Source organism: Gymnoscopelus microlampas (genome assembly GCF_963454915.1).
Source record: "Gymnoscopelus microlampas genome assembly, chromosome: 21".
NCBI classification, from domain to species: domain Eukaryota; kingdom Metazoa; phylum Chordata; class Actinopteri; order Myctophiformes; family Myctophidae; genus Gymnoscopelus; species Gymnoscopelus microlampas.
Genome location: NC_139958.1, coordinates 20,440,285 through 20,548,527, shown reverse-complemented (window position 1 = coordinate 20,548,527; position 108,243 = coordinate 20,440,285). Strand labels below are relative to the sequence as shown.

General features: G+C 41.0%; 6 protein-coding genes across 9 annotated transcripts in view; 2 read left to right on the top strand and 4 right to left on the bottom strand.

Annotated features, from left to right (window-relative positions):
* Nucleotides 1-14,126: 14,126 nt before the first annotated feature.
* Nucleotides 14,127-45,794, bottom strand: ass1 (argininosuccinate synthase 1). The gene is made up of 15 exons (XM_084046756.1): nucleotides 45,684-45,794; nucleotides 44,399-44,529; nucleotides 42,590-42,658; nucleotides 39,985-40,173; nucleotides 38,227-38,283; nucleotides 37,616-37,690; nucleotides 36,656-36,726; nucleotides 36,500-36,530; nucleotides 30,417-30,507; nucleotides 26,532-26,616; nucleotides 25,486-25,550; nucleotides 21,486-21,617; nucleotides 19,001-19,157; nucleotides 15,023-15,088; nucleotides 14,127-14,809 (listed from the first exon to the last, which is right to left on the bottom strand). The coding sequence occupies exons 2-15, from the start codon at nucleotides 44,498-44,500 to the stop codon at nucleotides 14,761-14,763; spliced, it is 1,239 nt and encodes a 412-aa protein (XP_083902882.1). The 5' UTR covers nucleotides 44,501-44,529; nucleotides 45,684-45,794; the 3' UTR covers nucleotides 14,127-14,760.
* Nucleotides 45,795-48,894: 3,100 nt separating this feature from the next.
* On the bottom strand, nucleotides 48,895-59,745 carry surf4 (surfeit 4). The gene is made up of 6 exons (XM_084047734.1): nucleotides 59,573-59,745; nucleotides 56,174-56,360; nucleotides 52,956-53,032; nucleotides 52,820-52,863; nucleotides 51,843-52,029; nucleotides 48,895-50,637 (listed from the first exon to the last, which is right to left on the bottom strand). The coding sequence occupies exons 1-6, from the start codon at nucleotides 59,618-59,620 to the stop codon at nucleotides 50,371-50,373; spliced, it is 810 nt and encodes a 269-aa protein (XP_083903860.1). The 5' UTR covers nucleotides 59,621-59,745; the 3' UTR covers nucleotides 48,895-50,370.
* Nucleotides 59,746-62,019: 2,274 nt separating this feature from the next.
* surf2 (surfeit 2) lies at nucleotides 62,020-66,020 on the bottom strand. The gene is made up of 6 exons (XM_084046685.1): nucleotides 65,862-66,020; nucleotides 65,225-65,376; nucleotides 64,513-64,616; nucleotides 63,092-63,271; nucleotides 62,790-62,941; nucleotides 62,020-62,521 (listed from the first exon to the last, which is right to left on the bottom strand). Exons 1-6 carry the CDS (start codon nucleotides 65,931-65,933, stop codon nucleotides 62,432-62,434), a joined length of 750 nt encoding a protein of 249 aa, XP_083902811.1. The 5' UTR covers nucleotides 65,934-66,020; the 3' UTR covers nucleotides 62,020-62,431.
* Nucleotides 66,021-71,419: 5,399 nt separating this feature from the next.
* bbln (bublin coiled coil protein) lies at nucleotides 71,420-73,675 on the top strand. 2 transcript variants are annotated; one of them, XM_084046800.1, is made up of 2 exons: nucleotides 71,420-71,746; nucleotides 72,423-73,675. In XM_084046800.1, exons 1-2 carry the CDS (start codon nucleotides 71,671-71,673, stop codon nucleotides 72,644-72,646), a joined length of 300 nt encoding a protein of 99 aa, XP_083902926.1. In that variant the 5' UTR covers nucleotides 71,420-71,670; the 3' UTR covers nucleotides 72,647-73,675. The 2 variants fall into 2 exon arrangements, with proteins under 2 accessions (XP_083902926.1, XP_083902925.1); XM_084046799.1 differs by having other exon boundaries at nucleotides 71,420-71,755.
* Nucleotides 73,676-74,489: 814 nt separating this feature from the next.
* ciz1a (cdkn1a interacting zinc finger protein 1a) lies at nucleotides 74,490-88,596 on the bottom strand. 2 transcript variants are annotated; one of them, XM_084046560.1, is made up of 15 exons: nucleotides 88,477-88,596; nucleotides 87,311-87,577; nucleotides 86,732-86,856; nucleotides 85,363-85,574; nucleotides 84,455-84,584; nucleotides 84,138-84,225; nucleotides 83,860-83,957; nucleotides 83,298-83,377; nucleotides 82,733-83,167; nucleotides 81,356-81,486; nucleotides 80,336-80,429; nucleotides 79,834-79,962; nucleotides 79,588-79,666; nucleotides 79,275-79,396; nucleotides 74,490-78,923 (listed from the first exon to the last, which is right to left on the bottom strand). In XM_084046560.1, exons 2-15 carry the CDS (start codon nucleotides 87,502-87,504, stop codon nucleotides 78,306-78,308), a joined length of 2,535 nt encoding a protein of 844 aa, XP_083902686.1. In that variant the 5' UTR covers nucleotides 87,505-87,577; nucleotides 88,477-88,596; the 3' UTR covers nucleotides 74,490-78,305. The 2 variants fall into 2 exon arrangements, with proteins under 2 accessions (XP_083902686.1, XP_083902687.1); XM_084046561.1 differs by lacking the exon at nucleotides 88,477-88,596 and adding an exon at nucleotides 88,246-88,370.
* Nucleotides 88,597-90,859: 2,263 nt separating this feature from the next.
* Nucleotides 90,860-108,243, top strand: part of dnm1a (dynamin 1a) — a gene marked incomplete at its 3' end in the record, with an annotated part of 72,700 nt that continues 55,316 nt past the window's right edge. For both annotated transcript variants that reach the window (XM_084047624.1, XM_084047625.1), the window contains exons 1-2: nucleotides 90,860-91,205; nucleotides 106,848-106,921. In XM_084047624.1, the coding sequence (XP_083903750.1) occupies nucleotides 91,045-91,205; nucleotides 106,848-106,921 (235 nt within the window). In that variant the 5' untranslated portion in view covers nucleotides 90,860-91,044. The remainder of the gene's footprint in view (nucleotides 91,206-106,847; nucleotides 106,922-108,243) is intronic.

Sequence of the window (108,243 nt, the reverse complement as noted above, 5' to 3'; positions counted from 1 at the left end):
GGGAAAAGCCAGCCAGTAAAGTCTAAAATGATTGCAGGTCCAAGTGATATGTGGAGCTAGAAACAGTTCAAATGGCCAACATTATTTATTTCATTGAGTGCCTGGTAGTCAAAGATTGGATGCAATGCTCAGTGTGTTATATCCAGCTTACAGACAGTATACAGTGAATGCTGATTACTTATGAATATTTTCCTTGGTAAGATCACACAGGACATGATCAAACTTTTACTAATTGCCAATTTGTGGTCTGACAACGGCAATCAAGGTTCACATACAGGAAGACAGATATGAGCAATACAATTAAATGGAGTGGGAAAATATATTTTACATTTTGTTCTTCAGATCTAAATGACTGATTCCTTATGCCTATGTACAATATACTCAAGCAGTTACTCAGATATAGCTGATTACCCCTGTCTGTCTTAGAGACAAGCAGATTGACGTCCCATCATGAATCCGTTGCCTCTGAGGGGCACACAGAGATATCAATTTCCCTGCCTCGTCTGCCTCTGGGCATTTTATCACCTCCGAAAAAGAAGGAGAGAAATTAAGTGGGCGGAGGGGGTGGGGGTGCGGGCTAGCGGGATGCTATTACTCTATCCAGACCAACACCTCTAAATGAAGCGCTCCAATTTAGCCTGAGTGAAGTATGATATCTGGCCCTGGTAACATATTGCTACCATGTGCTAGCCAATGTATTCAGACACCCAGAGGTGGCTGGGAGATGATGTCTGAATTATAGCATCAAAGGGTTATGCACTGGCTATAAACATAGTCAGACATGCCCCCCTCAAACCCCCCCCCCCCCCCCCGACACCGACACTTACTCAGGACGCAGGTGTTCATGTCTGGAACTCTGTCATTCAAGTAGTGAGAATTGGATAAGAATAGAATTAAGCGGTCTCTGCGAGTGACTGTAATTCAGAGTATGTGTTTTTGCCCACAGGGTTCACTGTTGTGAAATGTACATAAACTAGGGCCACTCAAACAAATTCAGTGTGTAAGTTCAACCAATGGTCACCTAGGCACCATGGCTAGTATGTTGCATTCAGCACTTTGTCCTCACCGTAGCTCGAGCTGCAAACCCTCTCTTCACCAGAAATAATAAAAACGAAAAAAAAGGAACATACATTCCTATCCAGTTGTGTTGAATTTACTCCAAGGGACCATACAGTAAGTATCAACCATGAACATGTCTGGATAAATGCACACAATATATAGGCATTCTAATTGTCATGTTTTATGCATGTGTTGTCATGCTGTGGTCTTACAACTAGCTCTGCTGAAACAAACATACCATATACATTGCATTTACAGGATAACACAGACTAACAATCTTGTAGATCAGCTATTTTCACTATCTTTGAAGAGATTTTGCTAAATAATAAAGACATGCCCAAAATAGTGACACAAAGTGGTTAAACTTAATTTGTTGTAGTGAAGACGTTTCTTTTTGCTAGTCATGCAGTCCACTCCTGAACCATCCCTTCATTGGGATTCTGTCAACATACTCAGAGACTCAGCCGCCTCCATTGCTCCAATCATTACCCACATATTCAACCTCTCCACCACACAGGGACAGGTCCCCAACGACTTCAAAAAAGCAAGGGTGACCCCTCTGTTCAAAAAAGGAAACCAATTAGACCCTGGCAACTACCGCCCTATTTCTATTCTAAGCTCCATCTCGAAAGTCATGGAAAAAATAGTCTATGAACAGGTCGACAAGTATCTTGCCGAGAAAAATCTAATCTACAAATTCCAATCTGGCTTCAGAACAAACCACTCCACTGACACATGCCTTCTCTATTTGAACGACTCTATCAAACAAGAGATTGAAAAGGGCAAATATTGCGGCATGGTCATGCTGGACCTCCAGAAGGCTTTTGACACCGTTAATCACCCGATTATGATCAATAAGCTCAGAGCAATAGGTTTTGATGACACGTCAGTGAACTGGATGAGATCCTACCTGGAAGGGAGGGAGCAAGTGGTGGAAGTAAACGGCACCCAGTCCCCCCCCCTCCCAGTGACTTGTGGTGTTCCCCAAGGAAGTATACTAGGACCCTTACTGTTCCTGATATATGTGAATGACATGTCGTCAGCCTGCGACTGCAACCTGTTCCTGTTCGCAGATGACTCGGCCCTGCTAGTCTCGGACAGGGACAGGCTGCAGGTTGAGAAAACTCTCAGCTCTGAACTCAACAAGATCTGCATCTGGCTCTCCGACAACAAGCTCTCATTACACCTGGGCAAAACGGAATGCATCCTCTTTGGGTCCACTCCTAACCTCAGAAAGGCAGAGAGCTTCACGATCAAAGCGGGTGATGATATCATCAAAAGAAAAAACGAAATTACCTACCTGGGCTCTATCTTGGAGGCTGACCTCTCTGGTGACAAAAATGCTGAAAAAACGATCAAAACGGTCCACAAAAAAACACGTTTTTTGCGGAGTATTGATCGTAAAGTCAGTAAGAAGACTCTGAAGACTCTTGCAGTGGCCCTCATACAAGGTCATTACGATTATGCATGTACTTCATGGTATCACAACACCACCAAGGCCTTAAAAACAAGGCTCCAAACATCCCAAAACAAACTAGTAAGGCTACTTCTTGGCCTCAACTACAAAATCCATCTAACCCCTGATCATTTTGATAAGATTGGATGGCTTAGGGTTGCGGACAGAGTACAGCAACTTGCTATGGGCCTGGTCTTCAAGATATATCACAACATTGGGATCCCCCTGTATTTGTCAAAATACTTCCAAAATGTTAATGATGTCCACAATCACAATACCAGAGGCAGCTCCACAAACCTTGTCCAACCCTTTTTTGGCTCAACAAAGGGAAGTAACTCGTTCTCATGCTATTCATCAAAAATGTGGAACGCCCTACCAAAAGGAGTAAAGGAGTGTAAAACCCTACTCTCTTTCAAAACAGCCCTAAAGATACACCTTCAGGAGGCTGCAATTGGAAAATGGCCCCTGTCTAAGTCCTAACCTAACCTACCCCCCTACCCCCCCCCCCCCCCCTCTCTCCTTCTCCTTTTGTACATATTTCTCACCCTTCATACCAGTAACCTGTAAACTGATTGTATGACATTCTATAGTAGTTGTGTATATCTGTCTGTCTCTTATATGTCATCATGATTTGTGTGCATGGGGAACTCATTTGAAACAAGCTCTGTGCTTTTATGAGTCTTCCAGTTTAGTAGACCTTGTATTGTGAATTTGTACTTCCATGTACTGTTGTTCTCATGTCTTACTAAATAAAGTACATCAATCAATCAATATGGAAATGACACACCAACACTGCCGAGCTCAATCTTTTTAACAACTGAGCTTTTACCTCCTCAACCCTCCTCTCCCTCAAAAGAGCAGGCTATATGAAACTGTAATTGCCTTATAATTGCTGTGGTTCCTCTATGGACGCACATTTCTAAAGGCAGGATACATTCAGGGATATTGTTTCATTCGGAGACCACTTGCTATCCCTGTCTCAAGCACAGCTTTTATTCAAATACAAACACATAGTCTGTGGAGAGTAAAGCATTTAGTGCCACTTCCAGAAAAGCCGCTAACATTTGAAGCGCCAACCCCAGCAATAAAAGACAATGCCCCAATTTTACTGGCTTCAAGCCTAACCTTTGAGTGTGGTCTAATTTAAATCAGTTGTGTGACAAGTGTGAGTCACTACCTATTACATGTATACTGCATATGCAAAGCATTATCTTATCCTCTTTTCCCTTCTTCACACAGAAATGTGCAAATATGCACAAATGTATACCCCCCCCACACACACACACACACATATCCAGTAGCTTACATTTTTTTATCACACTGTGAGCGCCCTTGAAATTTAAGTTACAATCCATAAGACTTATGTCCTTCCCAGGATTCAAACCCACATCTCCCGCACATGAGACATTGTATTAAAATACTCCACCATACAAAATAAGTTCCAGATTGCAGCTTTGAAACAAACAATCAACAAAGGTGCCAGCATGTTCAAAGCAAAGTATTAAGGAAAAGGACCCCTCATTTAAGTATACACTACAAAATCGTCCTCGTCCTAACTCTGAAACGGTACAGATTTAACCAAATGGACCTGTAAGTGTCCATTTGATTACATTTGTACAGACTCAAGAGTTAATCTAACATTGGGGATTTTACTGTGCAGCTGCAATGAGTACCAGTTTGATTCAAGATCAGATAGAAGCTAGGAAGCACTGCCATATAGTGGCAGGTGAATGTCAACCATAAGGGACAAATTACCCCAAAAAAAGAGAAAAATCTCTTGACAGGTCACATCCTGCCTAGTGCCTTGATTGACAGATGAAAAGAAAGAGATCTGCATCGTCCAATAAGAGGAGAAGTACATTTCTATCTCTCAATTTTTTCCCTCTTTCTCTTCCTTTTTCTTTCAGCCTCCTCCTCTTCCACCCTAGCCATTTTGCTTTGATTCCACCCCGTATTTGTATCTTAAATGACTCAATTACAGGGAATCATGTGGTGAAAATGACGGATGTTTTCCACTATTTCTCTCCACAGGGACACTATGACCCCTCCCTGGCACCAGTACCCCCTCATGCCCACCCCTCCCATACCTCTCCTGGCCTCTCTCCACCTGTCCTTTTCTGATGTTTTTTTTTCTTTAAAAAAAATCCTCGCTTTATTGTGTGTATCTGCGACCGAGAGGAAATAATAACTAAATAGGCTTGTTTGTGAGCTCTTTGCACCGTGAGCTGACAAAGAGTGTTTTTGCAGGCAATTCTTCTGCTGTCACAAGTGAGCAAGCTGCCAGTGAGATGTTCTTCTTACAAATGACAGGAGGTACCATTCAAATCCAAGGTATGACAGGAATAAAAGCACACAAGCAGGGAGCAGGAGATGGACAACATTTTTATTTATTTATCCAAGAACGACATATCTTTTGAATCCTCACAGCAGGTTACAACCACAGCATTTTAGGGGTGAAATTGACTATACCTGCACTCTGTTGGTTTTTAATCTATTTTGCAATATAAAATCTCCTCCTATTCCCTTGCATGTCTCACCTGACAAGTAATTCCTGAGCAAAGTGCACAAACAAATCATCTATAAAACAGCATTATTAGAATGTCACACAGTACATAACAACATGGCTTCTTTACAAAAGAGAAAATTACGTTTTTTATTAAGTAGTTAAATCAGATGCACTTTATATGTTGCCATCTAGTGGTCATTAGAACCCAACATTACAGTGCTAAATGACCACTGAAATATTTAGCCTAGGAATGAAATAGAGTATTTTTCTAGATGGAACACATGCAGCAAACCCTTATATAAATAAAAACGAAACCCCCAAAAAATTGTATGCCTGGGTATAGTTCACACATACGTACACACAATGCGTTACCATTTATCCTATCACACAGCAATAACCAAATAACCAGTGCTATTAAACATTCACTCAACCATTCAAGCAAGGATTCAGAGAGAGAGAGAGAGAGAGAGAGAGAGAGAGAGAGAGAGAGAGAGAGAGAGAGAGAGAGAGAGAGAGCGAGAGTGTGAGGGAAGGCTACAATGGTTGCCACCTTGAACCTGATAGGCCACTCATCCTTTCACTACCTAGCAGCTAACAGATCGAAGAACATAATGAGTGTATGGCAGCAAACAAACCCCAGCAGTAGACCCCTGGGAGCACAGGCAGGGGAGAGGGCCAAAGTAGAGAGTAGTCCCTTGTAGGGAAGGGGATAAATCTATTGATTTGAGATAAACATGCTGCATTACTACTGCCCTGGGGAGTGGAGGAGGGAGTGGTAATGATGAAGGTGGATTTTTGGTACAGCTGGTTATAGTGATAGTTCAGTGAAATCTTTTTGAAACTTTGTTCATTTAGCTTTGAACCTGGCATCCCTATTTTGAATGTGAAATGTGAAATAAGCTTGTGAGGTTACTTCTAAAATTTAACCCCAGGGCTCATCTCGTGGAGGAGAGAGTATCTCAGCTCTCACTGTGTCTGGTCTTCAGAATTCTAAATGCTTCTCATCCCAAATACTTGTTAAATTACCTGCCCAGAGTAAGGATGCTCACAGGTACTCAACCAGGGAAAGTTCATATGATCTTGTTCCCCCCCCAGTTTCGGGACGCTTAAGGGGTTTTATTACGCAGCCACTACTCAGTGGAATGCCCTCCCTTCAGCCCTGAAATCCCTAAATTCCCTTGCGAGATTGAAGAATGACCTCAAATCATTGCTCCATCAAGCACTAACTGCTCATATAAGATCCCTACCCCGGATAGCCCACTCTGCATTGGATTCTTCTCTTAGGGTACCTCTTGTCCTATATGTATTGCTGTTGTTCTATGTTTCAATGTGGACCACAATGGAAACAAGCTTTGGCTTTATTGTGTATAATCCACGTTGGCGTCTTCCTAAATAGTGACATTGTTGTGATTTTTTTTAAACTGCCAATAGACTATTCTAATATGGTAAATGTTTTCCCCAAATTTCTTTCAAAATATTCAAAAATAGCACAAATAGCAGTGTTGTGAGTCCATAGAGCGGCAATTTCCAGCTACATTTCTTTTTAAAGTATAAACATGCTACAGTATTTTGATTCTCACACCTAAAGTGAAAGACGTTTGGTCGACGAGTTTGGTGCCAGGCTCAACAGGTCAATAGAGACCTCACAGCTTCAGTTGGATGGGAGACACAGCAGACCCACCACATTTAATGGGTTCACAAAAAGAAAATAATTATTGGAGACAAGCAGTCTCATACATTCATATCATAAACAACAGTGGAAGAAACTAAAAGCTAAAAGGACATACTGAATGGTGCAACAGCAAACACAATTGGCATTAGACTCAGTGGCCAGAACTGGAAAAAAATATTGTTTTTAGCAGTGTTTGACAACTTAAAATCCTATACTTAGTTGACCCTAGTTCGCTCTTCTCTAAATATCTTTGCTAAAAATAGGTGATCTGACAGGTTCTCCCCTATCTGCAGAGGAACTCTCCAGCTCTGTCAGAGTGGCCTTTGGGATCTTGGTCACCTCACTGACCACGGCCCTTCTTGTCCCATTACTGAGTTTGTCCGAGTGTTAATTCTGACAGCAAATCTTGATTTAGTTTAGTCATAGTCTTATGAATCAAATTTAATTTAGTTTTAGTCATATTTTAGTCATCATTTTAGTTTTAGTCTAGTTTTAGTCGACTAAATATCATAAGATTTTAGTCAACCAAATCTACAGTTGATTTTGTCGACAAAAATGTATTTTGGCAGGCCTTGATGGCTTCGTAATGGCTGATTTTACACTTGGTTGCATGCTGAAAATAGCCGATCTACATGCTCACAACTCGTTGTGAGCTTGTAGTTCTGCTATTTTCAGAGCGCAACACCCAAGTGCAAGCAAACATAAAATGACTTGTCTTTTAGTTCTACTGGATCTCTTCTCCACTTGTCCCTCCCTAACATTTAAGTCTAGTTTTTATTTATTGACGAAATTGACAATATATTTAGTATTAGTTTTAGTCATCATAGCTTAGTTTTATTTCATTTTTATTTCGGTTTTGTCAGTGAAAACGACAAACATTTTTCGTCATTAGTCGACGAAATTAACACTGATTTTGGGCAGACTGCCAGCTTTAGGAAGAGTAGTGTGGTCCAAACTTCTTCCATACATATTTAGGTAAAGAAAGGGTTAGACTTATAAAGATCTGTTTGCTCAGATTAATTATTATTCATTTGTTACACCGCAGAAAGCTTTCAGTAATCCGTCCTTCATCAGTGTGAACAAATTAGCAATTCTTTATTGCCTTCCCCAGAACTTCCCTAGAAACTGCTGGATGTCATGGCTCGGTTTTTAATCTGACATGCACTGTGAGTGTGAACTGCAGGATTTTATGTAGATGGACGGGTGCCTTTTCTAAATCATGTCTAATCAATTAAATTTGTCACAATCATGTATAGGCTAAGCAATTGAATTTGGTGGACTCCAATCACATCATAGAGACATCTCAAGGAGGCTCATGTGTCACACCCTAGCAAAGGGTCTGAATACTTATGCAAATCCAATCTATAACAACAAAACATGGGAAAAAGTGAAGGGGTCTGAACACTTTCCAAGTATGAAAGTCATAAGAGAACAGTCCTGAGGCAAACTGTCATTTGATGTTACATTAATAGTTATACTGTATGAAATATTCAAGGGATGATTGTAGGAAATGCTTGAAATATTAGAGAAGCCTAAAGCTCTTGATAGAACTGATAATAATTACTCATGATGCAGTACAGACAGTATCGATCATACTGTCAAGAATTGAGGTTTACAACATAAGAAAGTATTTAAGTACTAAAAGTACTAGTCTACACTTTGAAAAGGTTTGTGTAGGTAACTTAATCCGATATTGTAAAATGCTATTGATTGTTTTTAGCCCCATAGAGACATCAGAATCCAGTGTAATCAATGTTAGTGCTTGTAGGGCTACACATGTAACAGGAGACATGGAAGCCTTAACACTCATTAACCCTTTTAGATGGGCAACATTGAGCAGCAGGCAAAATATTTCTATTTTTCCATCAATATTTCATCACAGGCTCAGGCCAAACAAAGCCAAGAGCTTTGACCGTAATGGCCCCATCTGTCTATAGATCCTAAGGATATAACCGTACGGGTGTCCTTTGACACCAGAAAATAGGCTTTACCAACATGGAACACACACACACACACACACACACACACACACACACACACACACACACACACACACACACACACACACACACACACACACACACACACACACACACACACACACACACACAAAAAACATAACAGGATCCATGGATATTAGCAAGCCTTGGAGGCAAATGTATCCCACTTTATGGATGCACCTTCACATATGGTCTCTTTATGTCGCTGTATATTATATTTCACTACGCTATGAATGAAGTAGCCATATTTCAACACTGCTGAAGTGCACATCTGCAATGTACAAACCGACGTACATTTATGTACATCATAGTATAGACCAATTATTTGTTTACTAACATTGAGCCTGGACGCACAGGTGATTGTTTCACGCAATCAATTCCCAACCTGTTTCGGGGTGCACTGGTTTCAGCACACCCCAACCCCCTCTTGTGTGTGTTGGCTAGTGAGACGCGTCCTAACGAGACCTGATATAATGGGTTTCGTTGCGCGCATACTGGCTGCGTGCAGCCAGTGTGACGTCGTCTGTTAAGGGGTCTATATATATAGAGTGAATTAACAAATGAATGCAAGCAATGTTATTACCAATTTGTATTACCCTTTTGCATCAGCTCAGTGCTCAACTAGACTATCATAGCATCTATATAGCCCTGTCTTTGCCCAATCCACACACTCACATGTCACTGCAATGTCTTTGATGCTACAAGCTATCTTATTCTTGAGACTTGTTAGTGTCTCACCCCCGCAAGACGGTTATCCACTCAAACCCTACTATATACTTAATTGACAGGGGTCCCTCAGGGGTCTATAATTGGTCCCTTCCTTTTTTTCCCCTATACACCAAAATAATGAATCTAACTATCTATGTATCCCTGTGGTTTACTTTATGCAGTGGTGCCAGTAAAAATTTATAGGGGTAACTCTAAAGCAATCTATGGTGTCTTTCAGCAGATAAACAATGACATCATCGTCTTTTCCAAGCCCATTAGCTTGATCTGTATGAATCTCAGGGGATGATGCTGTTAACCCTTTGCTTGCTGGATAAAGCAACATTAAGTGCAATCCCAAACAAAGCATAGGGATCTTTAGATTTAGCTGAATTGACAGTATAGGCCTAGATGCTGCTATTGTGTTGTTCTTATATGTATGGATGAAACTGTGATTGTTTTACTGAAGGAAAGAGGAGTACAAAACACATCTGTGATACCTGTGAAAAGGCACTGAAGACTACAGTATATGACAGCCTGATCTGGCATGTACAGTAGCTTCTCTCTGTCTCCTAACTCGGTGTACGCGTTGCCGATGACCTGAGGGAGAACCGTCTGACCGGCCGACTGACTTCAAACTCGTTGTGCGTCCTCGACGACCCGTGTGAGTGCACCACGCCCGGCGCCGAGTCGTTCGAAAAGGCGGTTGTCCAAAACTGCTCATCCGACCGTTATGCCCATATATAGGCATATACTGATGACATCAGGGAACTCCATAATGAGCATAAAAGGTACACAGGTAGACAGACACATATAGAGATCTCCATATATGGGCATAAAAGGGACACAGACCACTACCAGTTATAATAGATCTAGAGAACAGACTGCCCCGCCCCCACCTATTCATTTTAATGAAAGTTGCTTACCAGTGCATGAAGCACCTGGAAGTACATTCTTCTTCCGGGATTGGCTCCAACGTTGGAGCCAATAGAGGAGGCGCACCAGCGTTTCAGACGATAGAAGCATGCGCAGTAGCGTCCTAAATGCGGAAGTCTTGCAATACCAGATTTGGCTATGGTTTCAATAATCCTCCGAGAGGTTCTGGGGGCTTGACACAGACAGACAGGTACAAACAACATTGATAAAACTGTAAATCCCCATATATTGAGTGTCATCAATATGACATCATATACCAACGTCATAGACTGGCCTGGAATGCATATTTGGCCTTGAACGGAACTCCATACATGGGTATAAAAGGGACAAAGACAGACAGCTACAGAAATCTCCATATACAGGCATAAAAGGGACACAGACAGACAGACAGACAGACAAGTACGACAGCTAACTCTACTTTGACAAACGCGTACAACGGGTATTGCATAACTGGGTGGGCTTGCATCATTCCTGAGTAGGCCGGCACAGGTGTAGTGTGTGTGGATATAGATTAGATAGATAGATAGATAGATAGATATACAGACACACACACATATATATATATATGTGCATAGAAATCATTCAAGGATCATCATGCAGTGTATACCTGGGAACCCTGGAGGCAGGTGATGGCAGGGCTCAGACACTGGGGGACGGCCGTCACAATAGAGCCACCATAGAGCTCTCTGGGCTTGGGTTACACACAAACCATAATGAAGGTGGGTTCTACTTGGGCTTCTAATTGGTGGTAATTGACCCCCCTCAGTGGTTATTGTTCCTGTCTTATTGTGTAGCCTGTCGTTTAAGGGGAGAGGTCAGTGAACACGGGAGCCCTCTCCACACAGACAGGTAGACATGGAGCAGGGATTGAATGACCTGAGATTTGTGATGGGCTTGAGACAGGAGGAATTTTGAGTGGTGGAAAGTAACCAAGTACATTTACTCAAGTACTGTACTTAAGTAGTGTAGGGTACTTTTACTTGAGTTAATTTTTCAATACTTTACTACATCTCAGAGGCAAATATTGTACTCTTTACTCCTCTACAAGGATCCAAAAAAACTTCTGAATATCTGGTAGTATATCTGCTGCTATTTTAACTTCCTCATTCCTTTACCGTTTTTAACCATGGACCTTATGTATATATTTTACTCATATTAGGAATATTTGACACATCTGACCATGTTTCTTTCTTCTTTTCCCCGTTCTTGAAAACAGCAAATGACGCGAGCTCGTACAAACAAATCATTTCACCTACTTTTTTTACACTTTTAAACCTGTGATGAGACAAAAGTTGAAGTTGATAAAATACGGAGCGTGATCCCCTCACAACCTGAGCGTTTTTTTCCCTCCACAGTCCCTGTGAAGGAACTTCACAAGCCTCAGTCAAAATCATCCCTCTTTCTGCATGGCTGCTCCTGCTTATTGCCAGCGGGCCTTTAGCTCTCCATCTCAAGAGGCTAGAGCAACCGTGGGACAATAGCGTCCTTTGTACACGCCCTATGAGAGAGTGACAAGGACTTGAAGGTCGGTTCGAATGGGGGGCTTCCAGAGGAGCCAGACACAGTCGCACAGGAGTGTCCATTAGGGCTCCATTCTGTGACGCCGCTGACTTTCATGTTGCGCTATTGTAGCACTGCTCTCCCCTGAGAGGAAGACATAGAGCAGGTAATGAGGGGTAATTGGCGTGGGGTCAAGGATGATTAATTCCCTTGGTCAGGTGTCGGCCCGTTTTCATACCTGGCTGGTTGGGTTAGACGGGTAGGAGGGAGGAGCTTGAGGATGAGCGGTGAAACACGAGATGAGGTGATGGATATAGGCGCAGGTATATGTGCACATATTGTATGTACACATACATATAATACACTTTCTCCTGATTGACCACTTTCTTGTTGATTAACCACTTAAGCCCTATATACTGTACTTCTAATAATCTACAAGTTCACTGGGAAATCTGCCATTTTCATTTTTATATAATAAAACAGGGATGCCAGGTTGGAAGTTCCCCGCTTTCAAACCCTGTACAACACAATGTATCACGTCAGTCAGAATTTCTAAGCGTAATATCCTTCTAGAACATGACAAAATTGAAAAGGTCATCATCACCATCCACCTCCTCAAACCATCTAAGTAAGATTGAGACTGATAGCCATTCCTCTTTGCTCCGGCCTCTCTCTCTCTCTCTCTCTCTCTCTCTTCAGCTTCACTGACTAATCTGAATCCCTACCCATCCATCCATCCTACACATGGCAGGCAATTTTGGCCGCTGATTATCCTGCGACCTGCATGTATGTGTGCGCCTATAAATGCAGAGGCTGCCTGGTAATTGACCAAGCAAAGACTGAGATGCTTGTGGTGTAATTGAGCGGGGGCCGAGGGGGTTCTTGCGGGACTGAAAGGGCCCGTGGACGCCTCTTTGGCCATTAGGCCTGGCAGGGGGTCTTCTCTTCAGTACGACTCTACCGCAAAGCCCTCCGCATCCAGCCCTCCGATTGCAAGATTGACACCTTTCAGCGCTGTTAGACCAGTGGTTCCCAAACTGGGGGTCGGGACCCCCAGGGGGGTCCCCAAATTATTTTGGGGGTGTCCCCAGATGATTAGCTCAATGTGCAACATTGTTTTCTCACTCAACAGTGAACAGACCAACACACAGTATAGTATATGCAGGGTATCTGCAGATTCTGCACATTTCCAAAGTTAAAAAAATCTGAAAATAGCCTCACAATAGGCTATTTTCACAATGTTTATCTGTGGAACCGAGTCTAACTAAATGTAATACCTACAAAGTGCTTGTCAGGGTGGGGGGGTCCCCAGTTCAAATATGATTATTTTGGGGGGTCGCGGCCTGAAAAATTTGGGAACCCTTGCTATAGATAAGGGATGGATACACAAAGGACCTTGTCTTATATAGTATGATGGATCTTGGAATACACTTTACTGTATGTCAAATTAGTCTTAATCACTTAAACTATATACTTTGTTGACCGGTGTCCCCCAGGGGTCTATACTAGGACCCCTCCCTCTACAACAAATTTCTCCGGCAAAAATGGCTGATGTACAAACTCACAACGCGGCGGATTTCGAGCGTTGTGAGTTTGTAGATCAGCTATTCTCACCAAATGTTCTCCCCAGAATAGGGACACTATAGGGTTTGTGGTTTAAAGGGTTTAAAAGATGTAAAGATCTTGTTGTTTGTGCAATAGCCATATTAAGGTACAACTAGTGCAATTTTCGCCACTGTACCAACTGATCTTTATTTATGTCCCCCTAAAAGTCCTCATTTAAACCAGAGCTCAATCACGGTCTGCAACCCTAAATGCTGCTCCCTTCATTCTCAGTTGCCTTCTCTTCAATCCCGTAAGCATAGGGGCCCCATGCTGAGTAGGGGAATATACATACGTGACCAATTGGCTTTCCTTCCACCCGACTTGTGCTATTTGAGCTCAGAAATAGCCTCATCGCTTCTGCTCCAGTGGTTATCAGATAGTCACCAGGCTGACTTCCGTCTGTGCCAAACTCCTGCAATGCTGCCACGTCATTTACATATTGTTAATAAGATACACTGTGCTATGCCTCACAGTACAACAATCATGGTGCACTATGAGTTAAACAGGCAGACAGTCATAAACAGACATGTGTGGTGCCAGGGCATCAACTACAGTATTACTACCACTATCTGAAATAATAAAATCCAATATCATACATGTACATGTACAGTATGTTTCCCACTGCAATTAATTGTGTAAATGTAACTGAGAATGCAACATTTCATTTAAGCCAACGTGAGACTTGAGTCAAGTATTTCCTTGCTTTTATTAGTGTAACAGAGAACAGTATTACAGTAACAACAATGCCAAAGTACTGACCTAACATACACAGAGAGGCGGAACCCCTCAAATCACAATATATGCATTCACATGTATTTTATCATCAGCAAAGAAAATCTAACCTATTTTGAACGTTTATTAATGTGTCTTGTGTCGACCAATCTCTCCTCAAGATCAATACAATACATCTTTCTGATGATAAAAGGCTCTGAAAATAAAAATAAACTACAATGCTAACAGGCATTAAATAGAGTATGAATGCCCATGTGTATCTATTTAAAACCATTTTAAGACAATAAGGCAAAGGGGGTGGTAAACAAAATGGCACAATGTTCTGTTTTCTAAGTTATATATTTTTTAGCCTTCACCTAAGTGTAGACTGTAGAGAGGCAGGAAACACAGAGAGAGAGTAGGGTAGTGACATGCAACAAATGGTTCCAACCGGCCGGGAATTGAACCGGGAACTCACTGTAAGGCATTAGAGCCCATGTGATATGTGCCCTAACCACTCGGCTATTGGTTCGCCCAAGGCACAATGTTCTAAAGCTACAACTACTTTAAGAAAGGAAAGGATTATGAGAGTCCCTGAATCAACATCAATTTACTTGTTGCTGGTTGACGCACCCTGCAAACGGTGATGTTCCCTCAGCCTACGGAAGAGAAAAGCATGGAGAGCAATAAGAAAGTGCAGGTTTTAGGGATACAGTCTTGTTAAAGGCTAAAGCCTGAGTGAGTTATACTTAGTTGCACGAGGGTGTCGCGCACTGCAGATAGTTGCAGGTCTGATATTGTCAGTGCGCGACACTGTTATGACACTATTATGAAGTTGACGCAAAGGACGAACTTCTCGATAAGGCACAAACCTGACAGCGTTGATCTTGATGAAGCCAGATGCATCGCATGGGTCATAGTCTCCTTGCACGTCCATGCTAGAAGGTATAGAAGACAGAGAAAGACAAGAAGTTACAGGAGAGAGGCATGCTGCAAATAAACTGACCAAGACGTTTGGTATCAACACAGTTAAATGCAAGAGCCATGGTGCCTCATTAAGTACTGGGATAATTGGATCATTGATAATCAACTCCTTAGAAAATTGTGTTATATCGACTTCTCTGCCTGCACTGTTCTTATCATTGTTTGCACCTGAAAGAGAGAGAATCAATTCTTGGGAAAACATGTCCATACACACAAAACATATAAATAAGAATATCCCACTTCCAAACACAACCATCATATCAAGCCCAGGCTAAGCGGAGGAAAACGGATGACTTTGTAACCCGATGTTTCTGTCTTTTGTCTGTCAATGCAGCAGTAAATCTATAACTGATGTGGCAGTGTGTATCTCTTTTGTGTGGGACTCTGTCATTTCTCTTCCAGTGTGTGTGTATATCTCAAAGATTGAGTGAGTGTGTGTGTGTGTGCGTACGCTATAATTACAGTAGTTTCTACCTGCAGTGCTCCCCCCTTTCTCTCTCTGCTCTCTCCTCCCGTTCTCCCCTCCCAGCTGCCAATGGAAGGTCTACATTCATCTTTCAAAAACACTTAGCAACGAAGGAAATTGCCAACAAATGATAGAATAAAGACTCTGAAAAGAAAGACCGACAACTAAATCATCAACTCTCAATACAAGGCTCCCCACCTAGCACCTAAGAGCCATTATGAGTGAGTGGCCGCAAAGAATATGCCTCGGTGCACGTGTCCGTGTGTGACCGCGCACCACGCTGCTTCTAGCATCTGCGTGTTTGTGTGTGCCTGCGTGTGTAAGCATGTGGTATTTTGTTTGAGCGTGCAAGGAGTTACTTAGTGCAGCCTTCTAAGACACCCTGCAGTCTAATTGAGAGTAGAGCAGAGGAAAACTAGTGGGGTGACATTTTTCTCTCAGAAGGGTGCAGAGACTGGCTGCAGTACCACTGAGTTAATAATACTGTTTACAGAGAACACACAGGACTTTCACTTCTACACTGGCGTGTGTGTGTGTGTGTGTGTGTGTGTGTGTGTGTGTGTGTGTGTGTGTGTGTGTGTGTGTGTGTGGTGTGTGTGTGGTGTGTGTGTGTGTGTGTGTGTGTGTGTGTGTGTGTGTGTGTGTGTGTGTGTGTGTGTGTTTCTATGCGTATGGCTGGTGTTTCTTAACCACTTTCAAACCCAGTGTTCCTATTTTGGGCATGGCATTGTTGGCAGAAAATATCAGATCTACGAGCACACAACGTGTTGCATTGCTACGCGTTGTGAGCTTACACATTTTGATTGGATATTTTCTCCCCCACGACACCATCATGCGACGAAGAATTGAAAAGGGACTTACGTGTTTAAATGGAAAATCAATGTGGGTATACGCTTCAGCTAGAGCTTCCAGTTGTGTAGCTGATGTATATATAAGCAGCTGTGATATAAAGTATAGAGTTGTGTGTCTGACTGGGTGTGGCTGCGGTGGAGACAGAATTTGAGGTGATGTCAGAGTGTTTGGGGGTGATAATAGGTTCCTTCATGGGATACCAGTGAGCCCATCTGTCCATGGCCCTGAGGACCTGGTTGAGGTGCAATCCAATACCGCTGTCACCCTGATGCCCCCCCACCCTCCCCCAAAAAAGGAAAAAAAGAAAAAAAAAGAAAGAAGAAAACATGTGCAACAACGTGAGAAATGGCTGAGGTATATGGGAGAGGATTTGGGAGAGTATACTGTATGTTATATTTTTGTTATTTCGTTTAAAGATGGCAGAATCCACACCACGACTGTAATGACAATATCCCTTATTTCTGGTGGGGCCATGTGCACAACATGAGTTGTAAGTAAATAAAAGTCAGTACAAAGCAGCAAATCACATTATAAATCAGTCAAAACAGACACATGAAGAAATACAGAAGTCTCTGGTCTTGGCCTTAAACTGATTAAGAGACAGTAGAGAGTCCAATGTTAAAGTGCTTTGTCTCAAGTTGGATGAATGTGGATCAGCAAAATAAAAGATGGTCTTGCCAAGCTATGCTGAATACAAGGGACCCCAAGAACAAGCCAATCATTTGACAGAGTAGGATAAGGATTAACATACTGATTTAACAAAATGGAGATGTAAGGTGGCAATTTCCCAAGAGGCGCCTTGAAAAGAGAGAGGGATTTTATGTATTTTTTTGCCTAGTTTCGAAAGATGACCAACTAACCATGTCTTATTAGAGACAATAGTGAGTATTATAACTGGCACCTGTGATGAATCTAAGGAATGTTCACACAATTATCGTTAGTTACTGTATGTTAGCCTGCTTGGTGTGTTAAGTAAGCGAATGGCAATAAAATATAGTTATAAAATGTTATCACACACCAAAAACCACATGATTATATGACAAAGTAACAGGCAAGGTAATGGACATGGTGCGCACTGCCGGGCGATATTCCCTAAAAAAGTACAGTATATTCATGCATAGAACTTCAAAAACATAGTTAATGTTCATCATACCCTAAATCTGTGGGCTTTTGCTTGCCAAACCAAGACCAAAGCATGGAGTGAATAACTGAGGAAAAAAACATAAACAATACTTGCTGCCTCATCCCCTCCTTCCTGACCTGCTTAACTAGCATGACACTGTGGCACTTTCCTCTTAAAAGGCCTGAAATCTCCCTCTCTCTCTCCTCTGGCTGAAAATGCCATTAGCTCTCTTACTTTAGGGTACAAACGGTGTGTGTGTGTGTGTGTGTGTGTGTGTGTGTGTGTGTGTGTGTGTGTGTGTGTGTGTGTGTGTGTGTGTGTGTGTGTGTGTGTGTGTGTGTGTGTGTGTGTGTGTGTGTGTGTGTGTGTGTGTGTGTGTGTGTGTGTGTGTGTGTGTGTGTGTGTGTGTGTGTGTGTGTGTGAGTGAGAGAGAGAGAGAGTCAAGAGGAGATGGAGGGGCATATGGAGGGGTCTTTGCTTTGGTCAACACTGAGCTTGCCTTGAGGGCATCAGGGGTCACCCTCCTGAATGCACCCACTGTTGCACAGCTAAGAGAGGGGAGGGAGGGGTGGTGCCCTCCAGGAATTGGGCTTGGTGGTTCTCTGATGTCTTTGTCAAGCCGGGTCCATTTAGATGTGTTGGTGTGGAGGTCACAGGAGGATGGGGCTGGCTGGCTGGCTTGACCACACAACCAACAATGGAACCGACGGCGGACCATGTGGAGTGACAGTACTGTAGCCAGCAGGGCAGTCAAACATTCATACAGCGGTAACATGAAAACAAGCATCATGTTTCTTGGGCGCACAAGGATAATAGTGTTGGCTGAGTTTCATTTTCAAGCACATCTGTGCGCAGGTGCCCGCGGGCGCACACGCACACGCACACACACACACACACACACACACACACACACACACACACACACACACACCTCGACCTCGATACTGTGACGATAATATACATTTTCTTTCAAATTGATCAACAATTAAGGAAAATAACAGATCTACTGTAGGAACAGTTATTTTACCCATTTCCGATTTTTTTTTGGGACCATTTTTAACCCATTTAGACGGGGAACCCCTATACTATACCTAACTATACCTTTCAATCCGGGAACCCCTTTTGGGGTAGTTATTGCTATATACAGTATATAGCAACATACATTTAAAAAAAAAAAAGAATAAATATTTGAAATTTTTCGGAAAACTTAGGTCAGGATTTAGAAGGCATCTTTAGAATCGGCCTCAGGTCTAAATGGGTATGAAAGTATAAAATAAGACTTAAGTGGTTAAAACCAGGAAAATACTTTTAGCCATATCATGATATTACGAAACCCCAGACTATATCTTGTCTCATATCACATTTATATTTATATATTGCCCAGCCCTACACACCCACACACTAACTTTAACCTCTTGAGCTTACCTGACCAACTCTTCATTGTAGAGGGACTTGGCAGACTCGCGTCCCAGGATGTAGACCTGGCCCTTAAAGACCTTCAGCTGCACCTTGCCCTCCACACTCTCCTGGGACTTGGCTATGCAATCGCGCACAAAGTCACACTCTGGACTATACCAGAAACCTAATGCAAACATAGAGCGAAAAGAGACCATTAGGGTTTACGGACTACGGAGGATGCTTCTGAACATGTATTCTGTTGCTACTGTAGTTTGACCAATTCAGATACTCTTTAATATCTATTACCACAGGCTCGACTTTACCAGCCGCATGGGTTATTATCGTTTATATTTGATTGTGCGCCGTGTCGCATACCAAAAATCCGATCTACAAGCGCACAAGCTTGCTATTTTCAGTATGCAACACCAGTGCGCAACTAAGTATAAAATGATTGCAAAGAGTTGGGCCAAGATAAACATATGCTGGGCTCTGTGGAATCCAAATGACTGAAATCATTGTGGAGAATGAGAACTTTAATCCATGTGTCTGTCTCGAGAGACGGACGTAATTGCGTGACACCGGCAGTCCCTCGTTCACAGCCCATTATGTCAGCCCACACCCTCCCTCCCGTCTCATTTCTGTTCCAGGTGAGGATCATACATGCCTGTCTCTCTTCTGTAATTTCACTGATCTGTCAGTCTTTGAGACAGATGGGCTAGGGATGTGGTGTATGTGTTAGGGAGCCAGGTACGCCCCCTTTTCAGCAGGGGGTCCCCTCTCATCAGTGGGTGACCTCCACTTCGTCAACTGGTCACGTTCAAAGGCACAATCCTCCCCTCCGCCCATTGTCCTCTACCTCGGCCACAGGCTTCAGCCAGGACAATCACACATACAGGGCCCAAATAAGTTCTCGGTCAATTGAATTCTGCTTGATGTCAGTATTAATGAGAAATCTATTTCAGATGGAGACAAGTTACTGTGTGGGTTGGTAAATGTTAGATAAAAGGGAAAAAAACACACAATCTGGCTCTAGATGCAAGTGATAAGTATTTACAGAATTTGACCGAGGTTTCTGCCGCGGCCTTCGTCTGGATATGACCAAGACGTTGGTCTGTAGGGGGTCCGCCAAATCTTTGGGTTGATGGGATTTTTTTTACATTAACCACTTGAACCCTAGCATCTCTATTCTGAGGAACATTAGCCAAAAATAGCAGATCTACAAGCTCACAACGCCTGAGGCGTTGTGAGCTTGTAGATCGGCTATTTTCGGCAATGACTAGGTTTGGTGTAGGGGGGAAAAGGAGCAAATCAAGTACTAAGTATTGAAGGTTTAATGGGTTAAGTGTCTGAAATGAACACAATTGTACGCAATGTAGTGGGGGGTCCCTGCTTCATGTCTCTCTCAGTTAAGGGGTCCTTGGCCTGAAAAACATTGAAGACCCCAGATCTAGAGCAACAGTTTCTCAGTTAAATTTTCCACTACCATCACCTCATAAATCAACCTGGGGTGTGTTTTCTCCAGTCCACTATATACGTATGTATAGTATGTATAGTTTAAGCTTAGTTTAAGTTTAATCCCTTCTGTGCTGTGGCTCTAAGCCCATGAGGAATTGTTTGGAAGAAAAACTACTCTACTAATACAGAACAGATGCAGACGCCTGGACTTCCAGTGGCTACGGCTATAACAAGCCACAGTGTTAAACCCCTGTAGGCCGTTTCGGAGGATCTGAAGATGTTGTTTTTTTCATGCCTTAAATCCACGGCGAATGTAATCTTTCCCCCTGCTGAAGGCCCCGGTACCTTTGTGTGTTATGTGTGTGTATTTTCTTTGCAAGACTCTCTTCTGTCTGTCTCTCTTTCTGACCAACACTCTCTCTCTCTCTCTCTGGAGGGTATAATTGCAGTGTCCCAGTAATCAGCCTCTAATGGTGCTGATCCTATTATGTGGTTGAAGGACAGGGGACTGGAGACAGAGCAGGAGGTAGGATTAAGACACCTGAGCTAGGGAGGCTGACACACATCACACATCTCTACGTCTCCCTCTCTCTTATGAACGCACACGCACACACACACACACACACACACACACACACACACACACACACACACACACACACACACACACACACACACACACACACACACACACACACACACACACACACACACACACACACACACACACACACACACACACACACGCATGGTCAGTCCTCACAAATCACAAACAGACAATGTGAGAGTGTGGTTGCAAAGTGATATGCTACTTTCAGAACTCAAGTTTTTGGGGGGGATTAAGTCATTAAACACATTACAACACAAAGAAGTAACATATTGCACAACACATACACATACTTCAAAATACATAATGTAATGGCATTACTGCCATCAGCAAATCTTAAACTATTAGGTGCGTTCATAATGTTGTATGCAATTTGCCTTTAAAGCTAGATATATAATCGTTCCCCCTAATTAACTGCTTATTGTGCCTCTGCCAATTTGAGCGACTTACCATTGTAGAGTTGCTCAGAGAACGTGATACCCAAACCCTGTTTGATCCGGCGCACTTCTTTGTCCATGGTAAAAGTCTCAATGTCTAGGTGAGCCTGGTACAGGATGGTGCCTCCTGGGGTCTCATAAATCCCTGTGACAGAAACATGAACGCACATGCACACGCACGCACACGCACACGCACACACACACACACACACACACACACACACACACACACACACACACACACACACACACACACACACACACACACACAGACACAGACACACACACACACACACACGTACACACGTACGTGTCAATTCTGGCCAAATGTTTGCTTGCTGGAACACAGGAAGGAGCAAGACCCCTCCACACAGGTCAAATCGACATGACAACCTCAAATTTACCACCAGGACCAAATCATTATCACTGACACTTCTAGGAAAAAAGGGGTCTATTCAAAACTAAATCCAACAAGACAAGTCTATTAGCCATCAATCATCTTCCGTCTCGGTACTAACAGATGCACCCTTACAGCGCTCATCCTCCCCAACCAGGGATGAGCCTGTCCTGGGTAAATGACGGGGTAGGAGGCCCCTGCCAGCCTGGACCAGGGCTCTGTCTACCCTGCAATTTACCCCCTCTGGACTGTGGGGAGCAGAGTGGGAGAAATATGAGTGAGATGACAGGAGAAATGAAGCCATCACTCAAATGTCAGTTGCAAACAAAGGGAGGAGAGAGAAAAATGCCGCAACACAGACTGTGCAACAGTTTTACCAATGCTATCCATTTTGTTGTGATGGTTGAAAACATATTAAAATGCGTCACTGTGATTTGCACAGCTTTATGTCAACAGATGGCTCTGAATATCAAACGATTGTCACTTTTTATTCAAATCATCAGTTATCAATTATATATTTTGCACAATGCTACGATACAGATACAGTAATTCTACCAAATGTGTTCTGCTATTCAAACCTCAATTCAAAGGATAAAAGACATAGCAGTATGATAAATGAGAGATTCAAAAAGCTTTTCAGTTTATTTTCTTCGGGTAAGTGATTAAGGCTACTTTGCTGCACGATACTTTCAACAAAATTGTTACTAGACAAAAAAGCTGTGTTTTCAACTGAAACCGTGTCATTATTCAGCATTGTTCAATATTATTCAAAATGATTCAGTTTAAAGTACGTCAGGGTCATGCAACAAAGTATAATTTAGCCTTAAGATGGTGACATTTCATAAAAAAATGTTTGCTGTTCCTGCAATCTAATTTATATTCCATGAGATTTAAATGAGAAGATGTCTCTTCTACTCGGGTAAGCAGTTAAGATGAAAAGATTGATTCCCCAAATTCTTCAACACTGGATCTGAAAGACAAGCACTTAGTCATGATGTGCCGTGTGCAGACTGCCCAAAGTAGAGCTTACTTATACAGCTAATCATGTAAACCTTGAAAAGGTGGCAACCTGAGCCAAGCCAACAGGGTCGTGTGGATTTTAGATGATCCAGGGCCACAGAGGACACGTTGGGACACTTCCGCTGGCTACATCAGATAAATCAGTTAAACCGCCCTCCAACCCTGTTTGGCTTAAGTGCACCAAAAAAGAGGTGGCTTAACAGAGACAAGTGAATAATAACAAGACAGGGTCCGATAATGGCATGGCTTCCCTGTGCAATGTGTAGCTTTGGATAGCAAGTGACTAGGTGTGTGACATCATGACGTCATCAATGTGATGTTAGTCTTGCTCGAATATGGAGTTGAGGACATACTGGCCTCCAAGTATGGCTCCAGACTGGCCATAGCCTGGAGGGACAGTGGATCTGAGATTATAAAGTCACTAAAGAAACAGTTGTCGTAAATGGGTTTCAGAAATTGAGGTGCTGGCCTGCTGGCAGCGTGCACATTTGGCGCTGATCGGTGTAGTGGTTTGTGAGATTTATGGGCAAAATTTTGGGAGACAGTATTTGGACAAACGCTGTTCTATACAGCTGACCCTATGGTGCCACACTTTACAAATGCTACTGTATCTGGGTACGCTCAGGGAGAAAAGCCCCTCTTTTAAACAGATGCTGTGTGTTTTCAAGCTATGCTAGAGAGATTGGAGGGGGGGGGGGTTGAGGTGGGTAAATATGAATGACTGCAAACTCGTTTCAAAGAAATAAACTTCTTTCAAACACACTGACACATCTCTCGGGTTTGAGAAACGTTTAGTCACGTCCGTCGGCATTTTCAGTGACAAGTCTCTGAAAATGGATGGCAGTGACAAGAGGATGAGACTGCCTATTCATCCTAAAAGGATAGAGCAATTTCCTACCGCCCTCTATAGATACACTGCAGCTAATACCATTAATGGCACCCAGGTTAGCTGGCCTGACAGAGCTGTGACAGGTGGACAACAACAGTCTGTTGAGTGTTTTGTGGCACATTGACAACATTCTTGACAAAACCATTTCCATTCCCCCAACACCTCTGACCCTGTCTATGAAGGGAACACAAATAAATATGACATGTCTCCATTCAGCTGCTCTGCAGCATCTATTGTGTTGACACATCGCCATTCCAAAGGAGACAAACGCATGATCTATGGTAGTTATTCAGCCACTTGGACACAGCGTTTCCTCTTTGTATTTATATAGCAGTGCTGCAACACCACAACAAGGAAATGAGTTGACCACCACTGCAAACATACAGCACTGGAAAGAAATTAACCACTTGAAGCTGCAATCCATAAGATTTATGTCCTATCCAGAAATATTGTCCTACAAATGATAATATTTTCTTATTTGGAATTTGGGAGAAATGTTGTCAGCAGTTTACAGAACAAAACAAAAGTTTTCATTTTACTCAAACACGTACTTATAAATAGTAAAACAGCATTGCAATTTTTTTGCCTTAATATCTATAACTAAACTAAGTGCAGTCCAGACGCTTTAGAAGTAACGATCTTATAATAACAAATTATGTTTTAATATTACAACCTCAACTTTAAAGATAACTTAGACCCAAACAGCAATGAATAGGAGACACAACTAGAAGTATTGCCAAAGCACCACACCTGTATTAAAATGTAAACACAACACTGTAAACACTTGTGACAGTCTGTGCTCCTCCTCCTATTGCTTGGGAGAAAAAGCTGTGATCTTTTGCTCAACCGAGGGCAGAGAAAAGTGGGTTTCCTCATTTTCAACCTGCCAATTCGTGCCACAGCCACAGTCCACTGGCTAGTCAATTTGCCAGTCACAGCAAAGTGAGAAAGTGTCACGGCTGAATAGTCCATCGGCTATTTCCACGACGCGACAAGTATAACTCGGGCGTGAGTATGCCAGAACAAGACAGCCAACTACCCTTGTACTGTATGTATATGCTGGCATGATACATGCAGAGAGGAGAAAAGGCAGCCAGTGGTGTGGCCTGTAGTTCCTACCTATAACGTGTGTGTGTGTGTGTGTGTGTGTGTGTGTGTGTGTGTGTGTGTGTGTGTGTGTGTGTGTGTGTGTGTATGTGTGTGTGTGTGTGTGTGTGTGTGTGTGGGGCGTACATCCATTATCCATTGAAGAATAACGGTTATTTGTCCACAGTGTGTGTTTTTCGCGTGCATATTTTTGCATGTACAAATCAGGGGGTAACTTCACACCTAAACTTACAGACAAGTCAGAGGCTTTTTTTTTCTTTGACCAGAGGGATTTGCTTTTGCCTTCCAGCCCACTTTTATGCAAGAGGAAATGTAAGTGGAACACTTTAAGCACTCATGTAAAATAACGGTAATTGCCTGAAAGCATTGATGTCGAAAAGGAAGGCTTTGAATGGGTGTGAAAAAATTAATACAAGCACTTACTTCAGAGAAGGTATGCCAATCCAACTGTATTCATAACACCTTTAGAATTTGAATCTGTGTGTCAGTCTGCATATTAGAGTGAATAGGACTTCTGAGATGCAAAATATAATGTTTGCTATAACCAAGGTGCTTGCTGCTTAGGATAGACAAAAATCATGTGAAAATCCAATTTCTTACCTCTCGACTTCATGCCAATAAAACGGTTCTCCACAATGTCAATCCGGCCTACTCCATGCTTCCCTCTGCAAAATAGGAAAGAACACCAGAGTTTCTTACACCAGTATCTCAGACCCTTGACGTGTTTAGTCCAGACAACTTAGATGGAAATTATCCAGCGAAGAAAAGACACCTGTTATAAACCTTCTGCTACATAACACATTTTGGCAGTGCTAGGAATATTATCAACATCATTGGTAAAGTTTTTCTTATTTTTATTACCACAAGGTTTTTTCCCAGAGTAAGGCAGGTTGTTATGACATAACAAACTGCTTACCTATTTGAAAAGTATTCAAAGGTAAGGTACTTTTTCAGTACCATTACTGAGTGCAACAATATTTAACCACCTAGCATTCCTATTCTAGGGGGAACATTCGCAGAAAATAGTTGTGAGATAGAGGGATAATATAGAGGGTTTAAGAGGTTAACCAGTTCCTGTAAAGTTCTTTCTGGAGGCAATTTCTTAATGCAACAGCTGTAGGGCTATGCAGACCATACTGCACTGGTAAATGGTAAATGGTGCATTTCTATAGCACCTTTATGCAAGGAGCTTTACAATGTGTATTACAGTCACCCATTCACTCACACACCGATGGCGGAGGGAACCATGCAAGGCACCAACTTGCTCATCGGGAGCAGTTTTAGGGGTTCAGTGTCTTGCTCAAGGACACTTCGACAGTAACACAGGGGGAGCTCGGTATCGATTCAGGAAGCTTCCGAATCCCAAGCGGCCGATCTACCTCCTGCGCCACTGTCGCCCCACACTGGTTCTCAACGTGGGGTCCGGGGAACTCCATGGGTTCCTGGGGGGTTCCAGGGGGTCCCCAGCTACAGTAAACGATTGACAGTTAGCAACCAAATGGACCCTTACAGGTTTGTAACTCTAAATGGACCTGTAAGGCTTAATTAGATCAAATGGGGTCCGTTACCGTCCGCCTAACGCACATCAAACTGGGGGTCCTTGAAATTAAAAAAAAGTTAGAGAATTACCGTCATACTGGACTTACCCAATGTCATTGAGGTAGCGGAAGATCTCAAGTGGTTTGTCCTGAGATTTGCCGTCTTTCTTGTTGGTCACCTTGACAGGCACTCCTAAAAGGTTCAGATGGCATGAGACAAGATGCATTTGGCTGATCAGAATAGAGCGAGTAGGCCCACATAATAAATTGTGCATACTTGCACCAAAACAAATAAATACAGAATTGTTTAAGCCTTTATTTGATAGTGATAGTAGAAAGAGACAGGAAATGTGGAGAGAGTGTAGGGGAATGAACTACAGCAAATGGAGAAAAACAAAAAAAAAACGACATGATATCGGCAATATACAGCATTATATTACCCTGCTCTCTAAATATCGGCATCGGCCATATTAAGAGAATACCCAGTTTTTTAGCTTGCCATGTGGACCTCATCTTCCTCCTTCCATATTATTCAACTGTAAACTGTGCAGTGAACTCTACACAGCAAGCAGACCACAGAGTGATGGTTGGGGGGCGGGGCAGGGGGGGGTACATGCCTCTGCTTTTGATATTGCATGCGTACTGACACTAATATTTGTCTTTAAAGCTGTGAATAGAGTAGATATGACGTACATGTGACTATGAACCACTTTATAAACGTGCTGAATTGAACTGCTTAGTTAATCTAAAGCATGGAGATTTGAGTCTATAGATAAAATCAATGACTGTCACTAGTAATCTGTGGATGACAACAAGCATCTCAGTAAAAAAAAAAGAAGAAAAACATGGTTCTTGGTTAAGAATAAAAACATTGCTAATGAGATGTGGTGAGAGGTGCTAATAAATTCAAAGGGCCAGCTCATCTGAAGGCTGTGAAATCGTGGCCAGGCCCTTCTCTAATTGAATTACACACTCGGTTTTGTGTTTTCCCTGGACTAACTCTAAGCAATGAGTTGTTTTTTTCTTTTCGCGCCACTGTGTGTTCTCGTGTGGGGATAAATGTGCTACAGAGAATAGCATAAGATGGTCCATCTTTCAATCATTCCATCAGCCTGTCTCTAAAGCCTGAGTTTTACTTAGTTGCGCATGGGTGTCGTGCATCAAAAATAGCCCATCTACAAGCTCTACAAGTTTGTAGATCTGCTATCTTTGATGTGCAACACCCGCGCGCAACTTTACACACCAGGAACGTTTATATCGTGCAAATAATTCACTTTAATTTAACACAATTGATTTTGTGGACGAGTATGGCAATAAGGCAACGTAATCTATTTTCAAAACCAGGTCAATTTTAAACGGAAAATAAAACCTGTATGAACGAGGCATTACCAAATGAACAGTTTGATGAAGTCGATGCATTTTCAGATTGTTCATTCGTCACGCTCCCACTGTGTAAGGACCGTACGAATAAATCAGGCTTAACACACCGCTATCTCCACAATACTCTCTCTCCGCAGCTACTGAAACCAAGTGCAAATCAATCACTGTCCTGATTCCTGTCCTGAAATGAGCAACACAGTTCAAAGGTGAAGGAGAGGGAACACACTGCAACACGGGCGAAGGGGTATTGTGTGTTTGTCAGTGTATGGGTGACGGGTGTGCGTGTATGTGTGCGTGCCTGCACGTGTGAGTGTATGCACATCATGTGTGTGTGTGTTGGGGGTGGAGGGTAATATAAACCTTTTGAGGACTAGTGAAGGATGAAAAAAAAAAAAAAAGAAGAAATCTGCTGATAGTCGATTCTTCGGCCGTTCCGTATTCAATAGCATTTAGCATACTTACAATTGCCAATCAAATAGCTTTGGAGAGAAAAGCAGTACTTCTGGGCGCTTTTCAGCTATTTCTGTGTGTTAAAGAAAAGCCCTGGTTGGAATGACACGTGAAGGACTTGACAAACATTTTTAGACAAGGGCTTTGTCACCAGATCATTCCCAGATCCCGAGAATCTCAAGTGGCTCCCGTGGAAAAAAAAGAAGAGAAAAGTTCTCTCAGCGCAATCAAGGGCAGAGCGGTTAGCACGCTATTAAAAAACGGCCACCCAAACCCCGCCCCCCAAATACTTAATAATTAGATTAAAAGTTCAAATAAATTAAGTGAGTGTGTGAACGCGGGATTGTATGGACCGGTCTTTCGTCTCTGTGCTCGCTTTTTCCATCATACGGGTTCTATCAATTCACTGAGGGTTATTTTTCTCCCCGTGATCCTTTTCTTCAGTTTTTTTGCACCCGAACAGTGCAGACAATGGGAGCGCAGACACAGTTGTAGGAAAAATTACTGCTTTACATTTTTCCTCTCTGTCTCTTTTTCCTCTCCCCTTCTTCGGGATGAAAGGAGGGAGGGATAAAATTATAAAGGGAGAAGGTGGGGAATGGAGTGTTTGACGGGGAAAAGGTTCCTGTTGTTAAATATTCTTTTTTAATCAGTGAGAAAACTTTGGTGAGAAAGGCTGCGATGAAAAGGTTGGAGGGTAATGAAATGAAACATTCTTGCGCTGATCTTGTGCTGAGAGGGAGGAGGAGCAGGCTCGGGCCTTTGTGTGGACAGCTAAAACAGCTTTTGTCATAGGGTGCTCAATAAAGGCACAGAGAATATGTGTGAAAATGGAGTGCAGGCCAGTAAAGAGCCCGCGAAACAAGGCTAGGTTTCGACCACTGCTTCAGTGTTAAACAAAAAAGGACATCTCCTTTCTTGTCAACTGGTTACCAGTCTACTTGTTTTATCATGACAAATTTTCCCTGAGAAACTGGTACAACTACATCCATTCCCACAGATGTAGACCAACTTATGAACAGTGAATTATTTTTTATTTCCAGTGGATTAGATTAAACACTTTCACCTTGGTGTCCCTATTTTGGCATGCCATTAGGCGTGAAAATGTTCCAAAATCTTCACACATTTTATCAAATAAATTAAATCTTCTTTTACTTCTTCTTTACGTCTTTTACTTTTCAAACATTTTCAAAATGGTAACTTTTTCCACTTTTTAATCACCCTACGACGGTCAACAAGCTCATAACACTTCGATCGCAAGTGAGTTTGTACTGTAGATCAGTTATTTTCCAATAGCTCAAGTATAAAATAGGGCTTAAGTGGTTAAAAGGGGATCATCAATGCCCATAAATTGCAAAAGTATCAAGTGCCAACCTTCTGAACTTTTTTCAAATTGTAATTACGGCTCATAAAGTTGTCAGCCAAGCTCGTGTGATGAGAGGGGCTAGTGACCACCAGGCCATTGATGTTAGCCTCTAGCCCTCAGCGAGCGCTCAGCTTCTGCCACTGACCAAGGATTAAGGGGACATCTGTGCCATTTGCCCCAGGCTCAAATGTTTTTGGCCGTTTTCTGTCTGTGCAAACATGTGACACTTTCCACTATTTACCCAAGTCCCAGTGGTAATATATCTAATGAGCATGTCTCTCAGCCCTCAGGGTGTATTAGTTAGACTTAATGCTTCCGGTCTGTGCATGTGCCTCAGGGCAAAACATGGCAGCGTTGGACCAAGTAATGGTGTGAGGAGCTGGGGTTAAGTCTGGGTGGTCAGAGCTGGTGATAAAACACAGCCAGGGCAAAATGGGAACTGTAGCCTCGGGGGTTTAAGTGTCAATGTTAAATAGAGATGAAGAGGCAAGGACGATTGAACATGGCATGAAGGAGTCATATCTGGAGTGACGGGTCACAGTTTTCATATCTTAGCCTGCGCTTGTGCATAAGTTGGCAAAGAGCTATTATGGTCTGTTAGTCCAGTGGTTCTAAAAGTAGGCTCCGGGGACCCCCAGGGACCCCTGACCCAGAGGACCCCACAACAGGGCTTCTTGAAAAAAATGGAAACCTTTTTTAATATTTCTGAAACATTTTAACAACACAGATACGAATTAAAAACAAACACAGAAGCAACAGCTGGACAAACAGGTGACACTCATTGCAAACTCGCATACCTTTTTTGAACTCTATCTCGAGCGTGTCAGGGACACTGGGAGAATCTTCTGGGTTCTTTGTCATCATGTACAGGTCAGCTGGGGCATGATTCTGAAACACACATACAATCACAGAAGTGAAGTCTATTTCACACTGTATGGCCCTTGATGAACACCCTGGACCTTTTGAGACCTCATCTGAAGGATAGCACAGCAGATATGGATTCTATTGTCTGAGATGATAACAGACTTCAGGTACGTTGAGCAAATGGAGATGGAGGATGATGCAGGGGGAAAAAATAACCTTGAGAGAGCTATCGGGACTTGAGTGAAAAGACAAAAATCAATGTTTCATTTTTCTCCTCTATTTGGATTTATTTTCCCTGTATACCTCTTCACCACAGGGGTGGGGGCAGGGGTAACCCACATCCCCAAGAAAAGAACAAGCCAAGTCAAAACATACTTGACATGACAGTCACAGAACCAATTTGAGCAGGAAACAGGAAACACACAGTAATATTACACCTGTGCGCAATGTGTCAGCAAAAATCATTAGCCTTGGTTTTTCTGGCGTGTATGCCTTTTGCACCAGAACATTTCACAAAACCACACGCCCATCATTTGAATAGGCTAAGCTGTCCTTCTTTTGGCTGAGGTGACATGTGCCCGCTTGTAGCCAGTCTGTTTACATTATGTAGCTAGCTATGTGAAATTTGGAAACGGGTGATAAACTATTCTGTCCAACACAGCTAGCTAGTCCATCGACCGCTCGACGTGGGTACTCACTTGACAGGGTATTTACTTGGGCACGCCTCACGAGCGTTAAGGTCTCGCTATTGACGCACCTGTGTTGTCCAGTGATGAGAAAACACATGTCTGGTGCAAAAGACATACACACGTTTTTCTGCTACCTGATTTCACTTCCTCTAATCTTCAAGTTCAGATTTCCTTTTTTCCATTTTCTAATAAAATATTAAACTTAGATGACCGGGGCTCCCCCAGGGCTCTATATTAGGTGTGCTCCTTTTTCCCCTCTACACCATATCTCTTTGCCGAAAATAGCTGATCTACAAGCTCAAAAAGAGGCGTTGTAAGGTTAATGGGCAGACTACAACAAAGATGAGTTGGTGGGGACCTGAAAACCATCTCAGTAAGTCCCGGCTAGGACCTAAAAGAGCGCGGCAATCTGCTACATTCACCCAGCAATGCGCCCCCCCAACAATTACACAGCATTAGGACAAGACGATGGACAATGTCTCCTGAGCTGAGGCAAATTGCAGGGGGACTATGCCCCATAACTACTGGGTGCATTTAAATGGAAAGCTTTACCAGACGCTAAATCATCATACAATAACTAATCGCCATCCGCTTGCCGCCAGTCAGTGAGGAGAAAACGAGCAGCGTAATCGCTTTCTTTCCTTTTAACTAAACACCAAAATTGACTTGGAAAGCATCCGTCTCTCTCTCTCTCTCTCTCTCCTTATTTTCCGCCTCAGTGCCCTGAAAGATGCCCAACGGGAGCAAACAGGAGAGGGGTGAAATGACTGCCCCAAAAAGCCATTTTAGGGCAGTCATTTCTGCATACTCTAAAAAGGGAGTATGGCATGAATTTCAAATGAGAAACAATTACAGGATTCCTGTTGGGCTGTGTGCTGGTTATAGACCTATGGTTGTTTATGTTTATGTTTTTTTTTTTAAATAGAAGATCTACAAGCCGACAACGCTTCACACTTGTAGATCGGCTATTTTTGAAAATATCTTTGATAAAATTAAAAATGAACGTTTTTAGCAGAGCCTTGTAACATGACCCACAAAAGTGCCTAAAAGCAATTTACGAAATACTACTTTATGGAAACATCTTGACCACATAATGGAGAATTCCTTGAACTGCCTCACTGACAGTGAGTACGACAGGGGATTGAAAGGATGACAGACTTTATGGTCAGTGACAGACTCTTGTGGGATTTTACAGGTAAACTGGCACATTTTCATCAAAGCAACCGTTATTTATAACGTTAGTATTTTTGGTTCACCCTCTGCTGACCGTTTCTATTGCCTTAAATACACAACTACAAAAAAAGGACAACAGAAGTACTGCCTGAACTGAGCAGCAGATCCTGAACTAAAACTGTCATCTGACGCCATCAAAAAACACATAAACAACAAACATCCATATAAGCTTATAAGGAACACAGCACAAATTGCTCACTAAACGATCCTCGCAAGCGTATGCGTGCTCACGAGATGAGAGCTCAAACTTATACACTGCTGGATAAAAAGAAAAGGGCAAAGCAATGTAATAGGCTTGTTTCCAGTGCACTAGCGATCAATGCATTTCAATTCTAACCCCCTGCAGGTGGAACCTGTCCCAAAGCCATGGCCCTGAAAGAGAGGAAAAGGTAGAGATTGAGAAGGTGGGGGGTGGAGAAAGAGAGAGGGGCATTGGTGTGAAATGGGGCGTGAAGCATGCCATCATGTAGCACAGAACAGCTCCTTTGGCAGTCTTTGCTCCTGTTATATTGTTGTGCTGAATGCGGCCCGCAGAGCGAAGGAGAGAGCCGAGGCGAGGCATGAACTTAAAGCAAGTAAATTTCTTTCCACACGTTAGCTGCCTCATTGGCTTTCAATTGATGCCAATAGGACCAAAAGAAAGGCAGAGGTGGCGGAGGGAGGACAGTGAAAGAAAGGGAAGGAGAGGGAGACGGAGATATAGAGAGAAGTGTGGTAAAAAAAAGAAAGAAGAAAAAACGAAATCTTTGGCCCACTGGGTTGGAAATAACACTTAAATGACCACGATTCAAGTCTGTCCTCCTCCTTAAAATGCAAACAGCAAATTGAAACAAGAATAAAATATTAAGTGTGGACAAACATTTATATCTCAATACCCAGGTACATTTGGCTAATATTGGGCCTTCGGCTGAATTCTCTACTTAATTTGGGCACGTCATTAAAGCGGACATTGGCTAGAATTGTCAAAAATAGCCGATCTGCAAGCTCTCAATGCCCTATCATCATACGATGAAGTACATAGGGCTGTGGTTAATCACGGTGGATGGCTCATACATATTACAGGTTCCCTCACAAGCAGAGTGAAAAAGCAAAGTGAGCGCAGGCAAACACTGAGGCCACTCACTAACTATCACAGGTCAAAACAATCAGACCTAGGCACAGGGCAAAGCACATGACAACCGCTGACCTCCCTCCTTCAAAGGACACATGAGCATGCATACATGGGACCTACAACCTCACATCCTTCCCCTAAGGCCGGGTGATCTTCTATCCATCCATCTAGTAAGCCCAGCCAAGCGGCCGGCAGAAAACAAGTTTTCATTTCCTCTTGGGGAACAGGGACTGGCGTTACGCTCCTTTACTCCTGGTCAACACTAGCGGCGCTCCATCAGCTCCGGCGATCAAAGAGCTGACAGGGCCAAGGGAAGCCCAGTGACAGAGGCTATAATTAAAGACTGAGGTGATGTTTTAATGACTCGGGACGAGTGTCAGGATGCCTCAGGGTGCGGACCTCGACTGCTCATGTGTAGGGAAAGAGAGAGAAGAGGAGAGGAAGTACATTGGAAGATTTCTTTTGGCGACATCTGTGGCATCATGTTGTTATCCTTATGTTAGGAATTTCACAATATAGAAATCTAAAACTGATAATGTGAAATACTTACCCAGGTTTAGCTTGGGCGGTAACTTAATTCAATCATACACCTGAATCCACTTCACCCAAGCGGATGCAATGCATAATCCACTTAACACATAAACTATGTGGAAAACGTAAGCGCTTAACTTAACATAACTTAATGTGTGGGTAAGTAAACAAACAATGTCACTTAGTCAACATTGCTACAGGCAAGATGGTGTGTTATTATCAGGAAGGATACAGTGGTAATCACAGAGTAATCTGAACTCCCGGGCAGTTCTTATCTATTGGTGAACATATGAGCGACCATTTGGACATTTCCTAATCTGACTGTGTTGAGTAGAGTGGGGGCATTGTGCGACAGGTGGGGGAGGTGGTTGTCTGAATAGCTGAGGTCTGCCCTGGGCCTTTAGGGTTGTAACAAGAGGAGAGAAAGGGAAAGATACAGAGAAGAGATACCAAGAACAAGATGACCTCTTTGAAAAAAGGTCATCTGGGTATATAACATTCTGCGTACGTGTATGAATGAAATAGTTAGTTCAGTCTTGCGTTTTAGTATTGGTATTGATTGTATTTTCGTCAATTGCCATTTTCAACTTGATTGTACATATCTGGTTAATTCATTAATTGTGTTTATATGTAGACAAATTAACAAACATAGCATAGCTTTCTAAATTACTTATGAGGTATTGATGCTGTTCATGGATGGCAAATTACTGAATTATTACAGTGCTGCTGCTCAAGTTGAATCCCTCATATCGCAACCTGCGTAATGTATTCAAATCCCTTTACCACTTTAGATCCCACACCATAAATATTTCATTGTATTTAATGCCATTGATCGACTTAATATTTGAGTAAATGGGCCACGGCAAAACCCATGAATGAAATCAATTACACAATACTGTCATCATTCATTGCTACGCTATTGAGTTGTTTTTCCACCCCCATTCTGTTCCCCACATTTCTCAACAGGACAAGCTGTGTAGGGTGTGAGAGAGAGAGACAGAGAGAGACTGACAAAGAGAGAGTGACAGGAAGAGAGAGACAGAGAGAGAGAGAGAGAGAGAGAGAGAGAGAGAGAGAGAGAGAGAGAGAGAGAGAGAGAGACACAGACACAGACACAGACACAGACAGAGAGAGAGGCAGACAGACAGACAGACAGACAGACAGACAGACAGACAGACAGACAGACAGACACAGACAGAGAGAGAGATACAGTGGCTCTGTCCTTGCCCCTCCAGTCCAGAAGCGTGGAACCCCTTGCCTCCCTGTGACACCCGGTCCATTGGGGACTCATCTGTCTGGCCCGCCGCCTTTGTACTTTACTGTTACTGGTGACATTTTGGTGTCACGGTGTCACGATGAAATGGCTCCCCTCCCACGTCGCAGCCGGCGGCAGCGCAAACCAGGGGAACAATAGAGGCCCCGAGGAGCCAGGACTGGAACCCAGGAGGCCCCAGCTGGGTGGGTGCGCCACCCTAACCCTTCCCCCTCTCGGGCTCCCATGAAATCGGGAATTAGGCGAAGCGTTTCTGACGACAAGTCAGTGTCTGTGTGTCCCGGGCTCTTCCCAGGGCCCGGCGAGGACCCGGGGTGATGAGAGACAGAGACTCAGACAGAGGCAAAGATAAAGAAGACGGAGGGACAGGACTTTTGGAGGTCGTCGAGGGCAACCTTCATGTACTGCTTTGACCCATGACCACAGCAGAGATCAAACTGTCCCACCCATGCAAGTGTGGGAGATTGACTTGGGTTGGTCTGTGGTGGGGCTCTCGTGGGTTAACAGAAGTGCATTGGATTGACACCGTGTTATCATTACGCTGGTTTCAAGCGCAATGATTACGATGCTACATAAAAGTGCAGCAAACGTTTCGGTCATGTCAACCATCATCATGTTTGCTGCACTTTACACTTTGATCACTTTATTGATCATGTAAAAATAAAAGATAAATATATTTTCTTACTGTCTAAGAAGTTTTCATTAATATGTTTGTAGAGTGCGAGTCTTTTCCCACCCCTTTTCACAAAAGCGATGCTGGGTTAATGTGGTAAAATTGTTTGCGTGTGTGAAGGACAAAATAAATTCAAGGAGCTGCACTTTTTTTGTAATATTACAGCAGGTTTGCCAGAGGGGAAACCTGTTTATTCTCATGCTGTGGTAACCACTTACACTGTCTGCGCTGTCAGCGAATACTTTGTTGACCGGGTTCTGCTCTGAACTTGGTCCGCTCCTTTTTCCAACAAATCTCTTCGTTGACAATAGCCGATCTGCAAGCTCACACCACACTGTGAGCTTGTAGATCAGCTATTTTTTGCAAATGTTCCCCCCACAATAGGGATGCTAGGGTTCAAGTATGAAAGAACGTCCATGTGTATCACGCATGAGAAAAATATGTTAGTCAATCGCCTTTGAGATTATGTAAAACTTTCAGGCTTCAAATCAGGAACAGGGTCTTACCTTGGGGTTTTCCAGGATTCCTGACTCATAGCTGTTTGAAAAGAAATCAATGATTTAATTCCAGTTACATACTGTTACAGGCTAATCAAATTTTGATATTGAAAATGTATCATTAAGAAACTCTTGGGATAGATTGATTGTGCCAACAAAACCCACCTTATATGCATGAGGTTGGCATCCATGCTCCAGGGTTCCTTAGGAGTTGCGGACACAGGAATGCCATGTGTCTAGATTTGAAATAGAGTGGCATCAAAGCATACCATACGTGAGTGTTCAAGGAAAGGTAGTGCAATAATTTCTGATCAAAATAAGTCAGAGTACAGTCATTAAATCACTTCACGCTGTTGGTATTTCATATGTGTATACTACATTAAGTGACCACAATAAAATACATGTCTCTCTAAACTGCCTATGTCATCCAGATTGCACAATGACATAATACGTTTACGTTTATTTACGTCATTTATGATATTGAGTGGAAAACTCCATGACTCAGTTTGACAAGACAGGAGAGGGAACATTAAAGGTAAATATACACCATGTAAAGTAATTAAAATGAGTAAAGTCCTCCATAACTGCTGAAAAAGCAGTTGTGCGGGTATGAAGAATCATGACATTGAGTGGAGGAGGTTGCTAGTTTTACATACTATATAGAGTATAGACTGTACTTGGCATAAGACTGGCCTATATGTAGATTGTAAATGTCTAGCATTCAAAACCAGCTATATTTGCATTGCTCTGGAACACTTTCTACTGTTGAATATGAAATCAAATGAATATTGATTATATTAGTGTCCTTGTATTTGTTTATATGGAGCTTGGGTGGACTTCTACGCCTGACATCACAAAACCACTCAAATGGATGATTTATGAATGTTGGGGTGGGGCAGCTGGTCATAGATTTCCAAAATGTATATAACATATTTATTGTTTATGAGAATCCCAAATTATAACATTGTTACTGTTGTTCACATTGTTTGAATTCCCAGCCTCTAAAATGATCTGTGCCATGTGTCTTTAACTGAAATATCATCACCGCCCTCTAGTGGGGGAAATTGAACGGAGCACCTATGTTGTCCCCATGTTGTATGTGTGTAGCAATGCAGTCATATGAACCTGAGCATATTCCATCAGGTCCTTTCTCCCTCTGAACCGAGTGTAGAATTCAGGGATCCTCCACGGTGAGATGATCTAAAGCAGAAGTCACATACATACAGTAGAGAGACAGTAAGGGTCTCAACACGCAACTACTGTTTCAGGAACATCAATCAAACAGATTGTTTATGGTGTAGTCTAGACCACTGGTTCTCAAAGTACCCAGGGTATACTTGGGCGGAGTCCAGGGGGTCCCAAGCTAAATGATTGATAGTTGGGATAGGAACCAAATGCACCCTTACAGGTCTGTAACTATTCTCTCGAAAGACGTTAACATACTAGGGCAATGCAAAGTCTTGACTTGGCTCGACGTTGCATCAAGCGTTGCGACTCGCGAACGGCGTGGCGCAAACAAAGTGTTCCAGCGCCTCTGTATCTTCGCTCAAGATTTAACTTAGAGTTAAATTACACTGAGGATTTACAGGGTAGGTTGCAGTCCCAGTCCCAATCATATTAAATGGGTGTCTATGGGCTATGCATATCAAACTGGGGGTCCATGAAATGAAAAAGGTTGAGATAACTTGAGAATCACTGGTCCAGACAACTACCACCTTACAGCAGAGAAAACCCACCTTAACATCAGGATAAAGAGCATAGCATGTGAGTTCAAAACGGACCTGGTCATTGCCCTGTAAAATAAAACAAACTCTTTTAGCTACACCTCAGGACTGCATCAATATTCATCTGCATTTTTCTTGAAGAAAGTTTAAACCGGTGAAATGTTCAACATCGCAGAACATTTAAAACAGAATAACAGAGGAAGATGCAAAGTCATGACTGTGTAACTTGTATAGCTTTTATAAGTTGTCATCATTTTGATTTGACTTCCTCTGAACTGGATTCAGTGGTGTTTATCTCCCTCTAGAGGCAGAAGTGTGACACTGTATTACAAACGGCAGATGCTGCAGTATAGGCATGATAGAAAAACAAGGTCACTCACAATTTACAATTCATCCAAACCCAAAACAGGAAGTGAAGTGGATTAATCAAAGAGTAGAAAGTAAAGTTTAGATTAGCATTAGCATTTTGTATAGCACATTTAATGCAGGTGAAAGTTCAATGCGCTTTAAATTGAAGCCACGGCAGTCCCTTATGTAGCACAAAGGGGGGTGGTACCCTGCTGACGTGGCCTGGTGCGACCTTAATCCAGCTAATAAATTGTCTGGAAGTGTGTAATAAATGCTTCTGTGATCACGCCAGGGGGGCGCTTTCCCTTTAGCGAGACATCTCGCTCATAATACTCAAATAACCGGGGTTACGTTTGTAGCCTATAGTTATAGGTAGCTATGCAATTGTTGATAGAAAATTGTACTGATTTAAATATAACAAGAGAATTTGGGAGAGGCTATATAAAGTGGATGAGGGACTTTGAAAACATGTTTAAATTAACTGAGACTCATCAACCAGTACCGCAGTTCAGACAGAACAGGGCTTGTCAGTTTTGGCCACTTCTTCCCTTCTCTATAAGTATGCAAATAAGAAATTAAATACAGGTGCAACTATGTATGTCACAGTTCAGTCCAAGTTGGAGGATAGTAGGAAGATTCTTAATTAACAGACAATCAATCAACCAATCCATAACTCAAACAAAATGAGTTATGGATTGGGAACGGTAGAAATGTCAATTCACTCCTCACTAACCTTCTGAGTGAGAGAAAACAAAGCAACCAGAAGCTCACCAGAGACATAAGTAGTAAAAAATAGTTTAAAGTATCAAAGGTGCTCCTGGGTCAGAGGTGATAAAACATGAGATAAAACCAGAGGATCCGGGCACTCAGTTGTACAAAGGAGGAAACAGCCTTTATTATAACAAGGCATACGCCAACATGTTTCGACCTCAGGTCCTCAGGCGAGTTGGGGGAAAAGTTAATGACGGAAACTCCAGACATACTGGACAATAATGACAGCTTTTAAAAGATCCTTTTCTCTACTCCTCACTCAAGTGTGGTTCCTCAAATTCCTTTTGTGAGTAGGGCTGTCACGATTACAAATTTAAGTTGACGATTAATTGGAGCTCAAATAATTTAATTGTGCATTTGGCGTGGAACATATGAAGGCTTCGTAATTAAAAATTGCACAGGGCAGATATGTCAAATAACTGAAATATATAAAGAAATTATTGACATATTTAATCATTTTTATACATAAAAAAAGCTGAAATAGTTGATTATATTTCAGCAATATATAGTTGATATATTGCTATTTCTGCTTTTTTTTACATTTGAAAATGTGTGAAAATCTTTCAACGTGGAAACGATTATGTAAAAATAATTGCGATTATCTCAAATAATTGCGATTAGACGATTATGTAATACTTGTGAGTGACTTACCTTTCCAGTTGCGCCATGGGAAACAAACTGGGCTCCCTCCTGACGCGCAATCTGAACCTGCCGCCGGGCGATGCAGGGCCGTGCCACTGAGGTGCCCAGCAGGTAGCGGTCCTCATACATGGCATTGGCCTGAACCGCAGGCCAGATGAACTCCTCCACAAACTCTGCCTGGATGTCCTCAATAAACACCTACGAATGAAGGGAGAAAAGATTTTGTCTTTGTAAATATGTACTGTATAAAATATTAAAGTTAACTCATTGCCAAAGGATAATTGTTGCTGTGGTTTCCTTTGAACAATAAAGTCACCATCTAACATGCACAATTTAGATTAAACACTGGTTTTGGTGGGCTTCTCTGATGGTGGCTTGGTGTAAAAGTTGGATGGTGAAGTTATTTTAATGAATCTAATTACATTTTATGATAATCCCATTCCAGTCAGATAACTCACATAGATAGATTTTTACATTTAATTAAAAAATGTAAATACGAATTACATTAAATATTATATTTGATCTTGCCATTCAGACTCTGCTACATATTACTCCCTGCTCAGCACATTAGAAGACAAACAACCAAGAGCATGGTGATATATAAATAACAAACCCATAAGCAGAACCCTTAGGGAAGCACAGCCCACTGGAGGTACTGGGTTCGTATGGAAGCAAACAGGTGCATACCAACCGCCAGTCACTAGAGAGCGTAAACAGACCACCAAATTGGTCAGCTGCTTGACACGTCAGTTTTATGACACATCACAGACACCCACATACTGACGCGCACGTGTGTGTAAACCTCGCGAGTGTTATCTGCTGCTTGAACTGATTGCAGTCTACGCATGATTTTTCATTTTTCTCCCAATTTAGTCATTATGCCAATTCTCCTACTGTTGGTCTTGGGGAGGGTGTAGACAACTATGTGTCCCCTCTGATACACATAGAGCTGCCAGCCGCTTCTTTTCACCAGACAGTGAGGAGTTTCACCTTCCCAGTTCCACTCCCTGCTGAACAGGCGCCCTAAACAACCTGTGGAATCATTAGTAAAGTTAACACAAACATGGCCAATAATCGCGGAGAATCCTCTGCGGTGCCTCCGACAGGAACTTCATCCCTGCCCACCCGGATGCACAATTCTGGTATTATTTACAATAACATAAACTGTTGTATGTGTATGGAGAACAAAGGGCAATGTTTCTGAGCTGAAAAGAAGCATGGTTGTACAACCCTTGTAACTTGACTTTGGAAGGACAAGTCAGTGTCAGAAATCACACACAGATTATGGGCCGCATTCTTAACATTGTTTGACAACCTGCCATGGTGTGAATGGAAGGAGAGGGTGGAATTTGGTGGGTCAATTAGGAGGATCCCTGATTTTGCCTCATTTAGCTGGAAGAAGTTCTGGGACATCCAGCACTTAATGTCAGAAAGAATGCTGCAATAACAACAAAAAAAACTAAAATAAACTGGGATAACAGTATATGGACGGAGCAACTGAGCAGGCCAGACAGATGTAATGAGCAGAATTTGAAGTGAAAGCACGACAACGGAAGGATGTAGGGTACTTGGGAGCAGGATAAAGGGATCAGGGTCTGACATATTACAGCGTTATGGTCAGAGACAGGAAATTCTATTATATTGACGTTAGCGTTATTATTCAGAGGTTATTATTTTTTAAGCACCAGATCAGATGCGTGTCCCTTAGCATGACTGGGACCAGCGACAGACTGAACAAGATTAAAGGGTTCATAGAGTTTGATCAAATCGGTTGCTAAAAACAAATGAAAAGAGGCAGCAAACATTGATGATAATCACCAACAATAAGAACTCCATCATATTGCGTCATAATGACTGAATAACTCTCTGAAAAATCCTTCTATAAAACCTGAGCAAATTTGGGAGGCCTATAAATAAGGACATATAAAAGGGGGGTCTTGCCTTTAACCACTTAAACCCTATATACTGTACTTTGTTGACCAGGATCCCTCAGGGCTCTATACTAGATCCGCTCCTTTTTTCTCTCAACATCAAATTGATTCGCTGCTTCACTGGCTGGCTGGCTGCCGGGGATGAGTTATTAATATAACTTCTGGACCACAACATCTGTCGTTTAATCATTAAACAAATAAACTGTCTCCAGGCATTAGTCTCTGCACCCACACAGGGAGCAGAGAAAACATCACGGTTAACACTACAACAAGTGAACTTGTATTGGAGTAATCTTAGTTCAGATCTTTACTCTAATCATAATATCCACTGTTGGATATGAAATGGAAGCGATTTAACCATTATAAATAAAATGAAATGAAATTCAAGGGGGCACGATCCATCCACATGGGTCTTGCCATACTTACCATCTATCAATCAGACTTCATTATGATTTAATTATGCACATGAGTACAAAGTTATTACAGCAATGGCCCCATTTAAGTCCTCAGCACTTACTGTGTACATAATAGTAACAAAAGTAAACTTGTATATCGAAATAAAATAGGTGGTTAGTTAGTTTCTGTTGAGAAGGAGGAGGCAGCACAACTCTTAGCCACAATGCAAAGGTTTCGTTTCCTGAGGAAACCAACATTTCCTCAGAATTTAGCAGAACCATGCTCACCTTCTTTGCACCCAGTTTTATAGCCTTCACCTTGGCAGCTTCGAAGTCCTCCTCCTGTCCAATATTTGCCTGCAAGCACAGAATTTGCACAGCAAATCAAACGGATAACATTTTACCTGTCACTTGAGGCTAATTATATTTGTATTAAGCACTCACTTCACCCCACACCTACAGGATCAAACAAATGCAGGCCAGCGTGTGTTTCCGGTTCAAAACTGCTGCTGAGCCCATCAAACAAAGTTATGGGGAAATGAACCAGAAAACAGGTATACCACCTTCATTAAACCTGGGACTATAGTAACACATAAGTCTATAGGTTAGGTTTTCGCCATTGTCTGTCTGTCTGTCTGTCTGTCTGTCTGTCAGCAAAATAATGTTAAGACATACATAGTGTGTGGATTATCACAAACTGTGCTGTACAAGACTTACTGGTCATACGGAATAAACTATTACATTTTCATGACCATTTGTATTTTCAATTAATTACATTACTGCTATTCTTATTCCAACAGGCCACAGCTTATGGCAAGTTTTTGTGCCCAAGGTGTGCCAATGGGCATACCTTTATAGCAGATCTACAAGCTCACAGCGCATCTGGCTAGTACTTTCTATACACACAGTGACAAAATGGCTATTACCAAGATATAAATGAGTGCTACTGTATACACCCAGCATTGCTAGTACTAAGATATGTATGAGTGCTATACACACATAATGGCTAGTAATAAGAGAAGGACGTTGGACATGTGATTTCACTCACACATAACACATGATACTGTGATGCTTTTAAGTTTGTTACAAGTTACTGAAGTTAGTATCATCATGTCATCAGGGTACTGATACAAAGTTATTGGAATCTACCAAAATGTGTTTGCTTGGGCCACGGTAAAGGTGAGATTCAACACAAATACAGACGATATATTATTCATTTGAAAAATCTTGTTTTTATATGTAAATATACACCAAGGGCTTTGTGATACAAAGCTCATCTTTAAAGCACAGGAAGGTATGGTACTGAAACAAAGATTTATTTTTATTTACCTGTGAATGCTATGTAATTTCAACAAGAACAACAGTTTAGATACGGGACAACTGCAGCGCTTTTATTTTTCTACTCTACCCGTGAAGTAGGTCAGCCCAAAACCAACAAGATCTATGGGGTCACGAGCCTTGCGTGCCATAGCTGTGAACTACGTGCTATGTCTAATAGACACTGCCTTGCCTTCACCGACTCCCTTTGCCTGTATAGCCAACCACTGAATGAAGAGTTAGGCTACACAAGAGGGAAATCTGCATGCTGTGCAATTCTGCACCGCCTAAGGGCCAAAAGTTAATCTAGGGTAGCTTTGCACTGGTATTATGCTGCCAAATCCTTTGATAGGGGGTTAACCACTTAAGCCCCCCCATTTTAAACTTTGGCTATTTGAAAATAGCCGATGTACAGTACAAGCTCCCAACACACGATGCGTTGTGTATTGATATCATCAGTAAAGGTCTGTGTCCTACCTGACACAACATTTCTCAGTGGATGAGGCCACCTCCATTCACTGCAGATGTGCTAGTAATATTTTGTACTTACATTTTTCTACTGTTTGAGCTTTAAAAATGTAGACTTTTGAGTTACTTATGTAGTCAACAAGACAAGGCAGTAACTCAAACAAACACACACACACACACACACACACACACACACACACACACACACACACACACACACACACACACACACACACACACACACACACACACACACACACACACACACACACACACACACACACACACACACACACACACACACAACCTTACCAAGTATGCAATAACATCATAGCCCTGTTCCTTGAGCCACACCAGAATACAGGAGGTGTCCAGTCCACCACTGTAGGCCAGAACCACTGTTCCTTTAGACATGGCGATGCTTTAGTTTAGTATGTCACAAGCTGTCAATAAAAACAAAATAAAGCAATTACAATAATTCAATCGACACTGCAAAGCTTATGAGGGTAAGGTAAATTAATTAATGATCTCTGACATTCTGATCTATAGATAGCAGCGTCATAACTTAAACCAGAATGAGCTTTCCTAAAAAATCTGAAAAGCCTTGATAACTGATGGTGCAGATTCTGACACTCGGTAAGGAAATGGCTAAACAGTTCTGAGACTAATTTCAAAGGAAGCCGACATCTAAGTTAGGTGGGGTTATGTATTTACTCCTTACATGCACGTTTCCAGGACGTATAGAATAAACAAACAGCAGTGGACAATCTCAGCCAAAGGTGACATAAAGTGACAAAGTAATCTAGGAGGACCCATTGGCTAACTAACATGTGTGAAAGGCATTTTTATAGTTTTTTTTTATTGCTATATTATGTTATTCAATACTTAAACACTTAACATGTTGACACAACTGGCCAAATGGTTCGTCACATCACAATACACTAAGCCAACTAAAACACTAGCACTTGTCCCAACAGGAACATTTAGTCAATCATTCATAGCACAATGTAAAAACTAAGAAAAACACTAACAGCTGATGGAATTACAGAAACTGCATAACTTTACATGTGTCAGTGATACACCCTTAATATATTGTATTCATTATAATCACATACATCATGTCTTTTACACTGCTGTTGTAATTTTTTTGTGTTGGTAATAGTAAATGCATGCATTTGACCAGAATGACCACTTGTTCACAATCACATAATCATATCTTATCTTCTCTGTCAGGCACATTGGTCATAATCCTTTGGCATGCTTTATATACTCACCCCCTATAGCAGCTGTGATTGGTCTTTTTGCAAAACTTCAATCAGCTGTTTCTCAATAGCAATGACATTTTTTAATGGGTTATATCAAATACAGGACCTACTGTATGTTTGTGTTTCATTCTACAATGTTGGCTTCAACTTTAGCCTATAGTTTTTTTAGAACATGCCGTTATACTGCGTTTGTACATTTGGTGTATTTGGCATTAAAGACCACCCAGCAGAGGGAATTGCATGCTAATTCTGCGGCTAGCGGTATTCTAGTGCAAACAAAGTTTAAGGAATACAAATATTCTGAATATTTATGAGAACGTTCTGTAACTTACCTTACGCGCAGTATAGTTCTCTACCAGCGGCCAGCAGCAGCAACAAGTGACCAGATGAATGGATGCCTATCTGATTTTATATCATATATTACCACGCAGCAACAACACGTTGTAGTGACCAATGGTGATTGGTGGTTCTGACAAGACTGGATCCCATAGGTCGAAAGGATGGTCGCGCCTCCTGTTGTCAAGGATACAGACAATGGTGTATAGTAACTTACATACATGTATTCAAGTACTGTACTTTTAAGTAACATTTTTAGCAGATCTACAAGCTCACAATGCGTCACAAGCTTGTAGATCGGCTATTTTCTTGTCAACCTGTACATTTAAAATTTAATGGATAAGAAACAAAAAAGAAAAGAAAAACAAATGTAATACAATCCATACATTGCATCATTTGGCAAATAGCCTAAACCTCTCTATGTTCTTGTTTCTTTAGATATAGATTTCATGATGACAACCCAAACTAATAAAACTAAAGAAAATACCTGACAATATAATATAAAAACAGAACAACAAAAATAATACATCACTAGCAATTTTCTATGTTGCACACGTTTTTTTTTTTTTACATAGCTAGTAGTGACAATGGATCCATAAAATGACGATTTTCAGCTACTGTATATTTTAGCTGGCACCTTTTCCATAACAAACACACCATTCACCTTTTGTTGCCATTGTTTTACGATTGCACTTGTGGCTGCAACCATATTGGGCTATTGAATTTAATTAACTTACTATTTGATTTCCTGAAAGGAGGCCTAAAATGAATAACTTTCAATGAAATATTAATTTTGTAACCAAGATTAGTTGTATTTAATTTAATCTCTCACAATCGGCATATATCCCTCACATTTAGTTAGATCTTTCCCTTCTTAATGTAACAGTTTTCAAAACTTACTGTTGTGTTACTGGTTTGATATCAAGTTCCTCTTCCTCCGTTAGTGATGGTAAATGTATTTTAGAAAGGAAGTCTTTGATTAAATTATTTACTAAAGTGTCAGACTCTGCATATATCTCTATAATAAGCTCCAAAAGCTACCATTATATCTTTTGGTGATGTCAAATATTCCCCAGATTTTGGGTGTATTCTCATTGCAACCATTTTACTTATTTGGGCCTTTCATAGTTAAAATACAAGTAATCGATTTTCTCTATTACCCATTGCATAACATTTACACAGGACCTACAGCCTTGTATGTTGAAAATTAATCTAGTCTCTGTCTAGTTTCTTTCAGTTCCAAGAGGATTTCTTTATTGGTTGTAATCTTGTGTTCATTCTCCAAAACGTTCTCCTCAAGTTCCTTTTCTTTATTAATGAAGTGTTTTTCAATAATTTTCCCCCATGTCACGGGTTTAAATCTTTTAATTTAATTAAGTTGTTTAATTATTCTTATTTATTAGAAAACATTCTATACTCATCCTACATTCATCTAATATTTCTTTATCTGATACATTGATGTATATGAAGTGTCTAGCATTTAAAACATGTTTTTCTTCCCACATCTATAGTATCTAAGTATTTTAGGGGTTTTGTCTCCATGGATCTATCATTCTCAATTCCTCAGTCATATTAATAAGCATTCGTGTTTTTTTGCCATAGGAGCCTGTCCATTTGTATGTATATTTTGAACATGAAAGATTCCACCTATCCCCTTTTTCAGGGCACATTAATTTGGGACATAATGTTTACAATAGTCATAACAGTATCTCCTAAAGTGGCCACAATTAAAACATACTTCTGAATCTTTAATATTTTCCTTACCATAGGTGCAGCAGAAATCATTCGATTTACCCAATCACTATTTAATGTTTAATTCTCTTCCTGACAAGTGAGTTTCTTGTAGTAAAACAATTTAACATTTTAATGTCTTTGGTTGTTTAGCATTTTCTTTCTTTTAATGGCTATGCACATTTTAGGATCAAAATATTTTCTTATTTTAGTCAAATACCAATCTGTAGTTCATAAACCAGCTTGATCCATTCTTACTGCTATGTTGCAAATGAGCAAGACTCTTTTCCAAGGCTGACATTGTTTTGTTAAATATGACTTACTTATATAACACAAATTCACAAACTGTTTTATCAGCTCACAAAAACAAAGATGTTTAAAAAATGGAAAAGTAAACTAAACGCAAAAGAGAAAAACCACAAGAGATATTGTGATTTCTCCATGGCAGGGGTTTTCAACAGGTGGTCCCTGATGTGGTCTCTGACCATGCATTTAGTAATGTAGGAAAGTGAAGGCTTCATTTATTTTCTTCCACGGAACAGTGCGCTAAATGACCTGCAGACCTGTGATGACGCCTCAATGTTGTTAGTTACTGGGAAGTCGGAGGTCAAGATATTCCACAGAAAAGGGAGTTAGAATCTCATGAAGGGTAAGTACCGGATTGCCTGATTGAGTCATCATTTTTAGGAAATGTGCCCAAATAATCGCATGTGTCTGCTCACTCATACATAAAATGCAAATCAGTGTATCAGTTAACATGAGTTTAACTGAAGGTTGGATAAAGTAAGAGAATGGAATAACAGTGGTCCCCAGGTTGATTCTTAGTCAGGGTAGTCTCTGGTTCACAACAATCAGTTGAAAACCCCTGCTCTATGGGGAAGGAACCATCTTTAGTGAATATGCAGTCATCGATGTAGGCCTAACATTTCCTGTAAGGCCCATAGCTTACTTTTCTCTCCCAGTAGCTCATATAGATGAGACCATGTCCATGACAACTTGTGGATCTTCTGTAGAGCTGCCATTCCTCTTTTGTCCCCTTCCCTCACACGGTGGTCCATTTAGTCCAAGAACTGTCGGTTACCTGCAATTGAACTTGAATCCCCAAGTCCTTGAGCACTGGCTCAAGGACTAGTATATTAAAAGTCATTGTTTGTACCCATCTCCAGTTTTAATTGTTTTAATTGTGCAGGATATGGAGCCTTTTTTCTTATCAGTCAAAAATGCCCCACATCAGAAGATTTGACTGTATGACTGCAGTATCTAATCACAAACTGTTATAGATTTCATAGCCAAACAAAACGACTCCATTTATGTAAGACCTGTCAAATACAGTCATCAATTACTTCTAAAGCGTTATCCTACCATATAGAATCTAAATTGTACATTATACTTACCTGAATAGACAAAAATAAAAAGTTAATATTTCAGTCTGACCACACACATCAGCCCAAATCCGTCCTGAGACCGAGACAATAATGGCTTTTTGCATTTTTATTTCTTCACCATGAACTTCCAAAATCAAAAACAAATGATCAAAATACAATATAAACTTCTGTAAATCAATACACTGAATATCTTTATTTTCTTAAACAGAGCTAGAAACACTGAGCAAAGACAAAGTCCACATGGCTACTGACTCTGCTTAGTCTCCTTTGCTTTTCTAGATGGCATATTATGGCGTTTCACAAATATTGAGCCTCCCCTATTGTCCCCAATCACACACAGTTCACTAGTTTGACATTTGCCAAAGACATACAGTACAGTGTCCAAAACGAGAAACCCAGGAGTTAACGACTGTGTCGCAAATTTTCAATTAACCACTTAAGCCCTATTCCACACTTTGTCCCACGACGTTGTCGCGTGGCGAAAATAGCCAATATACAAGCTCACACCTCGTCGCATTACGAAGCACCGAGCTTGTAGATATGCTATGCTATTTTAGAATTCTGTTCTGAAAATCTTCCCCTATAATGACATGCCCAAAATACAGTAGGTGGCCAGTGACTTTGTCCACTTTCATTTTCAAAACCTTTGCATCATGCATGTCACACAAACAGAATGCGATGCGTTTTGTTGATATAACAAGTTTGTTCATATAGAGGCCTATCCACAAATCCACCATTTAACTTCCACAATCCACATTATCAAAACCATTGGTGTTGAAAATGGACAAAGTCACTGGCCACCTACTGTAGGGACACCAGGTTGAAACTGGTACAACTTCAGTCCACAACTTAGTACACCATGTACAAACAGTAGTCAATCACCTCAGACTGAATGTGTATAGATATATGAAGGCTCGGGCATCTGAAAAAGGGGAGGTGGAAACCTAAATAGTGAGAGGTCCTCTCGTTTCAGTGCCCAAGGTCTCACGGTCGATATGGCGAGTGAGTCTTAGATAATCCAATATCCACTCAGAGTGGAGAAGACAAGCATCCGTGCAGGAACCAAAACTGATATACCCCTTCCCACTTTTAGTCAAAAAAATGTGGATTATGTATGAGAGGTTGTGGTATAACATCCATCAGACATAATGTCATATTCATTCACTTCCACAGGAAAAGCAAAGATACCTTTCCTTCTAAAACTCCAGCCTTCACTTGTGCGTTAGTTACCTTGCACTTTGACACAAATAATTCATTAGGCCATTTTTTTTTACTCCTACTGTGAAAAATGGGGACATAAATATATATGGTATATAAAAATCCAGTATCCAACATGTTGAACTCCAAAACAAAAACGAAAAAATAACCAGCAGCTGGGAGGAAAACAAAAAAGACCCAGAGTGTCTAATGCTGGGTGAGGTGTTTGTTGCTGGGGATATGATAGGCAAAAAACAAAACTAAAGTGTACCCTAGCATGGAGAGGAGGGAAGGGAGCGTCTTTGTGTCCTGGTAGGTGGGGGGGGGGGCAGTTAGTGGTGCTGTGTCATTCTTTCAACCCACCCTCTTCCTACCACTCCTTCTTCTTCTCATCCATGGACACCCCTCCAGGCCCCAATGCCACCACGAGCAACAGGCCACCAATGACCGAGGTGGTCTGGAAGAAGTCGTACTTGAGGAAGTCGTGCATGGGCTTGTACGCCGGGACGGTCCAGAAGGCGTTGAAGTAAACATTAATGGCCAGAAGCCACACCACCAAGGTCAGTGCTGCCAGTTTGGTTTTGAAGCCAATGGCCACTAGGACGATGAGGGCAGTGCCCACCATGTTCTGCAGGATCTGCAGAAAAGCAAAAAGAAAGCAAAATGTTTAGTAAGGGAGGGTTTGTTTATTTATTATTTAAATTTAACAGTATAGGTTACAACCCCGCTGTTGTGTTTGAATCCATGGGGACAAAAACATCTGTATTCAGCTACAGTATTTTGGTGCAAGACGAGTGGGTGGCTGGCTCTGAAACAGTGGACGTTAAAGCTAATCTACTGCTGGTATACAAAAAAAGAAAGGAAGGTGAGATTCCAATGACACATACAGTACATTTTGCATTAAAACATGAAACAAAAAAAATTCCAGTTCGATACATTTTATTTAAATTAATTCAGTCAGAAAGTATCTATTTGGATACTCTCCGAGCACACCCAATTTTCAGTGGGTTGCAGTGGGTGTGGCTAGCTATTAGCCTTCATCATTAGCTAGTACTGAAAGAAACATTGAGTTAGATTGCTAACGTAAGCCATGTTAGTGTCCCTATTTTAGGCAAATTTTCAACATTTTCTCATTTAAAAAATGATCTACACTACACGCTCTTAACACGTTGCAATGCGACGTATTGTGAGCTTGTGGATTTAACTGTTTGTTGTACGACAAAGAATATAGGACTTTACAACACAAGTACCAAATATAACCTCTGAAGCTTTGTCATGACATCTTTCTAAGCTTCAACCACAACAACTTCACCTACTATTCCACAACAGACCAACTGATAAATAACAGAGAAGAATCCATTGGTTCTTTAATCAAATCAGGGTACTAAATGATGATTGCATTTCTTGCCGGAAGCAGATTTGCCGGAAGCAGATTGGTTATTATGTTGACAACCAGAAGGCCAGTTTCTTAAAGGGCTTCAATCATATATACACAGCAGCAGTTATAACATGTTGGGCAACTTTACATCAATATGGGGAAAAATATATATATCATATATTTCTTTAATTGTAATGGATCCTGAGGTAAGTTCCATTACATACAGTACTTACTGACGGCCCCAAACTACATATGTTTTTGAGATAAAGGGCCTTGATGTTTGTACAGGTTACTGTATGTTGTGCTTTGAGGACCCCCTCGAAAACGAGATGCTGCATCTTAAGGGGCTTATCCTCCAGTGAAATTTCAAATAAATAATAATAAATCTATTTATTTTCGGTGCACGACACCCGTATGCAACTATAAATCAGGCTATAGCTTAAATTGTTATTGCTGATACTCACAGAGAAGAAGTTGGAGTCAAAGTGCAACAGTGTCATGAACATAAGCACAAGGAGTATCCGGCCTCCCAACTGCATGTACTGCTTTGGTGAACTCTCTCCCATCGAGGGGACTCCAGCAAACATGCTCTTTCCTTCTGAACGAGACTCCGCCAGCAGCAGAAGCAGGCCACCGCCAAGGGCAAGGTTTCTATGGAAATGGGGGAGGACTAAGTTACTGGTTTGTAGTACAGTGTTTATAGCAGACTAGCAATCCAATGAGTAGATAAATAAAAGCAATCACTTTTTAGTGGAGATGAATCTGAAGTCAAGCATCCATGCGTAAAGTCAAATGATTACGCCTTTAGTGACAAAAAATTATAATATTATAACTAAAGTAAATACATGGGAACATTAGATATTAGGTACTATGCTAAGCATATCATCATCTGTTTTTACGTCTGGAGACTCCTGTCCAGGACAGGCTTCAGACACGCCTCCTCAGGAGACTTGGCCCAGATCTGAACCCATTTGATTTGGCGTTAGGAACCCGTTGCAACGCATAGGCATATATGGGTCATAATTTCTTCAGTTAAGTCATTGCCAATTCCTCATGTATTACTGAACAGGTGCATAGTGCCAATTGTGTCCATTGTTGTTACATGTACGCCACCTGGAGGCTCATTTTGGACATTCATTCTGATAGAAAACACTTTGACATTAATAAAAGAGAATTCTTCACTGTTCGTTATCTCTGCGAGGAGATCATGTTTTCATTGTGATTATATATAATAATTTATAATATATTATATTATATATAATCACAAATATAGATTATATATATAATCACAATTATATATAATCACAATGCTTCTGTCCCTCCGGCTTATGGAATGTAGCAGAAGAACTATGCTATATTAGGGCATGCCACCATTTAATATGACAAATGTTTTTTTTCCCCCCCAAAGCACTACTGACCCAAATCACACAGAGATACCTACCTCATCAAAAACTTAAGGTCCCATAAAATGCTGTACGCAATAGTCTGGAAAAAAAGGAAAATATAGTAAATAAAACACAATGAGATTCTGTTGCAATGTTCATGGACTTGAACTAGAATGTGTGTGACATTCTCACCTGTGTAGCTATGATCCCGAATAAACCAAAGCAGGCATACTGTACAAAATTTCTACTGAGGATGAGGACACAACCACCTGTTATGACACATACAACAAAAGAAATAAAGATGATTAAATACAGTGACACTACTGTATGGAAAAGGTTTTTCTTCATTCTTTGATTGATGACATTAAAATGGTCAAATTGTAGCAGCTGTTGTGTTGTGTACTGTATAAATGTAAGTTCTCAGACTCATAATTTGCTCTATGGGTGGGCTGATTATGCTGGTTCGTGTCAAAGGCAAGGTATACTTGCTGTCAGGCACAAATATTGTATGTCTGCAAGCAGTATATTTTTATTGTAATCTAATGCCCTAGTTTGTCGTACAACAGTTTTTCACAAAAGTAGAAAATGTGTCCCAATGCAATTGTGAGCTTGTAGATCGCCTACTTATGCAATTTTTTGAAAATGAAAGTGGTTAATTCTGTGGGTTTTATACATACAGTACTATTTAACCAATGAAAAGTATTAGCAATACATTAACATTTCCTGAAAGGTAACAGTTTTAGACATACAAGTTTTCTCCCCAACAGTGACGACGATATGCAAAAATGTCCAACAATTATTTTTTTAAATAGCGGAAATAGCAGATCTACAAACTCTGTTGTGAGCTTGGAGTAGTAAAAAAGTGGTTAAAACAGCAAAGTATGATTTGTGTGTGGCTGTGGGTGTGGCTGTTGTGCGCGTGGTATGTTGTGATTGGCTAATTGTATGTGGTGTGTAGGTCAGTGGCCATTCATACATGCAACTGGATTATTGCTCCTCTTCATATATACCTGTCTGTGAGGCGTCAGAAAAGGACACAATGCCTTCCTGACTGATAGTTTTGTTTAGTCAACCGTTGCTTTTTAGCTTATGCATTAAACAGTACCGTAGTCATTAATGCCGGCTTTACTTTTTTACACAGAAAAGCCACCTGTGTGTGCTTTTAGCATGCGCTTCCAGCGTTATGCTGATTGACAACTGTTGTTGGTATATTTTAAACATTTACAATAAAATGCAGACACAAAATGGACTGATGACTTAGTATACCTCAGTTACAGAAGCTCTGGTAATGAAGCATTTTCCTTCACTGAGAGATAAAGGTAGATAGCATGCTAAAGTTGTATAAAACACTGTTGTAAAAAAAACATTCTAGTTACAAAAACACTTACTAACGTAATTTCACTCACCCTTTTTTTTGTTAGCTCGCTTTTTTTTTACTATGTACTCTCTCTCTCACACACACATACACGTACACGTGAGCTGTCAGTAGACTTTACATTAGCCTACGTACCTACACATTCACTTCACAAAATACAGACTCAAAATACAGTATGTATGTGTTGTTATTAGACTACTGGGCCTATTTATTTAGGGTAACTTATTTAAATTGGTTGAAAGCCTATACGTTGTTATACCTTTAAAACCGGGAAAGCATCTGTGTCATTTTAGATGTTGCTATGTATATAGCAACATTCTTTTTTTCACATTTTTTTTAATACAAAATAGTAGTCGTTTTTCTGAGAATTTAGGTTAGGATGTAGAAATCAGCGTTTTTTAAATCGGCCTCAGGTCTAAATGGGTTAAGCAAGGTCAGGACTGACTCGCATTTCGCCCTTTTTCTCCAATGAAAATATTTGAACAGACGGACTCACGCATCCCTAGTGTGCATGTGTGAGAGAGAGGGACATACTGATACGTAACTCATTTGTGTGAGCAGAAATACAATCGAAGAAAAACTGGGAGTAGTTCAAGGCAGAAAGGTCCGCAGACCATAGATTTCACATCCTTGTCCCACCATGTTGGCTCTGCTCTGGCTGATATCAATTCGGAAATCTAACTACCTTCACTTCTGCCACAAAGGTTTCATGTAAATGAACCCACAATCAGTTTCTGTACCTTATACATAGTACAGTGTGATGACATGACGGGGCAACATTCCTGCCCTTTAACAGGCAGTGTAAAAGTTAGCATTTTGCTTGTTGGTATTGCACATTTTGTGAGGATCTGTTCATATATATAGTATTGAGCACTGGGTGGATAGCTATCTGTAATAATAACGTTTTTCATTAGGTAGTTAGGCAAGACCTTTGTATTTTTGTTACCCCTTTGATTAGGAAAGTCAATTGCTTTATATTCAAACAACACAATACGTCGCTATATGCGATGCATACAATGATTATAATGGTGTGCCCAAAATAGGGATGACAGGGTTAATATAGTTAGGGATGACTTAATAAGTTGTTACAGCAGATTTTAAAACAACACAGCCTAAATCTTAAGTCTGTATTATGTGAAATAAATGCATAGCCTGTCATAAATATATAGTGTACCCATGCTGTAATCTCGTGTGCATGTGTGTTACAGCGAAAGAGATAAAAGAGATCTCACGAACAAGATAAAGGGAGAAAGAGTGAAAGTGAAAGTGAGTTTTGTGATTTTAGAATGATCTTGAACAACTGAATGGGTTTCACAACTTTAGCATGCTCAAGAACAGCCTTTGTCGCTCAGTGAAGGAAAATGCTTCAGTATTGGAGCGTCTGCTACGTTCTCATCCCAATTTGTCAGTTAGTATTTACTATATTTTGTGAAATAAATGTGTAAGCTATAGTTGTAAATGAGTAGAAACAACCAATACTGCTGTCAAACACTGACACTGTTGTTTAACACGCCACACCTCTGCTCCCGGAAAGCCAGCATGCACTGTACAGTATAAGCACACATGGGGGAGGCTTTACTACGGCTCTGTTGGATTCTGTGTAGAAAGGCAAAGCCAGCATTAATGGAGACTCTTAGCGCGCCGATATTGCGCAATCCATGTGTAAAAGTGGCTTGTGTCAGAGCTAGCCTCATTTCCTGATCAGTTTGTTAACCGTAAGAGCCATTCTGCTTGCAAGGCAATTGTTATTGGCTCCAAAAGTCTGAGTATCCCTACTTTGGTTTGATCTTTTGCAGCAGGTAAAGTAAATATTATATATATATATATTTATTCAAAAATAACTAAAATAGCCAATCTGTAAACTCACAACTTGTTGCATTCTGTCAGCTTGTAGATCAGCTATCTTTGCCACAAGACACCGTTGTATGACGAATAATGAAACAGGGCTTGTATGGTTAATTCCTAACTTGATATAAGGTCAATTCTATAATTATAACAGTGTCTTGGCTAGGCCTATGTGCAGCCCATCACTCACCCAGCTGCCCAATGAGGTTGAGTAGCACAAAGCAAGTGGCTAGGAAGTAGCCACAACTCCAGGTAGCCTCGATGTAGTCTCTCTGCTCATTCCACTGGAACCACATTCTGATGCCATCTTCCAAGAAGGTGCTAATGAGACACAGGCGTGCCAGGTGAGGCAGGTACTGCTTGGTTACCCGCAGAAACTGAAGTAAGAGTATAAAAGTGAAGTGGGTGTTATTGTGGTCATAAAACGGTGGCTAAAAAGCAATAAAATGAGATTACATGTTCACTAAGCCCTAACACATAAGGGGGGGACTTAAAGATATGAAAGATATTACTGTATTTTTTTAACACTCACCACAGGCCTAATAAGGAAGATGTGCAGACAAGTAAAACAAAACAAAATAAATAAAATAACAATTCAAACCTACAGTATCACAGAATCCTTATATTTATAGCACCACACAACTGTATATAGTGTGACCCCCCCCCCCCCCCCCCCCCACACACACACACACACACACACACACACACACACACACACACACACTATAGTCAATACAAATGTGTGCCACTTATGTTTGATGGTCTGTTAATAACACAGTTATAATATCATGTGATAATATATATATATATATATATACATACATATATATATAGTCAATACAAATGTGTGCCATTTATGTTTGATGGTCTGTTAATAACACAGTTATAAACAAGATGGATTGCAGTGAATGGAGGAAAATGAAGTAACGATTTGCCATGTGCTGTCCTCCACCTTATCTGCAAGGCCTGTGGTGTCCCTAAATAGAATTCAGATCCAATCCAACTAGGCTATCCCAAAATGCTTGTATCACAGGAGAGAGGAGACAGGAGAGATGACCATGACCTATAGTTATTTATGGCTGTAGTCGCACCTCAGAGAAGATATACGGATGGAGTCATTTAAATAAACGTATCAAAGCCCGACTGTCGCCCGACTGTCACCCGTCACCAATTTCGAGCCAGTCAGCCTAAAGCTGAGAAGGAGAAGTGACACGGGTTGGTGTCATTTGACAACTAATCCGGTTATTGTGCAAATTAGTATGTGACCCATAACTGCAGTCAGTGTGAGCGGATAACACACATTTTTACCACTTAAGTCCTATATAATTGGTCGCGTTGTGAGCTTTTAGAATGGCTATTTTAACTTTTTTTACATTCTTTAACATTATTTGGGGGCAAAACAATGCTTAAAGACATCACCTATTGATGCCCCAAAAAAGCCAGGGTTAATGTGGTGTTTATGGTATGACTTTCAACCTTTGCTGCTGTAACCCAGGTGGCCTTTAGTTTTGAGGACCTCTTTGAAGCATCTAATAAAGAATTCTGTAACTTGCTGTGGTCATATTGAATCTAATTCTGCTTATTTATGTATACACCTTGTTTAGGTAGGTTAGGCCTATACCTGGAGCATATTTGTTCCAAAGACATCAACAAATTCCCTCCCGAGATCTTTTAAAGAAGAAATGACTGTAACTCTCTATTAAATCAGACAAAGGATGCACTTTGACCAACTCAAGGACAAATCAATCTTAACGTATAAATAGTGAGAACAGTAAAATGTGCTGATTGACTTATGTTTTCTCTAGATGACAATGATGAGGAAATGTTACATCAAAGCTGAAAACACACTGAAAACTAGGCAAAGGTTATATCCACAATGGAAAGTGGATTTGTTTTGATGCCCGTTGTAATAATATAGTGACATTTCAGCACTGCAAAAGTTCTCTGCAGTGTTCTATATATCACCAGACAAAAATAGACTCAGGCCTCTCTATGTTGTACCCCAAAATACCTTCTTTGCATACCTAGGCATTCAAGTCATTCCCTACTATTATCACGTTGCTGAATGTGTCACTAACATAGGCCACCCAATACTTTTTCAGTAACCCAAACTCCATACACGATTAGATATAGATTGTGCTACAGTTGGGATAAAGTATGTGATCATGACCTTCTCCTGCCACTCCTATCAAGCAGTCCACATCAGCACTGTCAGACCTTTGACAGCCTATCAGGATGCACCAACTCCCACATGGCCTGTTGTGTGGCATATGAATGGAGGAGCAGCAATTGGGATGAGCCTGAGCCCTGAGGGTGCTGTGACAGTCTAGAGAAACAGGCCATCCAGGAGATTTGTAGCAAGAAAATAAATGTACAGTTGTAGCAGCTATCACTTTGAGTGATAACCCATGCAGACTTGGTAGGAAAATGTTGAAGACTGGGAGGTCTAATTTGTAAGTCACGTTGCAAAGGTTCAACGTATTGTGAAAGCCCAAAATGACTACAGTTTGGCTTTTTAGATGTCACACACATGAATACTTTCAATGACAAAATAGGGTACTAAACTAGTGTAGTATTAGTTAGGCCAAATGTAAACAATACCTCTGATCAAGTAAATTGCAGTAGCTTTCTAAGAATTATGTATCAAATAAGTCTCTCTTCCTGTCATTAATTCTAGATATGGTTGGTTCAAATAATGAAGTTCAATGATGAAGTTGAATGGTGCAACACTTACGACCCCATATGTAAGGTTCACACTGCCAGCAGGGAAACTGCAAAAGCCCTGCAAGCTGCAACTTATAACGTTGGTTTCCCAATGAACATGTCCTAAGCCTCCCTTGATGTTAAGCAACCACAGTGCCACTCTACAATAGGAGTTTATTATGTTAGCCAACTTAAAATTACAAAACTTAATGACCTGTCAGGAATACTTGTTTGCCTCTACCAATGGTTCTCACAAGTGGATTTCAGGAACGTTCTGGGTCTAAATGGACCCTTACAAGTCCATAACCATGACAGTGTACAAATGGAACCAAATGGACCCGCATTTGTACACTGTCAGAGTTAAGGGGAGACTTTGAAATGTAAAAGTTTGAGAACCATTGGCCCTATACTATACCTGACTCACTTAAATGGCCAAACGTGACGTCGTTAATGGATCTGGATCAGTAACAGACAGCTATCCAAATAGCTTGTCAACATGACATTTTGCACTCAAAAAATGTCTGCTTAGTAATACGTGTGTATACCAGCATTGACTATAAGTTAGTAGTCATATAATCAATGGCACTTTACCAGAACTGCTGCTTATGCACGCGTGAGTGCAGAAGACAAGTCATTATAGTCACATATATAGCACACATTCTTGAAAGGAATTTATTAAAATGCCAGTTATTTAATTTAGTGGGCAAACTTACAAAAACGTATACATATCAACCCCATCGGTGAGGAATATTAGAAAAGCCATTGAATAAATCACTTTCTTTTCCTCCACTGCACTGCACTGCCAACTTGTTAGCCGATGGCTAACATATAGCTAGAGAGAGACAGAGGGCTAGCATGACAACTGGCAGCCCCAAAATGAAGTTACCTGGTCGGCCACGTCCTCGGCCGTGTTCATGAGATCCTCCTGCCCCATGGTGGTTTACAATACTTGAGGCTCAACGCGACGCAATTCTCCGTGCGAGGAATTTTGTCCAAACTGTTTCTCTCCCCCGTTATTTACTTCAAGAATTCTTGTTTGCCTCAATGAAGAAGGCTGGGACGAAGGTGGCAAGGGTAGGTCAGTGACGTCACAAGCAATCGTCTGCGTGTAGACTTTACGTTGCGAGCATGACCCGTTTTCAAAACCACTCGCTCGGAATGTTCAGTGGTGCAAGACGTACTCACATTTTTTTACCTAAGTAAAAGTATCAATAATACTGCAATTTGCTTGAGAAAAGTAAAAAAAGTATTGGTGTCAAAATGTACTTGAAGTACCAAAAGTAGAAAGTACTCATTTATGCAGAATGTCCCTATTTCACAAGTTTTCAAATTCATAAAATGTACACAAATCTTTTGAAAATGACAGATCTACTTGAAGCTCATGTGAGTTGTGACCTTGTAGATCGGCTATTTTCAAAAGGCCCAAATATAGAGCTGAAGTGGTTAATGTATGTTTTGAAATAATAATCAAAATCTATAAAGTAACTAGTAACTCAAATTTTCAAATAATGTTTGTAGAGTAAAAGTACATTTTTTGCCTTTGAGATGTAATGGAATAGAAGTCTAAGTATCGTATTTTGGAAATACTCCAGTAAAGTGGAAAGTAACTCAAAATTGTACTTAAATACAGTACTTCAGTTGAGTAAATGTACTCAAGTTACTTTACACCACTGGACAGCGGCGCGGGTTGAAGTGCCCAAATGAGACTGACGCGGTTCTGTCAGACGACGCATCGTTGTGACGTCACCGTTGAATCCTTGGTACTTTGTGCCTAGGGACAAGGCCGCCTCCGCCCCACAATGCCTCGCGAATTAACGAGACCCCCCCTACATGGTTCTGCAACCGCTGTATGCCACGTATGCTGTGTGGATCCAGGACCAGGGGGCTGACAACATGTAGCTTTGTTTACCGCTTTCTTTGCCCATGTAAACACAATGGGGGGAATTTTAGAACGTTCTCTGAAATATGAAGCAACATAAACATGCATCACACTGCTTTGTTCATTTGTCCAGGCAACTGAGCAATTCAATTACATTAACCACTTAAAACCCACTTCACCTCCCACCCCTCCCCAGTGCTCTACAGGTCCAGTACTATCTCTCTCCACACCTACTTAATTGGCAGTCACACACTCTTTGATTGATCTTTATTTTACCTGTACACCTCTACACACGCATATTTGGTTGTCAGTTGTTGTGATGGCTGATGATGAATGAGACTGAGAAATATCAAGTTACTACAAGTTTATAGAGTCTTTGAAGAAACACAAGTAACTCTTTTATATGCTGGAGTGAGGTTTAATTCATTGGTCTGCTAGACTACTGTAGACTACATGTCTTTAAAAAAGGTAGACAATTGATCAGTGGTGTCGCACGCACCCTCACAGTTATTACTCTATAATAGGGAAAATCTAACCTCGGCTCATTCCCAGTTTCATTTCCATCTCATAAGATAAAGCCTGGCAACTAAAAGCTAAAAAAAACTTAAATTACTTTGTCAAAAACCCAAGGTCAACCAGAGAGGATTTAGTAGAATCGCATGGCCTTGCCCATCCACAATTGTCGCCACAAGGATTACTTGTTTGCCTATCCCTGGCATAATTGGCTGAATGTGACGTGGATCTTGAGGAGTGACAGACAGCTAGCCAAGTAGTTAATGACATTATTTTTTTTGCCTTTGAGTTGTTTTTTTTAGCAAACTGCAAAAATCTATAGGCCTATTTTGGGTAACGAATATAGGAGCCATTCAAGAAATCACTTTTCCTCCATTGAGTAGATAAAGCCTGGAAACAAAACCTAAAAAATCAAATACATTTGTCTTAACCCATTTTGGCACAACACATTGTTTTGATGGTGCCAAGCCCTACCCACATGCTGTACTGATCAAAAATGGAAGGTCAACCAAAGTTTTTTAGAGAATCATTATAGATTTGGCCTTGGCCATCCACACCTGTCGCCCAAGGCCACAGAAGCAGACATGACTCTTTCTGAGAGCCCTGCCTGGTGGGAGGACTGGAAGGCCAAATGGAAGGTAAACTGGACAATAAGCTTAACTCACTGAGTGCCTCCACACAACGCTGGTCAACGAGATCCTGTGTAATCTCCACTAGCAGTTTGACAAGCATTCCAGCTGTTTGATACATCTTCTCTACGAGGGTATTAGAAAACCCCCACTGCTCTGCTGGTGGCTGTCTCCTGATTCACTGTATCCATGATGGACCTTTCATTAGAGATAATGATTAAGAACATTTCAATCTCTAATGTTAATGTTCTTTAAATTGATAGGCTACATAGGAAAATGTGTGTGAACTACAGTAAACAATATAAAAATGTCTACATAGGGCAGTAGCTTAATGCAGAAAACCATTTTAATAGTTTCATTTTTTTTATGGACTTGGACAGACAAGGTACTGTATGAAAACAAAGTTCTTCCCTGAAGTTGAAAATACCTGCAATTCAGTGATGTTATACTGTGTGGTAAAGGTAATGCATTAATGTTGTAGTTTGAGAAACTATTTAAGTCACTCAAAAAATGTTTGTTGACAAGATCTACAGTTCTAGCATCAAACCTTTTATCCTGTACATACGTAACACTCCAGCTTAAAAACAAGGGCTTTCTAGTGAATATTCAGTAATGAAGACCAAATATACCTATGACATAGAAATGCCATGCTTTTGAGCTGAAATTGATATTACATATCATGTCAACTGACAAACTGGAAGTTACAAAACAAATGCATTCTTTTTCAGTTCCCATTTTTTACTTTTTCGCTTTTAACACCTCTTCTTTTAAACTTGTTATTCTTGAACTTCTTCTGTACTCCGCCACCCTGAAACTGAAGCAAACATCGATTTGTTGTCAGGTACCTTATTAAACAAGTATAATTACAGACATTTTGTGAAATAATGGTTAACCAAATTATTTGTTGACCACTTTCAACCTGGCATCCCTATTTTGGGCATGTTTTCAAAACTTGTCTATTTTCAAAATGTTTTCAAATAGGGCTTAAGTGGATAAAACAAAAATAATTTATGTTGGCTAAAAATGACCAACTGAAACCAATATAATTTAGATAACAATAATAAGTCTTTTGTCCTACAAACCTTCTTGCGTTTCTGTGGCGCCTGATTTTCTACCACCATCTCTTCATCATCATCATCATCAGTTTGAAAGTCATCTTCATCCTTTTCCTCATTGACAACAACTTCCACACCCTCCCCTCCTTCCTGTTCCTCCTTTTTGGGGAACATAGATGCTGTGGAAAAGGTAAAGTACAAATGTATTGCTTTTTATTCAAAACCATAAGCCCAAAAATAATTAAACCAATCAATATGAAAATATGAGCCGCTTTAGATAGGAAAACAAAGTTCTTGAATGCATGTCAGTTTGCATGACGGATACTAACCAGGATAAAGGTCACTCATGCTGTCTTCTGAGTCACTGTGGTCCTCGTCGCTGGAGTTGGGTTCCCACAAAGCATTTCGCCGTGAGCCTTTCTTCACCTCCCCTCCACCCTCTTCTTGCCGCCTTTTCCTTTGGAGTCTGGCTGGAACAAACTCAATCCCCTGTTGTATGCACTGTTTGTCTTGGGTCAGAATTAAGCAGAGCAATTATAATTCAGTTGAATACATGGATATCTACATAAATTGCCTTAAAAGTCTAGGCTGATCAGGACCCCTGCCTTGTGTACTGTATTCTCGCATAGCCAGACAATCGGAGATCTCCTACTGATAATAATAACAATAATAATAATAAATCTGATACTTCTGATTATATCTAAATTCAAATGTATGGGATAAAAGTGTGTGGAAACAATTTGTTGATTAAAAAATAACTGCATTGCAGAACCAATTTAAAGACTTTAGCGTGGTCATTCACATTGGTGATATGATTTGTTTTCGAAGCAGTGGCCGTAGGTTTGTCAGCATAGATTTACTCATATGTCCTACCCAGTCCCTACTTTGAATGTAGATGTCACCCGATGTATCGGTAGGTTGAGATCTCCAAACGTCTGGGTACACAAGTATAGTGAACTGTCTCAGTTCAAAAGTAACGTGAGTCATCATTTATGATTAATATTTATCAACAGCCTATATGAGTAGGGTGACCACCTTCAAACAGGTCCATTGAGGGACAGATGAACCCGTTTCGCGGGATAACGCGGGACACATGCGCGCGCAAATTCTTTTTGCGGTTCTGGGCGGATTGGGTTCGTTTTTTTCCAGTTTTTGGTTTCTTTATTTCGGTTTTAGGGTTAGGATTAGGGTTAGGATAGGGTTATGTTATTTAATTCTTATTTTTGCCTGATTTTACCGATTTATTATCAAAAAATATATATATTATTATTTTTTTCCATATCTTCGATTTTCGGGACATTGCTCTGCTTGTGCGGGATGCGGGACAGAGGGTCCAATTTCGGGACTGTCCCACGAATTTCGGGACGGGTGGTCACCCTACATATGAGTGATGTCCACTTTATACTTTAAGGGAATACCACCAAAGTATTTTTTGTGGTTCATAGTCATTTTGGGCCATATTAAATTAATTAACATTTCCCAATCTCTGTCTGATGCAAGGGAACTATGTAATTCACGCAAATTGATATGATGAGGCAATGCCAATATACAGTACATCTCCAAAAAGAGTGAAGTAAAAAGGATGACTAATCCTTATCCAGGATTGTTTTTAGGACTGACATTATTGATATACATACAGCACACACACTGTGTGTGTGTGTGTGTGTGTGTGTGTGTGCGTGCGTGCGTGCGTGTGTGTGTGTGTGTGGATCCTGAACTCAAGTGGCATTACATTTATCAAAGTACATACATCTTTCCAAGGCCTTTTTATAGCGTTTCCCGCTGACATGTTTCAGGACATGTTGTGGCTGCCGGTTGAGGTGTCTTAGGGTCAGCTTACAGAAGAGTTGATTGCTGCACAACAGAAATGGAACTTGGCAGTCAGCAAAAAATCAGCAACAGCAACACCTATATAGTCTACTAGTTCTCAAAGTGGGGTTTGGGGACCTCCAGTGGGTCTCTTGCTAAATGAACGATAGTTAGGAAACAAATGGACTCTACAGGTCTGTAACTCTGGGAGTGTACACATGGAACCAAATTCCATGTGTACCGTGTACACTCCCAGAGTTAAATGAACGTTGAGGATTTGACGATGTAGAAGATTAGGATCCCAGAGAATGTTTCTATATAGTATCAAATGGGGGTTTGTGGGCAAGCTAGAAAATTTGGCTAGCCTTGGATCAAGACTATAATAGATGTATTTTTATCAATTTTGACATTTGCATATATATGAAAGTAAAAGTCAGACTCAATAAAACACATCTATGATAGTCTTGATCCAAGGCTAACATACTGTATGGCATAACTTGGGGTCCCGCCTGAAATGAAAATGGTTGAGAATCACCAACAGTCTACTATTAAGATATCACGTTCACATAAATGTAGGTGAACCCCAAGCAGGGGTTACGGCTTTGAGCTTTAAGATACTAATTGTAAATGTGTATAATCAAGTGTTTTCTTACGGTTGTTTTGAGCTTGGCACTATATGTGGTTCATGTTGGCTGTAGCCGAACTCTGAGACAGCACTGAGTTTCTGGTACTTCTTTGCTTTGATGAAGTTCTGGAGCTCTGCCAGGTTGCAGGGAAACTCATGGCCATTAAGTGTGCATTTGATCTGAAATCACAAGATCACATTGTTGTAAACAAAACAAGTGCATGTCTGTTATGCTAATAAACAGTGGTGTAAAGTAACTAAGTACATGTACTCAAGCACTGCGCTTAAGTATAATGTTGAGGTGTTTTTACTTTACTGGAGTAGCCTACTTCCAATTGTCAATACTTTAACTTCTAGTCCACTAACATCTCAGAACCAAACATTGTACTTTACTCCACTTCATACATTTGAAAACTTGGGGACATTCTGCACAATGAGTACTTTTGCTTTTGGTATTTTAAGTACATTTTGATACTTTTGAATTCCGGACTTTTACTTGTAACAGAGAATTTCTACATTGCAGTATTGATACTTTTACTTAAGTAAGAAATGTGAGTACTGTTTACACCACTGCCTTTCTGTTATGCTAGCAAAGCAACGTTAAGCTAGATGGCTAGCATTAATTCACATAACATCGTTCGTGCCATAATGTCCTCCTCACGGACCTTATTGTCTGACAGCTGGAAGAACGGGTGATTGAGAAGAAAAGCTTGGAGGTCTGCAGGTAAGTCCTCCATGGTGGGAGAGATAATAGATGTTCGGCTGGAACCAAATCAACTGTTATTATTATTTAGGTTTCTGATAACAGCATGCCTCTAAGAAAGCTGTGTTCCGTCAGCAGAAATAACGGAGCAGAAATAAGACTTCCGGTTGACGATCCCTTCAGAATAAGAGTACCCTCTAGAGTAAAAAGAAACCATTGAAAACCATTGAAAAACGGTTCATTTGCACATTAAAACTATAAATTAAGCATTTAAACGAAGCTATACAACACATATTATGTTTCTGTGTAACAAAAACGTTTTTTAAAAGATAAAAAATGTATCTAAATGGATAAATGTTGTTCAATGGAGTGCATAGCCTATAGAAATTGGACACTGGACCGGAGACGGACACGTGTGCCAACACTTGTGACATACTGACGCGTTCGGGGAGACCCCCTCTACAACGCCAAACTCTCCGCTAAGCGGCACAGGTGTAAAAAAAAGTGTGGCGGACCGTCCAGTGAGGTCAGAGGTCAGAAAAGTGCCGTTTACAGTGCGTAGCCTATACCAATTGGACACTGGACCGGAGACGGACACGTGTGCCAACACTTGTGACATACTCACGCGTTCGGGGAGACCCCCTCTACAACGCCACACTCTCCGCTAAGCGGCACAGGTGTAAAAAAAAAGTGTGGCGGACCGTCCAGTGAGGTCAGAGGTCAGAAAAGTGCCGTTTACAGTGCATAGCCTATACAAATTGAACACTGGACCGGAGACGGACACGTGTGCCAACACTTGTGACATACTCACGCGTTCAGGGAGACCCCCTCTACAACGCCACACTCTCCGCTAAGCGGCACAGGTGTAGAAAAAAGTGTGGCGGACCGTCCAGTGAGGTCAGAGGTCAGAAAAGTGCCGTTTACAGTGCGTAGCCTATACAAATTGGACACTGGAGTTATTGATAGATATGTGTGGATACTCCCACAAAACAGACATGGCTATGGACAAGCCTTGCTTCTACTTCAGTTTCCCAGTTTGACATCAGTATAAAATTTCAATACCATTAATAAAGGCACACACCAACATCTTGTTCTGTGTCTCTCTCCGTTCCTGAGATATGACTGATGTAACATTGACTGTGACCATGATTGTGAACTTGAGCCATTTTTATAGGGCAGCCTAGAGATCATTTCTACCAAGTTCCATGAAAATCTGCAACTCTCTTCTACACTATTATTTTGTGTTATTGTGCTTGTCATAATTAGAAACAATTGCTGGCTGTATAGGCTATTAAACGCTGACTCAAGTAACAGTCTTGCTCACTCAGAGTCAAAGTCAAATGACGGTGATAGGTATTACTATATAAACTAATGCGAGAACTGCAGTATATTTAACACAACCCCAATTTGACTCCAGTAAACAACACTGTCATTTAACATTAAAGGGATAGTTCACCCCCAAAATGACTTTTTTTCTATTGATTATACACCCCATGGTGACTTGAATTCATGGAGATTTTTTTAGTTTTTGTCGCATTCCTAAGCCAATAATATGATGACCGGCGGCAGCTAATGGCGTCTCCTACCATTAGCATCTTTACGCCGGTTATCAAATTATTGGCTTAGGAATGCAACAAAAACAAAAAGATCTACATGAATTCAAGGCTTTATGGGGTGTGTAATTGATAGAAAATAAGTCATTTTTTGGGTGAACTATCCCTTTACAATAGTGTATACGTTTTGTAAGTGACTATGTAGTGATGTTAGGTAAGTGACTATAGCAGAACCCCACAATTTTTAACATTCACAATTATAAAGAATATAAATAATGAATGAAAATAAACTTTTTAAGTGCATACTTTTAGTGGCGTGTCTATTACATGTGTACCAGCTTAATATCAATCAGGTAATGGATGTGGAGCCATTTCAAAATGTGTGACATTTTCAAAGAGAACTCAAGAGGGATTTATTTGTCACTTACTCAATACAGGTACAAGCAGTGAAATGTTGGGACCTGTTTCTACAGAGATTGTGCTAACACAACCAATGTCTTTTTAAAATTATAGATAACAGAAATAAAATTAAAGTACAGATGGAATGGTATGTATGATAAACCTCTTAAAACATGTATGATAATCTGTAGCAGCAGTGCCAAATGTGCAAAAATAGAAGACAGCAACGCATTGCAGGCTTGCAGGCTTATGCAAAGGCTAAAATGTAATTAGATACCATGTTATGTAGACAGATGCCAGGCCATTGTTGACCTGCCATCCTATAGTTTGAATAGTTTCAATGTAGAGATTATAGATTTTTTGGGGGGATAGGAAGCTGTTCGACTGATGATTCTTGGTTTACATATGATCCTAGATTACTATTTCTATGCATTTGATGTATTACCTTGCTTACTGTAAATCGCTCTGGATTAAGAGCGTCTGCTAAATGCCTAAATGCCTAAATTGTAAATCGCATTGTGAGCTTGTATCGCCTATTTTAACTATTTTAAAATAGTCCCAGTCCCACACGTACAGTCCCAGTCGGCAAAGTGTCACCTGGTACTACCAGGTGACCAATTGACACTTATTTGCACAATGTGCACTGACAAGTGATTCTGACGTATATCTGTATGCAAATCGTCTATTTTCACTATTTCAAAAATGTTTTAGAGGGGGTCTGAAAATGACTGTTTTCTGACCCCTGACCTCACTGGACGGCCCGCCACTTTTCAAAATACACCTCTCCCGCTTAGCGGAGAGTGTGGTGTTGTAGAGGGGGTCTCCCTGAACGCGTGAGTATGTCACAAGTGTTGGCACACGTGTCCGTCTCCAGTCCAGTGTCCACTATTGTCTGAAAACGGCACTTTTCTGACCTCTGACCTCACTGGACGGTCCGCCACACTTTTTTCTACACCTGTGCCGCTTAGCGGAGAGTGTGGCGTTGTAGAGGGGGTCTCCCTGAACGCGTGAGTATGTCACAAGTGTTGGCACACGTGTCCGTCTCCGGTCCAGTGTTCAATTTGTATAGGCTATGCACTGTAAACGGCACTTTTCTGACCTCTGACCTCACTGGACGGTCCGCCACACTTTTTTCTACACCTGTGCCGCTTAGCGGAGAGTGTGGCGTTGTAGAGGGGGTCTCCCTGAACGCGTGAGTATGTCACAAGTGTTGGCACACGTGTCCGTCTCCGGTCCAGTGTTCAATTTGTATAGGCTATGCACTGTAAACGGCACTTTTCTGACCTCTGACCTCACTGGACGGTCCGCCACACTTTTTTTTACACCTGTGCCGCTTAGCGGAGAGTGTGGCGTTGTAGAGGGGGTCTCCCTGAACGCGTGAGTATGTCACAAGTGTTGGCACACGTGTCCGTCTCCGGTCCAGTGTTCAATTTGTATAGGCTATGCACTGTAAACGGCACTTTTCTGACCTCTGACCTCACTGGACGGTCCACCACACTTTTTTTTACACCTGTGCCGCTTAGCGGAGAGTGTGGCGTTGTAGAGGGGGTCTCCCCGAACGCGTGAGTATGTCACAAGTGTTGGCACACGTGTCCGTCTCCGGTCCAGTGTCCACTATTGTCTGAAAACGGCACTTTTCTGACCTCTGACCTCACTGGACGGTCCGCCATACTTTTCTTTACACCTCTTCCGCTTAGCGCCGAGTGTGGCGTTGTAGAGGGGGTCTCCCTGAACGTGTGCGTATGTCAAAAGTGCTAGCGCCAACAGCCGTCTCCTGTCCAGTGTCCAGTATTGTCTGAAAATGGCACTTTTCTTACCTCAGGCCGCACTGGGCGGCCTGCCACTTTCCTTTTTTTTACAAATTATCTCTCAAATGTTCACCAGCATTCTGTACTGGTCTGTATCCATTTTCTATCAAGTTTATGGGCGCTCAGTTATGGAGAAGTACACACACACACACACACACACACACACACACACACACACACACACACACACACACACACACACACACACACACACACACACACACAAACTACAAATTTACTAATATTTCTGTCCTCTATCTTTTTTATGCTGTGTTTCCATGTTGTATATATGTTGTTAAATAATATAAATTTGTAATGATTTTTTTCTGATTACATTTGTATTTGTATTGTATTTTAGTTTTTAAATAGGTGAGATCAACTTTATAAACCCCAAATTCTTCTTTTTTTTTAATCTCACCTGCACTATCTACTATTATTATTTGTAGCATATTTTGTGGTCTCTTTTATCATTGTTTATTTGCTTCTGCAATAAACAATATTATATCATCATCATTTTCCAAGAGTGACCTGGCCTAGAGTCAGCATTATTACAACAATGGACAAACAATACAAAAACAATACATATATATATATATAACACACACAAATCAATATCCTGTTAAAGTGCAAAACAGTGCTAAGTGCACATTTAATGGGGGTCAATAGCCAATTTCAAACTGGAACAACCATTTAAATAGACATACTGTACATCATAAATGTATTTTTTAAATACAATTGTGTCTTTTTTTTTAAACTTGCCACTTAGAAGTGTTTTAGTATGAGCCATTTAAAAGGCATACATCATAAATGTATTTTTAAATTAGATTTGTGTCTTTTAAAAAACATAAAAAATTCACGATCTTATTTTGAAGGCAACCGGAACCCTTATTTCTGCTAGGTCGAAAACCGGAAGTCCAATTTCTGCTGACGGAACGGAGCTCTCTAAGAACATGTCCACTTTCCCACGTGGGTAGAGTACGCATGCGCAGCCTGTGTTCAGTGCCCGATCGTGTGAGAGAAACAAGCAACCAGGTCTAGGAAAACCAAAGGAAGCAACTAGGGCACTTAGGCCATAATGAGCACTTTAAACCGGTATTGAAATAACATGTGCAACTACACTTTAGAAACAAGCCCAAAAAATCTCAAATAAAAGTACCAATATTAACAAGCTTATAATAAGCGGACATGGCAACACTGGCAGCGCGCTTCCTGTTTGTATGTAGATCCGGTCTAAAGTAGCGGATACGGAAACGATGATGATGTGTGCTCGAACGGAAAACTCTTACGCAAGATTGCGCGAAAAATAGCACATCTACAACTTCACAACGCGTTGCGAACGGTTGCGAAGTGACTTGCTGTGAGCTTGTAGAGCTTGCCATTTTCAGCGCGCGACACCACCGTACGATGGAGTGTAAATCAGGATTAGAAGAAAGCCCCGGCGTGTGGGTAGCCCGAGCGAGTCTTGTACCCACAGCGGCTTGCATAAAACATGATAACAATGAGACTTGTTTAGATACATTTCAACAAAATGAAGGAACATTTTATTTTGTGATAAAAATCACTAATGCTGCGATCTATCAGCTGATCACATATATCGCAGTCATAATAATAATATAAAACAGTACATTCAATGTGAACGATTTATTATGTAAAATTGTATTTAAAACTGTATTTCATGTAGTGCCTGCAGATGTAGTCTATTTTTATTTATTTATTTTGTCTTAGGCACATACTTGGACAGACGCTGGTCCTCAGTCAGCTGACACTGACACACACATCCCATGATTCGTCTTGAGAACAACAAATAAGCTCTTGATTGATTTACTCTACTCTAATATCTACATTTCGATGGATTACATTGTTTGTCTTTGTTTGCGTGGTTTCTCAATTGCTTGGTTTTAACTTGGCTCTATATTGTCATGTAGCTTGATGTAAATAAAGCCGACAGGCAGCATAGTAAACAATAAACAAACAAACAGCAGATTAAACAGGATCTATAAACCTCAGAATAATGTCTGGACCAAATGGAGATCCAGATATCTCCATAGATGAAGGTATCATCGACGACGATGAATTCAACGAAGAAGGTAATCAAGGTATAACAACTATCTAGTTAACTGTATTGACATGTTTCTGTCACCTTGAATCTTTACAACCCTGTGTGAAGATGGAAAACATTTCAACATTAGAATGAAATGAAGCCATATTGCCTTTACACTAGTGTAGTTATTCTCAACCGTTTTAATGTCAAGGACCCAGTTTGATATGCACTATAGGCAGTGATGGAAGAAGTACTCACATGTTACCCTATTGTATAAATAGTCTGTTACAAGTACAAGTTCGGTATTCAAAATGTACTTGAGTAGAAGTACAAAAGTATTGGCATCAAAATGTACTTAAAGAACCAAAAGTAAAAGTACTCATTATGCAGAAGGTTTCAAATTAAGTATTACGTGTAAAATCTTAACAAATCCTTTGAAAATAGCAGATTGATAGTGGACTAAAAGTACAATATTTGCCTTTGAGATGTAGTGGAGTAAAAGTATTGAAAATTGGAAATACTCCAGTAAAGTAAAAATACATCAAAATGGTACTCAAGTACAGTACCTGTACCTGAGTACAGGTACCATGGTCACTGCTTAATCAGGACACAGTATGCCAATGATACGAGTTGCAACTGTTGAAGTAGGCCTTACAACTCATCTACATTGTAAAACATCATGTTTTACAGTGCACTTTATCGTTTCCTCTTTTCTGTGACAGAATATGCTGCCATCAACACCATGCTGGATCAGATTAACTCCTGCCTGGATGATTTAGAGGATCGGAATGATGCTCTGAACGGCAAACTGCATGAACTTCTGGAATCCAACCGTCAGGCTAGGCTGGAGTTCAGGGCCAAGCTGGACACAGAGGAGAACTCCTCTCCACCTGCCGATGGAGGACCAGACGAAGACATCGGGGAACCAAATGAAGGACCAGATTAGATACAGCAAGGCTGTGTTCAGTCACTGTTATATAGATGTTATTCCATAACCAATTAAATACATTTATTTAACCCATAGATCAGTGACATGCTGTATATACCATGTCCCATGTCTACCAGAGGACGCCCTGAATGTATTGTACCATAGCTGCATTTTCTTTCCTTTTCCAGGTGATTTTTTGAAATCTCAGATCTTCTGTAACATTCCAGGTTCTCTGTCCTTGTCTACATGTATGTTATGCAGACTGTTCCTTTCAGGAAGGTAGCATTTTGTCCATCCCTGACATGCCTGCATGCCATATGGCAACATGTTGGTACATGCTGTTTAAAAAACAAATAAATAAAACAAAAGAACCTTTCATACACCCTGACCGTTCTGTTCAGAGGCAAGTCAGACATTGCTTGTGCTTACATCATGGCCATTGCCACCTCCATTCCATAGTGGTAGGAGGTCACAAGAAGACATGGTATGGTAGGCTAAGGCTTGATCATTGCACACTGAAAATAGCCAAATTACAAGCTCAAAATGCACTGCGACACATTGTGAGCTTGCAGATTGGCTATTTTCGGTGCGTAGCAAAGTATAAATCAAGTATCCATACTATTAGACTTGCCACTTTTTAACAGTTATCACACAGTATATGGAATTTAACTTGTCTTGAGGTGTATGAATTGTTTGTTGTGAAATGCAAGTTGACATATTTGTGGTTTAATGGTTAATGAAGCATTCTGAAAATGTTCATAGTGTTGGGTTACTGCTGTCATGGGTTTCCAAGTGCAGAGTTTTGGATAAATAAAACAAAGCTATGTCGATAAAAGATTTTATTAATTATAATAATTATTGTATTTTGCAACGAAATATCCACAAAACGAGATATTATAGAGTGTAATTTCTGTCATAGAAAAAAACATGAAACTCTGAGGCTTATATGAAACATATTTTCTTGGAAAACTATGGTAATAAGCATTGAAAATCTGACGATTACAAACTGCACTTGCCTGCCAGTCGCATCAATTTCAAGTTTTTCAAAGGCCCCGACACTTTTTCAATTATTCTGGCTGAGGTTTGAAGCTGGGTTGAACTATGCTGACAATTTCACAAAAAATAATAATGTAAGAAATTGGCCTTGTCTTACAGGTGCAACAAAACTAAAAGGAGTGAACGCACGGTCATTCAAACACAGCCCTCAATAGATTGATCAGGTTCTTCAATAGCATTAAGTACTACTTCATGTCTGAGTCCACTAATACTGCCTGTCTGATGTAAAAAAAAAATTGAGGGAAGAAATCCAATATGGTCTCATTTCATCTTAATTTCTCAGCCATGTCATTATTGCTACCTCATTAAATCATGATTGCAACGACGGCCCTATTGCTGGCATTACAGTGGCATTATTGAAGGTAAACCGTGTAACTTTTAGCTTAATTTTTATATATATATCTATGCATATTTTAGCCATAATTTCTCTATCAGCCACTATATTATTGTGCTGGTTTGTTTCCCTGCAGAAAGACACTCCCCTCTGGCTGTATTTTGCTTTTGTTCCACTGTTTATGTTGATGTTCATCAGGGCAGAGGGACAGAGATGATTGCAACAGTTTATGAATGACGTCTGGAGATTTAAGTAGAATAAAGATTGAGGGACAAGGAGGTTAATTATGCCAAATTCACCCCATCATCTTAACCGTTGTTAATCACTAATGCAGAAATACGGTCATGGAAACGTTTTGGAATTTAATTGGTAAAAAGGAGCGGGAACTTTGTTAAATCTACTGTACACACACTTATCCCATCCACCAACAACTTACATTAAATTCAGAAATTGCAAGTATTAGGGTGTGGCAACTGTCAAATGTTTAATATTAAATGAAAAGACCTAAATACAGAAAATAAACATCCAAAAATACATTTTTGAAACTTTCAGCTGTTAGAAAACATATATTAATCTGTTTTGTCAGTCGAAGAATAAAAGTACAGTAAGAAACATACAGCTTTGTTGGTAATGTCCTTCAGATGCCCTTTTCTTCCTCAACAAGATACAAAAAAATCTTCCCATGCTACATACGCTGGTCTCTTCCCTTCAGCGTTGCAAAATTTAGTCTAGAACTGATATTTTATGTAAGTTCAGTTGACACCATGACTAAAAGGGATGACTATTGACTACAAGTTCAAGAAATACCTCTCTATTATCAGGTTATGAAATCTCAATAACAAGGCCCACAGGCTACAATGATAGAAGAGATGTAGTTTATTGCCTAATTATGCTCCGTCGTACAATGGTGCACCAAAAATAGATCTTTGAGCTGACAATGTGTGGCATCTGCGCCACATTGTGAGCTTGATTTGGGGTTTAGGAGTGTTAACAACTCTAATACAATGTTATTTTTGTGGTATGATGTATGTCCAAGCAACTTTTAGCATGTCATTTCCTTCAATCCAGGAAAATATTAAAAAGGAAAGAGCAATGTTTTGCATCTTCAAAAGGTAATTTTTTACAGCAAATGAACATCCTCTCGAAACCCACATTTATGGTTATGTAAAAAATATTAGGGATGAAATACAACTTCAACAATTACCACTTCATCTGCATTGTTCAATGTCAAGTGGACAATGTGTTGAAACATTTGATTTGATGCACTTGCTAAACATTTTATGCTGCTTTGTTGGTATGGGAAACACCTGTGTTCCTTCTATTAGGTTAGTCTACTACAACTTTTGTCTATATTGGCAGCAAAAGCGGACCTTCATTTTCCATTTAACACTTAAGGATAGCAGGATTGGGAAATAAAAAATTGGTAAACTCAGCGACTGATGGATTAGTGATATATTTGAACAGCCTAGTACTTAAAAGCCAAATTAAAAATGGTAGTACAAATAAAACGTATTTTGTGATACTGTATATAACTGGTCCTTTTTCATTATGAAATTAAGGGAATGGAATTTAAGTTATTATAATACAATTACATGGTACGTCAAAACTAAATATTCCTGTTCTAAACCTCAATTAAATAATAAAGGGATCTGGTAGATGGAAACATGCTTTTTGTTAATTTGAAATCAAGAGATCAAAACTGCTAAGTAACGAAATCTCCTGAAACAAAAGTTCCAATATGCACCATGAAGATGGAACAATATTCAGTGTTCAAAAATGTATCAATCAAATAATACATTCATAATGGATGTTCTGGGTTTTTTTGTTTTTATTTGCTACATCAGAGTGCAACACAAAACGTAGCTCATCATACTTCAAAATGAGCCTAGCTCAACAGTTTAGCTGTGGCAAGTAAGAAACAAAGAGAAGAAGTTTGGAATTCTGAGATTAAATAATGCCATTCCATAATTCCTGAATTTATTCTCAGACTTCTGAGAAATTCTGAGTTTAATCTCAGAACTCCAATAACATTTTCAAGTGGCCCTAATCCTCTTCCGTACAAAGTGAAACTGAAGATATTCAAGTATGTTTTCCAATTAAAAAAAGGAAGCAAGAAAACTGACAAAACAAAGACGGTGCAGGCATTTTAGGATATCCTGGCCTTACATCACAGCTTACACAAGCAGCCAGTGTCAATCAACAAAGCCTCAATATTGTTGTACGTCTACAAATTCCTTTTTACAATCTACACTGCATTTTGTTTAGACATTTTCAATTTTTTTCAAAAATGCATTACTACTAAAGCCGAAGTCCAGGATTCCTGCCCACACCCTGCGGCAGCAAGAAAATTACGCTACTGAGCCTTGGCTCATGTGTTTTCAGTCGGCCTTTTATTTGCATCTGTCACAGCCAAGAGATGATGTGAACAAGCAGAGTTCACAGCTTTTGTCCTAATCCTATCCATTAAAAATGTAAATCTCTCCAACAATGGTAAAGATACCAAATGGTCCAAATCACTAAAATAACTATCTGAAATGGAGAACATCACATATTGAAGCTTTATTGTTGTTGTATTGTTGGTCAAGTACATTTGCACATACCTGGAATTTGTCCTCTGCATTTAACTCATCCTAACGATTAGGAGCCGTGGGCAGCTATAGGGAGGTTTCCTGTTAGTAAACATGAGAGGAATATGACCGCGCAGCTGCGGGGGGAAGCCTATGGGTGCGTTTGGAAATTACGCACCGGAGCACACTCGCCTATTAGTTTGTATTGGCCAGTGCGCTCACTGCCGCTCAGGGCTGTATTTTCGAACGCGCCTTTCCCCCACTGACCCCCAGGCATGCGCAGATTGCGCATTCTGCTCTGTGATGACGTCGCGCGGAAATCCGTCTATTGAACAGCACCCAACCCATGGAGCAGTCGTGGTTCAGTGTCCTGCTCAAACACACTTCGACACTAAGCCAGGAGGAGCTGGGGATTGCGCCGCATCCTCAGAAACCTTTAGAAGTAAATTTTGTGTAACAAACTAACAATCTAAACCAATTAGTCATGGACATATAAATTATGTTCATAAATCAATCTTTTCTCTAGGGACTATTTTTGCACTTAGTTTTCAAAACATGTTTCACACTTAAATATGCATTAAAACGCAACAATAACACAACTTTGACCCAAAAAATATTTTCATGTAGGCTACTAACATTATGGAATCTAATGGATTCTTTGCAAATCAAACAAACCACGGTATGCTTTGGAAAATGGTCGTCATACTCAATGGACTATGCCAGACCACCAGGGTATGACATGAACCAAGTTTTACAAGGTTTCTCCTGGATCTTGTTAACCACACTAACCCTGGCATCCTAATTTTAGGCAAATTCTGTAAAAAAAACAATAAAAAACCTTAAAGATAGCTCACAACACGCCACATCGCAACATGTTGTGAGCTTGTAGCAAAAATAGCCCATCTACAAGCTAACAACGCAATACAACGTGTTATGAGCTTGCTATCTAGATCTGCTATTTTCAATGAATGTTCACCTATTCTTCCATAGGGTTCATGTGGTTAATCATATCTCAGGCCAGGTCTCAGCTAGTGTACGTAAATGTTTTTCATCGTAGACTTTATGCACTTAGTGGAGAAGGTTGGAACTTTCAACTAGGTTGGGGGGTGACCGTAACTTAGTGGGTAGAGAGGTCGTCTGGTAATCAGAATGTCTCCCGTCTACCTCAAGGGCCACCCAGTATACGTGTCGAAGTGCCCCTGAGCAAGACACTTAAGCCCTAACAGCCCATTCCATCCCCTGGGGCCTCTGAGCAGTCATCAGCTGGGTGAAGCTGAAACTGAATTTCCCATGGATTAATAAAGGTCTGCCTTCTCTACCTGGCAATGCTGGCCACAACCCAATCACGATGTAATAGTGAACAGATGTTTTTTCAGGTGTCAGTGATTAAACATGTAGATCATGTTTGAGGTAGGGCCAGCAATGTAACCTAGTTGAAAGTTTCAACCTGTAGAGGCCACTGCAACACAAGTTTCCCGAATTATGTGACTTGGGGTGAGGTTACTCTTAAAATATAAATAACTGAAAAACAGGCCTGTCTGCTTCATAAAGCCGTTACCAACTTAGGGACACAGAGCCTTATACAGGATTTATATTATCTCACTTTGATTTCTATAATGCCTTGTTATCAGTTCATACAGACATTTTACACCATTTGTTGGGTAGCCTAAGGCAGCAATTGTATTCTTTTTTTCTTTTTCTTTTTTTACCAATATGATCTTCAGCGCCTTGATGTTGCCCGGCCTGACCTCCTTTTGTTTGTTGCTTTGGCCTTCCCTGTACTGGCCTTCTCTGGTACTGCACTCGTTTCCGGTACAACAGTCTTCTCTGGTACAGCAATCTCCTCTGGTACAACAATCTCCTCTGGTACAACAGAAGCTTCTTGAACCTGCTGTTCTGTGGCCTCTTCAACAGCCTCCACTGGTTGTGACTGTGGCTCTTCACACAGTTCAGATGAACTCTCCCAAGCTACACAAGCCTGGGACACTGCCTGCTCCATTGTGGTGAGAGGGTCAAAGGCTGGGTGTGTGGAGCTGGAACTTGTTGTAGCAGTGGTGTTGTTGATACTCTGTGGCATTGAGGTGGTTGCTGGTTTCTTTTTTCTCTGACGGTCTTTTGGTAGCCTCACTCGGGTGATGTCGACTGTAGGCTGCATGAACTGATTATTACTCTTTACATCAATCTCACTGGAGTCGGTGATGATGTGGTTGTCACTTCCATCCAAGTCTGTGGTGGTGTCTGATACAGAGCTGAGGTGGTCTTCAGAGGCAAAGGCTATAGTGGACTCTGATGAAACCTTTTCTGCTGTGGCCCGTTGGTTATGCAAGCTTCTGTACTTCTGTTAAGTGAAAGAGAGTACAAATGTTTTTTGCAAGTAAATATAATAGAATAACAACTTGATGTACAGTACATAAATGCATGTTGTGGCATACTGTATGCACACGTGCATTGAGAGATCTGGTATGAGACATTACACTAATTGAATCAACAAAAATCATTTTACCCAACCCCAAAAAGGCATGTACTATAGCAGCTTCTCAAAACAATGAAAAAAAAGGACCAAGAACATCTATATTCTATATAATAAGACTTGGCAATAACAACAAAGAAACACATTTAACGTGGGGGAAAATTATAACCCCTACTGGCCCTGTTTGAAAATCAAGTTAATAATGTCTTAAAGACTAACCTTGAGGTTTTTGAAATGCTTTAAGGACTTGCAGTGGGAGTGTAGACCCGAAGATTGAAAATGATAGAACCTTTTGCAGAGGCGACAAAGGAAGCCAGCCACCGGAATTAAAAAACTAGACCCTGATGGAAAGAGGTTCATAGAATTACATTTCAAACACTTTTGATAACAATAATAAGTAACGTAAAAGGGTGTTCATGAGAAAGAAATGGAAGATGTCAAAAAAACACAAAGACCTATAAAACTGCAAGATATCAGAATAATCCCAAAACTGACTTTATTCAGAGTGAATAGTTGCAATCTGGGAACTCACCATATACAGTGTCAGTGTCATATTCCTCATCACTGGCCATGTCCTCCAGGTTCCCATCTGTCTGAGATGACCAGCCACCCTACAAGGACAAAACATACAGCTAAATCAAATGGACAATAAATCCATTGAGGGCCTAACATTTTGAGCTTAAAATGAATGAAAAGGTACAGTATATATATATAATATATATATATATATATATATATATATATATATATATATATGACAGGAAAAACTATGCTCGACCTGTCTGGTGGAGCTGCTTTGGATTCTATCATTCCTCTGTCCTTCCTCTTGATCCACTTCACTGCCCTCTTCTTCCTCAACCAAATATTCCAGTGAGGGTACAGAAGACTGCTCAGCCAAGTCATCTTCCTGAATTTAGTCCGCAACAGTAAACACAGTGAAGACGTACTTCAAACATGTACAGACATACATACAGACCAACCAGATTGTGCAACAGCGATATACAGTATATATATATCTATACATTCCAGGAATCTCTCTATGTGAATTATGTCTATCTGTCTGTCCTTAACATAGCTCGATTACTGTCCATCTGATCGTATTCACACTTGGCGGGTGTATGGCTGAGGACCCTTAAGCCCATAGTGTTGAGTGTGAAGTCGATCAGATGAGCGGTTCTCCAGAACAGATCATGCCACGAACGGGCTTCAAGGTTTTTTGTTAGCATTAATAAAATAATTATTAAACATGGCAAAACAAACTCAAGTGAGCAGTGCTTTACTTTGTGTTCCTTGTTACAATGGTGGTCGAGGACATTACTGGTCAATTCAGTTTGACAGGTGGCACCCCAATGCTGCAGGCCTGGTCCTTTTTCTCTGTAGGCAATTCAGATGTACAGTAGGCACACAAGTTAAGAGTGACGACATGAGGGCTCAACTTCCCAAAATGTAACCGTTTAGAAAATCCAGCTGATGAAACTTCCATAGATATTAAACATTTTCCACATTAATTTCATTAACTTTCACAATTAAAGGGTGAAACAATGTGAGCACTTGTCTTGCATTTACCACCTATATAAGAACATGACAGTAAACAACAACAAAAGTAAACAGAAAGAGCACACATCTAGGGCAGACATCAATCAAGCTGTATTGACTTTAAAACTAAACATGTTAGGATACTGATATACCTACAAAATGCAGTCAATGTAATTGGCAAATGATATATGAATTGTTGCCCTTTTTGCATTATACATAAGCAATAAGACACAGGAGGGAGTGCTTTATAATGGTTATTGGCACGGGTGCGCTCCAACATAGGCACGACGTGAAGCGGAGTGCCGTCGCCTTGCATAACTATGATAAAGCATGGCCTTGACTGTTTTATTGCTTTTATACAACAGCAATGCACTGTGATTAAATATTTTCATTTTAATATGGGTTAGTATAGTAGTGTTCAATTTCGCTAAATTAGGTTGCTTTCAGCCCTCCGCAATCCTAGATAGTTTGCCGTTGTTTGCCGATCCTATAGGCAACTTAATGCCAGCTGGCCGGGTCCACAATGTATCACAGAATGATACTTTTACGGATGATTTACTGGTGTATTGTGGTTATTGGCATAGCTCCAAATGCCTCTTTGCCAATCACAATGTGCAGTTGGTAGTAGCTGTTGTATAATGTATGTTGTTGTACATTTGTCTTTTGACAGGTCATTCTCAAAACCTACTGAAGATCTATCAATCTTGGGGTGTGAGGCAAACTTTGTCTTCAAATGAGATTAAGTATGTGTGTATGACACCAACCCATCTTTGCATGCTCCCCGCAGAGACTCCTGGACATGAGGCAACAGTGTGACCAGGCAGGTATTGCTCATGTGCTGGATCTCCATCATCCTCTGTTGGTGGGACAAGCCAATCATATGTTCCTGAAAATTCTTTACACAAACATAGAAGGAAAGAACAAAAGAACCTCGAGGTTAAGACGTGCTTGCTTGAGCTCAAACTGCAAAGAACCCACATCAACTTGTCCTTGTCTTTCTCGGCCTAAACGCACGCACGCACGCACACAAATAGCAGCCTCTCCAGGAATTTGTGATCGCAAAGATCAATTCAAATTCAACCAAAGTGTGCAATAATTGCATGATTTCTATTCATGGACAAAATATTACCCAAACACTAGAATACAGAAAAGAAATCTGTTCCTAGTTTGAATTGTAGATTAGAGCAGGAAGATCCACACACCAGCCAATTAAGAGGATTTTATTTAATGCAATGACGTAACATTTTGAGCAACAAGCTCAGACTTCTTGTATAGACAGAACGTCGCCATATTAAATCCCCATAGCCCCCATTACAAAACCTTTTTACGACCGCTATTCAGCCTGGGTCCTCTTGCTTGTTGCTCGAAAAGTCACATCATAGCATTAAATTAAATCCTCTTAATGACCGCTATTTGGTGTGCTGATCTTTCTGCTCTAATCAAGGTATGTTTTTGATTCAGCATCCATTTTATTAGACATTGGGGTGTGCATGTGATATTTAAAAAAAACATAGCTGTTTGAAAATATACCTGTCACGGGACAGCCCACTGCCCTATATACACACACACACACACACACACACACTGATACATATGACTGCTTTCTGTAATATGCAAGGACTAATAGTTTTAAATGTGTGTATTGAAAACTGTGTAAATGTTCACTGATTTGTGTGTTTGTCAGTAATTTGTCTGGAAGGTGCCAAGTGCTGTGGAGGAGAGGGGTGTCTGCTTTACGAGTATATTTAAAATGTCATTGGATTGTGTTATCATCCCAAGTTGTATTTGAGTTTAATCATAAAACATCTTTGTGAGTGTTTAGATTACTCTTATGTTATGGGGAAGGTGTAGAAGACCTAATTGATAGCTAATTAGAGAATGTGGTAGGATCCACTCCCATAAAAAGGAGGCAGCAGGTACAGCAACTCAGTAAGTCTTAGGCTGGAACACAGGTAAGCCTTGGACGATCGGGCAACTATAACAATACCATTATCATCATGTGCAATATTTCCCATCCCCAGATGTCATCACATCGGAATACTAAATCAAATTAGAATCTGTTTATTGGCCAGGTATATAAACATTATTATATATTATTATATTAGTGTACAGCTCAGCAGTTCTGTCTGTGTTCAACCTACCTGCTGGTTGTGACAGGTAATACTGCAGAGATAGCAGTAGAATTTCTTAGCTTCCTCAACAGTCTTCTCCTTGGCTTCCTCGACAGTCTTCTCCTTGGCTTCCTCGACAGTCTTCTCCTTGGTTTCCTCGACAGTCTTCTCCTTGGCTTCCTCAATAGTCTTCTCCTTGGCTTCCTCAACAGTCTTCTCCTTGGCTTCCTCAACAGTCTTCTCCTTGGCTTCCTCAATAGTCTTCTCCTTGGCTTCCTCAACAGCTTCCTCAACAGCCTCCTCCTTGACATCCTCAGCAGCCACCTCCATCATGTCATCCTCCTGGCTATCTTGTGACGCTAGTGAGGCATCTTTGTCCTCTGGTGCCTCCTCCAAGTCTAATATATTGCTTTCCACGTTCTGCTTATCAGATGGTGACCGGCCTGTCACACCAGTGTCTTTCAGCTGTTGCAAGACAATATGAACATTGTCAACTTAAACTTATCCAGTGCGCAATACATTTGTTCCTCTTATAAATGATCACATACTGCATGCACACGTTGAGCCTAGAAAGCCCAGTGTGGTTGACTTCTACCTCAGCAGTTCTGATCTCCTCAAGCTCCTCCCCAACATCAGATACTGCCATGGACCCCCCTGCTTCGATAAGGATGCAGTCTGGAGATAGAGCCAACCATAGACACACAATTAGATGCAACATTGTGTCATCAACGATGGGGTAACAGTCTGCCATCTTACCTGGGTATTGTTTATAATTGCCACTTATGAGCAGCAATAAATGTTTTACCTGTGAAGCGCAGTGTTTACGAAAATGACGAAAATGACAAGATGGCATACTTTCTAATCATCAGTATAGAGGATAGATTTGTTTTCAGCCCTGTGTGAGTCTCATGGTTTAAAGCTAAATAAAATCTCTCGACTGAAAACATTTTTGCCAGGCTAAGTTGTGAAATCACAGACTTCACAAATCCCCGGACACACAAACAGACGCTCTTCTAGATGGCTAGACTCCTGCAGAGCTACCGTGTACAAGCCCGGAGACACGGACACAAGGGCAGCACATAGACAAAATTAAAAAAACATGTAACTACTATTGCCTACTGTAAGCCAAACAGGTTTTTGTTTGTGTGTGTTCTTACCATCAGATGGGCTTTCCTCGGTAGCATTGTTATACTGAGATATGAGAACTACGTCATCATCAGTCCCAATGTTGGTCTTTTCAGAGGACTCCTCTATCCTGCACAGTGGAAGATAAATTAGACAAAGATGAGTGGACAAAGCCGTGAATGTTTACGTTCAGTCATAATCATGTCTAACTATTATTTGACTGACATATTATTTGATTAATCCCATCCGAATACATAGGACAAAAGGAAAATCAAATGAAGAAAACAAATAGTAGTCATGAGGGCCATACCCATCGGTCTTCTGCTTCTTGACCACAGGCTCCTCTGTTGGCTCTGCAGATGCCTGTGTGTGTTCCTCTGTGTTTGACGGTACTCCATCTGTAGGTTACATACAACCATCAGTGCATTTTCACATACTCGTTTAACACAAGGGGAGAAGATATAGGTGCCATATATTCCAGCCAAAAGACATTATTTTCTCTCCCAGTACCAGTGTGCTTTAAAATGTGAACATGGGCAAACTGTATCACGACAAGTCATGTTTAGTCCTGAGGTACCCAACTCTGAAAATGGCAACAAACGACGACTGAGTGTGCCTCTGCCATACCTGTTGCACCCTCCGCCACGGTGTCATTGGTAGCACTGGCTGCAGGTTGGCCATCTGTATTTCCTGCTGTCCTCTGCTCGCTATCCCTCTTCCTGTCTGCTGCCTGCCAAGCAGACAGGAAGTCGGCAGGCTATACACAAAGAGACAGATAAAAAAGGATTATGGGTAATTCAACAATGACTTGGCTAGTTTACACACATTTGGCGTCACTGATGGCCACATTTATCTGTGATCCACCAATTCTTGTAAGGTATTACAGTAGGTCCCCTTGGCACTAAGCCATGACCAAACTTGAACTAATATGTTATTCAGAGGACCCCTCAAAAGTGATGTTCACAACATTTGTCAAGTGTAATTTCAAAGCAGCTTCTACTGCACAAAGCAAGTGCTCCCTCCGAGCATCTTAGCCAATCACAGCGTTTGTGGTTGAGAATAGCATACATTTGGTTGCATTCGGTTGTAACAGAGAGTTGCAAATCCGATCATCACTGTAAGGTGGAAACTTTTCAGGAAATGGGAAAAAAATAACTTGTGTTCCAAAGGATCCAATGTAGTTATTATTTAGTAGTCGCAAGCTCTTGTTAATACTTTTGGTTAAATATTTATGAAACCCACAGACTGACTTAACTACACTCACTTTCAAAAGTTTTCAATAATAGTGAAAACAGCAGATCTACAAGCCCACAACAACTCCTACAATGCCACGTGTTGTGAGCTTGTAGATCGGCTATTTTCGCTACGACAATATTTTTTTTTTACAACAAAAAAAACTAATGTTGAGATATGGAGATACAGGGTGTCTGCTCAGCAGCACAAAATGCAGGTGGAACAAAAAATGCCAATGGGAAATGCCATACTGTAATCTATTGAATGGGTGAGCAAAACCTTAATGATCCTTCAGCACTTACCGTAGCATTGGGGGCCGGGGGTTGTGGGTTGGTGTTATTAGGGTAGTAGCGGCCACCATGGGGGTGGAAGTGTTGTCGAGCAGGTGGGAAACCCATCATAGGGGGCTTGAGGGCCACACCCATGGGAACTGGTCCCAGAATGGAGTTCCGGGGCCCTGCAGCATAGAACTGACGGTACTGCTGTCCAGCCACCGCAAAGCCCCGCATGCTACCTGGACGGTGGACAGAGGAGGGGAGACATTGTTTAAAATCAAATAAAAGTGGATACAAGGACAGGAAGAGCAACAGCAGAAAATAACATTTGTTTCATGGTTGTAAATACATTGGCTTGTAATATGAGCAAGACCTGCCGCTCATATAATGCATTTAGCATCAGTGATGCATTTAAAAAAAACATTGATTATGTTTTGGAGTTCTACAACAATTGGTTCTGATCAAGCAATCTTATTGGCGAGAGCCACGTTATTTGCCACAACATAACAGGGCTGCACGATTATGACTATGCTGATAACCCCGATTATTTTTGCTGACTATTGTGATCTTGTTGTGCCTCTGTGAGCTTGATGGATAGATAGATGAGTTGTTCAATGTTCTGGTTGTGAAATGGTTGAGGAGCCGAGGGCAAGGTGCAACAGCTGACAGAAATTAATGAATGAATGTATGAATTAATTGCCTGCAATATAGCAGCTAGGAATTACCCACTTAAACCCTATATACTTACTTGACTGGGACTCCCCCAGGGCTCTATACTTAATCCGCTTGTTTTTCCCCCCTCTACACCAAATCTCTTCACCGAAAATAACCGATCTATAAGTGGCGAGTTATGAGCCGAGCTGGTAGATCTGCTATTTTCACCAAATGAAATAGAAATAACCCTTCATCAAACCCTAATATATCAGTGTTTTATTCACAATATAAAATCAAATGGGGGGCATGTCTGGGCCTGTCACAAAGCTGCGAAGGAATAATACACTATATATCTGAAGGACTTTTGTGCCACTTAAACGGTGCAGCTCGGTCATAAAAGAAAATCGGTTTTCCAGATCACCAAAATCATCAGTTAGAATCATAACTTAGTTATAAAGTGTCTTTATACAGTAACTGACTACGTTATAGTAGTTAATAATGTGCGCTGTGTGGTTCCGCTGAGCGCAGTGAGTATTGTAAGTGCTGGTCATAAGTGCATTATGACCAAATACTTCATAAAGTTGTCATACATGATTGTAAACATTTATAAAGAGTGTTATGAAGCCTTAAAAGTGCATTACAATACATTATAAATACGATTGTGATGCATTATAGACCTGATCTTTAAGTTAAAGTGTTATCGATCTTTTTCCATTATTACTAGGAGCACTTCCAGCCATACCTTGCATACGTTGCATCATTATGGCCCCCTGTAGCATGTGGTGGTTGGGGCCGATGATGGTAGTCTGGGTAGCCTGGCACAGGTTGACCATCCTTTGTGCAGGGGGAGCCTGTGGAGCCATGGCCCTACACCACAAGCATACAGGTGAATTCGCTTTTTTCCAGCAACTAACATTATGATAAATGTTCAGAGAAAATAGCTCAAATGGTGGGCAATTAACTATATACTGTACATACAAAATAAACAATACGGTAACTTGTTGCGACTGTCAAATCAGTGGTTCTCAATGTGGGGTCCAGAGACTCCCGGGGTCCTTGAGGGGGTTCCAGGGGGTCCCCACTCCCCAGCTAAACTCTTATAGGCCTGAGTGTACAATTGGACCCAAATGGCTCCAAATTAACTTTAAAAAAACTAAACAAAAAAACAACAAACAAAAAAATAAATGTCAGTGGCCTAATGCATTTCAAACTGTGTGGGGGGGGGTCCTTAATCACTGTGTTAAATGACCTCTTTCTAACAACAATGTCCTGATTGGGCCTATGCTTAACTGATCCCCGGTGTGGGAGTTCATGATCTTACCGCTGTGCCTGGACCTGGTGATGGTGGTGTTGATGGGGATGGGGAACATGGTGCTGTGGCGGAGGCTGTGGCGGCGGAGGAGGAGGCGGCTGTTGCTGGAAGAGATGCTGGAGCTGCCGCAGGTGTTGCTGGAACTGTTGCTGCTGTTGATGCTGCTGCTGCTGCTGCTGGTGAAGCTGGTGTGGATTGAACATCCTGCTGTTGTTATAACAACGACAGTGTCAGATCCGAGGAGTAGTCCGGACACCTGTTCTTCAGCGTGAGGTTCTATAGATCAGGGTGTGAAAAAAAGCAATACTGTGCTTGAAAGTCTGCTCCGATCAATTATGTCTCATCTAGTGCAGATGTAAACGTTAAAAAACAGTGCGCGTCCATCCCATTCATACAACAGGTCCGTCATATCAGTGGAAAGCCGATGTCTGATAACAACACAAATTGTGTTGGCAACTACTCGACGATTGCAAAGTTTAGCTGGTCAACACAAGAACATTTTCACAATGTTCCTCTTCGCTTAAGGAAACGTTATAGAATCGGTCGACTCGTTTTAGCAGTGCTGGCTGCAATCAATGAACACACTCACACATATATATTCCACAACGAAACATTATGAACACATGTAGCTGATCGCATGTTGCCTTCAAAATAAAATGCATTCTGTTACTGACACTGACTGTCCCAACATGGATAGATCCTGTACAGTGAAACCTCACTGAAAATGAATTAATTAATTCGTAATTCACTTTATTATTATTATTATTATTATTATTATTGTTATTAACATATGAATAGATGCATTATTTGAATTATAGCTGCAGCTATTTATTCTTCCAATAAACTGTGCCCTTCATGAATATTTAACACCATATATTTTGGATAAATCTATTATTCATGTACTTATCCAGTATATTTTACACCATCCTTTAACGTTAACGTACTTGGATTTCGATAAGGTGTTGTTTTGTAAACAGGGGTTTTAGTAGTAAGTTTTCTCCTGGATGTCTCATTGTGTGTCACTGTGGCTAACATGACCTGCTGCTGCACTTGCCATGCTAAGTTTAGCCGACTGTGGCTAACAACATTTAGCAACACAAATGTTAAAATAACCTGGTAAAAAGGTAGCAATAATAAAGTTGCACAACTTTACACAATTAACCTGTGCTACTTACAGTTAAGAGGTCCTAATTTCCAACCAGGAAACCGAAACGCGCACGGAATAAAATACCGTTGTGTTGTATGGATGACAACAACACAGACTAGATTAAAGTAGGTTGGTTCCCCTGTCTCGCTGCACTACTAGCAGTGTTGCCAGATTCTGCGAGAGACACAAGCAACAAGAAGCAACCAGGTCTAGGAAAACAAGCCCAAAAGAAGCGACTACAAGCTCTACAAGATTGTAGTCGCTTGTAGATCTACAAGCTCACAACGCATTGCGATAAGACGCGTTGTGAGCTTGTAGATCTGCTTTTTTTTTTAAAGGTATTTTTGATTTTTTTGTAACATTTCTAACAACTCAAATCTTGTATGGTATGGGGGTCCCTGGAACAAAATATTTTCAGATCAGTGGACGAATACACATTAATTTGGGAGTCCTTGCCATGAATATGTTTGAGAACCACTGGTTGCAACTCGCAACTACCAATAATTTACAAGAAACTTTACATAAAAACAAGACCAACGTCGCTTATAATAAGCGGACATGGCAACACTAACTACTAGATAATCTAACCTCGCGTCGAGAAGCGTCACTGGTTTCTATTTACTGCTCAGTATTGGCTCAGTACTCATATCTGATTCTGGTCTAAAGCCCGCCTACTGTATCCGGTAATTGGCACACGTAATAGTGGATGCACGCACACAGGCCATGTCCGTATCCAGTCTAGATGCCGGATCTATAGCCTATAAGGTAAATTGATCCCAGACTACACTTGATTCGAGGAACTGAAGGAACGGAAGAATGACAGACAGCGTCCCCGACCAATACAAAACATTAATACATTTAGTGACGTTTAGACACCAACTAAAATAAATTAAATTTAGTTCAGGTTATGGACTGATAGTAGTTTACGTTTAGGCCGGTCCATATGGATCTAGTTAGTAGGCCTGGCTACATGGGTCTAGTAGTCTAGTTATTACTACTCTACTAACTACCCCAAAGAATAACTAGTCACTGGAGCGCCTCTTGTGGTTGGGTAGCCTAGTCCAGACTCCAGTGGTTCTCAAACCTTTTAAATGCACGGACACCCATAACTCTGAGAGTGTACAAATGGAACCAAATGGACCCGTAAGGGTATAAATACGTATGTTTAGAATAGTATTGTATATTTGTCTGTCATTAAATGTTTCATGAATTGAGTACAAAGGACCCCAATGGAAACAAGCCATATGCTTTCTTGGGGCTTAAAATCCTCTTAGCAGACCTTGTATTGAACTGTACTTTGCGGTGCTTTTTTTTTTGCAAACTGCCAATTAAGTATTCAATCAATCAACCAGAACAAATTAATCACGGTTGCTGACGCACCCTGCTGTCTTGAATGTATCAGTTAATTTCAGCACCATGGACAGATCTATCAATCCGTAGGCCTACTGCTCATAATGGAATATCCTATTGGAGGACACGATTTTACCGGGGGGGGGGCACATTAGCCCACATTAAAGTCCAGAGTGAAGAGTCACACACACTCAGAAAGTGGGTAACTTGCTTGGTCAACAGAGCAGTGGTGGAAAGTAACTGAGTACATGCACTCAAGACTGTAGGCTTACTGTACTTGAGTACAATGTTGAGGTATTTTTTACTTTACTGGAGTACTTCCAATTTTCAATTATTTTACTTCTACTCCATTACATATCAGAGGCAAATATTAGGCCTATACTTTTACTCCACAACAATGATTTGAAAACTTTAGTTACTAGTTAATGGATTTACTTACTTTATAGATTATTACAAACATATACATTAATCACTTCAGCTCTGTATACATTTCGGCCATTTTAAAATAGCATATCTAAGCACAATGCATCATTGTGAGCTTGTAGATCTGCTATTTTCAAAATATTTGTATACATTTGAAAAGTTGTGAAATGGGACATTCTGCATGATGAGTAATTCTACTTTTTGTACTTAAAGTACATTTTGATACCAATACTTCTGTACTTTTTAGTAAATTTTGAATTGCGGACTTTTACTTGTAACAGAGTATTTCGGGTCCTTGCAGTATTGATACTTAAGTAAAACAATTTAGTACTTTTTCCACCATTGCTAATGAGGACTTCAAAATCATATTTTAATGCATATATTATAGTAGCCTACATTAAAGTCCAGAGTGAAGAGTCACTCTCTCTGAAAGTGCAGGTATTTCTTGCTTGGTCACAACAGAGACGCATGCACCGCCGAGCGGTGTAACATGTAACTGCAGGCAGGGATCTCTCCTGAGGGAAGGAGATCATCTCCATCCATCCACTCGGGTGCGTGGTGGTACAGCCGAGAGGAGGCACAATAAATAGGTGGTACAGCCGAGAGGAAGCACAATAAATAGGCCTACCAATGAGGAACAGCCCACCGAGGAGACGTAATACATGAGGACGCAAACAAAAACCTAACAGACGCTGCGATCAGGGTATTAATAAGTGACAAGGAGGGTGACAAGGAGGGGGGGACACACACGATCGTGTAGCCCTTATTTCTATTCTGAGAAGGAGAACGAGAAGAAGGATCTCCTTCTTACCTCGTCGCCAGGATGGGGAACCGGGGAATGGAAGATCTGATTCCTCTGGTGAACCGCATGCAGGATGCGTTCTCTGCCATCGGTCAGAATTCCAGCCTGGACCTGCCTCAGATCGCCGTGGTCGGCGGCCAGAGCGCAGGGAAGAGCTCGGTGCTGGAGAACTTCGTGGGGAAGTAAGTGTGTGGGTTTATCTATGATGTGATGTGACCGACTGTGCACCAAACGCTTCAGGACGAAAATAGCAGATCTGTACAAGCTGCGTTGCGAGCTTGTAGATCTGCTATGTTCGGTCTCACACCTATACCGTCCGTCCTAACCCCATCCCCCCAAACAGGTCCTTATTGCTTCTATCTGATATAGGAATCCTCTGAACGAATAATAGACACATACAAAATTTAGTTTTTGCTGTGTTTAATCTTCGTCCTTTCATTATCAAATATCATATAGTAATGTTAAAATGTAATATCACTAAACCAATCCGGGGAGATTATTTAGTTTAGGCTATATAAATCCTACTCAGAAACTGCACCGTCTTTTTCTGCATGGTGCATTGGCTGAATACCAAAACAAGCATATCATGTTGGCTAACGAATTTGATTTATCATAGTAATGACTAATATTCAAAATATAGTAATTACTAACATTCAAAATAATGCATTTTACAAACCAACATCATTATTTATTGCCTTGCAAACACGAATGTTGCCTGTTTGCTTTAATTTGCCGATAGGCTACCCAGCATTATAGCCTATATACGGAAGCACCAGCTTTTCTAATGTGGAAGCCGTTTCTGAGAGATTTCCAAAAAATGAACGTATACAGGATATTAAATGTTTTAATGGAATAGTTAAATATGGTGTCAACATGACACAAACATTAAAGTGTTCCCTTAGTTTGGACCAAATGTAGGGCCCAACATCCTATGGCTATAGGCTACACAAGGTGTAAGCCTACTAATTCCAGATCATTCCTCACTTCATTGTTTATCTATAGAATAGGTGCCATCATTTCATTGGTCATCATGGTAATATTCGGTAATGGTAATGTCATGTGCAGCCTATTTTGTTTCGATCAATGTATTCGAATCATAAAATGATGCATTTTGTGAACCCACACACTCAACAAGCAGGATGCATAGGGAACCAATCCGCTATATGCTGCAGTGTGACCTTGTGGAGAGGGGAGGGGGAGAGTGGGGGGTAGAGTAGAGTAGAGGCTGTGAGAGTCCATCTGAGCTTTGAGCCTTTCCAGCTCAGCTCAGCATCCATCTGTCAGTGCTTATAGGTGAACCAGCTTATGGCATAGTAGACAACATACAGGTGGTGGCACACTTTCTTATTATTGATTGTCAGTCCCGGTTTTGGTCACTTTAGAAATGTTGCTTTGTTATTAGTTTCTCTCAGTGGTGAAAAAAAGTATTCACATTGTTTACTTCAGTTATATCAATGCTGCAATGTAGAAACACTCTAGTAAAAGTCCGGAATTCTACATTTACTTGAGTAAAAGTACAAAAGTATTGGTATCAAAATGTTCTTAAAGTACCAAAAGTAGAAACTACTCATTATGTAGAACGTCCTGTTTCAGAAGTTATCATTATGTCTAAAATGTATAAAACATCAGATCTACAAGCTCACAATGCGTTGCATCGCGACGCATTGTGATTTAACTGGAAATACTCCAGTAAAGTAAAGAATATTTTGATGTCAATACTTTTGTACCTTTTCTAAAGTAAATTCTGAATACCAGACTTTTACTTGTAACAGAGTATTTCTACATTGTGGTATTGATACTTTTACTCAAGTAAAAATTGTGTGAGTACTTCTTCCACCACTGGTGTTATGGTAGTATCGCAGTGCCACACGTGTTATGGTAACAAACTCTGCTCTTGCCAATTAAATACCATGTCACAGCACACTTTGGGGCATGTTTCTTTTAGCATCTAGCTATTGCCGAAAACAACATGAGCCATGGAGTCAATCATTAAAATGACCATACTAGTAGTTGTATGACATATTGCATTTACCTAATGCGGTAGGCTACTCCAGCGTGGTGTCCAGTGAGGGTGTTGCTTGCCATAGAGAACAGATCTAAACTTAAACAACGCATTGCAATGCTTTTCAGTAGTAGTCCTGAAACTGTTGTTGTCCAATTAAGCTACCTTGTTTACTGTATGCTTTAGATGGCTGTGGTAGGAAGTAGGGATGCGAATTAGGATTGATAGTGTATTGTGATTCAAAATAAATGTTCAGGTTATGATACAATGACCTTTACCTGTAGCATCACAGAATCACAACTGACTTTCACTACAACAAGTGTTTGTGTGCATTATGGTGTTTGTGTGTTGTGTCAACAAGTGCTGCAGTCTTTGTTATTGTGTTACAAAGAGCCAATTGCAGACGAGTATCCTGTCATGCAGTATGAGTATGAATGTGTGTGTGTGTGTGTGTGTGTGTGTGTGTGTGTGTGTGTGTGTGTGTGTGTGTGTGTGTGTGTGTGTGTGTGTGTGTGTGTGTGTGTGTGTGTGTGTGTGTTCTCTCCCTGTCCAGCTGCCCTGACATCACTCAGGTCATCTATCTATCTATCTATATGTCTGTCTGTCTGTCTGTCTGTCTGTCTGTCTGTCTGTCTGTCTGTCTGTCTGTCTGTCTTTTTTAGGAGGCAGGGTAGTGGTATTTGTTACAGTACATTTGCACATACATAGAATTTGTCCTTGCATTTACCCATCCAAACTATCAGGAGCTGTGACTGCCATTTATACAGAACGGCACCCAGGGAGCAGTTTAAGGGATATATATAGTGTATATAGCACAAATCACAAAAGTGGCTGCAGTAGTGGTGGTTAAAATGGACAGTGCAGTCTAAGTGTACTCATTGCTGATAAGGGTCCTTCTTTTGGTTGAGGGATTTCCTCATCAGGTCACATGACTGCGTCTCATTCTACTACTCCGGCTCTGATCTGGTTATGATGTCACAGACTTTGGAAGAGATGAATGCCTCAAGCAAGAGTGGTAGTGGGCAATGGAATAGTTTTCCAATGTTCACATTTATTTGAATTTGTTTGTAATTATAGCAACAAGGTACAGGGCTGTGCAGACATCTGCCAAGGACTACAAATCTCTCCAGTTTACGTCATTTTAGATTTTAGCGTTGGCTATTCAAAAATACAGATATTCAAGCTCACAGCTTGTGCATGCAAATCTTTGAATATATATATATTTTTAAGTGAACATTTTTAAGTTAAATTTGTTTCTGGGGGTCCCTGGAACAAAATATTTTGAGATGGGGGTCGGCGGCCAAATACATATCATTTTGGGGGTCCTTGACATGAAGTCTTTCAGAAAACTAAATTATTAAAAAAAAAATATATATATATTTACATTTTTAGATTTGGCCTCAGGTCTTAATGGGTTAAACGTTTGGCTTGGTGCAGTGCAAAGGACATATGGTCACTGGAATCAATATGTTTCTTCCTTGAGGGATCATGAATGTGCAAATGCTGTGGCTGTATGGTGACAAGCTGAAGAGATACATTGCTTTGAACACTGAAAGTTTGGCCTGCCGATGGCGCTATTGGAAAGGTCATATAGGGTGACCAAAATCAATATAGGCTACTCACTCTTTGAGAGCTTACAGCAGCAAATGCGATGGCAATCCGGTCATTTTCTTTTTGAGATGTTGGTCTCACGCAAACAAGCAAACAGACAGATGTTGGTGAAAACAAAACCTCCTTGTTGGTAAATAACGATAAACTTTTGTTTTGTGTAATATTGCTGTCATTTTCTTTATGGAATTATGGAGCTTAGAACTGATTTGACTGGGAGGCACATCCATAAATATCACAAGGGTTCTTGAAGCTTCTCCTAGTTTACTTGATCATTGAGTTTTCAAGTACAAGTATTGGATGCAAAGTTTTATTAAACAAGAAGGAATGTGTAAAGGTAACTTATAATTAGGGGGTACAAATGAACAATTAGAGGTAGGAGATGTTACTGAATGTGAATGAAGTCAATTCTGGTAACGGCAACTGGATTCAAGCTTTTTGAAAGGAGTATGTTAAGTACAGCAATAAGTAATGTTCAGCCGTGGTAGTGGTGAGTTGTTGAGATGATCTAGATCAGTGGTTCCCAAACCTTTTAGCTCAAGACCCAAAAGAAAAAATTTACATTTGCCTGGGACCCAAACTGGAGAAAATAGATCTACAAGCTCACAACGCGTCGCTTCGCACTGCGTTGTCAGCTTGTAGATCTGCTATTTTCACAACTTCTTAAACCTTTTTTAAGAATGCATTTTTATTTTATTTTATTTATGAAATACTGTGTATGTTTTCAATTGATTAACTTTTAAAAAATATTTTGAAATAGCTTTATTTATTTTTTATGTAGGAAACGAAAAAAAAAGGGGATATTTACTCGTGACCCATAAAAATTGGTCCGCGACCAAAACATGGGTCCCGACCCACTGTTTGGGAAACAGTGATCTAGATCACAATCCTCTTTCTCCAGTTTAACAACCCTGGTACATGACTTCATACCTTTAATTCAACATGGTTATTCCAGACAACGTCTGGCTGGTGTGACACAGGGACAAGGACAGCCAAAAACATAGTGCTTGCTGGGCTTTGTCTAATGCTAATGATATGACAGACTGTCTAGTCTAGTCTTCAACTAATGATAGTAGCACAGAATGTTTGTCTAATACTAATGAAGACAATATCTGTCTAATACTAATGATAGGACATAAAGTTTAGCACCCTGGAACACAGACGCCAATTGAGATGTCATATTACTGCCCTTGTCTCAGCTTTGCCATGTCTGTCCTCTAGCTATTGTTTCTTTCCCTATTCATTTATGTGCATATTAATATTATATTAACTGACATTAATTGAAAGAAACTTAACATCACATAGAGTAGTATAGCCTGTTTATAAAATCACAGACCGCTGTTTTCTCTTGCGATGCATGACATTTTTCCCTTGAAGATTAGTTGATTTCAGTGATCGACACAGAAATGTAGCTTTGGTTGACCACTAGTTCCTGTATGCTGATGTGGCACATGCACATATAATACAGTATAATATACAGCCCATTTCCAGGTCAACACAGAATGCATGTCCTGCTAGGTGCATATCCTGCAATCCAATATAAGCTACACATCAGTTAAGGGTGCTCCATAAATAGAATTTACTTACTTACTTATGCCCTTTTCGGTTGTGTTTTGCAGCTACAGAAGTTTTGGCTTCACAGCTGATGAAAGTGCAATTTAGACATTTAGCAGACACTCTTATCCAGAGCGACTGACAAGTGCTGAATCAGAGTAAATGGCATGAATCCTAGTCAACAAACGACAGCGTAAATAGTTATAGTGCAAATAGATAAAACATAGCGGCCTTCGGGCGTACGCCCTGGCGGAGACAATAACAAAACATGTGTGAATAAGTAACCAACAAATATCTGCATAGTAGTGTAACTAGCATCCAAAATAGGCAAAATTGTATGAATTCGGATGTACCCCTCACTCACTTCAACTCTCTCTCCCTCTCTCTCTCTCTCTCTCTCTCTCTCTCTCTCTCTCTCTCTCTCTCTCTCTCTCTCTCTCTCTCTCTCTGTTTCTCTCTCCATATGTTTAATTAGCACATCCCCAGGAGGCCTTCTAAGAGCATGGGGCTGTAATCGTTACCAGCATCCAGCACACACTGGGAGTCTGGGAGACAATACACCACCAATACACAAGAACTGGGGTGGAGGTGGGGAAGTTATGGGCACATGTTCTGCTTTTAATATCAAGAGAAGGTTGCAGGAATCTGATCACCAATCAATTTGACAAGAGTAGAATTCTTTGTAGCAGCAATTACAAAGACATAATTTAGAATAGCAGCAATAGTACAGTAAGTACATGGTAGAGAGAAATATAAATAGTATGTAAAGTACATTAGTCATAGGACACACTGAGTTGCTTGATGGTGTTGTGTGCATGGGTCCTACTTCTAAATGAACAATATGTGTACACTGCAAAATGTGTGAGAAAGTATCTAGAAAAATAGAAAAACACAACTGACAAACAAAAACACGCCAAGTGCTAATCATAGCACTATGTGGCTTGATATAACAACAAACTGACCACATCAGTGCGTGGGCTTCATTTTGGTTTGAATGTAGTATGGTGTATTTGTTATGCAGCATGTTAATAATTGCTACATAATGCAGAAGAATTGTGCATGAACTTGAAGGAGCACTTCACCCATTTACTAATGTTCATTATAAGATGGCACAATTTCCATCTATTCACTCTGTGTCTCATTGGTGGGCTTAGCTATACTGTATGGACAGTTCAGAAACCTATAGGCTGTCTGGGAATCCGAAGTTTGGCGATTTCATCTGAGAAAGAGATCTAACCCCTAACAGCCCCCCCTCTCTGTGCGCGCATCTGTGCCATCTGAGCAGCCATCTGCTGCGTGAATGCAGAAAAGTAATTCATAAATACTCTGTTTCCCTTTCATCCACGGCACGCTGGTTTCAGTACCATGGACAGTTCCAAAGACACGCAGACCCAATACAACAACAAAGCAACATGTTTTATTTACAATATTTTCAACTTCAAACTAGGGCAGAACAATACTGTTGAAAACCATGCTATTGTAAATATTCTATAGAATGTTGCCGTTATGATTTTAACTGTGATTCATATCATCACATTGATTTTCTTGTCAATAATCTTTCAGAACTTGAAAGGTGTTTCAAGGAATTCGTTTTTCCGTGTTCAAGAAAAGTATGTTGCAGTATGCTGGATTTACTTAGATTGTGTATGATGAAAGGATTCACCACCACTTGACCAAATTATGATATTACCCAAAGTACTAGAATTACCTTCCATTTTGCACTCCCCTCTCTTATGCAATTCATTGCAGCCTCTGAATTTTTTAACTAGCAGTAATTCATACTGTGTCATAACTTCATATTGATTTGTTTACTAATGTATCAGTGTCAGTGATACTTAAAGTTAAAAGTCTTCATAGTAAGAAGACTTCTTTAAGAATTTAATTAAAGTATCCCAATTTCTTTTTGTATCTCGAATATGTGGCATTTGTCCTGACGCATTGTTTCAAGCCTACTTTATACTCTTATGCTATTCAACAAATGCTGCGCAATAGGCTCTATGCACAGCAGCCATATTGGAAAGAAATTGGGCCTCTTCCTTCCTTCACAGGTGTTACCAATGACACTAATGTCATGTTCCATTGACTCTGCTTGAATGTTCCATTCAAGCAGAGTCAGGGTGCTGAAATTGTGCATGTTAGCTCACTGGAAAGACTCTGCTGCTGAGAGTTATGAGGGTCCTTGAAATTAAAAAGGTTTGAGAACCACCGTGCCACACTAAATAGAACAGCGCCTTCATAGTATCACTGGTAACACCTGTGAAGGAAGTAAGGAAGAGGCCCAATTTCTCTACAATATGGCTGCTGTGCAGAGAACCTATTATGCATTGCCTAGGTGTGCTCCCTGCACTGTGGGCTGCAATCCAGTTTCTGTTAAATTATGTGGTCTATTTAAGTCTCCAACTAAAAGGCACTTTATTATTGTAGCCTGCATGGGCTAGCACAATCCTGGATTATAAAATAACAACAGCAACACCTGGGTGTGCATCTTCTCTCCCTGTCCAGCTGCATTGTCGTCACTCAGGTCCTCCTGTTCTGCTAGTCATGCTGCTGTGTTTTCACTATCTTCCAAATTGAACACACATAATAATAATTGTCTTTACCTCTTTCTTACTCACTCACTCACTCACTGCCTCAATCACACACACACTCACACACACACACACACACACACGCACGCACGCACGCACGCACGCACGCACGCACGCACGCACGCACACACACACACACACACACACACACACACACACACACACACACACACACACACACACACACACACACACACACACACACACACACACACACACACACACTGTGTGAGTTGTTTGACTATGATGTAGCTAGATTCACATATTACACAATCTTAGTCTTGAAAGCATTCTGCCGATTGTCAGCGTTTCTCTGCAGAGACAGAATAGAGAGATAGAGAGATCTATAGAAACAGCTATTTAATGAGTCACACAGGTTACTGCATAAAGGAAATATTGAGTTGAGATGTTAAGACTGACAGCATTAAACCACATTGACACCCACCTTCTGTTCATTTGTTACTTTCATGGAAGATGTCACTTGTAAGAAATATCTCTATTGTCGTTGGTTCAACCTTCAGCCTGCCCCAGAAAAGTGTCCCTGACACTTAACCCCTTACAGCTCCCCCTTGAGCACATTTGAAGCAGTAAGAGCAATTTACCCTCCCACAGGAGATACTCCCTTTCCCAAAAATCCTGAAAGTTACAAGTTACAAAGTGTAGAAAATGTATTTCTTGTCTTTTGTCCATTTTGTTTATATCTTATCTATTTCTTCAGTTTAATGTCAAACGTAGCGCTATATTAGAGCTTCAGAAACACTAGTTATGTTTCTGATTATGTTTTAAGGTGACTGGTTGAATGAATTAAAAAAGATAAGAAAAGGGATTTAAACGGTGCAAGCGACGCTAAGCATAGAGTAGAGGCTGTTGCAGTGAGAGAGGAGAGGAAGAGAAAGCTTGGAGTCTAGATGTCCTGACACAGCTCCACAGGATTACTATTAATCTCTGTTTGGTTCACGGCTTGCCAGTATAAATTCACCCATTGGCTATGGCCTAATCTGGAGGCCCACCACCAGTCAACAACAAGGCTATTCATTGGCTCCTTTCACCACAATAGAAGTAATCTGGGTGTGTGCATAGCCTATATAACTCATCACCAAAAAGCAATCCCATTTGTTTATGACCCAAGTCCGTCCAGCAGGAAAGACTTGTTGCGCTGGGACTGTAATTACTACACACAATGAAGAAAGATCATATTAGTCTCATTGTCTCCGCCAGGCCGAAAGGCATGGCCAACCCCGTCCGTCCGTCCGTCCGCGCGTGCGACGGATGAAAATGCGTCAAATCATGAACACATTCCCACTAGGCCGAGGAAGAAATGTCACTTGAAAATGTTCAAATCAGCCTGATGGCGGCGCTATAACAGGCCGATTCGTGTTTTCCCTATAACTGCACCGATCTGTGTAAAACTTTGTACGTACAGTCCCTAATTTTTTTTTTAACTAATTCGGCGGAAGTAACATTATCGTTTTCTCACCGTCAGTTGATGCTTCATATCCATAAGAGTAAAACCGCCGGGGTCATTTATTTATTTTTGGAACACAGTTCTTATTTGACGCGATATTAAAGACGTCTATGGGATTCAGAATGGGGGTGGAAAACCGCGAACTAGGTAGACAAACCAAGGATGTGTAAATTACGTCAGACTTCGGTGCTCTATAGTCATGTGATCAAGAGGGAATATGATTTTTCATTTTCCATCCTGATTGGTTAAGATTGACATCTAAAGTTTGCAGGAGTGGCCCGTTTTCAATAAAATACCGCAAATCATGAACGCAGCGTCCGATTGCGGTGAAACTTAGTTTGCACACACATCCGCACTACGTTGAGGAACAAATGCCACCTTTTTAACATTGCCCTATTATAGTGCCACCAGGAGGACAATTTTTGTTCCTCATTTTGCTGAGGGCCCCTTGGTGTGTGTGTGTGTGTGTGTGTGTGTGTGTGTGTGTGTGTGTGTGTGTGTGTGTGTGTGTGTGTGTGTGTGTGTGTGTGTGTGTGTGTGTGTGTGTGTGTGTGTGTGTGTGTGTGTGTGTGCGCGCGCGCGCGCGCGCGTGTGTGAGTACTTGAGAGACTGGTTGCTCTTCTCATTTGGATGGTCCTTATGGTGCCAGTTTTGGGGGAGGAGTGGATTGGAAGGAGTCAGGAGGACCATCTGCAGTTAGGGCCATCTGTGTTCGCTAAAAAGCTAGGCAGATAACAGGCGAAAAACAGGCGAATCGTTCACCTCCGGATAAAAGCGCCAAAATTAGTACACATACTCCTTGGGTAGTACTGTTTTGATAAAACCCGTTAGCCACCTGAAAGTTCAAGATGGCGGCCATTTTTCAAGATGGCCGCCATTGAATATAGAGTAATATTACAATTCCCAACAAAATCACATTGATACAAGCGCCAAAAAAAGGCAAACATACTCCTTGGGTATTGCTCTTTTGATAAAAACCAAAGATTTTAAGATGGTGGCCATTTTTCAAGATGGCCACCATTGAATATACAGTAATTCACAGTAATTTCACACTAAAATGTCATAGATATGCACCAAAATTGGCACACACACTCTTTGGGTATTGCTCTTTTGATGAAACCTGTTACCCATGTAAACATTCAAGATGGCAGCCATTTTTCAAGATGTACTGTAGTAGGCTATATACAGTCAAATCACATTTAGAAGTAAAATAGCTTAGAAGCAAGCACCAAAATTGGCTCATATACCATTCTTTTAATAACATTTTAGCAGCCACCTAAAAATTCAAGATGGTGGCCATTTTGCAAGGTGGCCGCCATTGAATATACACTAATAATGCATTTCTGAATAAAATCACCAAAATATGTCCTATTTGAGTAATCTTGGTGTCAAATCATACATTTTTCACTATGTAGGATCTGAATCTGGACCCATGGACTGACACACTGGCTTCCTTGTACCATATATCAGCCCCGGAATCCTAATCTCCTGCTAAATTAGGGGATCATGCTATGTTATAAGTCTATTATGTGTAGCATTTTCTTGTACAAGACAAAGAGGAAGGGTAGTGTTTTCAGCCTGCGGTGAAAGATGGGCAGTGACTCTGCTGTCCTGACATCAGTGGGAAGTTCATTCCACCACTGTGGGGCCAGAACAGAAAAAAGTCGTGACCGTGTCGATCGACCAGAAGGACCCTTGAGTGACGAGGCCATCAGTCGCCCCGAGGTGGCAGACCGAAGTGGTCGGGCAGGGGTGTAGGCATCGACCATAGCCCGGAGGTAAGAAGGAGCTGTTCCTTTCACTGCCCTATAGGCTAGCACCAGGGTTTTAAACTGGATCCGAGCTGCTACGGGGAGCCAGTGTAGAGAACGGAGAAGGATAGTTGTGTGGGGGAACTTGGGGCGGTTGAACACCAGACGAGCTGCAGCTTTCTGAACAAGCTCCAGAGGTCTGATGGCAGATGCCGGAGCACCAGCCAGGAGGGAGTTGCAGTAGTCCAGGTGGAAGATGACAAGAACCTTGGATAAGCACCTGTGCTGCCTCCTCCGTGAGGAAGGGGCGAATCCTCCTGATGTTGTAGAGGAGGAATCTGCAGGACTGTGTGTCACAGCGATGTTTGCCGAGAACGACAGTTGATCGTCCAGGGTCACACCCAGATTCTTCGCAGTCCGAGTTGACGTCACCACAGCAGTATCAATGGTGATGGCCATGTCTCGGTGCGGACAGCCCTTTCCCGGGAGGAACATCAGCTCGGTCTTGTCCAGGTTGAGCTTCAGGTGGTGCGTCGACATCCACTCCGAGATGTCAGCCAGACAAGCAGCAATGCATGCCTCCACTTGTGTGTCAGAGGGGGGGGGATGAGAGGATCAGCTGGGTGTCATCGGCATAGCAGTGGTAGGAAAAGCCATGGGAGTGGATGACAGCACCAAGAGATGTAGTGTAGAGAGAGAAAAGAAGAGGACCCAGAACCGAGCCTTGGGGAACCCCAGTAGTGAGTCTGTGTGGTTCTGATACAGACCCTCTCAGCATCACCTGGTAGGAGCGACCCGTCAGGTAGGATGCAAACAGGGAGAGTGCAGAGCCTGAGACACCCATCCCCTTAAGGGTGGAGAGGAGGATCTGATGGTTCACTGTGTCGAACGCTGCAGACAGGTCCAGGAGTATCAGGACGGAGGAGAGAGAGTTCGCTCATGATGTATGACAGATCAAGCGCAGCTGAAGGTGTTGATGATGCAAGGTTGGACATGTTTGCTCGGAAGCAGAGACCATATGAAGCCATTCCTCCCACCCGATCAGCGCTGAAGGAGCATGTAAAGCATGCTGCCTACCAGGCGGGCTGTATCTGGAGTCAGTCAACAATAAGTCAACCAGAAACAGAGGATCCTGCCAACTGGGGCTGGAAGAAGAATGGAGATCTGTGGCAGATATTTTGGACAGAGCTCCCACCCATTGCAGAGAGTTGCAAGCAGCTGACCAAGTGTGGATGCATGTCGGAGTGCTGCGGTCGATGCAAATGCTACAGATTTGGTCTGACCTACACGGCACAGTGCAGCTGCAGATGCGAGGTTTAGAAGTGTCTTCCTCATCCAGGCAGCAAGACAATAAGCGAACAAACAGACAATTTGGTCAAGCGAATAAGTATAGGCCTACTGTCTATAAAAAAAACAAAAAAATAAAATAAAAAAATAATAAATAAAGAAAAGACAAAAAAAAACTGCCTCAACGGGATCATCACCTTATCGTGGTGGGGCAGTTTGCATGTCTCCATGACCCCTAGAACTATGTCGGCAGGAGTCTTGTACTCCTGGCAGGGTTACCCAAGCCAAACAGGTCGAAGGGTAGAGACTAGACGAAGGGTGATCCCAGGGCGCTATTACTACTTGTAATCTACACTTGCAAGATCCGCTAGTCTCTCAGCGCTAATCTATGTGATTTTATTGCAAAATGTAGCAATACTGTATATTAAATGGCAGCCATCTTGAAAAAGGGCCACCATCTTGAATTTTTAGGTGGCTGCTAATATGTTATTAAAAGAATGGTATATGAGCCAATTTTGGTGCTTGCTTCTAAGCTATTTTACTTCTAAATGTGATTTGACTGTATATAGCCTACTGTACAATGGTGGCCATCTTGAAAAATGGCTGCCATCTTGAATTTTTACATGGGTAACAGGTTTCATCAAAAGAGCAATACCCAAAGAGTGTGTGTGCCAATTTTGGTGCATATCTATGACATTTTATTGTGAAATTACTGTGAATTACTGTATATTCAATGGTGGCCATCTTGAAAAATGGCCACCATCTTAAAATCTTTGTTTTTTATCAAAAGAGCAATACCCAAGGAGTATGTTTGCCAATTTTGGCGCTTGTATCTATGGGATTTTGTTGGGAAATGTAATATTACTCTATATTCAATGGCGGCCATCTTGAAAAATGGCCGCCATCTTGAATTTTCAGGTGGCTAACGGGTTTTATCAAAACAGTACTACCCAAGGAGTATGTGTACCAATTTTGGCGCTTTTATCCGGAAGTGAACGATTATTCCCGGTATCTGCCTAGCTACATCACTAGTGTGACAGGGAGGCGGAGGCACTGACAGATGGATGGACGGCCAACAGAGTAGAGGCACCAGCACAGACCTAGGAGTTGGAACACACAATGAAAACTTGTGAAATTAAAAGCTATAGATGTGGCTCAGCCAGTTACTGCACAAACCATAACACAAGGATAAAAATGATAAGCCTACTCATCATTCAAAGTAACTCAAGCCCATGTACAGTAACATCAATAACAGCAGGTACATAGGTCAGTCAGAGGGTAGTACGTTCTGTACATCAAAACAAGTAACATTTGCAGCAGGGCCACTCTATCGGGAAGATACTGACAGATATACGGTATATTAAACATTACACGCCACTGTTTTTTGCAAAAAAACAGTGGCGTGTAATGTTTACACGCCACTGTGTAAACATATTGACAGACAGAGCCATTCATGGTGTGTGTGCAAGTGAATACAGTCAGGTCAGCTGGTACAGCAGCATACAGTGCCAGCGGTGGAACCGACGCTGGTGTTATATAAGTACAGTAACTCCCTGAAGCAAATACTCTTGTCTCTTGTATGTACACAAGCATACACACTAACACAGTCACATACTATACATACTGTACACATACTGCGGTGGAGAAGTGTGCTTCATTTCACAAACCACTAAAAACTATCGATTTTGGGCCAAAATAAAACAAATTACAAAAAAATGTGCTTCTCGATTATTCGTTTGATCAAAAAAGTAATTGCTAGAATAATTGGTAAGAAAATAATCGATAGTTGGAGCCCTACAAACCACCAGTGACCGCTCTCAGTAGACTGGAACCATTGGAAAGGTATGCACAATGACTTTTGAGAGAAGTAGTTGCGTTTTCCTTTTTTTTTTTTTAAAGAACACAATGAAATGTTTTAAGATCATGATTCATCAGGATGCTGCTGGTTGGTTTGATAACTCTTAAAAGTCTTAATATAGGGATTTGTTGAAACGTCTATAGAGAAATGAATAAGATCTTTACTTCCGACACAGTGAAAAACATGGTGGCGACTATTGCGGTCTATAGAGGTTGAAGGGGTTGAGGGTTTACAAAACAAAGGTTCTTTCCAGACTGAGGTATCACTGGGATGTGTGGGGTCCTGGTAGTTGCCAGGGAAAACATAGATATGGGGTGATAATGAGGCCAGCACAGGAACCTAATTAGAAAACTCTTAAGCCAAGTCTTGGGGAGCCATGTTTCGTGACTGGGGAGAGACTGCCAGCTTTTACGGTCAGTGCACTGCACTCCAAAGGTCAAGTTAAAATCTGTGCAAGGTGCATTCAATGTCCAATCAGTGAGGAGAGGTGAGAGATAACACTGACTAATTAACTCAGCTAGTTTCCTCCTGGGTGAGAATGGGTGCTGTCCTAAGTGCTGAATTGTCTCCCCATGCTCTGTGGGTAGCTATCGCTCTCCATGGTATTGTCCTCTCCAAAACATACCTCTCCCCATCTGGTTACTTGTCCAGGCACAGAGCATCTTTAGAGCGGTCCTCGTTGACCCATGACACAGGGTTGGCATTTCCCTGCCAATTCCCCACTTGATGCTTCACCTCAATGTTGAAGGTGAACTCAAGGAACCATGTTGTGACACGTGCATTCTTATCTTTATTTAGGAGAACATATTCAGTTACAGTATCAGATTAAACTTTCTACCGAGTAGATAATACTTCAGGAGATGCATGGCCTATTTTAGACCCAAGCACACCTTTTCTACTTTTGGGTAGTTTTGTTCATGCTTCTGTAGCTTACAACTAATGTGTGTCACCAGATGCTCCTCCCCATTCACCGTTTGCGACAACACGGCTCCCACTTTGGAGCCTGAGGCGTCAGTTTGCAGGACAAAGGAGCACTTGAAGTCAGGGACTGTCAGGATGGCCTCCCAAGTACAGAGCCTAGTGTAGGATGCATAAAGCGGACTTGTGCCTAATTTATACCTCATCGAAGGACGGTGTCCTGTGCCAAAAATAGCCAATCTACAAGCTCACAAAGCATTGAGTGATCTTTTTTTTGTGAACATTTATTTTTAGCTATTTTTGTCATGGGACACCGTATGAGAAAGTATAAATTGTGTATTGTGAGTGAGACTAATTCAATGCAAAGATGCATGCATGAAGTGGCAATTAGATGAACACGCTAATGAACACTTTTATCCCATCACAACACCCAGCGACCAAAATGGCACGATTCAAGCGAGAAGAAATATCTTCCGGTCTGAATGCACCTTTACTCGATTTTGCTGGCCTTTCCACTGGCCAACTGCCATACCCAATAGGGGACAGGGTCCACAAATTATAATTGTTCAGCCATGTAGCTAATCCTGTTTTGTGTACACAGCAAAATCCTCAGTGTTAAATGTACATGATAGTATAGTGATAAAACATAAACTAAACACCCCCCAGTCACTGGATTATTGGATGATACTGTAATCCAATTATCTACTTTTTGTTACTGATACTTAACTCTGCTGACCAACTTCTTAGCCCCCACTATGGCTGTGATTCTCACCATCCGTCTGTTGTGTTTCAGGGATTTCCTCCCTCGTGGCTCTGGCATTGTGACCCGTCGCCCCTTGGTACTTCAGCTCATCAACTGTCCCTCAGGTAAATAATCTTTCAATCTACAACCTCTTTGCGTGAATTGCTTCAGAGTTTACTGTCTTCTACTTCAGTGGTTCTCAACCTGTGGGTCGGGACCCCCATGTGGGGTCCCCACATGATTTGGGGGATGGGGGGGGGTACCCAGAAGACAATAAAGTGACAATTTAAGAACTTTTAAGACCTTTTTTATACCTAAAACAAAGAAAAAGAAATGCCTCAACTATCATGATTCCAAGTGCTTGTTAGGGTTTGGGATGTTTGGGGTCTCTAGTTCAAATATGAGGATTTTGGGGGGTCCCTAGTTAAAATCTGATAATTTTGGGGGGTCGCGGCCTGAAAGGGTTGAGAACCACTGTAATCTACTTCAATATCCCTTGAGCCCTCAGGAGAATAAACACATTCCCTCTCACCTTGCAAGCCTCTCTCCTCCCTTCTACCACTTTCATTCCAGCCAGGTTGAGTGTTTATATTTTATACTTTGTCTTATGTCTGTCTCGTGCAAAAACAGCGATAAAACCGCTACAAGCTCACAACAACACGTTGTTGAGATTGTAGATCTACTATTTCCACTTTAACATTTTCACCTATAATCCCCAAAATAGTGATATTTTAGTAGTGAAAATAGTGATATATAGTCTTTATAGACTATATAGGAGTGGTATGAATTCCCCGCTCTGTAGTGTTCTTGTTTCTTTGTTCTTCCCTTTGAGGGAAGGCAAAAGCAAAATATTAGTAATATGAGTATTGCTGCAACTATCAAGCTATTTTCTTAGCGGTTATTCTATCGCTTACTTTTACGATTAATCAAATAATCGAATAATCAAAAATAGCAGATCGAATATCGCTATATTGAAAATATATATTTCTTTCTTTACATTTCACCTATAACGACATGCCCAAAGTATTGACAGATTATTTTATTAAATTATCTATTATTTTTGTATAATCAATTAAATCGATTGTTAACTCAACTGTTGCAGCCCTAAATATGAGAGTAAAACATGTTTCAGTCCGACTCCAACAGGTAAAACCTTTTCTTTTACCTGTGTGAGCAGGCAAAATGTTTCCTCTCCCCTGTTGTTTCCACAGAGGAAACCTTCCCTCAATCATTTTATTTTCCACTCTGTCCATCCCTAGAGACTTAGTGACGCCAATCACATCATGTTGCCATGGTTTTAATTCATTTTTAGACCAATCCATCAAATGTGTGAGCTGTGTTGAACCAGCTAAATTAGGAATACACTTTGAATTTCATCACGGGATCAATAAAGGTCTGTCTGTCTGTCGGACAGATTAACAAACAGTATGCCATTTGACTTTGTCAT

Excerpts from the sequence above, each read along its gene's own strand:
- ciz1a (XM_084046560.1), bottom strand. The coding sequence starts at position 87,504 with ATGTTCAATCCACACCAGCTTCACCAGCAGCAGCAGCAGCAGCATCAA. Across the intron at positions 84,226-84,454 it reads CGTGGCGGAGGGTGCAACAG|ATGGAGTACCGTCAAACACA; the intron begins GTATGGCAGAGG and ends TGTAACCTACAG. Across the intron at positions 79,397-79,587 it reads TGACACTGACACTGTATATG|GGTCTAGTTTTTTAATTCCG; the intron begins GTGAGTTCCCAG and ends TCTTTCCATCAG.
- bbln (XM_084046799.1), top strand. The coding sequence starts at position 71,671 with ATGTCTGGACCAAATGGAGATCCAGATATCTCCATAGATGAAGGTATC. Across the intron at positions 71,756-72,422 it reads CAACGAAGAAGGTAATCAAG|AATATGCTGCCATCAACACC; the intron begins GTATAACAACTA and ends TTTCTGTGACAG.
- surf2 (XM_084046685.1), bottom strand. The coding sequence starts at position 65,933 with ATGGAGGACTTACCTGCAGACCTCCAAGCTTTTCTTCTCAATCACCCG. Across the intron at positions 65,377-65,861 it reads TCCAGCTGTCAGACAATAAG|ATCAAATGCACACTTAATGG; the intron begins GTCCGTGAGGAG and ends TTGTGATTTCAG. Across the intron at positions 63,272-64,512 it reads TAAAAAGGCCTTGGAAAGAT|ACAAACAGTGCATACAACAG; the intron begins GTATGTACTTTG and ends TTCTGACCCAAG.
- ass1 (XM_084046756.1), bottom strand. The coding sequence starts at position 44,500 with ATGTCTAAAGGAACAGTGGTTCTGGCCTACAGTGGTGGACTGGACACC. Across the intron at positions 37,691-38,226 it reads CTCTTTATCCTGATGTTAAG|ATCATCTCACCGTGGAGGAT; the intron begins GTGGGTTTTCTC and ends CTTCTGCTTTAG. Across the intron at positions 25,551-26,531 it reads CGCTACCTCAATGACATTGG|AGGGAAGCATGGAGTAGGCC; the intron begins GTAAGTCCAGTA and ends CCTATTTTGCAG.
- surf4 (XM_084047734.1), bottom strand. The coding sequence starts at position 59,620 with ATGGGGCAGGAGGATCTCATGAACACGGCCGAGGACGTGGCCGACCAG. Across the intron at positions 52,030-52,819 it reads GACCTTAAGTTTTTGATGAG|AAACCTTGCCCTTGGCGGTG; the intron begins GTAGGTATCTCT and ends CCATTTCCATAG. Across the intron at positions 50,638-51,842 it reads TTGACTCCAACTTCTTCTCT|ATCCTGCAGAACATGGTGGG; the intron begins GTGAGTATCAGC and ends GCTTTTCTGCAG.